This window comes from Manis pentadactyla, chromosome 3 (assembly GCF_030020395.1).
Source record: "Manis pentadactyla isolate mManPen7 chromosome 3, mManPen7.hap1, whole genome shotgun sequence".
In the NCBI taxonomy this organism is placed as follows: Eukaryota; Metazoa; Chordata; class Mammalia; order Pholidota; family Manidae; genus Manis; species Manis pentadactyla.
This window is the reverse complement of record NC_080021.1, coordinates 203,144,291-203,288,469: the sequence shown is the minus strand read 5'-3', so window position 1 is coordinate 203,288,469 and position 144,179 is coordinate 203,144,291. Positions and strand designations below refer to the sequence as shown.

The window sequence follows — 144,179 nt, the reverse complement described above, 5'->3', positions numbered from 1 at the left end:
CCAAATCCAGCCTGTTTTTGTAGATTTTTAGAGCACAGTCACCCATCCTATTGTGTATCACCTATGGCTGCTTGTATGTTACAAGGGCCAAAGGCAGAGTTGAGCAGTTGCAGCCAAGGACATATGGCCCATAAAGCCCAAAATATTTATCTGGACCTTTGCAGAAAAAGTTTGCTGATGCCAACTACAGAGTCATGAAAACGTCACTGGGCTACTACTGATTTGGGTCCCTTGTATGGGCCACCCATGTGCTTTTTCAAATGACAGGGCTTCCACCCCTTCTGCCTCAAGCCTGTGGCCATAATGTCCCTAGGATTTCAGGCTCAGAGATCTCCACGTTCTGCTTATTGAGCTCCATCCACCAGGAGCCAAAGGGCAAGCCCCACAGGGGTGCTGTATCAGAAGGAGCAGCTCAGTCATCTGCCTGTCAGTGATACCCCATCTTGTTCCCATCCTGGAACTCCTCACAGGGGTCCTATTTCTATCTCCTATTTAGATGCTCAAAAATAAAATTTCCTATTTTCCTTCCTTCCCTGAACTCTTTCAGAGAACCCAGGCCCCCATCACACAGACAAATAAGACTCGCGAAGCTCATTTTCCCTGTCCGGGAGCTACAATTGCCTCGGGTGCTGGCCCTCTCCTTCCATGTTGGGAAAGGGAGACATTCTTGACTCAGAAGTGAACCTTCCTCCCAGGAATGACCATGGTAGCTTCTGGCTCTTTTTTGACTAGAAGAAAAAAATTTTTAATATTCAGTATGGCACCCTGCTATATATGTATTTGTGTTATGCTTGAAAAGCAACAAGGCTACTTAAAAAGTAATAATGAAAAGCCTAGTTCACAGGTGGTTTTGAGGACCAGTTAAGACTTTGCAAATGACTAACTTGTATAATGTCCAACGTGCTTCATATAAATTGGACTAATTACAAATACAATTTGATATTCCAAAACAAGAGGGGATTATTATTGTTAATGCAGAAGTTATCTTTAGCTGCTATAAATTTAAAGAATTTGTAAAAATTATATATTTAAAGAAATTATTAAGAATTAAGCTCACCCAGGATGAGGGGCGGAAGATGGCGGCGTGAGTAGAGCAGCGGAAATCTCCTCCCAAAACAACATATATCTATGAAAATATAACAAAGACAACCCTTCCTAGAATAAAGACCAGAGGACACAGGACAATATCCAGACCACATCCGCACCTGAGAGAACCCAGCGCCTCGCGAAGGGGGTAAGATACAAGCCCCGGCCCCGCAGGAGCCGAGCGCCCCTCCCCCCAGCTCCCGGCGGGAGAAGAGCAGGCAGAGCGGGAGGGAGACGGAGCCCAGGGCTGCCGAACACCCAGCCCCAGCCATCCGGGCCAGAGTGCAGGGCGCTCGATACTAGGAAAACAGGGCAGCAAGAACAGTGAGCAGGCACTGGAGGCTGGGCGACAGAGGGCATAAAAAAAGCGCGCGACCATTTTTTTTTTTTTGCTTTTTTGCTGTTTTGTTTTGGCGAGCACTTTTTGGAAGTCTTAAAGGGATAGGGACCCCAATACTAGGGAAACAGGACAGCAAGAACAGTGAGCAGGCACTGGAGGCTGGGCGACAGAGGACATAAGAAAAGCGCGCGACCATTTTTTTTTTGCTTTTTTGCTGTTTTGTTTAGGCGAGTGCTTTTTGGAAGTCTTAAAGGGATAGGGACCCCAATACTAGGGAAACAGGGCAGCAAGAACAGTGAGCAGGCACTGGAGGCTGGGCGACAGAGGACAAAAGAAAAGCGCGCGACCATTTTTTTTTTTTTGGTTTTTGCTGTTTTGTTTTGGCGAGCGCTTTTTGGAAGTCTTAAAGGGATAGGGACCCCAATACTAGGGAAACAGGGCAGAAAGACCGGTGAGCAGAGGCCTGAGGCTGGCACCGGAGAATAAAGAAAAACGAATGACCACCCCCTTATTTTTTTTTTTTTTTAATTAAAAAAATTTTTTTTTCTTATTTTTTTTTTTTTGTGGTCGTTGTTTTGTTTTGGCGGGTGCTTTTTGGAAGTCTTAAAGGGGCAGGGCAGGTCACTTAATCCAGAGGTAGGGAATCCGGGATCTCTGGGCACCCTAACCCCTGGGCTGCAGGGAGCAGGCAGGCCCCTTACGGAGATAAATAGCCTCCCAGCAGCTCCTGCTCCAACGCGACTCCACCATTTTGGAGTAGCTGCCCGAGCCAGGCCACGCCCACAGCAACAGCGGAGATTAACTCCATAGCAGCCGGGCAGGAAGCAGAAACCCTGTCTGCGCGCAGCTGCGCAGCACAAGCCACTAGAGGCCGCTGTTCTCCCAGGAGAGGAGGGCCACAAACCAACAAGAAAGGAAGTCCTTCCAGCCGTCACTCGTCCCAGTTCTGCAGACTATTCCTATCACCATGAAAAGGCAAAGCTACAGGCAGACAAAGATCACAGAGACAACACCAGAGAAGGAGACAGACCTAACCAGTCTTCCTGACAAAGAATTCAAAATAAGAATCATAAACATGCTGACAGAGATGCAGAGAAATACGCAAGAGAAATGGGATGAAGTCCGGAAGGAGATCACAGATGCCAGAAAGGAGATCGCAGAAATGAAACAAACTCTGGAAGGGTTTATAAGCAGAATGGATAGAATGCAAGAGGCCATTGATGGAATTGAAATCAGAGAACAGGAACGCATAGAAGCTGACATAGAGAGAGACAAAAGGATCTCCAGGAATGAAACAATGTTAAGAGAACTGTGTGACCAATCCAAAAGGAACAATATCCGTATTATAGGGGTCCCAGAAGAAGAAGAGAGAGGAAAAGAGATGGAAAGTATCTTAGAAGAAATAATTGCTGAAAACTTCCCCACACTGGGGGAGGAAGTAATCGAACAGACCACGGAAATACACAGAACCCCCAACAGAAAGGATCCAAGAAGGACAACACCAAGACACATAATAATTAAAATGGCAAAGATCAAGGACAAGGAAAGAGTGTTAAAGGCAGCTAGAGAGAAAAAGGTCACCTATAAAGGGAAACCCATCAGGCTAACGTCAGATTTCTCAACAGAAACCCTACAGGCCAGAAGAGAATGGCATGATATATTTAATACAATGAAACAGAAGGGCCTTGAACCAAGGATACTGTATCCAGCACGACTATCATTCAAATATGACGGTGGGATTAAACAATTCCCAGACAAACAAAAGCTGAGGGAATTTGCTTTCCACAAACCACCACTACAGAACATCTTACAGGGACTGCTCTAGATGGGAGCACTCCTAGAAAGAGCACAGCACAAAACACCCAACATATGAAGAATCGAGGAGGAGGAACAAGAAGGGAGAGAAGAAAAGAATCTCCAGACAGTGTATATAACAGCTCAATAAGCGAGCTAAGTTAGGCAGTAAGATACTAAAGAGGCTAACCTTGAACCTTTGGTAACCACGAATTTAAAGCCTGCAATGGCAATAAGTACATATCTTTCAATAGTCACCCTAAATGTTAATGGGTTGAATGCACCAATCAAAAGACACAGAGTAACAGAATGGATAAAAAAGCAAGATCCATCTATATGCTGCTTACAAGAAACTCACCTCAAACCCAAAGACATGTACAGACTAAAAGTCAAGGGATGGAAAAACATATTTCAAGCAAACAACAGTGAGAAGAAAGCAGGGGTTGCAGTACTAATATCAGACAAAATAGACTTCAAAACAAAGAAAGTAACAAGAGATAAAGAAGGACACTACATAATGATAAAGGGCTCAGTCAAACAAGAGGATATAACCATTCTAAATATATATGCACCCAACACAGGAGCACCAGCATATGTGAAACAAATACTAACAGAACTAAAGGGGGATATAGACTGCAATGCATTCATTCTAGGAGACTTCAACACACCACTCACCCCAAAGGATAGATCCACTGGGCAGAAAATAAGTAAGGACACGGAAGCACTGAACAACACAGTAGAGCAGATGGACCTGATAGACATCTATAGAACTCTACATCCAAAAGCAACAGGATATACATTCTTCTCAAGTGCACATGGAACATTCTCCAGAATAGACCACATACTAGGCCACAAAAAGAGCCTCAGAAAATTCCAAAAGATTGAAATCCTACCAACCAACTTTTCAGACCACAAAGGCATAAAACTAGAAATAAACTGTACAAAGAAAGCAAAGACGCTCACAAACACATGGAGGCTTAACAACACGCTCCTAAATAATCAATGGATCAATGACCAAATCAAAATGGAGATCCAGCAATATATGGACACAAATGACAACAACAACACTAAGCCCCAACTTCTGTGGGACACAGCAAAAGCAGTCTTAAGAGGAAAGTATATAGCAATCCAAGCATATTTAAAAAAGGAAGAGCAATCCCAAATGAATGGTCTAATGTCACAATTATCGAAATTGGAAAAAGAAGAACAGATGAGGCCTAAGGTCAGCAGAAGGAGGGACATAATAAAGATCAGAGAAGAAATAAATAAAATTGAGAAGAATAAAACAATAGCAAAAATCAATGAAACCAAGAGCTGGTTCTTTGAGAAAATAAACAAAATAGATAAGCCTCTAGCCAGACTTATTAAGAAGAAAAGAGAGTCAACACAAATCAACAGTATCAGAAACGAGAAAGGAAAAATCACGACGGACCCCACAGAAATGCAAAGAATTATTGGAGAATACTATGAAAACCTATATGCTAACAAGCTGGGAAACCTAGGAGAAATGGACAACTTCCTAGAAAAATATAACCTTCCAAGATTGACGCAGGAAGAAACAGAAAATCTAAACAGACCAATTACCAGCAACGAAATTGAAGCGGTAATCAAAAAACTACCAAAGAACAAAACTCCCGGGCCAGATGGATTTACCTCGGAATTTTATCAGACATACAGGGAAGACATAATACCCATTCTCCTTAAAGTTTTCCAAAAAATAGAGGAGGAAGGGATACTCCCAAACTCATTCTATGAAGCTAACATCACCCTAATACCAAAACCAGGCAAAGACCCCACCAAAAAAGAAAACTACAGACCAATATCCCTGATGAACGTAGACGCAAAAATACTCAACAAAATATTAGCAAACCGAATTCAAAAATACATCAAAAGGATCATACACCATGACCAAGTGGGATTCATCCCAGGGATGCAAGGATGGTACAACATTCGAAAGTCCATCAACATCATCCACCACATCAACAAAAAGAAAGACAAAAACCACATGATCATCTCCATAGATGCTGAAAAAGCATTTGACAAAGTTCAACATCCATTCATGTTAAAAACTCTCAGCAAAATGGGAATAGAGGGCAAGTACCTCAACATAATAAAGGCCATCTATGATAAACCCACAGCCAACATTATATTGAACAGCGAGAAGCTGAAAGCATTTCCTCTGAGATCAGGAACTAGACAGGGATGCCCACTCTCTCCACTGTTATTTAACATAGTACTGGAGGTCCTAGCCACGGCAATCAGACAAAATAAAGAAATACAAGGAATCCAGATTGGTAAAGAAGAAGTTAAACTGTCACTATTTGCAGATGACATGATACTGTACATAAAAAACCCTAAAGACTCCACCCCAAAACTACTAGAACTGATATCGGAATACAGCAAAGTTGCAGGATACAAAATCAACACACAGAAATCTGTGGCTTTCCTGTATACTAACAATGAACCAAGAGAAAGAGAAATCAGGAAAACAACTCCATTCACAATTGCATTAAAAAAAATAAAATACCTAGGAATAAACCTAACCAAAGAAGTGAAAGACTTATACTCTGAAAACTACAAGTCACTCTTAAGAGAAATTAAAGGGGACACTAACAGATGGAAACTCATCCCATGCTCGTGGCTAGGAAGAATTAATATCGTCAAAATGGCCATCCTGCCCAAAGCAATATACAGATTTGATGCAATCCCTATGAAACTACCAGCAACATTCTTCAATGAACTGGAACAAATAATTCAAAAATTCATATGGAAACACAAAAGACCCCGAATAGCCAAAGCAATCCTGAGAAAGAAGAATAAAGTAGGGGGGATCTCACTCCCCAACTTCAAGCTCTACTATAAAGCCATAGTAATCAAGACAATTTGGTACTGGCACAAGAGGAGAGCCACAGACCAATGGAACAGACTAGAGAATCCAGACATTAACCCAGACATATATGGTCAATTAATATTTGATAAAGGAGCCATGGACATACAATGGCGAAATGACAGTCTCTTCAACAGGTGGTGCTGGCAAAACTGGACAGCTACATGTAGGAGAATGAAACTGGACCATTGTCTAACCCCATATACAAAAGTAAACTCAAAATGGATCAAAGACCTGAATGTAAGCCATGAAACCATTAAACTTTTGGAAGAAAACATAGGGAAAAACCTCTTAGACATAAACATGAGTGACCTCTTCTTGAACATATCTCCCCGGGCAAGGAAAACAACAGCAAAAATGATTAAGTGGGACTATATTAAGCTGAAAAGCTTCTGTACAGCAAAAGACACCATCAATAGAACAAGAAGGATCCCTACAGTATGGGAGAATATATTTGAAAATGACACATCCGATAAAGGCTTGACGTCCAGAATATATAAGGAGCTCACACACCTCAACAAACAAAAAACAAATAACCCAATTAAAAAATGGGCAGAGGAACTGAACAGACAGTTCTCCAAAAAAGAAATACAGATGGCCAACAGACACATGAAAAGATGCTCCACATCGCTAATTATCAGAGAAATGCAAATTAAAACTACAATGAGGTATCACCTCACACCAGTAAGGATGGCTGCCATCCAAAAGACAAACAACAACAAATGTTGGCGAGGCTGTGGAGAAAGGGGAACCCTCCTACACTGCTGGTGGGAATGTAAGTTAGTTCAACCATTGTGGAAAGCAGTATGGAGGTACATCAAAATGCTCAAAACAGACTTACCATTTGACCCAGGAATTGCACTCCTAGGAATTTACCCTAAGAACGCAGCAATCAAGTTTGAGAAAGACAGATGCACCCCTATGTTTATTGCAGCACTATTTACAATAGCCAAGAATTGGAAGCAACCTAAATGTCCATCAATAGATGAATGGATAAAGAAGATGTGGTACATATACACAATGGAATACTACTCAGCCATAAGAAAAGGGCAAATCCAATCATTTGCAGCAACATGGATGGAGCTGGAGGGTATTATGCTCAGTGAAACAAGCCAAGTGGAGAAAGAGAAATACCAAATGATTTCACTTATCTGTGGAATATAAGAACAAAGGAAAAACTGAAGGAACAAAACAGCACCAGAATCACAGAACTCAACAATGGACTAACAGGTACCAAAGGGAAAGGGACTGGGGAGGATGGGTGGGTAGGGAGGGATAAGGGGGGGAGAAGTAGGGGGGTATTAAGATTAACATGCAAGGGGGGGTAGGAGAAAAGGGAGGGCTGTACAACACAGAGAAGGCAAGTAGTGATTCTACAACATTTTGCTATGCTGATGGACAATGACTGTAAAGGGGTTTATAGGGGAGACCTGGTATAGGGGAGAGCCTAGTAAGCATAATATTCGTCATGTAAGTGTAGATTAGTGATACCAAAAACAAAGGAAAAAAAAAAAAAAAAAGGGCAGTTCCTATGTGGTAACCTCCAACGAGTTCTACACAAGGGTATAAAGGGCATATAAAAGTGTAGGCAAAGGGTCTGTTTGTGTTTATACAGAGGATCAAAGCCTAATTGGGCTACCCCAAAAATGAACTAAGATACGATATGAAAAAGAACTTCCAACATCAGCACTCTCTGGAAGACTCATGCCAGAAGATGATCATCAAAAAACCCCAACAAAGATCCACGCACTGCTACAGCTGTAGATGCACTCATCCCACCAGCTCCTGGACTTGCCATGGGAATGAGGAAGGAGATATCTAAGCTGGCCTGTGCATACAGTAAAACAACAAATTTGACTGGATCTATACTGTTGGAACTCAACCAAGAATTTGGAGAAGTGCAAATTGTAGCGCTCCAAAGTCTTACAACTACAGACTATTTACTGTTAAAAGAACATATGGCATGTGAACAGTCCCCAGGAATGGGTTGTTTTAATTTGTCTGATTTCTCTCAGACTGTTCAAGTTCAGTTGGACAATATCCACCATATCATAGATAAGTTTTCACAAATGCCTAAGGTGCCTAACTGGTTTTCTTGGTTTCACTGGAGATGGCTGGTAATTACAGGTATGCTTTGGTTATGTAACTATACTCCTATTATGTTAATGTGTGTGCGCAATTTAAGTAGTAGCTTAAAACCTATACATGCTGAAGTTACTCTACAAGAAGATATGTCAAAGAAATAATCAATCTTCCCATGTTTTCTTCCGCCTGCTACTTCTACAGCTTTTCTTCTTCCTTCCTAATTACAACCCTTAAATAGAATTCGTGCCTCGTATCAAATTTACCGAGTATCATAATTCTTCCAAGTGGTAAAGATACCTCAAGACAAATGCTGGGCATAGAAGCCACAGGGCATAAATATGCAAAGATGTAAAAAGCTAACCTTTTCAAACAATAAGGCTTCTCTCTCACTTACCAACTTCACATTTCCCTGTATGGCCCCGGAAGATGACTGGTTAGCCAGAGACAGGTAAGATTCCTCAAGGGAGGAACAACCTAAGACAGGCACAGTCGCAGGGGGGCCATCAGGTGAGAAATTGGGGATCAACAGAGGTGAGGCTTAGAACCTCACCCCCCCTGTTCTGAGAGAAATCTTCTGCATACGTGGATGTTTTATTGCCCTGGTCTAGCTTGGATTAACACATAGTCTACAGGCACACACCTGATCATCTACATTTGCTCTCTTACAACACTAAACTATGTTTTCTACCTTTATCTTGTATCTACCTACCACTTCAGCATTTTATTAAAAATAATAATAATAAAGAGAGAAATGTAGCATCCACACATAAATCAAGTATAAAAACCAAATGAGTATTCATATTTGAACTGACTGTTTAGAGTTCATAATGCATGAGCAAAACCGAAAGTTTCTGTGATGACTGCCCTTGTACTGTTCACCATGTAACTTATTCACTATGTAAGAATTTGTTCTCCATGTAAGAACTTGTTCGTTATGCTTCAGAAGATTGGAGACTGACGAAAATTAGGCTTGGGGTGGATTAATGATTGTGCATTGAGCATTGACTCCCCTATACAGAATTTTATTGTCGTTAAAAATCATTTGATCAATAAATATGAGAGATGCCCTCACAAAAAAAAAAAAAAAAAAAAAGGACAGACTTCCAATGGTAAAATAAATAAGTAACCGGGATGTAATGTATAGCATAAGGAATATAGTCAAGATAATGTAACAGCTTGGTAGGGTGATAGCTGGAACCTCAAATTATGTATATAAATGTTCTACCACTGTGTTGTACACTTGAAACTAATGTAATGTAATACTGTGCGTCAACTACCCTTCAATAAAAAAATAATATAAAAAAAAAAAAAAAAAAAAAGAATTAAGCTCACCCAAAGCAAAATCTCACCTCAGAAGGAATTAACCATGCACACAAATTAATGTGTACAAATGCATAATTTTCTCCCCAAAGGATATTTATGAAACTTTAGTGAACCCCTAAAACAGATAAAGAGAGAGCTGTTTTTTTTAACACAGCTCTATCCATTAGGTGTCCCCACCCTCACTGAACTGGCCCCCAGGACATCTCGGGGACACCTTTGAATTCCACAGAATTAACAAAAAGAAAGGACCGCCAGTTCTGGAAATCACAGAAAGTTGACACTGGAAGAAAACTTAAATGACATTTTGAGCCCATTTCTCATTTTCCACATCAGAAACTGACTACAAAAGGAAAGATACCCCTGCTCACAGCAACAGAGAACTACCTGGTGACTGGACCTACATTCAAACTTGGATCCTCTGCCTCCAAAAGGAGACTCTTCTCCACTCCCTCTCCCGACCAGAAAAAAATCAGAAACATGCCTGAGAGGTAAAGTGACATCCTCCTGGAGAAGGCACGGAAGATTTTAGGTTCGCCAGTGGGAGGGAGACTCTCTGGCTCTCCTGGGAGCTTTTAAGAGACCAGGTCACTCTACACTGAGCAGGAGGCATCCAGCACTCGGGGCTGCCAGGACCTCGCCCCATTCATCACTCCCTTCTGAACCACTTTCCAGACCCACACCGGACTCTGCTTCCTGACAGGTTGTATATCGTTTCCGTCTCTGAGCTCAGGGTTCATTTTTCTCCCATTTATGGCCCTGCCTTACCCCTTGGCAAAGCACTAACCATGTTTCTCCCGCTTCGCCTGATCCATCCCAGGCTAGAAGCGTCAGCACTCTCCTTCCCTATGGGGGGCCCCACCTAGCCCTCTACCCTTGGAGCAGGCCTCTGGCAAGACAGAGGGGCTCTTCCCTGAAAGACCACATCCCCATACTGTGCAGAGAAAGGTTCAGGCCCTACTTGCCTCACTCCCTAAGGGCACCCATTTCCTGAATTTTGCCCTCCCAACTGGAAGATCCGCAAGCACAGCATCACCAGCAGATGATTCACATGCACACACATAAATGCGGGCATCTCTTACTCAGCTGGCAGCATCTGCCCTCATGCTAATAACTAATATCACTTGGCACTTCAAAAAGGTCTTTCAGCTTTGAAAATGCCTCACAAGCACATATTAATTGACCAGACTTGCTGGCTCCAAATATTTTCACTCTGCCTCCCAAGCTACACCCATGCCCCATGCAGAACTTTCAGCACGGGCTCTGCCTTTGGAAGCTGGTAGGAGCCCAGGAAATCCTGTTTACCCAGCTTGCCATCTAGACCCCACAGGTTATTTCAGCCACATGACTCCCTCTCCGGAGTCTCAAAGGAGCACTCTTTTCAGAAGTTTCCAAGAAACAGAGAAAACAGAGAATTTTTAATTCAGAAAGTTGGGGATTCAAAATCCAGAACATCCACTGGGAAAAGTTCCTAACCTCTGAGCCCAGATTTTTCTAGGTAAAACAGAGATGATACCAGAATGAGTTGTTATTGGGATGAAAGGATAAAGAATCTCATGGTTTCAGGGAGGCACATAAGAGTGACACTTACTTATTTATGTATATGCTGTATAAAATCTAATATTTCATGTTTTAAACAGTGTAACTTATAAAACCCTAGACGTTAGGTCTAAGTGCTACTGTGAATTTAAAGATGGGGAAAACGAAGCACAGGAGATTGAATAACATGTACCAGCCCACATTGCATGAAGGTGAGAGGGCTGGAGTTTGAACCTGGACAAAGTTAGGACAGCCTGACCCCACAGCCTGAGTCTGATGACCGCTGCCCTACCGAGAGGTGCTCTCCCCAGGAGCACCGTCAGTGCCACCATCACACCCAGGAGGGTGGCCACGTTCCTCTGCACTAGGGATCCGGTGAGGACACACCCTGTTCTCTGCTGCCCTATGCCCGCACATGCCCGACCCCTTAGTGATTTTCTTGAATTTGAACAAAGTCATATAGGTTTTATATTTTCTAGAAATATTAATAATAAACTCTCAATGGGTTGGGGACTTTTTTTTTTTTCTGTTTTTAGTACTGTTTGGCCATTTGTGGAGAGAGAAAATTCCTGGAAACAGGCAATCTGAATTTAGCTCAGCTCCACTCTGCTGTTCTCCTGCCTACTCTGTGGAAACTGTTTTCTCACCTGGAAAAATAGGACCATAGCATCTTAACTCAAGGGAGTGCTGGAAGGGAAAAAGATGATGCTAAGTTTCTCTTTTAACCCAAAAGTTCTCAGAGTCCTCTGTGTTATTTGTGACAACCTTTAACAGAGTTATTTACTGAGACAATGCCCATTTGGAAGGAAGTGGATATGAGCATTCCATAAATTCTCAACCTTGCAGGGGCCTGAATTTACCCAACCTCTCTGAAAAATGGCACTTCAATCTTAGTTCTCTTCAGCAAAAATATTATCGTTTTTTCAGTTTTCTCTTCAGCTTTCCCTTCAGTTAACCTATTTGGCAATACTTCCCATTGCCAGATCCCATGTAAGGCTGCAAAGACGTTGAGATGACTAAAACACAAGCCCTGTGTGGGAGCCGATCACCATGTGGTAGATGCAATGATGGCAGAATTGTTGCCCGGGAAATAGAGCGATCAGCAGTTAGGAGAGTCAGGAAAGACTTCAAGAAGGCGAGCTTCTGGGCTAGACTTTAATGATTGAATAGGTTGGACCAGGGCTTGAGGGGGTCATGGGTGAGGGTCCAGAGCAGCGAAGGGCCTTCCGAGCAGAAGGAAGAGAGCTTGGGAAGGTGTGTAGGCATGAAGCATTGTGATGTGGTAGGGCAGTGCTGGGTGGACAGGACTAGATCTCAAAGGGCCTGGGATACCAAACCTCAGGAGCTTGGAATTACATTTTCTTCTGTGTTTGGAATGTGCAGAAATGTTTTGTTGCCAAGACCAAGTCCCTCTGGACCCTAGGAGTCACCGGCCCTCGTGTACCTGGTTCTCTGACAAGACTCCTCCCGTTCAGTGGGGAGCCCCCATCCAGGCCCTGAGCCAGTTCGGCCCTTTCCCCTCCAACACCGACCCCCGACCCCCACCACCGGCAAGGTACCTGGGGTGCTTGGCGCAGCAGAATGTGGGGGCTGCTCCCTAGAGTAGTGGAAAAATAAGCTGCTGAAAGGTTTATGTCCCTGCTCAGAGTATTTTTACAAAGCATACACATAAGGCTTGTCACCACACACTCAAATATTCCTAAGCTTCCTGACCAGATCTTCTGGAGGGGCCTTTGGGGACAGTAAGTGGCGGCAGGGAGGTGGGAGTAGCTTGTGGCTTTGGGGAGACTGGCTCTTCTGGGAGCCCTGGGTTTCATTTCTGGGGGAGGAAGCGGGGGTGAGGTGGAAGCAATTAGCCCCCTTGTCCATGTACTTTATTCAGCTTCTGTGACCAGCGGAACCCCAACCCTTTGCCTCCCAGGCCACAGGGGCCGCCAAGAGAAATGAAGCTGGGATCGCGCCGCCCTCGATGCCAGTGCGTCATGGACGCAGGCCACAGGCAAGGGGCTTTAACTGGTTTTGTGCCATGTGCCAGGACGAGGTCATGACTCAGCCCAACAGATTTCTTTTCTCTTCTCCCACACCGACCAAAGCCTTGGCCAGATGGGACTGGTGGGTGGATGGCTGAAAAGCCAGAAAGGGCAGAGCTGTGTGGGTGCCAGGCATTCTCAGAGTTTCCAGCAGTGATGTTTCTCCGCTCCTGATCCCAAAGGCCAGCCCAAGTACAAGGTCAACCTGAAAACGATCCAGGTTTTTCTGGGAACTAAGGTGGACTTTGTCACATTTTATCTAAATAATGGTAAAGTGGGGCTGTTTATTAGTAACAGCATATTCATCATGCAAAGGAGGGGTTCTCAGATTGAACTGGTGCAATGATTTTTAATAATGGTTTATCTGCATGTTTTAAAAGGGTTTACAAGATGGATGTCATATTTCTTTCTCCAAATACCCTGGGAGAGGATGACAATGGTGTCTTCCTTGTTTAACAAATGAGACAATATGCAAACTTCCTAATGTTGCAGAGTAAATATCAAAGATGCAGATCTTGTGTATCCTAGACAAGATTTTTTAAATCCATATGGTACAAACTAGAATGAAAACTTTTTAAAAGAGTATATTAAGTAATAGAAGTACAATGACTAAGATTTCTCTAAAACTCAGAGAGTCTGAAGTCAACTGCCAGTGAAACAAAACCTGTAAATGTCACAGCCAAGGCGACAAACTAAGTTTGTCTGGTACAGTATGTAGGTTTCTCCTCCTATCTATAGTGTTCTCCAGTTTTCTTTATTTTTTAACATTCAGATGTAATACCGTGTTTTCCATCTGTCATGCTTTTGAGGATCACAGGGATGTGGAGTACTTTCTCTGTACATTTCTTTCCAGTTCTTGCTCTTCATTCCTGTTCCTAGCTTCTCCCAGTCACTCTGGCTGCCTGGTCACTGCCTCGCCTGCTGCTCGAGCTTACACTGGTCTTTTTCCCTCCCATCACCCAAGATCCACCCATATAAGCCTCTTGCATGCACAAAGACTCTGATAACGGGACATGTTCACACACGAAGCAACTTAAAATCAACAGTCATTACTATTCTGAAAGGTCATGGGCCGTTGAGCGCCTTAGAGCCTACTGGACTGCGTGTGTCTGCCCCTGCCCCCGCACAGCGCTCCTGGGACCTCCTCTTTCACCCCTCTCTTCTCATCCTCAGTTCCAGGACCACAGTCTACCATTTAATATTTTCACATTTCTGCTAGATGATGAAAACTACCTTACTTTATTGAGCAAACTGCCTTAGACTGCTTTTTGCATCCCTCTCCACACCCAACTCTCCATCTCTAATCCAAAAACAAAAAAATCACAGTCTTTGGCTCCTTCTTAGGAACAAGAAAATCTTTTCAGAGGCCCCTAGAAAGCTTCACAGTCTGGTCTCATGTCCACCCCTAAACCAATCACTGGCAAAGGGAATGGACAAGAGACCACTAAGGATTTTCTTGTAGAGCAAGAGATGGTGTTACCCTGAACCTTAAAGGAAAAGGGTGACATCTGAAAAAGATCAGAGCTATAGGTGCAAAAAAATAAGGAGAACAAACTTAGTGTACCTATATTCATCATCAGCTGCTGTAACAAGCCACAAATGTTAGCAGCTTCATTTTACAAAAGCTACTCGGAGTCTGATGTAGACCTGGCAGCTCTGCTGTATGGCTCTCCCCCAAGCAGTAACTCAGGTATCCAGGACCTTTCCATCCTATGTTTCCACCAACTCAGAGCCTCCCCTATAGCCTCATGGTTGGGGGTTGAAGGGGTAGCACATTTGAGACTTAACCATCCCCCCTCAAAAATGACAGCACTTCCACTCACATTCCATTGGCCAGAAATAGTCACATGGCCAACCCAAATGCAAAGGAGACTGGGAAGTGTTGAGGAAAACATGAGTATCAGTAGCACTAGCAAGTTATGACAGAGTGGGCAATTCACACCTCCAGACTGTTTTCTTCAACAAGAGAGTCATCTAATGCATGTCTCCACTTTTAAAAAAACAAAAATGATCAGAAGATCTAACTTTATAACGTCTTCTTAAAACTGCAACTGTTCCATACCAACTTCTCAGGTCATGTTTATGTATAATACCCACTCTTCCCTCCTGGCCCACCTCCTTTCCCCTGGCATTTATTTAAAACATAAATGATGGTATGGCAGATAGAGGAAAAAGAAGTTTTTCCATTACTCAAAGAAGATATCAAAGATTAAAGGTTTTTTTTTCTTGTTACCTATTCCTTTATCTGCTTTGACTTAACATCCCTGTACTAACTATACTCTAACAGATCTTCATCTCAAAATTCTGTTTCCCTAAATTGAAAAAAAAAAGGCAAATAGAACTCTTCTTCATCATCATTTTCTCTGTTTTGCAGACAAATGAGAATTACATCATAGCCTTGTGTTCTGGGTCTCTTTGACTTAAGCTTGTCAGAGATAGAGCTAAAAATGAGGAAATTTGGACGGTTTCCAGTTAAATTCTATAGTTTTCTTCCTGTGTTTGTTAGCCTTTTGCCTCCAGAAAACACTAGGGAAATCCAGTGTGGGCCATGGCCAACAGGTAATTAAAGGTTCCAGTTCTGTCCCCAGCAAAGAGCAGGTCTTGTTGCTCAGCCACAGTTAGGGGAACAAAACAGGTCCCTTTGCTTCATTCAGGAACACAGAGATGTTATCAAGCTGTGAGTGCACCGGGGAGGCCCAAGACCAAGAACTAGAAATTGGAAATTGTGCAAAACAGTCTCTAATACAAATGAATTTTTCTCTAGTGGATTTCAAATTTTCCAAAATAACATTATTAATACTTCCCTGACATAATTGAAGTTTACCTCCATGAAAAGAGCATGGGCCTCAACATCAGGCTAAAGTCAGTCAGGAGAGTTGCATTGGTACCCAGCATTGCTATGACCTAGCTCTGGGACCTTGAGCATAATAGACCTGTCTATGAGTTTGTTTCTTCACTAAACGTAGATGAATTTTGTGTCCCGTCTAATGTGAGGGACCATGTCTCACTTAATTCTGTGTCCCGGCACTTAGCACATGGTCTGATTCTCAATTGTATAATTAATCATCGATGAATGATTAATGAGTGAGTTTATATTGGTCTGTTCCATCTATCATAACAAAATACCACAGACTGGGTGGACTAAACAGCAGAAATTCATTTGTTCACAGTTCTGGAGGCTAGAAGTCTAAAATTAAATTATTATTAGGGTTGCTTATGCCTCTTTTCCTGGCCCTCACTTAGCCACGTTCTCACTGTGTCCCCATGTGGCCTCTTCTCTTTGCATACGTGAAGAGAGGTGTCTTATAAGGATACCAGTCCTGTCAGATTAGGGCCCAGCCTTCTGACCTCAGTTAATCTTAAATGTCTCCCTACAAATACAGTCACATTGAGGGTTAGGTCTTAAACATATGGATGTGGAATGACAGGGGAAGACACAATTTAATTGGTAACAGAGATCTGTAGATTTCTCTCTTTAAATCTTGTAATGGAGCTAACTGATCTTAATTCATAAGATTTCTAGTATAAGCCTCACATGGTTTATTAACATCAACATTGTCAAACGTGAGTAATTGTCACTGCAGGTAATTCAGAAACATCTGGATAACTGAGCTTTAAAATTCACTGTAATTTTCACTATGGAGAGGGTCTCCATTTCTGCTAGCCTTGGTGTAGGATAACCGATCTCACACGAATGTTGTCATAGAACTTATAATTAGATCCCTGTGTCCGTACTGACAAAGCAGTTTTTCTGTTCTTGAAATAGTGTGTCTTAAGGCATGCAGAGATATTTTTCGATACCTGTAATTTAGCTATGAATGTTCATAAGGACATTATGACTTTACTAAAATTGAAATATGCCAACACTTTGATACAGAAGAACCTTATACTTTTCCAGGTCCTTTCATATCATCATATCGTATTCAGGTATAGGTTTCAAGGCACAGACTGATTGATGTTGAATAAAAAAGGAAGAGAAAGCGTAGGGTGTGTGTGTTGTGTGTGTGTGTGTGTGTGTGTGTGAAGAGAGAGAGATACTGAGATGAGACAGGAACAAAACACATTATTCATACTTTTCTGAAAAGTGCCTTTGAAATTTAAATGCAGATTTCATGTCCTTAGAAAGCTGTTCTAGTATTGATCAGGGCGGCTCATATTACTTGTACTGAGGAATCATTTAACTGCAAGTGAGATCCGTACATGCAAAATGTGATAGAAGACCTTCCTTCACTAGAAAATGAAGGTGATGAAGGTAATCATATTAATACTATATATGTATGTATGTAAATAATGTGTTGGGATTAATGAAATATATTCTAATCTTTAACATTTATATAAGAGTAATGCAATTTATTGACATTGCAAATCCTATTTGAGGTCTGCTGCATTTCTTGAAAATCTACCACATCTCACATTTTCATATCATCAGAGACTAGCTGAAACTGCCCTTCAATATATTTTATTTTAATGGTAAATGCATTGTTCCTCAAGTTTATCTGTAAGCTGATGTCCAAATTCACCCCTGAGAGCTGAATTTGTCCCTTTATCTGGGAAGTGGGGGTGCCAGTAAAAATTCCATGTTACTTCAAGACAATGAGAAAATAAACTGTTCTTTGCATAATAATTTGGAGTTGGCCATCATTGTGGGTAGATGTGCAGCTCTGTGGATTATTGTTCCTTTAATGAAAGCCACTGTATAATTTTTCCTTTCTTGGGAAGCTTCAGATGAGTTCTGGACTAAAGGCAGGGAGAGTCATGATAGTAGTAATATACCCTCATATGGTATTTCCTTGAACCAGACAGTTTGCAAATTGCTTTGCACACTTCAACTCAATTAATCCTTGTAGCAACCTTAAGAGGCAAGCACTATTATTATCCCCACTCTACAGAGGAGTAAACCAAGACACAAAAAAGTAACTTGCTAAGGTTAACTAGTAAGTATCAGAATCTGGATTCAAATTCAGGCATCTTGGTGGGGGCTTCTACTGAGAAGAGATTAGCTGGGTTTTGTATTACAGTGACCCACTAAGTGGTGGTGTGCTGGTGGGAGAAGGAGGATGGGGGTAAAAAAAAAAAATAGCCAATTGGGAACCCATTTCCAGTCATAAATAGTCTCAGGTAAGGTTTTAAATAGGTCCGTATTTTACTGAAATCCACCTAGTGGCTAGTGACACTTAACTACTATTAGAGCAAATTTTTTTATTCTTTTCTATATTGATCACATAGCCAGTGCTAAATTTTTTACATACGTTACCCCTGACAAAAGGGAACAGGCTTAGAAAAGCTGGGCAAAAATTCAGAACTCACTTGTTTCATTCCAGTGGGCATCTTTCTGGGGTCTCAATGTGTCCATTTTTTAGATAGCTCACCCTGCAAACTCCCCTAAAATTATTTTATAATCCAATGTTTTTCGATAAAGAAAAAATGCTGCCATTTCTAAGGTCTTTTACCTGCCAGGTACTCTTATGTCATCTCTCACGGAGCATTACAGCAACCCTGCAAATCGTGTGTGTCAGCGTCTCTATTTTACAGGTGAGGCAGCCGGAGCTGAAAAGGGTCACATAAACTACTCCAAGAATGCCGTGAAGGGTACACCTAAGAGTCAACCCCAAGTCCACGACACCCCGATGTCTTTCTTCCCTGATGGCCTCTTTGGACAGAAGGGGAGGACATTTTTCTGAATTATGAAAACCCTCTTTCCTTAACTTTGGGCTGTGGCAAACCTATACCCATCTAGTCGGAAGGAGTGCTCTCCCACCCCGCCGCACCCAGCTCAGCAACCTGTCAAAAGCTCTTTCAGCCTTTGAGTGGAAGCTACGGGAGCTCCAGCCCAGGTCGATTCCCACACACCATGTTCACCATTCAGTGGAGAGCATCTGCTAGAACCAGCAGAGGCGAGCAAGTTGTCCTTACAAACCAACCCCATAAAGCATTAGAGATGCCCAAGAAACCTTGGCTCAGTCCATCTGGGCACAGAGCTTCCAAAAGAGAGCCAGTTTGCCCAGTTGGACAAGCAGGGATAAGATTCCAAGAGCTGTTACCATATCCATAATAATTTGGACTTTGATTTCTAAGAAAACTGCCACTGTATGAATCTTACGGGATATAATCACACTTGAAGGAATCCCCTTTCCTAAGAAAGTCCTGGGGTCAGCAGAAAGATTTATTCAAGAACCCACATCTTTCTGTATCTAAGTTAATTCTCCTGATGTTTATAGATTCTCTTTAATGGCCCAAATATTTATGAATTGTTGTATCATTTATGAACTGATTGTTGACTTTCACCTTCTTCCAGTAGATTTATACTGAGTAACTATATTCTTTTTGGCAAATGATGCTTTCTGGAAGCACAAATGGGTTTCTGGAGAAAAGTCAGTGTGAGGTCCCCTGAGAAAGAAAAAAGGTACAACTACTTTGCAGTTCACAGATTTTAGAGATAGAAAAAGTAGTTTTTTAAAATTGCTCCTTGGCAAGATTTTCATGTTGGGGCTGGAATAAACTTAATCTCTTCAATGCCCCTCAGAAAAAATCAGAGCTATAATGTAATCTTCCTGTAGGGTAATGTTTTTATAATCCAGAGAGCCATGGATACATAAATCTATGCATACAATACCCATTTATTTGTAATTTATTACCTACTAAGCCTAATATCTGCATTAAGTAGAACTGCTTCCAGGAGAAAGACCCTTGAGACTAAGAGTCTTTTAAAAACAACAACAAAAAAAACTGATTATAGCTTTTGGGGAAAAGTCTCAGAATGGCTGTGTTTTTTATGTATTTCTCCATGTCCACAGTGTTCTTTCCCAACTCATCACCCATCGAGATCTAGATTATCTAGATTAGATCTCCCTTCCTATAGTTTTCCCTAAAGACCTCCCGATATGCAGAGCTCCTTCCAGGTGTGTGTGTGTGTGTGTGTGTGTGTGTGTGTGTGTGTGTTTTACAAAATAGTTAACACACACTGATGCGTTCTCTTTACACTCTTTACAAATCACTTTATATGTCAGTGACCCCATAAGCCTCTTGAGAGCAGAGAAAAAGGAAAGTCACTGAACTGTGATTTTCAGTGAAGTTAATTTTCTCAGTGGATTTCCATGTGATTTTAAATAGATCTCTTCTCAGCTGGACCATTTGTTCTCATTTATAAAAAGATTATTTGGTCCCAAAGGCCACATACAACTGTAGCATGCAATGGTTTTATGATGAACTGTATCATACTGATCATTTATCCCCAACTTTCTTTGCCCAATATATAAAGTATAAGTTCACAAGACTGTAACCACCATAGTAGTGATACCATGTCAGAGTTCTTTATTTTCAGTGCCCAAAGCTGTGTGATACACAGAAAGAGCTCAGAAGATATTACACTGAATGAATGAATACATACTTTGTAAATGAATTGAGATTTATTAAGCCCATAGAATATTCTAGTCACAAGTGTGCATTGCCTATGTAGTCTTCACAACACAAACAGGAGACTGTTACTCCAATTTAACTAAGAAAGATGGAGGTTCAGAGAGACTCAGTGATTTGTTCAAGGTGCCACAGCTGGTGGCCAATTGACAGCCAATTCTGTCTAGCTCCTACTCACATACTTTCTTTCTACCACTACACCACAAGTCTCTAGGCCTGTCTGAGAAACAATGTGCACACCCATGCGCTGCTAGATTTCATGCAACTGTAAGGACAGGGTTTATTTATGCTGATCTGATCAGGATGGCAACAGTACTCAGCCCTAATCTGAGGCACAAAGAATTAAGTTGGGTTTCCCACCAAAGCCTCCCCAGGCAAATCGGCAAGCCAGAATAAAGTTGCAAAAGAAGCTGGGAAATAGCATGCATGATGAGATGATGATTCTTTAGGTTTGTGATCAGGAAAGCCTGAGGCTCCTGCTATAGCTGCCAGGCCTGCAGATTAAGCTTTTCTTTCTTTCTTTCTTTCTTCAAAAGCAAGAATGCTGAGACCCTAAACTTGTTTTCTTTTAAATGCTATAAGCCTTTCAGGAAACAGCTTTCTCTGGGAACCTGCTTATTACAGAAAGCCCCTTGAAGAAGTGCCAAAATGTAGTTAGCAGGGAGGGGGTAGGGGTGGGGAAAATGTTGGGTTGATTCAGCGGAGCCATTTGATGGTGAAAGTGCTTTTATCAAGGGAGCAGAGAATAGCCTGGTTCCTTCTCAACCATGCAGAGCACATAGACTCCTGGGAAAGGAACTCACATTGGGGTGAAATGTAGCTGGAAACAGATTCCTGAAACTGATGGGGATGTTGAGCTTAATAATTACAATAATAGCTCCCATATACTGAGGGCTCTAGGCACTGGGAAAAGAGCTTTCTGTTTCATTGAAACTTATAACCACTTTGTGGATAGATGCAATTATCTTTATAAAGAAAAAAAATGAGTCTTGGAGAATAGAAAAGACTTACAAATATCACACAGGTAGGACATGGCCAAGGCACTATTTGAACCCCAGTTTGACAACAACATTCACGTTGTATCTCAGTGTTTGAATAAAGGGAACTCTAGATTTGTGAGGCCAATTTAAAACAAAGTAGTATCCAACATGGGGAGAGTGGAGAAGCATTTTTATAAGTTAGGATTTCACATGTGACAACCATGCGGTCACTCCCTTTTAACAGTTAAAGAACCCAGAGCCCCTGGGTACACAAATATTGCCATCGTCATGTGTTAGAGTCTGTAGGATACCAACAAGGAAGGCGCCACTTATTCCTGAGTATCAACCATGTACATAGGAATCAGGACCTGAAAATTTCATCATTAAAACCATCTCTTGAAAAGCTCCTTGAAAAAGAACCTCACAGAGCATGGGGCCATTAGTGGAAAAGCTGAGAGCTCAGGCTTTTGAATTAGACAATTCTAGCTATGTCCCCTGGCTCTGACACGTATTAGTTCTCTGCCTCTGGGCAAGTGGCTTAGCCTTTTAGAATCTTGATTTCCTCATCTGTAGAGGGGGTCTAAGAAGTATTTACCTTGTAGGGCTACTGTGAGGTTAGAGAACATTCTTGAAGATTGGCTGAGCAGAGTCATGGTGGCAAAGCCACTCCTGCGATTGCTGGTGGGTTCCACGACATTGATGCCGTTCTTGGTATGGCTGCTATTGCTGTAATGATCGTTATTGGTATTATTTGTATTGTTATCTCTGTTCAGGAAAAAAAAGCATATAGGCATACTGGTATGGATTGATTTCACAGCCTAAATGGTGCCTTAATTTAGAGCCAAAACAATAATCATAACAATGACATGATTGCTACATGACTGGCACGGTTCTAAGTTCTTTCACATGTCTTACATCATGTCATCCTCACAGCGACCCTATTTGGTAGTGAGCAAAATATTAGTCAGAAGGTGAGAAAACTGAGTCATGGAGAACTAAAGTAATGTCTTCTAGTCACAGAGAAAGTGAGTTTGAGCTAGGATCCGAACCCAGGATCTGACAAGTTTCCCATTGGCACCTAAGAGAGGAAATTGTCTACATCATGTATGTGAAAACTAGGTTCTGCACATCCCTAGATGCTGGCATGCGTGGTGAGGAATAACCTGTGGGAGATGGGCTCTTTGGGAAACATACTTATTTTAGAGGAGTGATTCTTAGTCATTTGATATGTAGAATTTTCACAAAAGATCTTTAAATAAAGAAGTTAAACTGTTCCTGTTTACAGATGACATGATATTGTACATTTAAAAAACCCCAAAGAGGAATGAGGAAGGAGATATCTAAGCTGGCCTGTGCATACAGTAAAACAACAAATTTGACTGGATCTATACTGTTGGAACTCAACCAAGAATTTGGAGAAGTGCAAATTGTAGCGCTCCAAAATCTTACAACTACAGACTATTTACTGTTAAAAGAACATAAGGGATGTGAACGTTCCCCAGGAATGGGTTGTTTTAATTTGTCTGATATCTCTCAGACTGTTCAAGTTCAATTGGACAATATCCACCATATCATAGATAAGTTTTCACAAATGCCTAAGGTGCCTAACTGGTTTACTTGGTTTCACTGGAGATGGCTGGCAATTACAGATATGCTTTGGTTATGTAACTATACTCCTATTATGTTAATGTGTGTGCGCAATTTAAGTAGTAGCTTAAAACCTATTCATGCTGAAGTTACTCTACAAGAAGATATGCCAAAGAAATAATCAATCTTCCCATGTTTTCTTCCGCCTGCTACTTCTATAGCTTTTCTTCTTCCTTCCTAATTACAACCCTTAAATAGAATTCGTGCCTCGTATCAAATTTACCGAGTATCATAATTCTTCCAAGTGGTAAAGATACCTCAAGACAAATGCTGGGCATAGAAGCCACAGGGCATAAATATGCAAAGATGTAAAAAGCTAACCTTTTCAAACAATAAGGCTTCCCTCTCACTTACCAACTTCACATTTCCCTGTATGGCCCCGGAAGATGACTGGTTAGCCAGAGACGGGTGAGATTCCTCAAGGGAGGAACAACCTAAGACAGGCACAGTCGCAGGGGGGCCATCAGGTGAGAAATTGGGGATCAACAGGTGAGGCTTAGAACCTCACCCCCCCTGTTCTGAGAGAAATCTTCTGCATACGTGGATGTTTTATTGCCCTTGTCTAGCTTGGATTAACACATAGGCTATAGGCACACACCTGATCATCTACATTTGCTCTCTTACAACACTAAACTATGTTTTCTACCTTTATCTTGTATCTACCTACCACTTCAGCATTTTATTAAAAATAATAATAATAAAGAGAGAAATGTGGTATCCACATATAAATCAAGTATAAAAACCAAATGAGTATTCATATTTGAACTGACTGTTTAGAGTTCATAATGCATGAGCAAAACCGAAAGTTTCTGTGATGACTGCCCTTGTACTGTTCACTATGTAACTTATTCATTATGTAAGAATTTGTTCTCCATGTAAGAACTTGTTTGTTATGCCTCAGAAGATTGGAGACTGATGAAAATTAGGCTTGGGGTGGATTAATGATTGTCCATTGAGCATTGACTCCCCTATACAGAATTTTATTGTCGTTAACAACCATTTGATCAATAAATATGAGAGATGCCCTCACAAAAAAAACAAAACAAAAAAAAAAAGGACAGACTTCCAATGGTAAAATAAATAAGTAACCAGGATGTAATGTATAGCATAAGGAATATAGTCAAGATATTGTAACAGCTTGGTAGGGTGATAGCTGGAACCTCGAATTATGTATATAAATGTTCTACTACTGTGTTGTACACTTGAAACTAATGTAATGTAATACTGTGAGTCAACTACCCTTCAATAAAAAATAATTATTTAAAAAAAAAAAAAAACCCCAAAGAATTCCCTCCAAAACTACTAGATCTAATATCTGAACTCAGCAAAGTTGCAGGACACAAAATTAATACACAGAAATCTGTTGCATTCCTATACACTAATGATGAACAAGCAGGAAAACAATTCCATTCACAATTGCATCAAAAACAATAAAATACCTAGGAATAAACCTAACCAAGGAAGTGAAAGACCTATACTTTGAAAACTACAAGACACTCATGAGAGAAATTAAAGAAGATACCAATAAATGGAAACACATCCCATGCTGATAGATAGGAAGAATTAATATTGTCAAAATGGCCATCCTGCCTAAAGCAATCTACAGATTCAATGCAATCCCTAGCAAAATACCAACAGTTTTCTTCAATGAACTATAGCAAATCATTTTAAAATTCATATGGAACCACAAAAGACCCTGAATAGCCAAAGCAATCCTGAGAAGGAAGAATAAATCTGAGGGGATTATGCTCCCCAACTTCAAACTCTACTACAAAGCCACAATAATCAAAAAAATTTGGTACTGGCACAAGAACAGACCCATAGGCCAATGGAACAGACTAGAGAGCCCAGACATAAACTCAACCATATATGGTCAATTAATATACAATAAAGGAGCCATGGCATACAATGGGGAAATGACAGCCTCTTCAACATCTGCTGTTGGCATAACTGGATAGCTACATGCAAGAGAATGAAATTGGATTATTGTTTAATCCCATACACAAAAGTAAACTCAAAATGGATCAAAGACCTGAATACATTTCATGAAACCATAAAACTCTTAGAAGACAACATAGGCAAAAATCTCCTGAATATAAACATGAGCAACTTCTTCCTGAACACATCTCTTTGAGCAAGGGAAACAAAAGCAAAAATGAACACATGGGACTACATCAAACTAAAGAGCTTCTGTACAGCAAAGGACACCATCAACAGAACCAAAAGGCATTCTACAGTATGGGAGAATATCTTTGTAAATGACATATCTGACAAGGGTGCATCCAAAATATATAAAGAACTCACACGACTCAACACCCAAAAAGCAAATAAGCCTATTTAAAAAATGGGCAGAGGATATGAAGAGACAGTTCTCCAAAGAAATTCAGATAGCCAACAGACACATGAAAAGATGCTCCACATCACTAATCATCAGGAAAATGCAAATTAAAACCACAATGAGATATCACCTCACACCAGTTGGGATGGCCTGCATCGAAAAGACTAAGAACAAAAAATGCTGGCGAGGATGCAGAGAAAGGGAAACCCTCCTACACTGCTGGTGGGAGTGTAAACTAGTTCAACCATTGTGGAAAGCAATATGGAGGTTCCTCAAAAACTAAAAATAGAAATACTATTTGACCCGGGAATCTCACTCTTTGGAATTTACCCAAATATAAGTTCTCAGATTCAAAAAGACATATGCACCCCTATTGTTATTGCAGCAGTATTTACAATAGCCATGATATGGAAGCAACCTAAGTGTTCATCAGTAGATGAATGGATAGAGAAGATGTGGTACATACACACAATGGAATACTATTCAGCCATAAGAAAGAAACAAATCCTACCATTTGCAACAACATGGATGGAGCTGGAGGATATTATGCTCAGTGAAATAAGCCAGGCATAGAAAGACAAGTGCCAAATGATTTCCCTCATTTGTGGAGTATAACAACAAAGCAAAACTGAAAGAACAAAACAGCAGCAGACTCACAGACTCCAAGAAGGGACTAGCAGTTACCAAAGGGGAGGGGTGTGGGAGGGTGGGTGGGGAGGGAGGGAGAAGGGGATAGAGGTATTATGTTTAGTACACATGGTGTGAGGGGTCACAGGGAGAACAGTGTAGCACAGAGAAGGCAAATAGTGAATCTGTGGCATCTTGCTGCACTGATGGACAGTGACTGCATTGGGGTATGAGTGGGGACTTGATAATAAAGGTAAATGTAGTAACCACATTGTTTTTTCATGTGAAACCTTCATAAGAGTATATATCAATAATACCTTAATAAAAAATTATTTTAAAAATTTATAATAAAAAAATAAAAACATTCAAAGCAGAAAAAAAAAGATCTTTAAATAAAGGATTTTGTTGCTGATGAGAATTAAACAACTTGGTCTAGATAGAGTGTGCTTCATGGGATAGAAGTTCATAGGATTCTGGTATAACTGGGGCCAAGTGGGGACACCAGAATGATGGGGATGGACCATATTTAACACAATGTTGGCTTTCTCATAATTTGTACAAGGTCTAGCCCTATTCATGTTGACACTAATAGATGAATCGTCCTAATTGGGAAAGTGTGTAGGATAACTCAGGTAAGACAATCTCACTGCCTCAACTGGGCACTAAATAGCCCAAGAGTTTCAGCACTCTCCTCACGAACAGCAGCCCTGCAGCTAAGTTCCAGGAGGACTTCCATCTAATGCAGGGAAAGATAGTTTGGGCTCCAAAGGTCCTTGCTTGACAGGCCTTGCTGCAGGTAGAGCCATCTGATATGAGTTAGAATGAATCATTATTATAATCATAAGCTTTTATTATTCTCTTTTCACACACATAAGTTGGAAGTACTTTTCTATATCTCTGTGCTTCTTGAAATGCACCCTCCCCTGCCCCTCTAATACCCATTACTTTAAAAGGAGAGGATAAGGGTGAATTCTAAGGGAAGAAATGGCTTTAAAGGAATGGAAGGATATTCCTACATCAGTAATCTCAAAAGTTCTCTGCTGTCTCGTGTTATATTTTAAAAAGTCTAAATGACCACTATGCACATCTGACTGAGGTTCAGATTTTGAGAAATCCATTCTTTCTTCCTTTCATTTTGAATAGTTTCCATGTAGGCTTTAAAGATTATTGATTTTTTTTCCTATTTGTTATCACATAATAGATTTTTTTAGTGGTTTGGTTGTTTTAATTTTTGCTTCTTTTATCAGTATGGGTTGCCATGAGCAAAATACAATGAGAAGTCTCAAATGGCCAAATGACTAGGCAGCCCCAGAGAGATAAGCTCATCAAAGATATAAACCATGTCATTACAACTTATTACCCTTTTCCATGTAGTTTTGCCAGCAGTTACCCCATTGATGCCCCATGTATGAATGTAATGAAGACCAATTTCACTCCATGTGACATTGTCCCTAGAGCATCATTAGAATTCAGTTTCAATGCTCCTTCAATGGGTAGAAAGATGAGAGCCCCTAGTATTACCTGCAGTACACCTTGACTCATTTACTCACAGAAGAAAGAATTTATTTCCTTCCTTCTTGGACCCAAGGGACAAAGGTCACTGCCAGGATGATTCTCTGTGTTTGGGTTCCCAAGAGGAGTCAGGAAACGGGGTTTTCTCAAAATTGCCATTGCCCTCCCCAATTACAGACTCACCCATATTATAGGACAAGAGGTCTCGGGTCCTTACACGGATGAATCATTATCCTCCCCAAGTCAACTCCTTCCTCTGTGTGTCTTTTCTCAAGAACTGGCACCATTCTGATCCTAAACTAGCCAAATCAGAAATTCATAGTGAGCAGAGCCTCTTCAATCTCCACTCCTTTACCATCCAAAAAAAACTAATCACCCAGTCTGTTCTCTTTGCCTGGCTTGTCCTGTATTATCCATTGCCTAGGCGGTCACTGCAGCACCAGGGCTCTTTGTCTACAAGCTTGTTTGCCCACCCATCCTCTAGGCTCAGTCATGAGACTTCCCAAGCGTTCATGTGATAACTCATTCCCCTACATAAGCGCGTCAGTGACTCTCCATTACCCAATGCAATGCTTTACAAACTTTTGAAACTGTAGAACCTTTTCTTCAAGTTAAAGTTATGATGATATGTAATGCAGCATAAAATAGAATGAAAAAGAGATAAAATTAGAACTTCTCTGGTTTAAGCTAAAGAAGAGAAGCAAAGTACTAAAGTGTCTTTGCAACAGAAAGAGACACACACACACATACACACAAAGCAGGCCTGGTCCAGAAACAACTAGAAATACTAGGAAATCAAAGGAATCCAGTTTAAAAATCACTGTCCTGTAGACGATATCTGAGCTTTCAAAGCTCTTAAGTAAGACAACACACAGGATGTAGCCTGTCTCTCTGGCACTGCCTTATCCTTGCAGCTTCCCTGTGATTGGCCCTCTCGCCATGGCAGACCATTCCCACTCACCTGAGACTAACCAGGCTCCTCTGGAAACAACCATCAACTAATGAGGAAAGACACTAGTACTCAACACATGTTGCGGGCACCCATCTTTCAGGTGAAGATTCCCCTGCTCCCTGACCATCTCATCCCCAGGACAGTTTTCCAGGAACTATCCCAGTTTTAAAACGCATTGCAGGATCCCCCTCAGTTGTGGCCACACCAGGATGGTTGGTCACCCTATGACTCCCTTTCAAATATTCTCACCCCAGTCTTTGTCTTGGGCTCTGCTTTTGGGAGGAACCCAAACTTATTTATATATAAGTCCTGTTGGAAGGCAAGTCCTATTGTTATGACTGCCAGAACTGAAATCAGTTGAAATCTTAGGCACTTAAGAGCTGTGCCACCATAGACAAGTTACCTTGTTTCTCTAGACCTCAATTTTCTTATCTGGAAAATGTGGATAGTATATCTGCCTTTCATAGGTACAGCCATCCATTCATCCCTTTTTCACATTATTAACTGATCACATGGCTGCCAGAATAAGTACTACATTTCCCAGAATCCTCTGCAGCTAGGTGTGGCCATGTGACTAACTTCTGGACAAACAAGATGCAAGCAGAAATATTATAAAGTAGCTTCCAGAAAGCTTTCTTAGGACACCTCTAGTATACTCCCATGACCCTCTTTCTTTCATCCTTTCCTCCCTGCTGCTGCTAACAAGAAAGGATATCCACAGATAGAGTAGCCAGATTTGGGCAATGGCACAGCCTGGGACATGGAGATGGGGGAGCAACAAAAATAGAAGCCCAGGTACCTGAGACTCTCTTGGACAGGAGCCACCATTATATCCCTGAACGCCAGACTTGTTCATGAGAGAAAAACAAATTTGTATCTTGTTTATGTCACTGTTATTTAGGGGTGGGGAACTGCAAATATTATTACCAAATTTAATCCTAGTTGAAACACTAATTCTTTTCCATTTTTACAAGGATTAAAAGATACTTAATGTGTAAACCATTTAGGATGGCACATCGCACATAGCTGGCATTCATCACTGACTATTCTGTTACAGTGGTGAGAGTGATGGGGGGAGGAGTAGTGAAGCACACGGGAAGCAGTTCGCATTGTCTTCCCTTCCCCAGATCGGCCTGCAGCCAACCTTTCCAATCTAGCTTAACATTCCTTCTCAGATAGACCAGACTGCTCACATCTCACCATTCCCCAAATATACTACAAACTCCTATTCTTCCAGGTATTTACAATTTTCTTCTCTCTGCTCAGACTATCCTTTCTGATCCATCCCACCTGGTGACTCCAATTCAGTTTTTGTGACTCTGCCAACCTCACTTCCCCAGCTCCCCAGGAAGGATTAAGTATTCACCTCTGTGCTGTCACATTACACTGCACACCACCTCCTCCCTACCTGCAGTATCCACTACATTAGATACCCACTAGCCATGACCACTCCCCAACCTAGAATCATTTCCTTCCAACAAAGCCTCCCTTACTCTCTGGAATCACTCCAATTTCTGTCCGTTTTCCCTGCTTCATCAGAATTCAAGTTCTGAGTATGATATGCATCTGGTAACGGTATATCTAGTCCAAACTTAATTCATACCAAAAAGTGCAATGTGTCATGATTGTATTATGGCATTTCCCCCCAACCCCCCCAAAAAATGTGACCTCCAAAACCTAGTGAGCAGTACCTCTGAGCACTTAATGACATGTTTCGAAAGGACCACAATTCTGGAAATGCCACCTTGTTCAAAAGGCATGCTTTTGGAATGAGACCAACTGGATGAAAATAAGTGGCTCTGAATTTTTTTCTACTCACAACATTTCTGACACCAAATGCACAGCATCTTTTCCAACACCACCTCTCCAACTCTCCAGCACCAGCTGGGTGTCCTACAATTCAATTCAATTCTGATACTATCTTCCTGGAATTAGCATCAGATCCCATAACTTAAGAACATAATCACACAGACTTCCCCCAATTCAGGTTCCAATCACAAGTCCCAGATTGTCACCCGAACTTCTGAATGACCAGCTATAAATTCAGGAGGTTCCTATAACCCCCCCCCCCTTTAGATTGGATAATTTGCTAATATGATTCACAAAAGTCAGGAAAGCATTTTACTATTACTGGTTTGATACAACTTAGGAACAGTCAAATGGAAGAGAAATATAGGACAAAATATGGGGGTGTGGGGAGGTGCAAGGAGCTCCCATCCCCCTTCCAGGTGTGCCACCCTCCCAGTGACTTGTGCTCACCAACCCAGAAGCTTTCCAAACCCCATCATTTGGAGGTTTTTATGGTGGTTCCATTTATAGGTATGATCAATTAAATCATTAGCCATTAGTGATTAGCTTAATCTCCAGTCCCTTTCTCCTCCCAGAGGTTGGGAATGTGACTGAAGTTCCATCCCACTGACCATGTTTTGGTGTTTTTGGAGACCAGTCCCCATACTGAAGCTATTTAGGGACCCCTAGCTACCAGTCATTTTGTTAGCATACGAAAGGCACTGTAGAGATTCCAAGGGCTTAAGAGCTATGTTCCAGGAACCAGGGATGAAGACCAAATAGATATTCCTTATTTATTACAGCGGCTTACTTCTCCATCTTGGTCAACTAGTATAAATTACTTTAGAACAGTGAAGACTCTACCTGAAGACACACAGGTAGTAAAATGCAGAGCTAAATTTATAGCCAGTGCTTTCTGACAACAATGATAAACCCATGTCACAAGTGTGCCTGCAGGGAAACTCCCATCACCATCACATAGTAATAATAATGATAAGACAGACAACCAGAGCTAATATTTATTGAACATGTATTAGATGCCAGAAAAGATGCTAAGCACTTCATGATCATTTCATTTTGTTCTCACTTTATATACATATATATGACATGAAATCTTTCTCTCCCCATTTTATAGATAAGAACATAGATCAGGAATGTTTACTGATTTGCCTAAAGTCACCAAATAAGTAGTAAATAAAGCAGGAGCTTGAGCGCACATTTTTCAAGCAGCAAATCAAAAGCTCTCACCACTCTGATAAAATGCATTCCCCTGGATGGCATGTCCAGCTCAAATTTAGCTTTCATTTTCAACCTTCTCTGAAGAGAATTACCTGCCCCCTCGTCTGTGCCCCCACAGACAACAGTACTTGGTACACCACTCTATTAGACCACTCACCATGTTGTATTATAGTTATTAGCATAAATGTCTGTCTCCTCTACCTGCCTGAGTGCCCACTATTTATCTTTGCATTCCAGGGCCTGGTAGAATGGCTTGTGCAGAGCAGTCATTCATTCAGTTTAACAAATTATAATGGGCACGTAATAATACTTCTTGAATCGGAATGGGTCTTGATCTCTCCACCTGTAAAATCGGAATTCCTCTCCTGCAAATAGAGACAATTCCCATTCTTTGATGCCAGAAAATGCTCAAGATTTCATGAGCCAATACATGTGTGCAATTGGCAAGGAACATCTTGGGAAAATGCTACCTTATTATTTCAAGGCACTATTGAAAAGGGACCAAAAAATAAAATTCCTTCTGTCCTAACATGATCCAGCTGCAAGAGACAAGTTGTCATTACACTAGTGGAAAGTTATTGCCTCTAGACTCGAAACTAGCAAACTGGCCTGAAGGCACAGGCTACAGTCTTTGTTGTGTATTGCTATAAACTGTAAGCCACCCTGTGCAAATACACACTCTCCTTGTGTGGGGGAAACTGCCATTGTGTCTCACCGCCAGGTATGCAAGCAGCGTCTCGTGGGCAGATTGCCAGTCTGGCCATCTGTGTTATGCTTGGTTGCTAGGGCACGGACAGGGAGCTATGTAGTATCTTGCTTTCACCCTAGCCACAAAGGCCTGGAGCAGTGACAAAGGCTGCTCAGAAGTGCTGGAGCTCCAAGGAAATGTACATATTTGGCTTAATTCATAGAACCTCTATTGAAGGCCAGCTCAGAAGACTGGAATTTTTGTCCAGGCTATACTGCTAAGGGACCTCAGGTTAGACATGTACTTCTCTGTACATGTAGGGCCCTCACTTGTAAATAACAAGGGGACCCAAAACTCAACATTTCCCAAAGAGGGTCTCTGTTCCTCTGGCAGTATGTGAAATGTTTACAGGTACTACGTGGACAAATTTGGGGACATTTTAGCAACTGTGAATTATTATAATGCTTGCTAGAAAATAATTATTGTATCCAATATTTGACATCATGTAAGTAATTGATTAGAATGAATGTGTAAAGAAAATGTTTGAGTGTTTGGAAAAGAATCAACATTAGAAAATAGAATAGTGGTTGAGAACATATGTAGAGATGACAGAAAGTATGACAGTGGGCACAAATGACTGGGGGTTAGATGAGTTAGACGAGTTGTACCTGGCATCCTAGGCTTTACCTCTGCAATCCCATCAACAGTGGCCAGTTGGGAAAACGATCTGAACACTGCTGACAAGAGTAAATTTGTTCTGAAAATGCCTCCATTTGTACATAACAAGTCTATCAAAACAAACATTTTCTAATACCTACAGGACATTAGGCTGGGCATTATGTGTAGGAAGATGAAAAAGGATCTTGGCCCAGTCTGATCAGGCACACATCTGGGAAAATAAATATCTTTAATTTCTTGTGTATTTATAATAGTGTGAAGTAACCTGGAAGTCAGAGAGAAAAAAGAAACTCTTCCTGAGAGAGAAATAGCCAAACAAGTCTCCACGAGGGAGTGAGCCCTGAAGCCTCAGTAAACCGTGTCCTAGCACACAAGAAGGGGAAGGTGTTCCAGGCACAGGGAACAGCATGCTGAAAAGTACTGACTGGCAGATCTAATAGGCAAATTTAGTTTTCTTACTCCTATTTTATTGTAAACAAACCAGCCATGTAACTATTTCATATACTTCATAAGTGACAGAGCCAAAATAGCAGTAGACTCAGAGACACCAAGAAGGGACTAGTGATCACCAAAGGGGAGGGGTTGGGGAGGGTGGGGGGCAGGGAGAAGGAGATTAAAGAACACAATAATTCACAGTCACAATATAGGTTCATCACGGGGATGGCAGTGCAGCATGGAGAGGACAGCTAATGACTCTGTAATTCCTTGCTATGTTGAGGGACAGTGAATGCACTGGAGGGGGTGAAGACTTGATAATATGGGTGGATGTTGAACCACTGTGTTGTGTATGTGAGGCTATAAGATTGTGTATCAGTGAGACTTCAATAAAACAACAGCAGCAAACGAGTGCAGATGCTGTGTGTCAGAGTGACATGAATTCCAAGCCCATGTTCTTTCTACTGTATCACATCATAGTTGCCATTCATATCTGAAACCTCACCCATGTATAGCTATTAATGGTATTTCTATCTTATTTATTCTTAATCCATCAAGTGTGAAATACCCATCAACAGAAGAGAGAGTAATGAGATCTTCTACTTAAAGGCCAGTGTCCTCAGTTGCAGGCAATTGCTGGACTTCACATAACTTTTCCTCTTTAAAAATATTATCTGTAGAATAATTCCCCACAACGTTTTGCATTAGTTACTTTAGGCAAAAGCAAAAAAGTTTCAGAAAAGCTATCCCATGTTCCCCTTCTAGTTTATACACAGGCACATTTCTCAGAAGCAAGAATAATGGAAAGATCCTACTCCTAGGGAAAATTCCACTGGAGATGAGGCAGCAAGGATGCTGAGCTATGGCACTGATTAATAAGGCCCTGACATTTGGGGATTCACAGTACAGGAATGCTCCATGAGAACTTCACTCTAGTGAGGACACTTAATCCAATCAAGTTAGAGAAACACAGACCCTCCACAATTCCTTCTCCTACTCTTCCAAATTTTAATTTGAACCAAGACAAAATGCCACAAATTCTCTACATTTGACTTTTAAAACAAAAGGATGATTTGAAAGGAATATGGTTAAGGTTTTGTTTTCCCTATTCACAAACCAGCAGCTATTCTAAGTCAAACCAGATATAGGCTGCTGACTTGAGGTAGGTGCATTTTACCTGTGAGAATGAGGAGGAAATTGCATGAAAGATAAATATTCAAGATGTTGGCCTACAGTTATGGAAAACCAAATATTAAAAATGTTGGCCTACAGGAATGGAAAGCCAAGAAGGAAAAATAGTAGTTGGGGGTCTTCCCATAAAAAGAAACATCTTCAACTTAAAAAGAACTCAACTTATTCTACTCAACCTAATGGCATGCTTATGGTGAAAATAGTAAACAAACTATGAATCTGGGAGTCAAGCAAAGAGGAATTTTAATTCTGTGCATTTACCAACTGTGCGGTATTGGAGCGCTTCCTTGTCTCAGTTTTCTCATCTGCAAAATGGGTTTCATAGTATGTACCATAAAGATTGCTGGGAGGATCATGGTATGTAAGAGTACCTGGCAACAAAAACAGACATAATATGTGCTAAATAAATGGGGAGTCTCCATTCAGTTGACAGGGACATTTGGTTGTCTGATGGAAGGCAGGGCTGCTGGATATTCTGGATCTTTCTATCAATGGTTTTGCTTTGGTTGTTTTGTTTAATGTATATCATTACATTTTCTATATCCTTAATGCTGATATATTTAAAAATTATTAATTTTTAATGTATTTTTCCTGTATCTGTATATTTATACTGTAACTTTCTAAAATTGTCTTATCTTTTCTAAGATTATTTTTGCCAACTATTTTTGATTCTCCAAGTAGAACATCTCATACTCTAAAAAACATAATGATTTGATGTCTTTCCAATATTTATCTCTTTTCTTTTCTTTTTTTTCCATTGCATCATTGTCCTTATAATTAATTTAAATAAGACATGCTAAATTTTCTTTGGAATGAGGCAAATTCCATAGTAAATTGATTGGTGCTCTTGGTTTCCATGGTGATAACTAAGGAAGAAAGATTTCTAGTACTCTTTCCCAATAGGTGCATCTGTTAAGGGCATCAAATCAAATTGCACCAGAATTGGGCCACTGGGTAAGGGCTTATTCTAAGTAGAAAGAAGCCACAGAATGGAGATCTGCTAGTTTAGAGCAGGGTTGGGTTTTGTCCCAGGGGACTTTGTTTCATAATCTCATTGAAGAAAACTTATATGTAGGTGTATCTGCCATCTTGGATTAGAGGTGTGAATAGCCTTAGGTCTTGCAACCGACAGCTTCCTGGCCTGTACTTTCAGGTCCATGAAACACAGGACTGTCATTAAAATGGAGAAAATTCAAGTTCATGAATCAAACTCAGGATACCCTTCAGAGACCATAGAGTCCACCCTACAATCCTTTCTCATAAGAAGAGGCATGTCAGTAGAATAGATTCATAACTTCTGAGTTCCCTATGCCCTGGAAATATTTATCCTTCCATCTTTGTTTCCCATAACTTCTGCACATATTTATCTCCCTTTAGTCTTGCAAAGATATCTTTTTGGCACCAATGTGTGACCAACATATGCTTCATGAAATCAATAATGGCTCATACTTTTCATTCTAATATTAACACCCCCTATTTCCATTCTCCATCAGCATTTTAGTGTTTATGCCTTAGTACTGAGTATTTGTGTATAGTGTTCTTTATTCCCATTGTGTCATCTACACACAGTAAACTCATAGTTAAGGCAACACCTCATCCAGACTTCCTGTGAGCTCTTACTGTGCCCTACATCTTCCTTATTATGACACTTATAATAATATAACCTCATTGAAAGTAGACTTACTTCTCATCTCTTTAAATATTCTCAAAGCCAAAAAGTAAGCCTGATACATATTATTGTTATCTTCCTACATCAGCTGGGTTGCTTTTAGCAGCAAGTAACAGAAAACCCAATTCAAATTGGCTTAGTTGATAAGAAAATGTACCAATTCATATAACTGAGGGAGAAAATATGGAGCAGTCTCTAGTTTTGATTTAATAATGCAGTTCTGGCTCAGGTTCCACTCTGTGTATCTCTTTTATCTTCAGGCATGTAGCTATTTGACCACAGCAATCATGAGCCTCATACCCATACATAGTAACTTATAGAAGAGAGAGTGATACTCCCCATGGATAAATTTGCCTCCCACGTCATTTCCAGAATTGGGCCATGTACCCATCCCTAAGTCATGGGTCTACCCTGTGATCTATCAGATCTGTCCCTTGAGCTAAAGGTGGAGTCACTTTTCCTTCAACACAAAAACACTGCTTAATTGGAATTCAGCTGAGAATGTATTCAGGTAAAAGTAACTACTAGACTTGCAATGGTTAAATTAGTAGGGGTTTTCTTTTCTCATGTAAGGATTGCTAGGTGTCTGCTAATATTAATTCACCCAACTGAAGTTATCAGGACTGGAAACTGTGAGATTATCTTGTTCTTTCCCTCATGCACATTTCAGTATGGCTTATAAACAGGAGGAACAATTTGTGCATAAAAATAAAAAATGATATTTATAGGTTTTAACCCCTTAAGCAAAATAGAAATCCATTAATCTATACTCATATAAGAAAATGTGGAAGAAGGAAAACCTCCAGCTTATAGTAGAAGATGTGAAATAGCAGCTCCCCAAATACTTGTTTATAATCATTAATTGGTGAGTGCAAACAATGATTAACCTCACAGTAGAGAAACTTTATAGATACATTTAACCAAGTGATGAAAGTTATCAGTAATGGGACAAATTAGCAGTCAGTGCCTAATGATATAATGCCATGAGAATATTTGGCAGATACTACTGCTAAAAGCTCGTAAATCATGAGGAAACATCTTACAAACTCAAACTGAAGGATATTCCGCAAAGTAACTGGCCTGGCCTGTTCAAATATGTGAAAGATAAAGACTGAGGAATTGTTTCAGACTGAAGGAAAATAAAGATCATGACTACCAGGTGAACATGTTCCCGGATTGGATCCAGAACATAAAAGGGACATTATTCAAACATCAGAGAAATTTGAACTAGGAAAGCAATACTGGGTCAGTGCTAATTTCCTGATTTTAATGGTTGTATTGTCATTATATAGGAGAATATCCCGGTTTTTAAAAAATACAAACTGATGCAACTTACTTGCAAAAGGTTCAGAAATAATAGTATACAAGAGTATGTGTGTTATGTGTATGGGTGTCTATGTAAGAGGAAGGATGCTAAGACAAATGTGGAAAAGTGCTAATAACTCAGGAATCTGGGTTACAGAAATATGGGAGTTCTTTGTACTATTTTGCAACTTTTCTGAAGATTTTAAAGTATTTCAAAATAGGAAGTTAAAAAAGAGAGACAAAGAATAGGGATGTGGATGTTGCTTGGTGACCAAGAGTGTTTATGATAACATACATCTCAGGCCTCACAAGCCAGATGCTACCAAAAATGCTGCACTTCTTTGTATATACAAATTATAGAGGCATTACCCCTCAAGCTACTCAAGTACAGAAAACTCATTTTTTTACCACATTCCACCAAGTATCTCTGGGAATCTCCAGGACATGTTAAAATGTTCTACAAACTTTTCCTGGTTGTTGCTTGTTGTGTGAACCTGTCATTTGTCTCCAGACTGCCATCTGCTCTTCTGCAGGTCATTCCTTTCTCCACTGAGATGATTTCACCCAAGTTGCAGCCGCTACCCTTCGTGTTCTTGGTGCTGCCTCCTCACCTGCCCCTCAGGTCACTGAAATCACAGCTTGTCTGGGCCCAGCTGTCCTCCACGGAGCTGCAATGGTCCCTGAAGTCTAGAAGGCTCTTCCTTTGGCTGCTGCCTCCAAACATAGCAAGTACTTATTTTGAAAGTTCAGCCTCAGAGGCCATTCTCCCCACCAAGAATCTTCAGAGATCCCTGCACCTCTGAGTGCAACCCCCAACTGACTTACAAGGGGGTGAGGGAGATTTTATTTTTCCCAAGAACAGTGGGTAGGTTCTTGCTTTATCTGTAGCTGGGGTTGACAAACTATGCCACCCCATAGGCCAAATCTAGCCTGCTGCCCATTTTTATATGGCCCAAAGCCAAGAATGGTTTCTGCATTTTTAAATGGTTGGAAAAAAAGTCAAAAGAGTAATAATCTTTCATGCCTCATGAGAATAATATAAATTCAAATTTTAGGATCCATAACAATGTTTTATTCAAATGCATCCATGCTCACTCATTTACATATATTCTAGGCCTACTTCCATGCGATAATGGCAGCCTTGAGCAGTGGTGACAGAGACCACCTGGCCTTTGACAGAGAAAATTTGTCAACCCCTGACCTATGTGATTGAAAGGGCCTACCAACGTGCTTTCTCTTCAAATAAGAGCAAAAGACTCAATCTCCTCCTCCTAAAGCAAGCCCACATCTCTGCCCCAGGAAGGCATAAGTTCCTTCTAGCTACTTAAATGATAGCTCTTTCATATTAAAAGTTATCTTAAGTTTCATTGCTGGATCTCTGATACATCTAACTCCAAGCAAACATGTATTGCTCTCAACCGAGCCTTTAGGAGTTGGGATGCTGGGATCTGGTTGAGTCTCTAGTGCTTCTCAAATAATTAATCCAGGTTAGACTAAGGACTTAGTGAATGACACCCAAGCAGTAGAAGTCCCCTAAGTGGTGGAAAGAGAAGAGCTATAGGGGTGGTAGGAGAGGAGGGTTTTGTGGGGAGGTGAACAAAGTGGTAAAGTAGTACCAGCTTCAGACCTGAAGATTTCTAATTGAGCTCGAGCAGCTCTCCTGGACCCACAGGAGTGAAACTCATGGACCCACAACTAAAGAAAAAAAACTCAGGTCACCTTAATTCTATTGTGATCATTATTTACGTAAGATAAATAAACTCCATAGTATTTGGGTTTCCTTTAACAGTCCAAATTGATACCCATATGATTTTTGAGTGAATTTTAGTGCTTACATTTAAGGAATATCATTTATAATGTTTTCTTTAAAGTGGAAATGGGAATCAATACAAAGAGAAGAAACTTAAATCTGCTGACAGTCACCAAAACACTGGGGGCCTCAACAATATAGCCACAGGGGATAAATGCTGCTAACCACCTGAATGAGCTTGGAAATGGATTCTTCCCCAGTCAGTCCCCCAGATGTAAACACAGCCCTTTGATGGCAGTTTTCTAGGACCCATTTATACCTCATGCCTAGATTCCTGATCAACAAAAACTATAAGATAATATCTGTGTCTTACTTTTTAACTAATAAATTTATTGTTATTTGTCACACAAAAGTGAAAACTAATACACTGGGCAACATGCCTATGTCCAATTCTCTCTTCTCTAACATGGTAATTTTCTGTTGCTATGACCACAGTTGTGCCTTCAAGAGCCAGCTGTGTAAGAGCCCTGAGCTCATTTACAGAGGCTTTTCTCAGCAGCCAGCTACAGAGATGACTGGAGTGTCTGATATCTGAGTGGGGACCAAAAGGGAGCCTCCAGGTGTCCCTCCCCCAGGCCTTGCCCACTACCCAGCCCCGCACAAACTGATGAAAGCAGGAGGGGCCTGACCTGTGGGTATGGGTGACAGTATGAAAGGAACATAAATGACTTTACATAGGTGTAAAATCTGAAAAAGAAATATATTGTGTGCAGGCAACATGCCACCAATATGGCAGAGAAGGAAAAGTATGGTGTTTGGTGTCTGAACATTTGGATATTTCAAGACACAGCTCTGCCATTTACCACGTGATTGAGACCCCACTACGTGAGGTTTCTGAGTTTCTTCTTCCTACCGATAACATGCACGTAATGATAATACCTGGAACCATTTTACACAAAATATTTATTAGACATTGTCAGTGTATGTGAAGCATGATACTGGAAGCAAAGAATATAGAAATAAAGGACATGTGGCACATGCCCTCAAGACTTGGAAGAGACTGTCCTGTAAAAACCTTAAACCTCATGAGGAAAGTTGGAATCTTCTGTTTCTCACCCTCTTAGTCAGTGGGGCCCAGGCCATCATGCAGTGATATCCAGTGCATGTCTGCTGAGTGATTATGTAGTGTGGAAAGTGGTGACCTTAAGAACTGGTGGTTTAATTGTGCTTAAGAAAGAGGATTGCTTTTAAGTAGCAAAATCTTGTATGGGTTACTTTGTTATTAAAATGTACCACTGGCCAAGGCTAAGATAAAACAGCTAAACTGTTCTCCCCAGGAAATAAACCAGAATCTTGGAGATGGAGGTTTAAGATACTGGAAAGGAGAAAAAGGAATAATGATAAGACTGAAGGCTCTATCCTGAGAGTCTCACACACATGCACACACATACACACACCCACATTCTTAAGGTGAATTGTCAGTAAAATGTGGATCTGCTATCCACAATCCCCATATTTGAGTCTGGGGGAGATAAATTAAAAGGAGCTGCTTTCCAAGCACTGAGCAACGGCCAAGGGTAGGAGTGGCTGGTGGTGGTGCAGGGGGAGGAAATACATAGTGAAACTGGGGCCAGAGGTGACCAAAAGCTCACTCTGAGGTGGGTGAGGTGGAGGTCATCACTGGGCACTTGGGATCTTCCCATCGCTGGAAGGGGCTTTGAGGCAATGTCTGTCTTGATCACCACAAGGAAGGTGATCCCTGCAAGGCAAAGAGCTAGGGGATGCGTTGGGGCTGACACTGAGGAAGTGAGCAAATGAATGGACAAGATGTCAGCAGCATGAGAGGAAAGGAGATGTGACTCTGGGGGAACGGTAAGAACTTACAGTTACACCCTGTGGTCAGCAGTGAAACACTTTATGGAATAGAAAGAGAAGCTGACAACGAGCATCGTTTCTTCCCCCAAGGCACAGCCAGGCAGATACTTGGAGGAGGAAAGCCTTTAGGAAAATGATGGGGTCAGGTCTACATCACAGTAGGCAGGAAGAGCTCAGTGGGCTCTGCACCCAGAAACGGCCTGGCAGGATGTGGGCTGGGAGGGGTGGGCTGCCTCTCCATCCAGACACACCTGCCGTCTCTCCGGAGAGTGTTCATTTCCCTCCGTTTTGTTGTTTTTCAGTCTTTACCTGATACCTGAGACCCGACCCTTTCCCCTAAAAAGGTCAGGGAAATTTTTAAAAGAAGAAAAGGAAAAAATAGAGAAAAAGATACAAAGAAAGAAGCAAGAAAAAAGGAAAAGGAGAAAAGCCAGCAGACCGTGCGTGTGAATATGGGCATGTTTGCAGACCCAACTTAGAAAGGCAGAGGTTGATGGTGCCAAATAGTTGAGCTTCTGCCAGACTTTTATGACTCCTTCTTTATCATTTCCCCTCCAATGAGGCAGATCAAGACACATCTGCGTTCCTTCCCTGATGTCTGGGGCCGTCTTCTAGCCTTTGTCAGCTGCTGGTCTGCTGAGGCTCTTGGGTTTGAGAAAACCCGCCTGGCAGCTCCATGTCTGTTTGCAGCGGCACTTGTGTAAATGGGGTGTCATCTGGAAGCCATGGCAGCAGAAACACAACAAATAGAAGCAAGTTACTGGCTTCCAGGGATGATCAGTGAAGTCCTCCTTAGCTTCCCAGCACTGTTTACGGAGGCCATATATCCCTGGTCCCCCAAAGCCAGAGAGTGAGCAGCTGTTGCAAATTCTTCCTGAAGAGCTTATGCTTAAAAATAATTCAGGCTGAGCTTCACCATGGGACCATGAATGTTTTCTGCTGCCATTTGGGGGCACTATTCTCTCCAACACTTCCTCCCTCCCTCCCTCCCTCCCTCCCTCCCTCCCTCCCTCCCTCCCTTCCTTCCTTCCTTCCTTCCTTCCTTCCTTCCTTCCTTCCTTCCTTCCTTCCTTCCTTCCTTCCTTCCTTCCTTCCTTCCTTCCTTCCTTCCTTCCTTCCTTCCAACTGGTAGATAATAGATCCTGGGATCAAAACTGAGAACATAACGGAGAAGAAAGACTTGGTTTCCATCCTCAAGGAGCTCAGAGCTGAGTCAGAGCAGCAGACACGTGGCCAGTTGCCTTGAGTGTAGTAAATAATACAGCAGGGGCTGTGGGAAGAAGACTGACTCCCTAATAAAGTCAAGGGCCTCCAGAGAAGGCCTCCAGGAGGCAGTACAGTCTGAGCTGGGCTTTGAAATACGAGTTAACCAAATGGAGAAGTAGTGGACAGACCAAGGAGGATCGAGGAAGCACAAGGCTATTTTTCAGAAACCCCACAGGAGTTCAAGTAGAGGACATACATGGTTGAGTGTGAGATGGGACTATAGACCCAGACAGGAGTGAGAGCAAACAAGCAGAAGGATTTGAGACAGATGATCCAGTCTGCATTTCAGAAAGATCTCACAGCCAGCAGCAGAGAAAGGTGGAGTAGAGGAGGGGAGGAGGGCTGAAAAGAGAAAGGCCATACATGCAGACTTCCTGGAAGTCAAGAGAAGAAATACTCAGCATAGTATGCATGTTTAGTACAGAAGGAAATAATAGCTCTTGATTAATGAGCACACAACATGGAGAGCATCAGCTCGCTTCACAGTGAAATTCTGGTGAATCCACAATGCTGGCTTCATTCGGTCCTTCATTATTGCTCACCTTAATTCAATTCTCATTGACTGGTTACCAAATTTATGCCAAGCACTTTTAGAGACACAGGCTACCAAGACAAAATGGCTCATACATTGTACTTTCATGACCTAATAATTAACAGCTATTTGTGGTATTAAAAATACAGTAATCATCAGTGTAGCCCATTCACTAATTGCCCCCTTTTTTATAATTTGTTTTTATTTGCAGTATCAGATTAAAGGAAAATAGAATAAAATTTAGAAGTTTGCTGACTGCATTGCAAATTAAGTTACCAATGGAAATACACATGGTTTCTGTGAGTCCAGAGTAGCTAAGAGGAGGCTAATGAGAACCAGACTGAGCGCTCAGTGAGAAAGGCAATGTGCCCTCTCTGTCTGCTGGTGTCCTGTTGTCTGGTTTGGATGAAGTTCTGGACTGTGGACAGTTGATGACTTGGTCCAGCTTGCTGCCATGTAGAACCTGGGGAGGTACAGGCTCTACAATGGGCACTGGAACATGCAGGTAGATCCAAAACATAACCTTTCTCGAAAAAAGTGGCCCCAGGGAATTTTGTTAAACTATTGTGCGTCTGAGTTTGCCATTCAAGCCCATAGGCTCTGAGCTTTAGAGAACTCCCCATTCTAAAGCTCTTCCCCTCTATCTGATGAATACACCTTCATTTTCCAACACTGTTTGCATATGGCTTCCCCGGAATCCAAGAAGAGAATGACAAAAGCATTTTGTACTTTCCCATGTAGTATGCAATATGGTGTGAATTAGAGGTGAAAATGATATGCAAAAATACATGACAAGTTGATGGGTACTGTATGTGTTATACTATTAGTATATATTAGATATGATATGATGTGCTGTCATTCTTTTTTTCCCTGACTGTGTTGGTCATGAGACTATGAGCTGTTTCACTGCATAGCAGTGGCTTATTCATCAGTATATCCTTAGAACTCACAGCATCTGGCAGCTAGTAGGAGTTCAGGGGATGTTTTTGATAAAGGAGGGGGAAAGGAAAGGAGAAAAGGGAGAAAGGAAAGAAAGCAAAGAATTATCTTGCAAAGAAGCAAACTCTAGTCTTCTTTTTAAAATGTGTTCCACATCTCGCTGACTCAGGTTGTCTCCCCTTAAGGGCTCTGGCACTTTTTCCATCAATTGTCATGAAAAAAAGATAAAATGCAGGTTCCCCTTTTTCACACCTCAGAAAAGCCTAGATCCCCTCGTTTTTCCACTCACACTCTAGAAGAGTGAGATAAGGAAAATAATAATTATACATAAAGACAAGTGTCATTATTCAGGTGTGTTCAGGGTAAAGGGTTATAGCAAGAGAGAGGTAGAAACAGGTGATTCTGCCAAGGAAGATCAGGACAGGAGGAGTATCTGTAATGGGTTTTCAAGGCTGAATAGGAAATATAGCCTGGGAAGGAAGAGTATTTCTGGAAAGATAAGCCTCAGACTGAATTCAAAATCTTCCCAGAATTTGGGTCCTGTTTTGCCAGTTGAGTGTTGGTGGGAAGAGCCTGAATATTTTCAGTTGTAAAGATGGAACCATTTCTTCCAAAACTGTGTCCTTGAGGACTGATGTTGATGGAAGGTTTGATTCATAAACTGAGAGTTCAAACTCCAACTTGCTCATTTCGCAGTTGGAAAATCCAAGGAGTGAAAGGTGAACAGGTTTGTTGAAATTCACTCACAGCTTAATAGACACAAGGCCAGAAGTGAGGAATTGAATCAAGAGTCCTTCAAGTCTGCAAGAGGGTAACTGTTGGGTTGAGCAGAGTATCCCAGAGGGAATCCCCCACCCAACCCAGTCTGTTGGTACCTAGATCCTCTCTAGATGCTCCTTCCTCTTCTGTGTGCTGTCATACAGAATTCATTAACAACCAAACCCAATGTGAAGAAAAGCTCTTAGAAGAAAGATCCAAAGTTTTGGGGAAGAATACAAACTCAGTAAAATATACCCATGTGTGCATCCTTTCTCTGCACTAACTCTGTGTCTTTTACAAATTCTGCTCCTCATCTGTAAAGTAAGAATGTTCACCCATAACTCACAGACCTTTGAGGAGTCCATGAAATGCTGTATGTAGAAAAATTTTCACAGTTCCTGTGTAATGGGCTAAACAATGGTGCTCCAAAACATATATCCATGACCTAATATTTAGAATGTGACCTTATTTGGAAAAAAGACTCTCTGCAAATATAATTAAGTTAAGGATATTGAGATCCTGAGTTATCCAGGTAGGGACCTAAATCCATTGACAAGTGCTCATAAAAGACATGCAGAAAGAATGGTGACCATGGAGGCAGAGATTGAAATGATGCGGTTATCAGCCAAGGAAAGCCTGGAGCCACCAGAAGCAGAAGAGACAGCCAACAGGACCCCTTCCAGGGCCCCTGGGGCCACATGGCTCTGCTGACGTGTTGCTTTTGCACTTCGGTCCTCCAGAACTATAGAGAATATAGTCCTGTTGTTTTAAACCACCAAGTTTGTGGGGATTTGTGTGGCAGCAATAGGAATCTAACACGGTAACTAGAAACTAGAGTAAGTGTTAAAAACTGTAGGTAAGCTCCCATCTCCCTGTGCCAGAAAGGTCATCACGAAAGCACAACCAATGCCTGGATTCCCTTCCTTTTACTTTTTCTTCAACTGGGCAGCAAGTGGGGGATGGGACTATAAGATGTCTGTTCCAGGAGCTTTTTCTGGGCCCCAGTATGAGCTCTGATATACCTTTAGCTAGGAAATGAACAGCAAGAATAAGGCCGAAATTTTGTGAAAAACCTACTCAAGAGGAAGAGGAAAAACGAGCATCTCCCTGACTCCCCTCCTTGAACTCTAGTGTTAGGTTGGGTCTGGACATACGAGTGTTTCTACTCTTTTTCCCATACGACCTTTTCCCTGGGGAAGATCCAATGAGAGCATCACTGCATTGGATGTTGTGAGGCCCCAGCTGTCTGTCTAGACTGTGCCCTCAATTCTCAGATGGGTCCCTGCTCAGAACACCTCCTTTTGGGGCTTTAGTTTTCTCTTCAGTAAAGTGAATATTTGTTGACATATATGTTTGATGGGAAAAATATAGAAGCAACAAGCCACTGTCAACTCCAAATTTCATTTGACCAATGTCACTCTACCATCTATCTGAACTACAAACACAAAGATGGAAAACAATTCACTCAGTTATATGGAAATTTCTTTTATATACATTTTACCAGTAGCCACTTTGGGTATGGTGCTGTGCCCATTATTCTAGCAGCCAAGGCCCTGTGTAGTCTCCCAGCTCATTTCTCACAAACATCATGCTTCAGCCTCCCTGAGTGATTTTCCACTTGACATTGTTTTCCTACACATAATTGGAATCCTTAGAGACACCCCGAAACAAACCACCGAGTAGCAGCAGAAATACTGATACAGGTCAGTCATTGCTCTTGCCCAGACTCCTTGTATATCCCAAGGAACCCAGTGCAATCTCAACTTCCAAGAATCAAAATTTGTGGGAAATTTAGGGTCTTAGACACAAATTTTTCAATGAAGTGAACTGTGTATGGTGATGTCCTATTACATAGTTCAAATCTGATCAATTTGCATAATAAAATGTTCGATTAACATAAAAAATTATAGGACATCTTCTCATGTTACCAATAGGGGAAACCAATGCTCAGAGAGAAAAGAGATACACATGGTAAGTCAGTGACAGAGGAGGCACTGGACCTCAAAATATCCTGCAGTCTGTTTCAACAGTATAAGCTGTTCCATATCCCAGTGGTGGGGAGCTTCAGTGCAATAATAGGATGTGTGTGAAGGGGTTGGAGGAAGTTATAAAACTGTAAAACAACACATGGTGTGTGTGGGGTCACGGGGAAGACAGTGTAGAACAGAGAAGACAAGTAGTGACTCTATAGCATCTTACTCCACTGTTGGACAGTGACTGCAGTGGGGTGTGGGGGGATCTTGATAATATGGGTGACTGTAGTAACCACAATGTTCTCCATGTAAAACCTTCATAAGAGTGTATATCAATGATACCTTAATAAAAAAATTAAAAACAAAATAAGAGAAATAAATAAATAAATAAAGTCGTAAAACCAGCCCAGCCAGCCAGTGGCATTCCCTCCATACTTTGGGACTAAGGGTGAAGAGTGGAGGTATGAATTGCTACTTCTTCTCAACCAGAGATAGGGGTGATTTTTGTTCTCCAGGGAACATTTATAATATCTGAAGACATTTTTGATTGTCACAAGGTGGAGGGAGGGGGATTGGGAGCTATCAGCATCTACTGGGTAGAGGCCAGGAATGCTGTACACATCCTACACTGCACAGGACAGTCCTCCACAGCAAAGAATTTTCCAGCCCAAATGTCAATCTGTCCAAGGTTGAAAACCTTGTATAGTAGGATATCTCTCCTATCAAGACAGCTTCTACTGGGATCAAAATCCTGGTAACTGTCTCTGCCAGAAATTGAGAAATACTCGAGGGTTTGGGGGTATCATTAATCTAGGCTTCCAGATACAGACAGGCTCTTTGTAGTCATCTCTACAGAAGCTAAAGAAACTACTATTAATAATAACAATCTATGATACTATTTTTAAAAATCTGCTCAGTGCCTTTTTTCCTCTTCTTCTGGTACTATATCTGTGATGGTTAATTTTATGAGTCAACTTGTCCGGGCCATGGGGTGCCCAGATTATTTGGTCAAACATTATTCTGGGTGTCTCAGGGAGGGTATTTTGGGAATGAGATTAACATTCAAATCAGCAGACTGAGTAAAGCAGATTGCCCTCTGTAATGTGGATGGGCCTCATCCAATCAGTTGAAGCCTGAATAGGACAAAAGCCTGACTTCCCCTAAGTAAGGGAGAATTCTTCCTGACTGACTCTCTTTGAACTGATGTATCTGTTTTTTTCCTGTCTTCACACTTGACTTTAAACATTGGCTTTTGCTTAGTCTTGAACCTACTGGCCTTTAGACTAGACCTACAACATCGGCTCCCCTTGTCCTGAGGACTTCAGACTCAGATGGAATTACCATTGGCTTCTCTGGGTCTCCAGCTTATTAATTCACCATGAAGATCTTGGGACTTGCCGGCTCCCATTATAGACCATTTCCTTATAATAAATCTCTTGGTGGATATAGATATAAATGTAGTTAAAAATGGAGATCGGTACCTATATCTCTTATTGGCTCTGTTTTTCTAAAAAAAAAAAAACCTAATGCAATATACCTCTATCCCATTTTAAGTGAAAGAGTTGTGACCAAGCCTAAACAATCTTAGTGTCCATTCCCTTGTACCCAGTGATTGGCCCAAGGTTAGACAGGAGATTAAATCAGAGTTAACCGGAATCCGGAATCCTGCCGTGAAGTGGATTTACAAAAAAGTTACTGGAAGATTTTCTCTCTTCACTGGCTTGAAATACAGAAACAACATACAGCTGGGCTGCTCGTGTTGTTTTCTTCATCATATGAAAAAGGCCTATGTAGAGAGGGAGAGAGTCCAGTCATCAGAAATGACATACAGGTGCAGACTGTGTGTTTGAGATATAATGAGCATCCATTTGGGTTCCCAGTGTCCTGGGTTTTTAAGTTCTTCCTTTGGGACTGTCAGCTACCCTGGAATTCAGTTCTAAGAGCCAATAAATCCTCTTATTTGGCATACACTGATTTGAGTCGGGTTTTTGTCACTTGTAGTGGAAAGAGTTCCAACCAATAAACTCACATTTATGGAGCACTTGAGAGTTAGCTAAGTGTTTTCACATTTGTGATCTTACTTGGGCCTCCCAAAAACCTATGCTATATACAGAGAGAAGGCATAGGGAGCATTATGTCATTGACATGCTTGACACTGAAACCCAAAGTGGCTGCGGTCAGGTGGCCATCCTGACCACCCCCAAGATGTGGGATGCTGTGGAAACTCTCCCTAGGAAGAAAGTGTACATTCTTAGAGTCAGAAGAGCATGGTAATAGATGGTATAATAAAAATAGAAAAATAGTTAACACATGCAGAGTGTTTACCATATGCCAAGCTCTACTCTAAGTGTTTTGCATATATTAACTCATAAATCTCACAACAAACTCATGACAATAGTACGATTATTTTCTCTGTTTTACAGGTAAGGCAATCGAGGCATTTGAACATACTGCCAGGGTCCTGTAGATAGTGTCACAGAACCAGAATTCAAACCCAGTATTGTCAAGCTCAACCACTATACCCTATTGAGAGGTTATGATGCAACCCAAATCCTCCCCACACAGGGGTTGGAAGGCATGGAACCAGGGTCTAAATCCTGATCTGACTTAAAGGTCATTATTGTAAACTGGCACCCCAAACTCCCTCTCTTGCTGGATAGTGGCCTGCAATACCAGGATTTAAGCCCAGATTTTCATATTCCAAAGTAAATGTTATTGTCTTCTCGTATACTGATTTAATTCATATTTAGTGCCCACTGATGATATGTCAAGCCCTTTAGAAGTATTTTCAGAATGAGGAATGGGGATGATGCACAAGGCAGCTGATTGAATTACAAGTCTATTCTTATCCTTGCAGAAGATGGGATTCGTATTCACAGCTCTGGAGATTGGGGAGCTTGGGAAGGAGAGCCATCTGCATTTTATTAGGGAAGGACAAGAAGGCTCCTTTCATCAACCTCAAAAGCCAAGTTTAAAAATATGCTAGTTCACAGTTCATAGCCAAAATTGAACCCGTCACACCAAAATCCCTTTTGTTCCAGGGGCACATGTGGTCAGGATGGTGAGACTTGTTTATTTCACGGCTTATAGTAGTAAATGTGGGATGAGGGCTTTTCTTCTGTCCCTCTTTCTATCTTGCCACTGGAAAAAAATCTTTGGGTTCAAAAGAAAACAAAAGCCAAAAAATGGCCTTTAGGGAGATGAAAATATTATGTATCCTTACTCTGACAGAAAAAGACACAATATTTAAGGGTGAAATGAATTTCAAAAACTACTGAAACTATGACATAGGAGAAATAAATATGAAATAAAGAGTATTACAAAAGTTTTCATAGATTTCAAAGTCCTTTCTGGATCACCTCTATTTTCCAAGACTTCTGAATTTTTTAATGTGTATTCAGTGCCTCTGAATTCTGCCACTGTGCTACCAAGACTGAACAGAAAGCACCTCACACATGAATACATATCAAACCCAAGGGCCATTTCCAGCAGGATGAGGAATTTTCCATGGCTAATGATGAACAGAAGCAGAAGCTTGGCTCAGAAAGGAGCATTTGTCAACTTGAAGGACAGACGTTTGTTTGTTTCTTTCCTTGTAGTTAATGTAAAGATGGTGCTGTGAAAAGGGTTTGGTTAAGAGTAACACCTTGAGCTCCTTGGGCAAATTAATCACACTATGATCTTTACCATTCTTAAATGAGAAAAGGCAGTTTGGGCTCGGGGGATTAAATCATTTACCCATGGTCAAATGGGTAGTGATTGGTACAGCTGAGAGGATGAGTTTTCTGCGTCCTCAAGGCACTGCAAGTCCATCATTTCTAAAGCTGAATATATGATCTCTCCCCAAGGTGGCATCCCCTCCAGCGTTGTGCTGGTCAGCAGTATCTACTTGTCCAGGGCTAGACATCTGGGAGTTCTCATTGCCATTTCAACCAGTCACCAACTCCCACAGACCCTATTTCCATTCTCTCCCAGCATCCCCTAGTAGTCCCATTCCCCCATGCCCCCCTAAAATACTGCTGACACCTCCCATTTGGTCTGTCTCCTGTCACCTTGTTCTCTCCTTCATGCAACCACCTTAACACAGTAAAAAGTGAAGTCTCCAGTGGCAGGGTCCTGCTCAGAGCCTCGCAACATTCCCACACCAGCTGCAAGATGAAGAGCAGGCTTCTCGGCTGAGCACACAAGACCCATATCCTTCTGGTCCCACCTCACCTTCTCGACTCCAAGTATCACACACTCCTCATTCACTACGGTGCTTCTCCTCTGCATGTGTGCTCAGGCTGTCTCTCGGCCCGACTGCCCCGGCTCAGCTCTTTGCCCACACGGCTGACTCCTTTGCATCCTTTGAGATTCAGCTGAGTGATTCGTTTTTGTGCTTGTGTATATTCTCCAGAAAGCTTTCCCTGAAGCCTTGAAGCCTTCTGAGCCCCACCTTGAGGTTCTGAAACTTACCCATGCCTCTCACTATGTTTACCATGTTGATGACTCTGATCTCTGTATGCATCTGTCCAGAATGTCAGCTCCTTAAAGGCAGCAGTGGTCTTGCTCTAGACCAGAATAAACCCATGCTGAGATCCCCAGCCACCTCCCTTACATGGAATTGCAATTGCTCCACCAGGGAAATCTTTCCTGTGTTTGAAACGAACAGTGGCATCTCATATTCTCTGTGAATGGAAAAAAGAGAAATAATCCAATAGGAACACCTCAGCCTCTAGCTGTAACTTGAAGTACATCTTTCTGAAGTCATTTAGGGAGTAATAGAGGATTAGACCCTGGATCTTGCATTTTTCTGAATCCCTTTGTCATTCCTTATGGAAGAACATTTATATTTCAAATGTCAAACCCATATTATGAGCCTCTTTATTTTTCATTCTTTCTTGTTTTGACTTTCTATTGCCCAAGAAATAAAATGCAAATTTCCTTAGCTGGGCACTCCAAGATCTGCCCAGTGTGACTCAAGGCTCACTTTCTAGTCCCATATTGCCATTCTTTCCCTAGGATGCCCTAGATGGTCCCAGCCCCATGCTTTTGCTCTTCACCCTCTCCTCTTTATCTCCCCTCATACACATGCACAATATACAGAGGTGTACAGGGTAAAACTGAGGGAGGAACGTCCGTCTGCGGGCAGTCTACAGTCAGAGTTCACATGATAATATCACTTCTGTCTTCCTGCAGGAACAGAGAAATAATTCTCCACAAGGCATTGCTCAGATTTTTCTCTTAAATCCTTTCTTAATATAAAAGCCATGATACAGCTTAGGCCAGATGTACACTCCTTTGTCCTCCTGTCCCCATATGTATTCGAGAACACCCCCACTCTCACCTGGGGAAAAAGAACTGAGATTTACCCTCTTCCACTATGTGCCACATGTGGCACACAGCTTGTGGCATTTAATATTCCCAACAACTTTCAGAGGTGACAGTAGTCCTCTTTTAAAGTAGAGGAAACTAAGGGTCAGAGGAATTACATCAAGTTTTTCAAGTTAAATTAGAGCCAGGATTTAAATATGATTGCCTGAATCCAAAAACTTGCCTCTCCTCCCAACATAGGGTGAAATTTTGTCGATGAAAAAAATTTTGTGGTTGTATGAAGCTGCTAAGCTTCATACAACCACAAAACTTTACTACCACTATTATAACAGAGTGCTTTTTAATAGTAGAATCCTAAAGGAAGAGCATAATAGATAGAGGTCCAGGGACTTCCATCCAGTATCAGAATTAAGAGATGAGCCAAAGAAGTAGAAAATGAAGAAGAGAAGGAATTGAGTCTGGAGTTGGGATGTCTGATGTTAAGGCATTCTCTTCCCCAGGAAGGGGGTGGCAACACATGGGGTGGTGGCACATGGAACAGTACAAGCTGGAGGCACAGGGTGTGGCTGCACACAGCAAGGGTTTGGCAGGGTGGCCTGAAGAGCACAGGCTTTGTAGTAGATGGTTACGTTTCCAAGTATCTGAGCCACAGGGGCATCTGGCCCAGAAGACGTTCTTGGAATCAGGAACTCGAGAAGGAGGCAAAAATAAAGAAAAGTGAAAATAAATCAAGGGCTCCATGTGTCAGGGCTCGCAGTAATGCTTTGACTGTGGAGCCACTTTTCATATTGGCACCAGAATTTTCCACAGAGGTTCCATCCCAAGCTGCAATTTCTTACTTGAGAGTTATGGGGAATTGTGCTGGAAATGGGTTACAAAATAGCGGAACTATATTTTGCCATGTTACCACAGAGACCCGCTCTGCTCAGTCTCTCTTTACCAGAATCGTGTATGCTACTTATTTACTGTGTGTCTCTCAGCCTCCAGGCTCCCCTCTCGCCTCCGTTCTCTGGGACGCTGGAGCTGGGAACCTGTACACTACGTTTTCCCAGAGTTCTCACTGGTTTGCTTCCTATTAGAATCCCTTGACAAGGGACTCGGAAGTGGCAGGATGAAGAGGCTCTCCCTCTTTCCAGATCCTGTCAGACACCTTCCAGAAGCAAGACAGCTGTGGTTCCAGCCTCCAGGTTCATTCAGCATGGCCAGTCCCCACCGTGGAATGACTCGTTAGAGGTCCCAGCTGCAGGGGCTGCCGGGGCTGAGATCAAGTACTCACATTCTCAGAGTCCGGGCACTGGCCACAGTGCCTCCCCACTGCAGTCTGAGGACCAGCCTTGGGGCACCTCCTCAGATGTCTAAGCCCTGGCTACAGGGCGCCCTCATCCAGAGGCTGAAGCACCAATGGCAAGACTCCCACCCCCAGAAATATGAGCATCAGCCATGCAGAGTTCTTCTCTTGGGTCCTCAATTCTAACACCAGCTTTCCTTTTTTGTTCCCCCTGCCCAAGGGGTAGCACTACTTCCTGCAATTACTGACTGATATCTGCATTACCTACCATCCCATTTGCTAGGTCAGCTTTCTGACACATGTGGAATCAATTTCCTATATTAAATCCTTTCCATTTGAAATTCCTGATGTGCTTTCCGTTTTCCTGCCTAGAACCTGATGGATACAGTAGGGCAGCCATATCTTTAAATGGAGTGCTGTCAAATCTCTCACAAGGACAATTACATAAAAATAACATTCAACTTCCTTGAAAGGAAAAAAGTCATCATCTCTATCAATAGGAAGAGAGACTAGACTAGCCCTGAAGGTACCAGAGTTCTGATTCTTCATTCACTCTTGAAAAGTTATCCGGACCCCAGGAGCATGATAGAAAAGTGCCCTTGGCTTTAGGGACCCGACTTAGGATGAGCTCTGCCTCCCAGGAGGCAATAAGAGGAGGAGAGGTCGGGTATGATGCCGTAGGAGAGGATTCTACTGGAGCAACTGGAGACCGAGGGAAGACAAAGGAGGAAGACTATACACTTTGCAGGGAAGCTCACTGCTTATCGGAGCCTTGAAGGACATAGTCTTGTTATTGTTGTTCCATGGCAAGGAGCAGAAACCAACTTTGGATGACTTAATTTTAAAAAGCCTATGTTGGGAGTGTGACAGTAAGCTCTGAGGTCAGGGGAGAAGGCTAAAGAAGGAAAGGACTACATGGAAGCCAGACAGCTCCAGAGGGTATTGGCGGATGAAATCACCTCATATCTGGACCAGGAACCACTGCAGGAATGAAATAATCCATACTGTTTATGCATTCTCCTAGAGGGAGCCCAGCTGGCCTAGATTAGGTCAATACTGCACCAAATAGGTAAGGTGAAGAAGGCAGCAGGGCATGTTTGCCCATGATAGGGGAAATATCATTTCCAAAGGGAAATCAAGGGCTCTCGAAAGAGGGAACAGAGGATAACTAAAGCAAAAATGGATGGGGGAAATAAAACAGAAAGGTGTTCACTGAAGTGATGGGCAGGCATTTCCTGGTTAGACAAGAAGAGGATAGTCATTCCAGGTGGGGAAGGCAGCATGAATAAAGGCCTGGTGGTGAGAAAGACACACTAAAGGGACATAGAACCCTGAGATGGCAAAGGGGGTGAGACTGCTGACATACACAGGGACTAGAATGAAAGGTCACATGCATAGCACAAAAGAACCCACGTTATAGTCTCCCAGACCCAGGAGGCAGCATCAGATGGATTTCAGCTCTTCACCCCCATTGACATTGTTGCAAATGTGCATTTTTGCCTATGTGTGTGTGTATGTATGAGTGTGTGTGTGTGTGTGTGTGTGTGTGTGTGTGTGTGTAATGAAACTTCCACAGCATTGTAACCTTGACAAGAAAGTTTTCAGTGGAATGGAGGAGATGGAGCCTGTCTGGAGTGAGCTAAAGAGAGAATGGGTGGTAAGGAGACAGAACTAGGGGATGAAGATGCTGTATGATTGAGTACTAACTTATTGGCACAAACTGAGGGTTGGGTAGTTCAGGAAGAGCAAGCACTGAAGAGAGGATGTGGCACTGAAGGGAATGTGAACAATATACTCTTTGTCATAAGAAAAGGCGCTGTCAGTGTCCTTTCTATTTATCACAGAGGGAGGCAGGCCAGTCTCAACTACAGAGCAATTACTTTGAGAAAATCTTTTGAAAATAAATCATTAGTCCCCATAAACTCCCTAGACTTTAGACTCCTCCAGGACAATGACTTTGTTTTATTCATTTCTGTCTCCCAAAGGTCTGATATCAAGTAGGCATTCAGAGCAGCCTTTGGAATGAATGGATTAACTAATAAAATGATAAACCTACAAAAGATTGCTTATGATACATTGATAATTATTTCAAATTACTGAAACAGAACATGGTATGAAGTGTTTAAACAAATGTAGGGTACTGTGATATCAGTTCTGCAATTGGCTTCTTCCATTTAATCTGCTGCAGACAGCATTTGGCATTCTCTGTCAGTTCAGTATGGCTTTAAAATCACTTTAAAAAGCCAGGGCTGGATGGGGGTCCTGAGATAAGGTTCCATGACATATTGGTACATATCTGAACCACTCAAGTAATGGCTCAGTGAGCCAACCCTCAAAGAGGTGGAAGGACTTTCCTAAGGTCACACACTGAGTCGATAGCGAGAATGGGTCCTGCAGTTGGGCTTCCTGACTTGTCTCAGGACCTCTGCCTTCCATCCCCATCAAGGCAGGGAAAGGAAGGGTGACTGCTTCTGAGGGGCCAGACCCTGTGGAAGCTGAGGGAGACCCCTCTAACTCGGGTGTGTAAGAGTGTTTGCTAAGGCAGAGGTTTCCACACCGAGATTTTCAGAGAAAGTTGAGGGGAGACAAAGCCATCGGTCATGCCAACAAGCAGTTCAGCTTTTACCTGCGAAAAAATGTGGAACTTTCATTCACCCAAATAGTTTTGGCATCTCTTCTCTCCTGAACCCACTGCAGTGAGCTCTGCGGATGCTAAGAGAGGACAGTAGGTGACTCAGCAAGGCCCAGCAGGGTGTCAAGGAGCAAAAAGAACTAAGTAACTGAGTAGGTCACCCCTGAGACTGGAGGTGACTGCACACAGAGGTCAGTCATCAGCCCTGTCAGCTACCTAAATGCCAGGGGGCAATGAAGCTGGCACCAGTACACTCAGGATTTTACCCAACACCCTTTCTTTCAAAAACCAACTCATCGCCAGGCAGCTACGAATATCCTTCCCCTATCTATTTGCAGAATGTTGCCAGAACACAGTGCAGATAGGGGAGATCTCATAGAAGAGGCAGATCAATATCAAGACTCAGCCAGGTTATAACACAGGCTTCAGTCAGCCACTGCCCCAGAGAGGACCTGGCACCAGAGCCTCAGGCTTAGGCCTCTGATCGTGGCCTCCTTTCTGAGGGGCCAGAAGGGAAGCCATTAATGTGAGGATGGCTAATAAAATTACTGGGAGATACCTGCTGCTGCATGTTTCCCGCTGTGTTGAACACAGGTGATGGGAAGAGGAGAAATGTAGTTATTACGGCCAGAGCACTACCTCGGTCTTCTAGCTTGACCAAACTTAGTTGCTCTCTGTGCCTCGATCTCCACCTCCATAAAGTGGAGTCAGCGCTTCCTCCTATTGATGGCCTTTGTGGGAATAAGAGGAGGAAATTTCACTGAAGCACTAACGCTTGGCAGGCACTTGATTAATAGTTCCTGTGATATTGTGATTTATAATGAGAATATATATATATATATATAGAGAGAGAGAGTCTTCGTTTATGTATTGGTTGGTTTTTGGCACACAGCTCCTAAGGCACTTGGAATTTCCTAAGTGATGAAGAGCAAAAAGGTATCTTTCGTTATGTGCATGAGGTGACTTTTAGACAGCTCTGAAGGATGAAGGCTGTTTGCTGATTAGAAGGTCAGAACTTCCAGCCCCACCCCACTGACCCCCAGGGAGCAGAGAGGGGCTGGAGATGCGGTTCAGTCACCACTGGCCAACGATTTAACCAATCATGCCCAAGTAAGGGAGCCTTCATAAAACCCAAAAAGAACAGGGTGTAGAGAACTCCCAGACTGCTGAACACGTGGAGGGATTGGGAGTGTGGCACACCTGCAGAGGGCATGAAGGCTCTGTGCCCTTTCTCCATACCTTGCCCTACGCATCTCTTGCATCTGGCTGTTCCTGAGTTATTTATTTTTAGAGTAAACTGGTGATCTAGTAAGTAAAATGTAGAGTTCTATGAACCACTGTAGCAAATTAATCAAATGTGAAGAGGAAGTCCTGAGAACCTGTGGTTTACAGCCAGTCTGTCAGAGGCAGAGGGAACCACCTGGGGTTTTGGCTGCCGTCTGAAGTACTGGGCACAGGGGACAGTCTTACAGGACCGAACCCTCAATCTGTGGAGTCTGATGCTGTCTCTGTCTGATAGTGTCAGATAGTGTCAGAACTGAGCTGCATTGTTTGACAAAATGCTGGTGTCTGAGAATTGCTTGGTATTGTGTGGAAAGCTTCCCCCAACACACACATTTAATTGCATCCAGGAACCCACTGGTTCTCACCCTTGAGTGAATTAGTCCAGAGGATAGCAGTGACTACCTGGGAAGCACCTCATATTTTTAGCAAAAGAATAAACAATTTATTCTGAGTTTTTAAAATTATTCAAGTGCTCGCAACTAAGCTAAGCACTAGGAATGTGGCAATGATCAGGTTAAAGGTTTTGCCCATAAGAACATAGTCAGGGAGAATGACAAGTTAAGGGAATGAGACTTGAGCATCACAAATACTTTGTTTCTGAAAGTAGCAATGGTTAAGGGAACATAAATGAGGGTCACCTAACTCATGTTCCAGGGCCCGGGAAGGCTTCCTGAAGGAAGAGATGACTAAGTGAGAAGCTGTTCATTCATTCATTCATTCATTCATCCATTCATTCAACAAATAAGTTCTGAGTACCTAGTGTATCCTAGGAAGTATTCTAAAAACTGAGCATACCCGATACTGACTGACAGTGACAGACAAGGTCTTTGATCTTACACAGTCAGTCCTCCAGCTGGTCAATCAATAATAAATAATTAACAAAATGTCGGGTAGCAATCCATGTCATGTAGAAAACAAAGCACAGTGCAGTGCAAAGTATCTCCTTAGGCTTGGTGGTCATAGAGACCACTCCAAGGAAGTTCCATTTCAGCTGAAACCTGAGAGGAGGAGAAGGCAGCTATGCAACACCCTGGACAACTAGTGTGCAAGCCGGAAGTGCTCGGGCAAAGGTCTTAAATTCAGGGCAAGTTCAGCGTGTTCCCCATACAAACAGGAGAGGATCGTGACTGTCATAGAGAGCCAAGGAGACACGAAATGGAAGGAGGGCAGAGTAGCTTTTATAAAACCATGTAGGGAACAGGAAGATATTCTAATTACATTCTGAGTGTTATGGGAAGCCATTGGCAGTTTGAAGCAGGGGAGAGTTATGATCTGATATACATATTTAAAGATCGCTCTAATTCTTGTCAGAGCATAAAAAACATTATGCAAAGCCTCCAGATAAGAAAGAAAGGATATGGTCTATGTAAAGAGGGAAAAAAATGAGAAGGAAAGAGTCACTTAGGCCAGCTGAGGGAGGCAGTAGCAAGGAAATGATCCCGGACGGGTCGACTGGGACCCCACTCTCCAGGGTCTTGAATGTTGTGATGAGAATTTGGACTTAACCCAATGCAATGGATACAATAGAAGGAGTTATAGAGGGAAATCAGATTTTGGTTCTAGAAATTTATCAGTGGCAGTGATGGCTCCAGAAACCAGAGTGTGGCTGAAGCCTTCTTCCCTCAGGGTCAGCATCTCTGCTATGTAAAAACATGTGTGCACCATAGAAGCGCCTGAGTGAGCAGGGGGAGCTCTGCATGTGGAAAAAGGGTCAAGCTGGATGCACACAGCTGCAGGAAAAAAGTCAGAAAACCCCCAGGAGGACCCCCATGGCAGCCACATGAATCTCTCATGGGCCATGGGTGCTCTGGGATCCACATTCCCCCCAGTAGGGTTTCTCGAAGAAACCACAGGTCAGAGCTGGGAAAGATGAGAGTGACTATTATCTCTTCCAGGCCTATCATTTTACAGATGAATTAGACTCCTTGTTCTCATCATCCTTATGGATCTGAGGTTAGTTTTCTCCAGGACTCAGCCACAAAGACTGGCTAATTTTTCTTTTTTTTTTTTGGTCTGGAGATACTGGCTAAAATGACTGTCTCTGTCCCCACCACAAATAATCTGCTTTTGTCCCTCAGTCTGTAAAAGGCCACAGGTTGTATATTTGATTTCCTGTGACACGACTCTCCAGTATTAATGCAGTCACTCTGATAGTACAGTGGGGGGACTGTCTGCCTGCATGAGGTCAGACCCTTTTCCAATAAGTTAGGCTAGGAAACAGGTCATGTCTCCAAGGTACAATTTCCTTTGATGGATCTGCTCCAATTCACTGTTGCATGTATTTGTTTAAGGGTGAAATCCATGGGACATTGGGTTCAGTGTTCACACTGAGTCTAGAAATCAGTTTTGGCATCTTTTTATGTCAAATACTATCTGTTCATTCATCAGCAAAACATTAATACAGCATCTATTAAATTCCAACCTCTCTGCTTGTCACTGAAGACATGATGATAAAGATATGGCCCAGCCTTAGGAAGCCTGAGAATTAGTGATTTTTATTAAAATTGAGAAAACATGAAACAAACATTAAAACCTAAAATGCATGAACCTCAACCTCAATCTTTCCTCAGAGATTCATAATCATTTCATAACTGATTTTGTACTATCCAGGAGGACAAATGTAATTTCAGCAGCAAAAAAACTGGAATTTCACTTGATACAAAGAAATTCCTGAGCAGTGGGTCTTAACTCTTGCTTAGTAGTACATATCTTAAATGCCCAGTAATGGCCTGTTACTATAATATACACAAGCCTGGAAAAGGGGAATTGCAGTGAAGAATAAAGTTTATATAGGAATAATGATCACATCTTTGATCTCATTTTGACCATCATTATCAGCTCTGTTTTATTAACAAAGGAAATCTAGAGTCAAAAACCTCATCAAGATCAATCAAGCAGTAATTTCAATCCCCTTCATAATTAATGTAAGTCACTTTTTAAATATTATTATATCCCCTTCATAATTAATGTAACAGTCATTTATTTTGTATTATTATAGTTGTAGTGGTCATTCATTCATTTATATAGTGACCAAACATTTACTTAATACCTGCTATGTACAAAACTTTGAGTAAGACATAGCCCCTGCCAAAAGGGAGTCCCCAGCTCCATAAATTAAAAAATTCATTCATCAACTGTGAAACATTAAGTTGTTTTAGCTTTTTGGCTATTATGAGTAATGGTATGCTATGAATATTTGCATACAAGTTTTTTTGTAGACATAGGTTCGCATGATGGAATATTATTTGGCTAAGGAAAAGGACTGGACTAGTGATACATTCTATGACATGAATGAAAAAATGATGTTGAGTTAAAGAATCTAGACCCAAAAGGGCACATATTGTATGATTCCATTTATATAAAATATCCAGAATAGGCAAAAGCCATAGAGACAAAGTTGATTATTGGGTTGTCAAGAGCTGGGAGGATGGTAATAAGAGTGACTGCTTATGAGAACAGAATTCTTTTTGTGGTAATGTAAATGTTCTAGAACTAGATAGTAATAATGTTTCCACAACTTTGTAAATATACTAAAACACACTGAATTGTATACTTAAAAAGGAAGAATTTTTTGGTATGTGAGTTATATTTCAATAAAACATAAATGCACTTTTAAATGTAAGTATGCTGTTGAGTTGAGCTCCTTACATATTTTGGATATTAAGCCTTCTACTGGTATACGGTTTGCAAATATTTTCTCCCATTCCGTAGGTTGTCTCTTTACATTGTTGATTGTTCCTTTTGCTGTGCAGAAGCTTTTTAGTTTGGTTCAATCCTACTCATCTATTTCTGCTTTTGTTGCCTATGCTTTTGGGGTCATAGCTCCAAAATCATTGCCCAAACCTATGTCAAGAAGTTTTTCCCCTGTGTTCTCCTAGTAGTTTTATGGTTTCAGGTTTTATTGTTTATGAGAACAATGTGGTACCAGCACGCACTTTATCTTCTCTAGCCCCTTTCTGTGGCTTAGGAAAGATACAAAAATGGCTTGCTTAGGATGACAGGAAAGTGACAGGAGGTACTAAAAACGTTCAGTACAGGATATAAGACTTTATTCCATTTTGAATTGAGTTTTGTATATTGTGTGAGATAAAGATCCAATTACATTTTTCTGCATATGGATACCTAGTTTTCCCTGCACCATTTATTGAAGAGACTATCCTTTCTGTGCGTTCTTGGAACATTTGTTAAAGATCAGTTGGCCACGGATGCATGGACTTATTCTGGGCTCTCTGTGTTCTATTGTTCTGTATGTCTGTCTTTATTCCAGTATCATACTATTTTCATTACTATAGCTTTGTAGTATATTTTGAAATCAGGTGGTGTGATGCCTCTGGCTTTGTTCTTCTTGCCAAGATTGTTTTGACTATTCTGAGTTTTCTGTGGTTCCATATGAATGTTATTACTGTTTTTTTCTATTTCTGTAAAGAATGCCATTGGGATTTTGAGAGAGACTGTATTAACTCTGTAGATCACTTTGAGTTGTATGGACATTTTAATGATGTTAATTCTTCCAATGCATGAACATGGAATGATTTTCCATTTATCTGTATCTTCTTAAGTTTCCTTCATCAATGTATTTCAGTTCTCAGTGTTCAAATCTTTCACATATTTGGTTAAGTTTGTTCCTAAATATTTTATTCTTTTTGTTACTTTTATAACTGAAAGAGATTTCTTAATTTCCTTTTCAGATAGTTCACTGTTTGTGTATAGAAATACTACTGATTTTTTATGTTGATTTTGTGTCCTGCATTGTTACTCAGTTTACTTATTAGTTCTAACAGTTTCTTCCTGAGTTTTAAGATTTACTGTCTATATATAATCATGTCATCTGCAAACAGAGATACTTTTATAACTTCCTTTCTGATTTGGATGCCATATATTTCTTTATCTTGTCTAATCGCTCTGGCCAGGACTTCTAGTACTATGTAGAACAGAAGTTAGACAGAAATTATTAAGCCCATCTTATAGATAAAGAAACTGAGTCTTTCAGATTCTTAGTAAGCTTGAGCAGTTAGTATGAGTTGAAACTAGGAACTTATAGTGATTTTTCTGACTCAAGCTCATCAAACTTAGTCAATCTTCCACTTTAGTCCCATAAAGAGATGAAATTACAACCCCAAGCTCCAACTTGGATTGGCTCCCCAAGAAATGGGGAGTCCAGTTCTGCTCTCTTTCTCCTCAGGAACGCTGGGCAGTCGCCTCTGTTGCCATGGCAAACCATGGGCCATGTGTCCACACTAACAAAGGGCTGCTGTGCTTTCTGACTAAATCCTGCTCACAAGGTCTGATTACCACATGCAAACCCAGCTTGGAAAGGCTCCCTGAAAAATCAGCTGGCTGTCTTCATGAGTAAAGCTTTATATTCTTCTAATTTAGCCATTTTCTACTGTTATCAAAAAAGGGCAAATTTCCATTTTCTGGTCCTCACTGACACTCTCTTCGAGACTATGCTCTCCTCCGTTCAGTTCTCTCCCCCCACAATCTGCTTTCCTGGCCATGTGGTACCAGCCCCCACTTTATCTTCTCTAGCCATGTTAAGAAAAACAAACCTTTCTGTGCCTTAGGAAAGATACAAAAATGGCTTGCTTAGGATGACAGGATAGTGACAGGAGGTACTAAAAATGTTTAGTACAGGATATAATTTGCAAGTAGAGCTTACAGGTTCTATTGACGGAGCAGATACGGGAAGCAAGGAAAATGAGCAACCAGAAGAAGGGAGTTGCCAAGTCCTAATAAGGGAACGATATGGGGAAGAGCAGGCTTGGGGCTGGTAGAAATCAAGAAACCCATTCTGTGCAGGTTAATGTTGACCTACTTACTGGATAAACAAGTAGAAATATAGAATAGACAGTCCAGATGTCTGGCCTCACAGCAGCCTGTGAAACAAAGGCAGTCATGAAACACATGAAACTTTGGAGGTTTATAATATTTAAATATTTTGGTACATCTAAAATATAGAATGTATAATAGGAACCTAGGAGAGACCAGGTTACAAGTGGCTTTCCGTGGTCATGGAAATCTACTGAAGGTCAATTTTTAGTTAGTTTGTAATTACATATGTAACTCACAATTACACTTTTTTGGAGAGGTCTAAAACATTACAAATGAACTTCTTTTTGACATCCATCATTTTATTCTGCTCTCTTTGTGTGCCTAGAGCAAGACTTCTCAATAACCTTGGTATAACTGACGTTTGGGGCTGGGTAACTCTGCTGGAGGTGGCTGTCCTGTGCACTGTGGATTCTTACCAGCATCCTTGGCTTCCACGTACTCCATGCCAGTACATTACCCTTCATCCTAACTGTCACAACCTAAAATGTCTCCAGACATGGCCGTAAGTCCCCTAAGGGCAAAATCACCCCCTGTTGAAAACTACTGACCTAGCAGTAACCATTTTATCTGTTTGCTATAGAATTTCATGGACCTATTTCTATACCTCTACCTGTACATTTATTTATTAATAGAATATGTTCTTTTTTTTCCTTTTTCACATATGTGCTGTTATGTTATATGCATCAAATTTAACTTGCTTATATCCTATCCCTGAGTGTTTGGGATCTCTGAACATGCTGGTACTAGGAAGCAGAGAGGTTTGTTTTTTTCAACATGGCATAGTATTCTGTAGTATGTATATATCACATATCTATATCTATGTTATTGAACCTTGCTTGGGTTTGTTTGGTATTTCGAACAAATGTGCAACAAATGTCATAACATACAGGTCCTTATGCTCATGGATAAATTTTATCTCAGATGAGAAAAGTGGAATTGTTGGGCCACATGCATTTTTAATTTTAATAAAACTGCCTCATATGGATTGTAAAAATAGCTGCAATAATTCCCTTCCTATATCTTCCAGGCTTCTTTGCAATATGACTTTGTGGCTCCTTCCATTATGAGACAGTGTCCTTTTCTGCACCTCTTGAATTTGGGCTAACTCTGTGACTCAGTGATCAGTGGAATGCGACGCTAGACAAAGTCGGGAATATGTGGCTGCCTTAGATCAGTATTGCCCTAAAGACATTGCAGGCTTGCCCCAAGGGACAGCCAAGTATATAGGAGACAAACCATTAGATTCTAAGATAATAATAAGCATACAAGGTATTGTAGGCGGAGGCATCAAGGTAGTGAATCAGGAGATTGAAGGGGTTAAAATATTTCCCAAGGGAAGCCAGGTCTTGAAGGATGGAAGGGAGGTTGCTTATCGCCTAAGGGCCCCATATGCAGAAGGGGAACCTGCAGCTTCAGCTTCTCCGGGAAACAGGAGGTTGATCCTGAACCCTCCTCCCTGTGGATATATTACAAGGAAGGCTGTCAGATGCTGAACGCCTGGTGTCTCCCCATGAGGTGAGATGAACAAGGGCAAGACTGTGAACTAACCATAGAGGACTTCAGCCCCTGCCAACCTTTCAGTCCGTGAAGGAAGCACTGAAAGTATGTGAGTCTTTTTAAACACATAAAACATTATCTCAGATAACAGGATGAAGCAGGAGTTAAAGGGACACATTTCTTTGGGAGAAGGGATATTGGAGGCAGGTGAATTTTGACTGTGGGTCAAATCAGAAGGCAGTTGACAAGGTCTTGAGACTCTTCGGGAAACAAATCTGGATGTTCAGAAAACATCCTTCTCGCTCCTCCCTGCCGTGCCAGGACATCTCCTTTGTCATCCGAAAACCCCTGTTGCGCTATTCATCTCCTCACCAAAAACACTTTTTTCTGAACTGATGCTCAGCAACACTGCAGTTGCAATCAGTGGAGTGGCTCGTAAACCCCTCTTTGTTTTCTTCGCTCCCACTCTCAACTCTGCCCTTCTTTCCTTGCCCCCCTTTTTCCTTTCCCTTTAGGGTGGCTTTCAGAAGGAAAGAAGCATTTCTTTAGAAGCACAAAGAATCTAGTAAATGGTTTAGTTATTTTGAGGATGAATAACAACCAAGCTGCCTTGTATTCTGCATACAGACTCCTGTGTGCATGAGGAAATACATGATAGGATGTTCCTTGCAAAGTTGTTTGAAATACTAAGAAAAAGAGGAAGACAAACTAAAGGTCCAATAACATAGGTATGGATAAACTGATAGGTCCCTACTACAGAGTACTATTCCACTAAAAAAAAACCTGACAGTTTCCTGCATACCAGCATATTTAGATATCCCAGACACTTTGTTGTAATAGTGCATATGTGAAAAAGAGAAACAGAACATGAATAGATAAAGGACAGAACATGATAAATATATGTATAGGTAAATGTACAGAAATAGGACCATGAGCTTCAAATGGATGACACTGGTTACTGTTAGGTCAGAGGTTCTCAACTGGGAGCAATTTTGCCCCAGTGCTCATTGGGCAAGTCTGGAGGACCCTGGTGGTTATCAAAACTGTGGGGAAGTGACTTGTAGTGGATGGAGTCCAGGGACACCACTAAACATCCTACAGGGCACAGAACAGCCACTCCCAGCAAGAAACCCAGGCCAGAATGTCAGCAGGACCGAAGTTGAGAAGCTCTTTCACCCTAGGTAGACAAAGAAGGCATAGGGATTAGATAGATGTCAGAAACATGATTTGTAATGTTTCGGACCTTTCAAGTAAGAGGCAGTTTTGCATTACTTATCTAAGTACAAATTAATTAAAAATTAACTTTCAGTAGATTTCCACTGACTACAGAGGACCCTTTGTTACCTGGTCCTCATCCCTCCCAGGTCCCTTTCTCACATCCTACAATTAAGGCATACTGAAATATTTGTAGTCTTTTAAAGTTTCATGTGCTTCTTAACTGCCTTCTTTCCACATGATCCTTCAGCTCAGCAAGCCTCTCTCCTCCTCCTTGTTTAGTGAGATCCTGCTCATTCCCCAGAGCCCACCTCAGCTACCATTTCCTCTGCTCTCGTGAGGTGCAGCGGCATCTCCCCCTCCTCCTCGCCATCCCTGCCAGTGCCCTGACAGCTGGCATTATAGTCCAACCTCAGCACCCTGAGAGGGGGAGGCTGGCTCAACAAAACAAGCCCTAAAGCAGCCAGCCGTGAGGAACACCCTGCCTCTCCCCAGACCCCACTGAAACACACTGAAGGGCAGGTCACATGTCACACCGACTTTAACAGGTGAACTCCTCTGTAGAGGATCAGGAGCTCTCTCTCTTAGTATCCAGCACACAGCCTCATGCTAATAGAAGCACACACACACATGCTCTATACTAGTGTTCGATACATAAATGTCCAAAGTGGATGTGTGGAGGACTCTGGCAGACTGGAGAGCATAGCCCCATCTGGAGGGACACACCTGGCGTGTCCTGCTGCTTATTGCCATAGGGTCCCCATGCTGCCAAATTGTCCAAGATATCTTTGAAATGCAGAATTTTATCATACAATTTCTCCATTTTTAAAGTTTAGGCTCTAAAGCAAAGTTCCACCATTATTCTACAGGTGGAACAATAATGCGTGAAAGGATCAGATCTGCCTTAAGGGCTACTTACTTTTGCAAACACCCACCTCTCAGGTTTGTCAAATGACCAATAGACAGACGTAGCTGACATAGAGGACAACTATTCCAGGATCATGCATGGAGTTCTCTTTGGTACCACCTCACAAACTACGCTCTGGAACAAAATCCTGATGGACAGTATCCAGACGATCTTTTCATGTCACGGCCCTCAAAACCCAGCCAAGGCCAGAAGCCAAGTGAGAGCAGGAAAGGGGCCTGGGCCCCAATTTCTGATCTGCCACAACCATGCCAAGTGTCTTTGGAGCAGACGCCATTCATTCTGTGTCTCCAAGTGGGATCTGTGGTTTCAGGATCTTGGACGCTGGCCTCTGGCATTTCTCTCAGTGCATATCACATGGGAGGAGGGGACTGACTCATGGTGGTGCCCATTCAGACAGTGAGGAAGGAAGTGGCACATGATCAGATTTTCCTGACAAAGGAGACTGGACGATACAGCCCCTCCATATGTAACACCCTGAAACATGTGCCTGTTGCCATGGAAACCCCATAATGCAGGGTGAGTAAATGCAGCCTGAATAACCCCATCAAAAATGCTTGCTGAGCCCACTGCTTTCAGTCCCTTTCATCACCCGAGCTGGAGTCCAGCTGGAGCCAGAATTAGTGATGGGTAAAGAGCTCAAAAGACTGCTGGTCCCCTTCCAGGGCATCTCCGATTTGTGTAAAGTCTCTTGGGTTTGGAAGACTTGAGTGGCAGAGGTGTCCCGTGAGAGTCTCAGCTCCTCTCTTTCTCTTATCCTGGGCCACAGACTAGTGACTCACTGTGTGTGGGGGGAGTGGTGTGGAAGCTAATCAAAGCGGCTTTTAAAAGGCTTTCGAAGTTTGCAAAAAAAGGGTGTTTGGGGAAGAGACCAGCACACAGTTCTGCTCCCAGCCTGTTTCTCCTTTTTCTTAAGTACACACAGATTGAGCTCGACTTTTCAGCAACAAGATTGGAAGAAGCAAAAATCCGTAAACCAAGCTATTAAACATGATTTTCCTCCTCCAGAGACAAATAACAGCTACGGACTGTGCAAATGCAGAATGCCTAAAGTTCTATTCTGAAGATTTTACATTAATTAGAGTAAATAAAAACATTCTCCCTTCCTTTCTACAGATGTGTCCAATCAAGTTATATGAAGTACAGTTTGCCAGAGCCCACCTATGTAGCTGAACTATATTTCTAGACGTCCAGGAAAAAATAAATAGAGAAATGGCAGAGGCCATTTAACAAGAAATATCTCAGGAGATTTTATAGACCACATATAATGACCCATCCCATGGGGACAGCTAATGTGTCAGACCAACTGCACTCAGAGAAAAGCAAGTTTGCAAAACCTAATTTCCTTCAAAACTACAATGCCTTCTCACATCCCCTCCCTTATGTGTCATCATGCTCCTCACACAACACTTACTGCTCTGCTCCATCTGGATGGGAACAAAAGAACAGGGACCAAGTAAGAGGTAACATTGCCATAAAGTCAATGGTCATTTCCCTTCTCCTGAGATGTCTTATAATTCCTAAATTTATATAACAGATAGGAAAAAGGAAATATGCTTCACTTTTCCCATTTAGAGTCTTGGAAAAGGGGATGTTGTTAAGTTCTGGAGGTGTATTTATTTAATGAGACTTTCCAGCTCAGCTGAGAATGGAATATGAGACAGTGTGTAAATATATGGCTTTCCATACCCTTCTGCCTTGAAGAGTGCCATGACTCCACATGACGGAAGGAAGCCGGGTACTTTGTCACTTTTATTTCACAGATAAGGAGACTGGGGTTAGGAGCTAGAAGTGCCTTTGTAAAAGCAAGACAGCTTTATCAGCCACTTACCACGTGCAGTCTGGCGTCTAATAAAGGCTTGTCTCTCATATTTCCAAGAAGATTCAAAGAGATAAGTTATTTGACCAGTTTATATATTTAAACATTAGCAATGTGGATTGAACAAACATCTACTTACAAAATTTGATTTATCAATAAATTATCATGCATATTTAAAGTCATAAAATCATAAATATATTTGATCATTGCTTTGTCTTTCAACTATCAATTTGCATGAACCTATTTTACACAAGCTTTGATATCAGAATCTATGTGGCATAAGTAATCTAACAGCTTTCCAAAGTCCGTCCTCTTTGCATTTATTCAATTCACTTTAGGTCTAGTTCTTTTTTAATCCACAAGCCACAATTACTGATTTGCCCAGCAAGTAGAACACCATTGATTTCTTTTTAATTCATTCTGTAGACATGTATATTCGTGAATACCAGAATGCAGTCCATTAGGAAAGACTGCAAACTGTAATCAACATCTTTGCCCCCTGCTTTACCATTTGGTCAGGTGACCTCTGTACATATTCAAACTGCATTGATTTTAATGGGCTAATGTGTTTCCCCAAATCATATTTTTGCTATTAAAAATAAAGCAATTGAGTGATCACCATAAATTTGCAAGACTTGTCAGACCTTGATTATAAGATGGCCCCTCTTTGCCAAGACAGACTTTTGGGGAACAAAAAGTTATCCTTTACATGCAGGCATACACAGCTCTGTGGCAGAAGTGGGAAGTGATTACAGTCCTTTGGCTTCTGATTGGTGGTTAACACCACTGCCCAACACCACTGATGAACCATGAACTTCTGGAGGGCTTGGACAGTGTCTTATTTATCTTTTCCAGGTCCTAGCACGATACCTGACACATAACAGGTTCTCAATAACTATTGAGTAAATGAATGAATTAAATAAATAATCAGAGCATTGCATATTCCTTCAACACACTTTTCACCCTTGATTAAGAAGTTGGGAGGGTGGGGTGCCTTAAAATTCTAAATATAACCAGGTCCCTCTCTAAACTGAAGAGGCACATTGTTTCGTTTCTTGTGACAGACCTATGTGGTTTTATTTGGGCAGAAACTGATATTGCAACATCTCAGAGTTCAGGCTCACCACCCCAAGTCGTTAAATAGCTGAAAGCCATCAGCCCGGAGCCAGTCCAGCACTTAGTGGCCATAGTAAATTATCTAGGAAGGCTGATGCCAAGAAAATGGTTTGAGAGTTCCTGGTCTCATGGACGGATCCCCCTAGGAGAACAAACCCTTGTCCTAGGGCATCGTCAGTCACCACCCCACTTTCCAGCCCACAAAGCCCCTGAGCATCCCGTTGTCTCCTGCACTGACCTGGCACTACCTACTTAAGAGCCTGCAGCTATGGCATTTTCTTGGCTTTGCTCGACTGCGTAGTGATGCAGGTCTAGGTGGGAAGAGTGAACACACACAGGAAGTAAGACAGAAAGGGAAATTGAGGGGAAACAAGTGCTCCTGACTGCTGAAATTGTTTGGACTTAACATCAGAAAAGCCATTCTAGGATCATGTTGCTAGAGTGCAAGAGGGAACAGAGAGGGGCAGGAGACAAACCCTGCCCTGGGCAGCTGTGAATTAGGCTAAGCTTATGGGCAGTATTTTCTCCTTTCCCTTCAGGGGTAACTCCCAGCTCCTAAAGGTGCCCTACCTCTGCCTTTGCTGCGGGGAGCAGAAAGCCCAGGAGACTCACCCAACAACGTACGCATCTCATCAGCTTCTCCTCCCTGTCCTAGCCTGGCACAGGTGAGATGCCCAATAGACTCCAGTTTTCTTTGTTCCTTTGTGTAATTAGCTAACTCCTACCTGGTTCAAAGCACTTTCACAGCCATTTCTTTGAGAGACCTTAACCATAATCCTTTAGGGTAGGCTGGGCAGGGTTTAGAATGCCCACTTTAAAGTGAAGAAATGGATTTGTCAATGCCCACTGAAAACTTCCAGAATAATATTCATCTGTTAGGATAACCTACTAGACACGTCCTGGTCTGGCCTTGGCCTCCGCTCTAGCTTTTCTTTCCTTGCCGCTGTCCCCGATGCCGCATTAAAGGTGTGCTGAAGTACCTGTGCTTCCTAGAACCTGTCATGCTGTTTCACACAATGCCTTGACTCATGCTTTTCCTAACCCCTGGAATGCCTCTCTGCCATCCTCTGCTTGGCACATACATCCTGTCAACTGCTTCGCATGCTTCAGGATTCAGACCAGCTGCTGTCTGCTGTGGGAAAATTCCCGTGTCTTTTCCTCTCCCAGGCGATTAAAAAGTCTCTGGTGTTTACCTGCATCATACCAACCATCCCTTTTTTAGAGAATTTGCTAGTTCATGTGTCAACTTTTCCCCCCTATAATTTTTAAAAATCCAGGAATATCTTGTTGCAAATCATAGTAAACTGAAAGCTTCAACAATATTATGAGAATTCCCTATCTCCTAGCATCCACTCTACTTTCTTCCTTGCAGATTTTATTATCAAGGAATGTCTCCCCACATAGCAGCTCCTACAATAGAATAAGCAAGTATAAAAAGGGCACAAATAAGTTTGGAGAGAAAGCCAACATCTAGGTCAAGCAGAGCCTGGTGGTTATGTTAAGGATTTTGGATTTTATAAATGCATCAGGGAGCCTTGGGGGGTTTAAACACAAAACATAGGTATGTGATATGACAGTCACTCTTATTTATACTGTTGAAAATGAGTGGGAGAGGCAAGAATGGAAGAGGGATCGGCACCTGTGGGGCTGTTAGAAAAATACAGGGTGTGAGAGTGGCTGAGCCGACATGGTGGCAGTGAGTGTGGAGAAATGTGGGTAGAGCCAGGAGGTATTTTGGAAATGAAAACGGGAACATTTTTATCATGGATTGGATGGAGAAAGTGGTATGGGAAGGCAAAAGCCAAGGATAACTTTTATGTATTTAGAACCCAAGCGACTAGTGATAACCAATTTCTAGATAAAGAAACAGACTGGTCGGGAGGGGACAGAAGAGGAAGGAAGGGGCAGGTTTTGAGGGCAGAGTCGGCAGTACCATCTGAGTGTGTTAATTGTTCACGAGATTTCCAGGTGGACTTCGATTTGGTTTGTACACAGACTAGTCCACCCAGACCTGCCCCAGATCTGTGTCTAAAATAGGGTACTTAGGGATAGGGGAGGATGTTGAAGAAAATGATATAGAAATATTTAAGGAGTATAGTCACTGTGATTGACAAATAAAGGTCACCTTTTAAGTCTTGAAGGTGAGACTTCCATTGGAGAGATCTGGACTTAAAAATAACCAGATAACCGAATCTGGGTCCTGTTGCCAGTTCTGTTGCTCTCCAGCGGAGTGATCTTGGTCAATTCACCTTTTTCCTCTGAACCTCAGCCTCCTCAACTACAGAAGGGGATAGCTCTACCTCCCTCACTATCAGGGTTTTTGTGAAGATCTGTGTGTTAAAAGGTACAAACAACAGCAGAGAAATAGAAATCTGTAAATTCAGAGTTACTATCATTTTAGCATATACACAGACATCAAAACCAAAGGAATTTTTGAATAAAACCAAGCCATGTAAGAGAAATTGGGCACATTCTTTCTTCAGGTCCTAAGCCTTTGAAACAATCCCAAGAACAACTTCAGCCTTTTTGTGTCAATGAAACACTTTGCTTACTTTGTTTTTTAAACTTCTTCCATCACCTCCAGTTAGCTGCTCATAGCTTATCCCCAGTGGCTGACACTAAAATGTATTTCCCTCCCTTTATGTGCTAGTTTCTCGGGCTACATCCATTCAATTTGGCTGAAGGACTAGGCCAGACAACATCCGGTGTGACTTTCCTCCCCACCACCCACCCCCACCCCTGCCACCAGGGAGCTGAGAGATGAGTTCCAGTATTTTGCCAACAAAGCACTGAGGGGTGAAACAACCACCTGTGAACCAAACACTGTAGGTTTTTATTTATGTAATTTTTAACAGTAAGGCCTGGGAATGCCCAGGAAGGGGATGAGATCATCTGTCTGGTCTGTGAGCAGCATGTTCTGCAGGTCTTCTCATTCCAATTACGTCAGGCTGGAAAGAGAAAGCGTCTGGACATTCCTTACACAATCTGCAGGGGTGTTAAGTGAGGGAGACATTGGCTTTCTAAAGAGTGATTCCCCGATTCTGACCAAACATGAGTGGGCATGCTCACTAGTCATGCTGACACTGATAGGATGCCCACCATATGCCCATGTTTTTTTGATGTAAACATAACTGTGTGCACTCATTAACTTACCCATTCATTTAACAAATGTTTGTTTTGAGTGCTTACTATGTGACAGGTACTGTTATAGGTGCTGGGGATACAGAGATGAACAAAATGAATAAAATATCCTCCTTAAGGAGGCTGGCATTCTATTGTAAGACAGGGCCAATTAACAAATCAGCATGTATGTATATGATACAATGTCAGATAAGTGCTCCAAAGTAAAAATTAACCAGGATAAAGAGATAGCGATAGGATGGTTACTTTGGATAATGAAAGTTCCTCTAAGAAGGTGGCATTTGAGCAGAGGCCAGAATAAATTGAAGGATTGCCAATAAACATTTCTGGAAGAAAGGAAAGGATCTTTAAGCAGATAGAACAGTAGGTGCAAAGGTCCTGAGACCAGAAGGTGTTTCAGGAGAGAGGCTGTTTTCACATCCATTATCTTGGAGTGCCCCTTTGACCCCATGTTAACCTTCAGAGTGATTCTTGCCATTATATAGGTGAGAAAACTAGGCATCCAAGAGGCTGTCAATTCACCTTTTCTGTAATCAAGCCCTGATATACATATTCCACAGATTCAGTCTTTGCTCTGCTTTTATTTACTTCTCACATGTGCTTTCTATTAGACGTTCTTAGATGACTAAGGTCAATAGCAAAGGAAAGGAACAGGAAAGAATTCTCCCACTTCCTCTCTGGTTTTCATAAGAATATTGAATGTGCTACATGTGAACAAAAAATATTCCAGTACAATCCATCCATATTCTTGGTCATGTTTAATTCTCCAGCCAGTTGAGAGTTATTGCATCGTGGTGCCAAGGATGTCATGAAACACTCATCCTTTCTGTGTGCCAAAGTGACAGGCTGGCTGCTGCTATGTACATTTGCATTCAATGCAAAGAGTTTGCTCTGGACCAACTTGTCTCAGCTTTTTGTCTCAGTCCTTCATAATTATGAATAGATACAATTGTTCAAGCAGTCATTGAAATTGATCTTCAAAGGGTGCATTGGAGTCACTGAAATCCATCTTCAAAGGGTGCATTGGGGAAGCCTTCAAACTCATCCGTGTTGCTAATAGGACTCAATGTCATGAAGCTTAATGTCCTGAGAGTCTGGTTGGCTCCACAGGGAAACGTAGGAAATGATTCCAGAAAGCAAAGAAAGTTAAGAATGAAGGAAATGGCATTTCCCTGTATGGCCCCGGAAGATGACTGGTTAGCCAGAGACGGGTAAGATTCCTCAAGGGAGGAACAACCTAAGACAGGCACAGTCGCAGGGGGGTCATCAGGTGTGAAATTGGGGATCAACAGAGGTGAGGCTTAGAACCTCACCCCCCCCCCCGTTCTGAGAGAAATCTTCTGCATACGTGGATGTTTTATTGCCCTTGTCTACCTTGGATTAACACATAGTCTACAGGCACACACCTGATCATCTACATTTGCTCTCTTACAACACTAAACTATGTTTTCTACCTTTATCTTGTATCTACCTACCACTTCAGCATTTTATTAAAAATAATAATAATAGAGAAATGTAGTATCCACATATAAATCAAGTATAAAAATCAAATGAGTATTCATATTTGAACTGACTGTTTATAGTTCATAATGCATGAGCAAAACCGAAGGTTTCTGTGATGACTGCCCTTGTACTATTCACTATGTAACTTATTCATTATGTAAGAATTTGTTCTCCATGTAAGAACTTGTTTGTTATGCCTCAGAAGATTGGAGACTGACGAAAATTAGGCTTGGGGTGGATTAATGATTGTGCATTGAGCATTGAGTCCCCTATACAGAATTTTATTGTTGTTAACAACCATTTGATCAATAAATATGAGAGATGCCCTCACACACACACACACACAAAAAAAAGTATACACTTCCAATGGTAAAATAATAAGTAACCAGGATGTAATGAATATAGTCAAGATATTGTAACAGCTTGGTAAGGTGATAGCTGGTACCTAGAATTGTCATGTATATAAATGTTGAATCACTATGTTGTACACCTGAAACTAATGTAATGTAATACTGTGTGTCAACTACCCTTCAATAAAAAATAATTATCTACAAAAAAAAAAAAAAAAGAATGAAGGAAATGGGGAAATGAATTGACATTAGTTATGTACCAGGCATATTTAGCCCTCATCATAACCTTGTAAGGTAGGCATCTTTGCCCCTATTTAAAGAGACAAGCAATGTGAAGCTTATGGAGGCTATTCTGGAACCAGCTAAAGATCACATAGTGAATACTTCAGCTAGGCTTCAAACCCAGGTTTAGCTTATCTATGCTAATTTATCTGCCACTGCCTTAGTTTTCTTTCTGAAAAGTCAGAGGTAGTAAGTATGTTCCTGATTTCTGGTACCTATGGCTCTATTTAGTGTTTTTAATTATTAACAGTCCAAGGGACTGACATATTTTTGGTACTCCCAAACCTAGTTATTCCAAATTTAAACAGAGGATAACATCCCTGTAAAACAGTCCTTCCAAAAAGTCCTGCCCCCACACTCCTGGCTTTCATTCAAGGTCACTTAATGGGGATCCTCTAACAGATATAAATAGCACTGGGTAACCCTTAAGGCGCCTTGCTGAGCAGCCACTGATGCACTCCGAGGTTTGGATGACACCATCGTAAGAGGTATTGGAACCGACTGGTACTGTACTCCTTAGAATGGTGGCTTCTTTACAAAGGAAAAAGAACTATTCCCACTGAGAAGATTTCACAAGTTGCTTTGATTACCTGTGTAACTTGTCATGTTCTGATTATTTGTTTTCATGCCTGACATTCCCATGTGAAGGGCTGGCTACTCCTTCAGAACGGGGACTCTGACTTAATCATCTCCATGTCCCCACAGAGTGCCACAAAGTTGGCACATGGTCTCGTTTTTAGTAAAGGCATGTCAGTTATCTGCTGCTACATGACAAACTGCTCCAAAGCTTTGTGGCTTAAAGTGACAACCATTTATTCAGCTCACAATTCTGCAAGTCAGCAATTTACGGCAGGCATAGCTGGGCGGCTCCTCTGGTTTCTGCTGGTCTCGCTCATGAGATTGTAGTTCCCTGTGTTCGGCTAGGCAGCTCTGCGCTGAGGGTGGCTGTCCACACGGGACCCTCCACCTGTATACTCTGGTCCAGTTTTGTTCCCATGGCATGAGAGGGATGCAAGAGTAATAAGTAAGAGAGAAACATGCAAAACTTCTTACAGCCTAGACTGCAGACTGGCACAGTATAACTTCTGTCTCATTCTGTTGGATGAATCCAGATACCTGGGCAGCCCAGATAAAAAGCGTGGTGAAACACATTATCCTCCTGATGAGAGAGCTCCAGTGGTACAATGCCATGGATGCAGACCATGTATTCAACCTACCTCAACATATTTGTAATGAATGAAATGCATGGCATATCCAGTTACAATATATGATCTATTTTCTCACTAAAATTAATGCTCCCTTCATAAATAACTTAGCTTCTAACCTGGAAGAAGGAGATGGAGGTCACCAACTCACTGACAGTGTGAGATGGCCCACATTCTGCACTCAGGAAGGGCCAGACATGGGACACAAAGGGGTTGATGTTCTAACTTAGAATACTGAAGTTCATGAGTTTGCTTTGGTTTGGTTTTTCCCTTGGGGAAAGGGCACTCTCCTGACCTAATTTTCTGCACAGATCTAAGTTAATGATACCAATTCTCTGCTTATCCTGAGAGGCAGTGTAGGGCGTGGTTTGGTGAAAGAGCTTATGTTCTGAATTAGGACAGACAGAGTTTCAAAGTCTGGCTCCTGCATGTTCTAGTCATATGACCTAGTGTTTGTTTGTTTCTTCATCTGTAAAATAAGCATTAATAATAGTAACTGTGCATGTCTGTTGTGATTGGTATCACAACAAATGAAATGGTATGTACATAACAATTAACACAGTGCCTGATACCATGTAGGTGAAAATAAATATCGGCCTCCTTCAGTCTTTTCTTCCCTTAGCCTCTGCATTGTGGGAGGGTGTTTTCTCAGAAATCTGAGGCAGGAAAATGCTTCTTGAACATCGATATAAAACATTGTTCTCAGAAATGCTCAAATCTGATGATCAAGATCAGACATCGCTTTTACTTGCAAGTTAGAGTAAGTTAAGAAATTTAACTGAGCTGCAGTTTAACAAGTATTGCAAATTAAAACAAGTGTGATTCATATCTATCAGGCATGTGATTAATAAAACATGTGGCTTCAAAGAAATCTATGCAGGAGTCTGCTTTAGGCTTTACTTTAAGTTCGTCCCTATAGTTGCAAAGATGATAGAGGAAAATGTTTGAGAATCAAACACAGGGCGATACCTGCCTAGGGTCCAACTTGCCACTCGGGATTCCTCCAGATGTTGATTTCCCTATTTCCATACCCGCAATTAAAAAGTCCCTCAGTTTTTTTCTATCTCTCCTCGTCCTTCATTTCTGAAAAGACTGGCTGACATAATTTACGCTTTCTTCTATTCAGTGTTCCATCTTCCAGCTGAACCTCCCCCACACTCCCACTCACACCCAATACTTACTTTTTCCCCCTCTTCCCACATTCCAGAAAATTACAGTGTGATTTGTTCAACCTTTAGTAAGCTTTGACCACATGAACATTGTTCCTCAAAGGGCCTGACAGAAGGGGAATCTGCCAGTCTGTGATGACTCCTCCTGCCTCGCAGAGCTCCGGCTTTCCAACAGAGCTGTCTACTTCTCACAGGCCATTAATGTTCAGTCCAAACCCCCAGACGTCAGTGCAGATCCATCTCAATAACTATGATCACTGCAGACATAGCACCCATCAAGTCCAAGGCTTTTCAACACAATGAGGTCACCAGAGACTAAAAGAACTAGACAAGTAATTCAGTTTTAAATCCACTCAAATAGACACCTGTCCAGAGCAAAGAGGTTCTGAAATCAAACAGGCAACATGGGGCTGTGGTTACAAGCTCTGCACCAGGACTCAGAACCTCACTAGCCCCATACTCTGCCAGCTAGCTATATGGCCTAGAGTAGTCACTTCATTTCTCTGCACCTCAGTTTCCTTTCTTGTGCAATGCAGAGGACAATGCTCTCTACCTTACAAGATTGTGGGGATTATGTGAGTTTATCATGTAAAATGTTTCAAAGGTACTGGCTTTCATTAAGGTCTGCAGTTCTGATTGGTTGCTGTGTGACCTTGGGCAGCTTAACAAACCGTATTGCATCTCAGTCTACAAATCTCTAAGATGGAATAGTAACATTTGCTTCAAGAGATTACTGCAAGGATTCAAGGTCTGTTAAATGACCAGCAGGCCAGTCAGAGAATAGCAGCGGCTCTTATTAGCAATAGCAGTAATTGTCATCACCATGAGGTCAGTTATGAGGATGATGATTGCCTGAGGCAAGTGAGTTCTTTTAAATATGAAATCACATTTGAAAATCAGATCTTATGGATCTAGTACAGAGAGAGAACAGCCATGTGAAGTGAGGGCATTGGAGTTGACAAACTGGATTTGGGTTGCTAGATCCACCACCTAACAGGAGCAAGACAGTGAACACATTATTTGACTTCTCTTTGTTTCCTTTCTTCATTGGACAGGCTGGAAAAATACCACCTACCTTGCAAGACTGTTGATTAAATGGGATGCTACATAAAGTACTTGGCATGTTAGAGCTCAATAAATGTCAGCTATTCTAAATCAAAGGTCAAAGATGTAAAAAATGACCCATAATTTTTATTAATATGAAACGAAGTGAAAAAATAAACCTGTTCTATTCTTGTGAGCTCAGCTCCAGCTAAGTTAATGAAGATGGAAGAGAAAAGAGGAATGAGGGTTCAAGGGACCGAGGACGCAGAATGTGCAGGGAGTCTCGCTGAGGTTAGCTATAAGGAATTTGTGGTTTGATTCAAAGACATCAGTTTTATGAGGTTTGAGGGCCTTTTTCAAAAGGAAAAACAGATGTATCAATGGAAAGTTTATGCCAACAGTGCCATCCTCAACAAATGCTACTTTGAGTCTAATCCTGTTATACTGGGGAGGAGTGTAACGGAGAGGGATCCTGGGTTGTTTTATACAAATCAGTTGGCCCTGTCTTGTAGACCCTCCAGGATATTCTCAAATGGGTCGTGGTTCTGTAAGCAAAGAGCCCCAGAACCACGAGCAGAGGAATGATTTCAATACAGCCCAGAAGGCAGTGGGAATTCCCATCTCAAACTCCTACTTTAACTCTTTAAAGAAAACCAGGTTTTCTTCCCCAGGAGTCTAGCAGCTCCAGGCCCAAGGCTCTCCCAACATAGCCAACAGAGATGACTTACTTCCCTACACCCTCTGCTCCCTTGATGCTAAGTTCTTGGGAAATTCATGAGATAACAAATAGCATTTAAGTTAAATTTCTTTGCCACCTAGACTGCAAAGACAATGAATTTTCCAGTGAGTTTATCAGATTTAACTGGCAAGCCTCATGAAAAGGCTTAGAATTGGAAATTTAGAATACATAAGGAAAAATCATGACAAAATCAACAATACAAATGCATATAGCTTGGGTGACGACTGTGAGAAGTGGTACCTGGCATTTTCCATGTACCATCTAACCAAATCATGATAACAAGTTAGGCATTATCTCCATTTCATTTATCAGGAAAGGTTATTCCAGGGAGATCAGGTGGTTCACTCAAGTCCAAGTTTGGATCTCAGTCTGTGTTCTTGTCATTATACCAGCATTCCTCTGTATGTGGTATGTTTAGCACCAATTATATGTGAGATATTAGGTGAGACATGGAAAGATGTATTTCCACTTTCATGATGATGTGTAAATTGAATGCGTATCATAATTGACAGGCATATCAGAGTTGTGGTTTTGTGAAACTAATTGCTTAGGATGAAGCTACTTTTTACCAGAGTCTATTTAAAGAAGAATATTCAGAATTTGAAACAGATATGGAAAAAGTGGTAAAGAATGAGCAAAGTGCAGGAAATGCTGTTCTAGGCCAGGCTGCACCCTGTCTTTTGTATGGAATGGCCACAGGCTAGAACAAGTAGGATCTTCAGGAAGCCTTCTCCCAGCCCTGTCAGCCACTCCCCTGACATCTGCCAGCTCCTAATGACCCCATCATCCTCTCAGTACCCAGAGCTGGAAATCCTGAAATCAGCCCTTGTCCTAATGCCCCTAGCTACTTTAGTTTGGGCTGCGACAGCAATCTAACACAGACCTGATGGCTTATAAACAACACAAATGTACTTCTCACAGTTCTGGAGACTGAAAGTCTGAGTGGGGTGCCAGTATGGTCAGGTTCTGATGAGAGACCTCCTCTGAGTTAACCGTTAATATTTCTTTCTGTACCTAAAACATTATACCAAATGTTTTTATATATATATACTTCCGCTTAATCTTGACAATAGTATATAAAATAGTGATTATCATTATCTTCCATTTTACAGATAAGGAAACAGGTACTTGGAAAAGTTGCATGACTTACCCAAGGTCCAGAACTAGCAGCTGTAAAGGAAAGAAGTACATCTGGTTCAGTCTGATCTCAGCATCTCTGCTATTCAATGCTAGGCTACAGCTCAGCCTTGGAGTTCTTGGGGAAAGCCCACTGTTTCATATCCCTAGGAACATTATAGCCAAGAACCAAGCCATGATAGAGGACCAGGAGAAACTGAAAAAGCTGGGGAGGACAGGATTCTGGAAGAGAGGGGACACAAGGACACTAGGAGAAAAAGTGAGGCACAAAGTGAGTGCAGATGGCTTGAGGATGGTGGGAACAGGGTGGGCCAACAGCGATATATGCTGTGCTCCTTCTTCTGCAGGGCCCTAGACATACTTTCTGGAAAGGGGTCAATTCTTAAAGGGGCTGCATGCAGGTAGACAGCCAGGTGAGTGTAGTCAGGACCTAAGACTAAATTCTTGTATCTTTAAATCCATCCTTCTGTCACCACCTCTTAGGGACACTCATCAAGGCTGCTGTGACCACTTCTCTCACCTCACTTGAAGGCAAAGAGACAAAATAAAAAAAGATCCAGAGAGAAGGTGATATGGCATGGTGACTAAGAAGGCTGACTCTGATATCCAAATCAGTAGTTGAAATATTAATGCCTAGTGTGATAGCATTAGGACGTGGGGCCTTTGGGAGGTGTTTGGCTCAGGAGAGTGGAACCTTCATGAATGGGATTAGTGCTCTATAGAAGAGGCTCCAGAGAGCGCCCTAGCCTTTCCACTGTGTGAGGACACAGCAGAAGTGTAGGGAGGGCCTGGCTGCAGCCTGGAAGAGCACCTTCACCAGAACTCCGCCATGCTGGCACCCTGATCCTGGACTCCCAGAATTTAGACATGGGAGAAATAAACCTGGTTGCTTATGAGTCATCCAGTCTCTGGTATTCTGTAATAGCAGCCCCAAAACTAAGATACTTTCCTTAGGCTTCTTCTTATTTATCCCCGCTCCCATCTTGCTGCCTAGACTATGAGTTTGGAATACGAATTTGAAGGCCACATTTAGGGATGATTGGAAAGACTGAATTCCTGAGGAGAGGAATTACAGTAGTCCACTATAGTAGTCCTGGACCACGTAACTCCAGACTTTTACATGAAAAATAAACTTCTGTCATTTTAAAAATAGCATTAATTTGGAGTTTTCCATTACTAGCAGTCAAACCTAATCCTGAATGATAGGGCACTCTTTGGCTTAAAACCTACCAATGATTCCCAATCGCTCTCAGGAAAAAAAATCCCAACCCCCTTAGCAAAACATTCAAGGTCCTTATAACCTGTATATTTAGTGTCACATTTGAAGCTTCCTCTTCACGTTTTAACAAGCTGCCAATACCTAACGACCTGTATTTCTGTAAGTATTAGCAACTCCTTTAAACTGTTTGCATCCCTATACATACTGTCAACTTCCGCTTTGAATGTCAATTTCCCTTGACAGAGAAGTGTCACTTCCTCTGACAACCCATCTTGCCCCTTGAGCAAACTTGTGTGCTCCTTCGGCTCTATTCCAGTCGTACCTCATCAGTCATCCCTTTAACGTCACTTCACTAAGTCACCTTAATGTCACTAAGAGCTTGTATTTCTGACTCCACCACCAGAGTGTGTTCCCAGAGGAATGGAGTAATGGCATGTGCATTTCTGAAATGACATATGCTTCAAGCCATGAAATAGATGCTCAAAAAGTTCCTTTCAAGTGAATACATGTTGATCACCCAGCCATCTTCCACTGTTTATGTCAAGTGCCTAAACGTGACTTTGTTGATTCCTTCAAACTAAGCCTTTGGAGTCTATCTTGATGTGAATCTAGGCTGTGCCACCTATAAACTCTGTGACTTTGGCCAACTTTCATTCCATTTCTGAGTATCAGTTTCTTTTCCTTTTAAAATAGGATTTGGGGGTTATTATGTATAATACAATACATAGAATATCTAGCCTGACCTAATATGAAACCCCCAGTAAGGGGTGCTAATTTTTGCTATTCCCTAGAAACGTTTGCATGGCTTAGAGAAATCACCCCTAAAGCCACCAGGATTCAAAACAAGAGAGACATGATGTAACACATGCAGAAGCTCACCAGAAAGCCAGTGGCACAGGCAGCCTTACGTGATGAAACGAGTGCTGGCCTGAGCACTGTGACCTCTAATAAAGCCCTGACTGAGCCACTAGATTGCTCTGAGATCATGAGGAGGTCAGTTCACCCCCAGATCTTATTAGTTTTGCCGTGTGTATAGAGTTGAAAGTACTCAGATGATGTCAAAGGACCTGTCTGAGTATCTATCCTAAGTTTGAGTAGCACTTCCTGTGGCCCAACTTCACCATTCTTATCCCACTGGCCCATGCACATCTTGCCCTTAGACGGACTGCTCTGAGCAACCTCCCCACATCCTCCACCTACTCACCCACTGTTTTATGGGAGGAGGATGAGTTGGTTGCACCTTCAGACTTTGGCCTGATGATAGATGTTTGTGCAGAGCGGCTGATTGGTTTCATATGGCCACACAATCCAGCAGCTGAGGACATCTGCTCACACTTAGCACACAGGCATTTTCCACAGTCAGGAGTCAGTGTGCTCCTGGATGAGCAGGGCTTAGCCCCTCTGGGCTGCATAAGTAGGGGACTTAAACTTGTGTCCTTGTCTCCTATGTCAGGAAGAATTACCAGGACATGAAATAATTGAGGTAAGAATCAACACTGGCATCTCTATATGTACAGATTGCCTAGGAAAATGGGGCACTTGGGCAAGAAACGACATTTACACTGATGAGGATGATTAAGGGAGACCCTGAGGGATGCTTTGTTCCCAGAGGGAGATCCAGGCCCTGGGGATATCGATCCACATAGAAAGGGGTAACTGTCTCCGAAATAGTGTCAGCATATGGCCTATGCTCCTCCTGGAAAGGGACTGCTCACTCTAAGGATGCCTCCCCAAAGCCCTGGATTTCTGCTCCACTGTAGTCGACAACATGCATAGCGGAAGGAGCACTGGTCTTGGAATTATTTGGCCCAGGTCAGTTTTCTGAGCCTTCCATTCACTCTCTGTGTCCCTGAGCAAGTCCTGCTGCTTCTCTGAGCAGCAACCACTTCATCCCCAAAAATTGGCCACTTGGGATCAAATAAGACTCTCTGTGCAAGTGTTTTGTCTAATGTGAAATGTTATCCAGATGTCAGGAACTATGTTACTATCCAAAAAGCTCAAGATCATAGAGATGGAAGTAAATGGGTTTTATTCTACCAGCCAGAACAGAAATTGTTCTACAGATCCTCTGAGACATGGTTGTCCACTTTTCACATCAGTGTGTCATCTCCAGAGGTAGATGGCCACAGCCTTGCAGAAAAATCAGTTCTGTTCTCTCTGAGCTTTTGTGGTCATAAAGTTCTGCCAAAGCCCACCCCCTTCCCATCACGGGGGATCCCCTGGTCTACTTTCTCTCCTCTGGAACCAAGGGAACAAATGTGCTTCCTTCTTCACAAGAAACACCTGGAAATAGTGAAACAGCGACAGGAGACAAAAGGCATAGGCTTACTGCCAAGTCATTCCGGGTTCACATCCTACTTTTCTATTCTTCACGTGTGTGACTTTGAGAGTGTGGAATAAACTCACTCAACCTCAGTGTTCCCATCCACAAAGGGGGACAGTAATACTGAACAGTGAGGGGATGGTAAAGATTGAGTCCGGTGATGTATAGAGAGCCTGATGTGTCTCAGAGAGTGAAGCCCCAAGAAGCATGAACTAGTAATTGCCTTTATTGACCTACTTTGCTGTCATTATAGGTATTCCTCCTATTTAACACAGGTGGTAAATGTTCAAATGGTCCCTTCAACAACTTGGTTTGGGTTGTTAACAAATCCACTCCTCGAGCGCTTACTGAGCATCTTCTGTCCCGGGCACTGTTAAGGATTCAGAGCAGAAGTGTTCCCTTCCTGAACAAGGAACAATGTCAGACTATGGTCGTGTTTCCACAGTAATCAGTGTATGATAGAAATTTATTCGTAGCTTAGAAGTATTCTGCTCCAGCAAATCCCTGTACACTGACATCAACTCCATTCATGTTCCGGGACCCAATTCCAGTGTGCGTTGATACCAGAGTTGGGGAGGTTTTCCCACACACAACATCAAGCAACCTGTTCACACCAGCAGGGTGTCTGAGAACTCAACTCAATTCTGACACTATCTACCCAGAGACAGCACCAGACTCCCCATGTTAAGGGAAAAGTCCTACGTAGACTGCCCTCCAGGTCCCCACTCCAGACACCACTTGCAAGCCCCAGGCTGTTTTCTGTGCTTCTGACCATCTGGCTATACAGATTGGAGGTTCCAACACCCTCCCCCTTAGGTTTGATTAATTTGCTAGAGAAGCACACAGAACTCACTAAAACACTTAGGTTTACCAGTTTAACAAATGATACTGTAAAGGATACAAGTTAGCAGCCAGATGAACAGTTACATACGTCAAGGTCCCAAATAAAGGAGCTTCTGTCCTTGTGAAGCTCATGGAACACAGGGCCTAGATCTGTGGCAGGTGGAGGCATTCTAGCTCCCCAGGCATGGAACCTCTTTCTTGGACAGGGAAACAGGATGCAAGAAAGCAGAATGCTCTTATGGGTTTTTGTGGGGGCTTCATTGCATAGTCATGGTTGACCAAGTCATTGGTTATTGACTGATTTAACCTCCAGCCCCTGCCCTCTCCCATTCCAGGGGTTGGGGGCTGGGGCCTGGGGCCTGGGGCCTGGGGCTGTAAGTTCCCACCCTCTGACTACTTGGTTTGACCTCCTGGCAACCAGCCCCTACACTTGGATGGGTCCAAAAGTCTTCTTATTAACATAACAAGATACCCCTTCACCTTTATGGAGCTGAAGCATTTTCAGGAATTCTGGATGAAGGCCAAATACATCTGAGAAATATATATCTGGTCATCTGAATGACCAAATTTATATTTCTTATAAATCATTATATCACAAGTTTAAAAACCTTCTAGTTTTTGAAGTTTTTACCCCCTTTTCCTTTTAATATTATCTGCAAGATTTCATGTCAAGATTATTTGTTTGATCTAGAAAGTGTCCATGAAAGGGCTACTCACACCTTTAGGACCAACATACAAAGAATTAAATGGCTTCCCCAAACTCCACACCTGTGATACTTTCCTCTAGGCCTTACTCTACTGGAGTAGATACTCATTGGGGAAGTTTGCCACATGATAATTATTGCTTAAGAGCTCAAAGCAACTTCCAAAATGTTGGCCATGTGTTTCCAACGGTTTCTCATAGGTACTAGCATCAAATCCAGGTTCACTCCAATGGTGCCCAGACCTCTCATAACCTTGCCTTGCGTACTTCTGAGCCTCACTGCTGACCACTCGTTCCCACTCTATACGCACCCTCACCATTGACCAAATACGTCGTCTGGATTCCAGCTGTTCCAACTTCCCCCAGTGTCCCAAGTGGGCCTGCTCTTCTGTGCCTCTGTGCCTACACACAGGCTCGTACAATTTCCTTTTCTTGGAAAACCTCTTTTCACCTTCTCTGCCTGCACCACTCCACACATTCTTCTTCAGAAATAAGCATGATCATCAACGTTTATGAGAAACTGTCCTCAAGCACCCTAATTGTATTTGAGATCCTTCCCCGTGACAGCACATCTGATCCTTACCACCATCTGGCATTAACTCCATTTTTGTGTGTGTGTGTGTGTAATTTCCTATTTGTCTGTTTGTCACTGAGCTTTTTAGGAACAGAGGTCATGCCTTACCTCTGTGTCACTCACAGTATTCCATAAATGCCTTCCGTATAGATGGACAGAAGCAGGGATAGATTGCACGAGCAGTGTCCAGAACAACAAGTAGAAAACACATCTTTCTTCTCTGAATAACAATTGCATAAGCCTATTAAATCATCTAGTACCCTCTGAAATACCTTGGCCATAGCCATAAAGAGGCCCAAAATGCTTGGAATTGACCTGTAAATTGTCCAGTTTAATCCTGAATAGTTTACTCCACTTGACAGCCATAAAAAAGAATTGTTAGGCCTTTTAATTTTTCATTCATGTATCAACATTACAGACTCAACATGACAGATGGTCCATTGCTACTCACCTTATATTGTAACAGCTAATCCTAACCACACTCAGAAGTTCTGCTCTAGATTAAATCTTTTCAAGCAATAGAAATTCTCTTGGGAATAAGAAAAAGAAGAGAGAGAGAGAGAGAGAGAGAGAGAGAGAGAGAGAGAGAGAGAATGAAATGTAGAAAGAGAGAGAGAGAAAAGTATGGCTTAAGCTTCAATCTTTTGTGGGGATACAGTTGTCCAGACCCAGTGGTAGCTAACCTCCAACATTTGGGCTTCCCTGGGCATTCGTATTAGCTACTGCTGGGCTCATTAATTTCCCTCACTCTTTTGTAGAGGTCTGCTTTTGAATGAGCCAAAAGAATATGCTCCTTTAAATGCCGTAATGGTCTCTCCAGGTGTAACTGATTCCTGGTGTATTGACACCAAAGGCTGAATTTCTCCATGTGTCAAACACACAGGAGTTTCCATCCAGCTACGTCCTTTCTTTGGAGTCTCCAAACCTAACAGAATTTTATTAACCTGAGTGCTCCAAAGCCTCTTGTTTACACAGCCTAGGCTGGCTTTTTCTTGCTGTCTCTGGTCTAAGAAAGGATTTGACCAACAAACACACAAATACACACATAAAAGTCATGTTGTTTTTCAAGCCACCCCATGAAGATAATCACATTTTCCTGTACTTTGAAAATGCTAATTACGAAGCTCTCAAAGCTGCAGAGCACAGAGTTGATGGCTGCTTCTTCATCAATCCATGCCTTTGCTCATAAAGGTGTCCTCTGTACATGGCAACTAGTCTAAAAGAGCCCCCCTTCACCCTCTATCCCTTGTCCCTTCAGTTTGCATTGTTGCACTTACTAAACCAAGATCCATGAGTGTGAGAACTTAGACAGTTGTGTTTATTGTCATCTGTCTTAAGAGCCCAGAATTCCTAGCACATAGTAGCTGTTGGATGGATAGGTAACAGATGGAAATCCACATCTGACTTTGATGTGCTTGTGTACTTATAAGCTGTGTGGCCTTGGAAATGAGACTTCCTGCTTCCGTACCTCGGCTTCCTCATCTCAGTTCTCCAGAACTCACAGGCGTCCACAGTGGGTGCCAGGAGGGAGAGGAAGGACTCAGAGAGGAGATCTGAGTGTCGCTGGTCAAGCTGGCTTCTCCTGTTCACACTGACCTCACCTCCCGGACTCTCTCCACCCTCACCCGTCACACAGACCATCTTCCCGATGCCGGAACACACCAACATCTTGTCCACCTCAGAGGCTGGCATGAGACAGTCTTAACACCTCTTCTTCCCAGGCAAATTCACTGGAGAAATAGAGGCCCTCGCTGCATATCCTATCTGAAGACCTCCATTCCCTCACTATTCTCTTTCTCAACACTTTGTCTCCTGTTGTTAACAGAATCATTTTACAGTTAATGTTTTCCCCCACAAGACTGTAAGCCTCAGGACAGGAGGCATGTATGTCTTACCCAACTGTTTTGTATCCCAAGGACCTACAGCCATGCCTGGAACATAACAGACATTCAATAAAAATCAGTTGAATTAATAAATGTTTCTGAAGATGATCATAACTACCTTGTAAAATTGCCTGAAAATTTAAACAAAATCATTTAGAGTTGAGGAAACCACAGAGATACCATCCGTGAGAAGTGAATTTCTCAGCAGCGTGGGTGGAACGTAACGTAGTATGTGTTTAACAAATGCTGGCTGTTATGAATATATTACTCTTTTTATTATTATCATTTCTTTGTAAATGTCCCTAGTTACATTTAATTATTTAACTCAAATAACTATTTGTATTTGAAATTTAAAATAGTACATTGAGAATGGCAGTCTCAAATGTTTTGCTATTCTGGAGTTAGACTGCTTCTGGATAAAAGCTATATAATCAAGTAGTTGAATAAAAACTGTACTTTAGGATTGGGCCTGAATTTAATGACTTAACCCCTTGCTCTGATCTATGTTGAGATAAACTTGTGTGCAACAAAGTGGTGTGAACTAGCTTTTCTACCCCAAATTGATGAAAAACATTACAGTGCATTTTAACCCACTCTTACACTCTTCCAGTATACTCTCAACTGATGAAGTGTCAGATCAAACCAGAAAGATCACCAAAGCAGAAACAGCCCCTGGAGTGCTGTCCTGGGTCCTAGCGTCTGACTTGGGTTCTGGGGTAGCTGTGCTCACTGACCCCACATTCTCGCATCTCCGTGCTTCTGCAGGGCATGTCCCCTGGCTGGTGATACATGAGCCCTGCCTTTGCTCGTGGGGTGACACTGTCTCGGGCCAGCCACTTTGCTTTGCTGACTCACTGGGTCTGACACTGGGCAGAGCAGATCCGTGTGCTGATTCCAGAAAGTAATGAGGAGACTGTACTGCTGCCAGGGAAGACCTGTGCTGTGGGTGCAGAAGGAGAGGAAGGGCCCAGAGAGATGTGAATGTCCCTCTGACTGCACAAGTTAGCATTTGACAGCCTCAGTCCCTCTATCATTAGGCCAACTTGCAGAGTTTTGTGAACAAATTATAAAATGGATTCAAGTGTGAAACCTGAAGTAAGTCCTTAGTCACCAGATCTCTGCTTGCCTGGAGTGTAATTGGTTTCCAAACACGAGGGGAGGTGGAGCAGTGGGGGGAATCCTTGTAACAGTTTAAAATTAACAAGAGAAAGAAATCAAAATGGGCTTTCTTTGCAAACTGTGACTTCATTTATGGTATCAGCTAGTCCCGTATTTGCTAATGACTCACTTGCACCCTTCCTTGGCCCTGGCTGTGCCTCAGTCCCTCCTCTGAAAGTTTGAGATCAGAACCTTCTAGGTGTTGTGTTCCAGGTGATCTTGGGTACTCTTGGGTACCAGGACCTGTAAAATGTCTTAAGAAAATAGAATTAACCACTAGCACTGGTGGTCTGTATTTAAGTAGGACAAAGGACACGCTGGAAAAGCAGGAGTATTTTTAGATCTAGAAATGGCCACAAAACTCTTAGTCAAAATGCTTTAACATGTTTGCTTTCCATCTACTCTCAATGTTTTGTCACCCAATACTCCTAAAATTCTACTCCCCTAGGTAGAGAATCACAAGACTATGCACTCCTGTTCATCAAAATAAACTTTTCTCTTTTTTTTCCTGGACAAAGGCAAGATGTATGCAGACGAAAAAGTATTTTTTAATAGAAATTGAAAAACATCCTACTACCAAGTTGTGAGGTAGGGGAGTTGGCCAAGGAGTTGAAGAGACAGATGTGTATTTCCCTTGAATACTACATTTTAGCATCTCTGTGGGGGCTGGAGCATTGCCTGGGGTGCATCTGCAGCCGCAGGAGTATTAGAGGATGCGTGTGTGTTCCTAAGCTGCAAATTTGATCTGAGTTGCAGGAGCCTCTAGGATGCACAGGTAGCCGCTTCTCTAGCCTCGTTTGTCCTGGCAACTGCTTGTTGACCAGCCTGACTCTGCTGTCAGCTTCTCATATTCCTCAAAGATCCTTGCCTTATAACCACTCTCCAGGCCTCCAAACCATCCCTGATGCTGCCATGCCTCCCTTTCTTCAGGCCCTGACGTGCCTGAAGTTGCTCAGGGATCTAGCTGGGATACAAATCCCACATGTGAAGAGGCTGGGGAATCGATTCTGTGGAGGCAACGAGGGCAGTGGAGGGACTGCAGGGTCCAGAGACCCAGATTCTAACCTCGGCTCTGTTAACCACTAGCTGAGGGATTGCGGTGCCTTTTGTCCCTTCTCAGGGCTTCATCTTCCTAAAACATCAGTTTAGAGATGATGATCCTTGGACAGGCCTACTCTCTCAGTTGCCACAAGAGCTGATAAATGGGACAGGGCTTTATAAAAGATACATCTTTTAATAATGATGTACCTTTTAATAATGAAAGATGTACCTTTTAATAATGAAAAGGTATTATATTAGTAGTAACACTTAAAAATTGGGACAGGCTATTTTATAGGACTTTATCCAAAGTGATCTTACTTTATACAAATAGAAATTATGCTCTATCTTAGGATTTTTTTTTTCTTTTTTGGAAAAAAGCACATAGATTTTAGCCAATTTTTCCAAAAGAAAACAGCATTCCTTTGCAGAACTGTGAGATGGTTTGGGGGCATAGAGAAAGAAGAGGGCATTTTAACATCAAATCTCACTGTGAGAAATGTATTCCCTGCTCCGTTTCCTTTCAATTCTTTAGTTACTTCAAGGAGAAAGGCTCAGTTTGGTGCAGCTTGCCTCTAACATCCCTTAAACTCTTGTTCATCTCCCATATTTACAAAACAACAAGATGCCTTAGGCTTAGGGCTTTCTGCAGACAACTTTATCTAGTTAAAATTAGACTGAAAAGGAGATCAAATTTTGAGTTATCTATTTTTAGACTAATGATGCTTTCTGTCCATTTACAGCAGAGAAACGTTTCCTTTTAAAATAAATTGATGTAATTTAAAAGAATAAACCATTTAAAGAAATGCATTCGTATGTAATACGACTTTGCAGCAACATGGATGGATCTTGAGGGCATTATGCTTAGTGAAATCAGCCAGAGAAAGACAAATGCCACATGATATCACTTCTATGTAGAATCTGAAAAGCAGTATCAGAAAGTCAAACTCATAGAAACAGAGACCAGAAACGTAGTTTGCAGAGGCTGGGGGTGGGTGGAAAATAGGGAGAAGTTGGTCAAAGGTATAAACTTCCAGCTATAAAATGAGTAAAATCTGGGCATCTAATGTAAAACATGGTGGCTTAAATTGACAATTTAATTGAAATTTGCTAAGCGAGTAGAACATAAATGTTGTTGCCAAAAAAGAAAGAACTAATAATATATGAGGTGATGGTTATGTTAATTAACTAACTAAATGATCAGATGGTGAGAATCCTTTTACAATGTATTCATACATCAGATCACCAAGATGCACACATTCAATATCTTACAATTTCATTAGTCAATTATGCCTCAGTAAAGCTGAAAGAAATATGGAATAGAATTGAAGGTAGGCAGAAATGGCAATAATCATGATTTGGTATTATATTGCTGTGTAAAAAAATCATGCAAAGCTTCATGGTTTAAGCAATGATAAATGTTTTTCTCTCTCACAGTGCTGCTAGGTTAGGAACTGGAGGGTGGTCCTGGCTCAGGGTCTCTCATGAGGTTGCAGGCAAGCTGGAGGCAGTGCTACAGTCATCTGGAGACTTAGCTGGGGCCAGAGGGTCTGCTTCCCAGGCAGTTCACTCACATGGCCAGCAGGTTGGTGCTGGTATTCCTCACCACGTGGGCCTCTCTGCAGCACTGAGTGTCCTCATGACCCGGCTACTTGCGTAGCCCCAGAACAAGTGACACTGCACTGTCACTTCTGTAATATTTGATTACTCACATAAATCAGCCTGTTCTGTGTGGCAGGGTACCACACGAGCAAGGGAACACAAAATGATGAGAATCATCTTAGGGACGGGCTACCACACAGTGACAGCACCTGTGACTGAAGTTTGAGAAACGTTGATCAAATCTAAAATTACAACTCTACAGAAAGGACCTCAGAGGAAGGAGGCAATGCAACCACACCCGGACAAGCATTTTTGGCAGAGCAAAGGTTAGGATTAAGAGCACCTGGTCTGCAGCACAGTGTAATTCCTGCCAGATTGCCAATGCTGGCACACTGACTTCGGCCTTTTAAACTTTAGGAGAAACACAGCCCTGTCTCAGCGCAAGACTTAGCCTCCCCAGCCGTCAACAGCAAGCTGATGCTGCAGCCAATTGCTAGAGTCTCAGAATCCCTATCTGGGCCTGGGTGCAGGCCTGTTAGCTGATTATGAAGACAGATAATAAATCTCAGGTGAAAGATCCCTCACCCATGACTCACTGGAAGGTTGCAAACTGATTGTCCACAGGCTGTGTTCAGCCCACAGGCATGGCTGCTTGGGCCCAACAAGACATTGTTAGTTTGTTTTATTTTTTGATGAGTTGCTAATTAGGTGTAAACTCAGGATATTTCACATAAAAATCTTGAGAGAGGGTTTCCCTTGAAATCACCCGAAGTGCTGACAATGCCCAGTCTGTTTTCCTACACCATGCGCATGAGCTAGACTCATGTTTTGGCTGCACAAGATCCCTTGTTCACCAGGGTCCCTACCACACCTCTCTGCTTTCTCAAATTCCCTTCTTATTCTCCACAAGCTATTAACTGACTGCCCTTCGCTTACTCCAGTTCTCCCACTGAGAGATGGGTGAGATGAAGATTTGACAGCTGGGGGCTTACTTGTGTTGAATGACTTTCTCAAGACCGCCTGGCTGGTGAGTGGAAGGGCAGAGACCATAGCGGGTGACTGGGCTACCCAAGCTGGCACTCTTCCCAAAACACTCCTCTGCTTCTTTCACAAATAGGCTTAAAATAACCACAGAATATTCTGGACTGCTCGGTTAATGTGACTCTCTCCACTGGCCTTTTAGCATGTGTACAGCAGAACAGGGGATATACCAGGAACTGCAGAGCTGAATGCCAACCCATTACCATGGTACGAAACAGAAAATTTTAGTGTGTGCTTATCTCCTTCTTAAGGCAGGGCAGCAAATGAAGGAGGGTGAACAGAGAGAATACAAGGATAAAACCACTCAAGTCCTGGAGAAAGATTGGCAACAATCCCCAAGCATCACAGATTTCAGCCTATCCAACTACCCGCCTCATCTTAAATCTTTCAATTTACCATTTATTATTACTAAAAATAAATTATATTAAATCTTTCAAGGAAGTTTCTTGCTTCCCCATTTCCTGACCTTTATGAAGTCACCATCTTGGCCTACACATGAAAGGCAAGTGTTTTAACTAAACTGCATATAAAAATGGTGGAGAAGAGGGAATGAGAGAGATTTTTGGCATGCTGAAGGCTCCCACTGAGGGATAATCTTAAGAAACCAGGCTCAACAGCTGCTCTGATGATCAATATATAGCATTCAGATCCCCCAGCCCAACTGGCTTCAGCCAAGGTCATGGGCTTTTGTCCAAATGCACTGAACCACATCTGCTTCAGGGGGCCTGCTTGGGGGCCGTAGGGGGTGGCTTCGCTTCCTAGATCAGCTTTCCCTTGCAAATCTCCAAGGATCAGTGAGTTGAGGAGGCAGGGATGCACTCTAAAGAGCCCCACAGAGCCACGAGCCAGGGCAGCCCTGGAGAGTCTGTGTGCTGCTCCCCAGCAGCCGGAGTGGTGGTGAAGGGATGTCCTTGTCACCGAGCACTGGGCACTCTGACTCGGCCCCCTCTGGAGCTCCCAGTTCCACATTGCCACCTCACTACCTCCTCTGCTCTCACACCAGGAAGCTCCGGGTTTCCCTGGTGGAATTCAAGGCTGAGCCCTGGGGACTTGTCAGCTACCCACGATGCAGATAGAGGGAGTCTTGCTTCCTTGTCATATACAAGTCAGGGCTACCTCTTGACAGCATCTCCTTTCATTCATTCCTTCTCCTAATATTTTCTGAGACATTTGTGTCAAAAGTGCTCAGTGTAGTGGTTAAGGACTGAGCAAGTGAAGCATGAGCCCTACTCCCAGGAAGCTTCTGTCCAGGACAGACTGATGACAAAGTGGTTGCAAGGAAATGAGATAAGCATTACCTAATGGAAAATGGGATGGGAGAATGGAAGTACATAGAAAGAGAAACAGGCAGGAAGTGACATTAGGGGGAAATGAGAAAAGTCAGGATGATAAGTATAAACAAGACAGAGCAGTGAAAGAGTACCAGATGGAGAAAGAGCCTGAGTTAACCTGGTGGGGAAAGGAAGCAGGTGTATTCAGGGAATTAAAAGCAACTCCATACAAACGGGACAGACGCCAGGTGAATAAAGGTCTTAAAATGTCTGGCAATGTGTTTTCAACTCGTTCAATGGGAAGGCAATAAAACATTACCAACAGGGGGATGACATGCAGAGAGCTGGAGTTGAGGGAATATCATTAATCCTGCCAAGTAGGAAACAAAACACATAGCTGACCTCAAACACCATAAACAGCTCTGTGGATGAGAAACAGAGTAAAACAAGGTAAGGAATGGACTAAAGCTACAGGCCTCTGGGCCCCCAGTCTAACACAGGCACAGGCACTCAGGATTTCTGCTCCTATAGGAAGAACAGGGAATCAAGTTTGACATGAAGCAAAGCTGAAGACTCAAGTTAGGCTCCCTGCTGAGAATCAGGGGAGAGTGAGATCCCCTGTTACTAAGAAGAGACTGAAAATTAAATGCTGATGTGACCACTGTCTGGGGCTATGGCCACCTGACAAAATAGGCCAGTGTATGAGGATCCATCCTTGCAGACAGGAGTCCAGTTGAACCACACCATACGGTCCCTGAAATAACTGGATCAAAATATCCCCACCATGTCCCTGGAGCAGGAACTGACTCAAACAGTTGACATAAAACACAGTTCTGGATAGCAAACCTAAAGTCCATTAGAAGAAAACATCACAAATCTTCTAGAGAAGGTGGAAATATATCAGAAACAAACAGAACTCCTTCTCCATAAAATAATCCTGCAAAACAAAATTACAAAACACGTGAAGAAGCCAATCTTAAACAAAGAAAACTTACCATCCAAACAAACAGCAAAACCAAAACCAAATAAAAATTTAAAATAACATCAAGCCATATAAAACTCAAGAATCAAAACAATAATCAGGAGATAAATAAACTATTAGCAAAAGAAAATTTTCTAGTCTAGTAAAAGATGTTCAGTAAGTAAGGTTGTAATTCTCAATAAGATAATAAAGAACAAGAGATTGTGGTCCAAAAGTAGGTAAGTGGCAGCAGGAACAGTGAATAGAAAAACAATCTAATGCAAAAAATTATTAAAAAGTAATAATAATTAAAATGATATTTAGGAACTCAATATAAGATGAATCTATATCAGAACAGAAGAGTAGCAAAAAGGAAGAGAGAAAAAAACAAGTTAATTTTAAGATAATGTCTTTCATCAAATTCAAGGCACCAGCAATTTAAAAATGCATCCTTTTGCATGTACCATTTAAAAGGGAAAACTATGCTGTGGTGGTGACCTTTTGATGTATCAGCTTGGCTAGGCTGAAGTAGTCTCCAGATAGTCAATCAAACACTAATCTACATGCTGTTGTGAAGGAACTTAGCAGATTGTAAGAAGACTAATAAGAAAGTATTGTACCACAGTTTGAATAGCAGCTGGGTCAGTAATGGTTCATCCAAGGAAACAGAATGTGTAGAACATATATGTTTGTATGATTTTATATATACTGTTCTGTTTCTTTGATTGAACTATATATATATGGATATTAACAAAGAGAGTGAAATATATGCAACATTGATGAATTTCACAAGGTAGTCATGAGCCAAAGAAGACACAAAAGAACACAGTTCAAAGACAAGCAAAAGTAATCCATGGGGTTGGAAGGCAGGAGAGCAGTTTCCCGAGGTAATGGATGGAGTTATGGAAGGAATACTAGCAGGCTCTGGTTTGCTGTTCATGTTCCATATTTTCATTTGGGAAGAAATGAAACAGGTTACAGAGTGTGATCACTTTGAGAAAATGCATTGATCTGTACACTTAGAGTGTGTACACTTTTAAGTGAGTATGTTATTCTTCAAAAAAAGTGATTCCTTAAAAATGCTATTGGTTCACACACGGTGTTCTGAGGCTCAGATGACTGCTGCTGTTGGAACTAAGTCATCTCTGTTTTTGTTTGGGGCTCTGCTCTTTAAGAAACCTAAAAGGCAATCATGTGTCTTCTCTTCTCATTGTACTTTAAGATGTTGCCTTTGTAAATGTGTCTAATGTGACATGAGAAGACCAAAGATTGTGGATTTAATTATGCATTTTCAAATATACTGCTTATTGCATATCTTATGATATATTTAGAGACTATAATTCCTTTTTGTGGCTTTTATGGTCACTAGTTACTGTTGGAAATTATGCCAAAGAACCTCTAAACTACAAAGAAATTTAAAACCAACAATAAAGAATACAGTTTTTAAAACATATGTTTGGAAAATTTAAAACTACCCCTAAATATCAGAACTTCTGAGTTGCCAGAATAAAAACAGTACTTAGATGAAAATTTATTCCCTAAAGCACATTTATTAATAAAAAAAAGTAAGACTGAAAATAAATGGCTATAGCATTCAACTCAAGAAAGTTGAGGAGAAAGGAACAATAAACATTAAAAGAAAGGAGGGAAGTAAACAACTGATACTACGACAGAAAGAGAAAAGAAAGAAGTGAAAGAGATTAGCAAACAAAACCAAACTCTGGTTTTATAAAAAGATTCATAAAATAAATAAAACCCCAGCAAGAATGAACTAGGAAAAATAAAAGATTACAAATAAAAAATAGAGTGACAGAGTGGGGATGTAAATAAAGATGAAGAATATTTTTAAATCACAGGAAATTAATATAAAATGTATGCTGATTTTGGTGGATTTTTCAATTTTACATATTTTCCAAATAACACAAATTTGAAAATGTGGCAGAAATAAGATTTTCTGGAACTCTTAGAAACTGGAACTCTTATCAAAATGGACTCAAGTACAACTCAAAATCCTGCACAAAATTAGAGATTAGAGGAGCTTAACTGGTAGTCACTGTTTTCATACCAAAAAGAAACCATGCCCAGTTGAACTCACAGTCACTTTTTACTAATCTTCAAGAAACAAGTAATTCTTCTATTGTTCAAAATGTAAAATGGCAGTGTAAGAATAAAATATACAGATCAATTTCACTAATAAATGGAGATGCAAAACTATAATTAAAACATTTAAAAATATATGGTATAGCAACACCACCATCAACAATAACAGTAATAGTGAAGTGTCACATCCAGATTTATGCCTATTGCTGGCTCAGGAATGCAATGGTATTTCAGTGGCATGTAATCTATCAATTTAATTTACCATTTTGGCATGTTTAAAAAAACATATCATCTCTTGTTAGGTGAAAACAAAACATTTGATGCAATTCAACCTTTACTAAGAACTTTAGGATAAGTAGGAATATAAAGAAGTTTCCTCGGTTATATAAGGAGTCCATCAAAAAATGCAATAGATAGCATAATTTTCTTCATCATAATCAAATACTTAGGGAGCATTTAACCTGTGGTAGTTTCTAAATATTACAAATATAGACTCCATATATTACACATATAGAGAAGGTATATATATCTATATAGATACATACATACATACATACATTATAGATAGCTATATCCCAAGTCATACAACTTTTAGAGTCTAAGTTCAAGCCCACTTGACCCCAAAGCTTGTACTTTAAACCACTGTGCTGCGTGGCCTCTCTGTGATGGAGCACTAGAAAAATTGTCTGTAAAATCTGGAGGAAGTCAAGGAGGCCTGGAGTCACTCCTAGTATTTCACATTGTCCAAGAGCCCAGCTAATGCAGTAATAAAAATAAACGTGTCATTTTTTAAATAGATAAAAAAGAGGTAAAGTGATCTTCACTTTCAGACAATATAATTAGAAATTTACAGAGAATATATTAAATAAGAGAATTATGCAAGTTATAAGATAAATTCACAAATCTACTAGTGCTCCCAGAAAAACAGCTCTACCAATTTAAAAAGGTAGTGAAATTAAAGATACTTTCAGAATAACAAGAAAAACTTCAGGGCTCCTGTAAATAATTCTAAGAAACAAAATGGAAAAAAAGTTATTGAAGAAAATTTTAAGGACATTTGGAAAGGACATGAAGCCTGAATAAATATTTACGGAAGAGAAAGATTCAGTGTTACAGAGGTCCCTGTCCTCCCACCAAAATAGTCTATACTAATTTGTTGCAATTTCAGTGCAAATCAGCCAGAGCTTATACTCTTCATATAGAAGAATATAGAAATAAAAAGGTTTTGAAGGAAAGTAAGAGTATCAAAGCCAGATATCAAGCCTTATTCTAACAGTACAATATTCGAGACAAGGTGTTATTAATGTAAGAGGAGATGAACAAATCAATGTAATAGAATCAAGCGCATTGAAACAGACTCATGGAAACTTGGCATTGTAAATGGAGAAGGGTAAGGACTATTCAGTCAATGGTACAAGGACATTGACTTTCCATATGGAATCAAAACAAATTAAGAACACCACTTTAGAGCAAAATCTCAGGTAGACTCAAGATCACAACGTAAGAAGTAAAACTTTAATAAGAAAATAATTGAAAAATAACTTTAACCTCGGAATTGAGAATTTCTTGAAGCAGACACAAAAGCTCAAAGCTTAAAAAGTAGAAAGTCTTAGGAATTTGATAATAATATAGTAACACTCAAAATCTTTTGCATGATAAAGACACCACAAAAAGATGTCAACAATATACCACAGACTTACAGAGGTTATTTGCAAGTTTGGGGCAGTTTTCAACTGACAGTCTTAATGTGAAGGCTACACAGGGTAAAATTTTCTACAAATCAATAGAATAAAGACTAAAAATGCAAGATGAAAACTAGTAAAGATATAGGAAAATCATGATAGAGAAAATCCCAGCAGCCAATAAGTTCATAAAATAATTATCACTAATAAATGCAAATTAAAATGTAACAAATAAATGTGAAAAAGTTATTCTCACTAGCAAATGCAAACTTAGAAAATGAGGCGCTTTGTCAGACCCATCAGATTGTCAAATATCTGTCAATATTGATTACTGGTAAGGATGAAGGAAAATGGAAACTCTCCATTCTCCATAAACTGCTGTTGAGAAAGTAAATTGGTACAATTTTGGAGACCAATTTGATACTATATAGTAAATGTTAATATGGTTATATTCTGTGACCTGGAAATTCCATATCTAGGTGTTCACTGTATATGGACTTAAATAAATACACACAAAGAGATGTGTACAAGGATGCCTATTGCAGGGTTATTTGTAATTAAGAACAAAAAGACAAATGTATACCAATAGGAGAGTAGATAAATTAAATTGTGGAGTTTTTGCACAAGGGTACTCCATAAAGCAGTTCAAAATGAATAAACTTTATCTATATGTAATAACATTTGTAATTTGTATTTGTATTTCTCAAATAATTTGTAATTCTCAAAATACAATGTTGCATTGAAAAAAGCAACTTTCACAAGAATATGTATAGTGTGATACAATTTATGCGAAGTTGAAAAGCATGTAAAACACCACCATATATTGCTTTTAAAAGTTGCTAACACTAACTGATACAGTTACTCATTATATTTTTGCTCTTTTCCATATGCTTGCATTATTTTATAATACAAAAACATCTTTTTATAAACGAAATGAATGAGAGGAGGCAAAGCTCTAGGCAAGGAGAACAATTAGGTCATTCAGTAGCTTGGGCAAAGCACAGTGGTAATTCAGACCATGATGAATTGGTGGTGGTGGGAGTTGGGGAAGGGTGCCACATCTTAGGGCACATTGCAAACCAAGCCCAAGGGCAGGAAATCCCATCCACAAACTTTGGGCCTGAGGTCACACTGATAGCAACAGCCAATGTATAAGGTCAGTTGGAAACATTTCTGTTCCTTCTTCCATCAAAACGAGAAAAACTAAAAGTTCAGCAAACACTGTTATCAATTTAAAAACATGTCCTGGGCCTTGCCTGTACTGAGTTTTGTAAGAATTTGGTCAAAGAGGAAATTTACTCTCTAGCAAACAACAGACAGATGAGTAACTCCTGAGTGGATAAAATCAATGCTGTGCTTTTGAGGAGAGGCAGTAGTTAAAAGGGATCTTAGGCTTGCATGTAGAGGAATATGGGGCAGCTCACTTGCAAAGACTTACGTAGATGTACATGAGTTCAGAAAGAGAAAGGGAACCTTAGACTACCAAAATTGTAGGTGTCCAAGAGGTCATTTGATCTATTGTTCAGCCTGCATACGGATTGATGGCTGAAACACTCAGATATCTTCTGTTCTCTTTAACACTTTTACGAAAGTATTCCAGCATAAAACAGACCTGTATTTGATTCTCAATCTGCGTTTATGAGCTATATGGCTCTGAGCATGTTAAAACTTTCTGAACCTCAGTTTTCTCATCTGTAAAATTGGAATAATAGTAGTACCCCTCTACAGTTTGTTATAAGCTGTAAATTAAATGCAATATAAAGGCATCCAATAGATTACAATGACTGAATAAATGTTCTGATCTATCTTCTGCCCCTGGCAGCTCTCTATCCAATGTATTCTCACTGCCCTGAGCTTTCTGTTTTGGGTTATATCTGAAAGAGCCAAGAATTGAGTGGCATCTACTGCTATCTGATTCTACTCTCAAGGTCAGTCCAAGCCAGAAGCCAGGCAATATAGCTCACCTCTGCAGTCCCTTTCTGGTTATGTATGCGGAAGCAGTCACTGCACAATTTTTAATAGGCCCAAAACCAGAAATCTTGGATTTATCATTTAACACCATATGTCTAAAACCTTAATAGATCCTTTGAAGATTATAGCAGCTTGCTGGGTTCATCCTTTTGGTTTTTTAAATTAAATGTTTAAGATGCTCTTGGGTGGCCAACTGTAAAGCTCCCTTCTGCGTTAATTATTTGCAGACATTGAGGCTTTAAGATGGGGGTGGAAAGTTCTGGAAAAATCTGTGCCACTTGTTCTGCATCAGGACCTAGTTTAATACACATATTTACAAATGTGTGTGAGCTCAATATAAAAGCTTAACTTTGTCCAAAATATCAAAATATGTTTCCTGACACCTTATAAAATAGAATTAAATGCAAAGCATCCTAGAAATGCTAAAGAAGTCCACCGCACAGGAAAAGGATGACATCCAAAGGGAGCAAATGCTTTCCATATGCCAGGCACTCTGCTAGGAGCTTTACATGTATTGTTTTAGTAATCCTCATCCCTCCACCCAGAAGTTGCTACTATTATTGTCCCCATGTTACAGATAAAAAGTCCTGAGGATCCGAAGGTTGAATGGAGTTGCCTAAGGACATACAGTGGCTTAGCAGCAGAGGCTAACAGAAAAGCCAGGTGGTTCTGACTCCAGAGCTTAAGTTGCTTTCTCTACTGGAGCTTCTAGGAGAATGGATAAGGAGGCATTAGACAAGCGTTTGCATAGGAGTGAACAGTTGCCTGTGCTGTTCTAACAGCTGTACAGTTCTCATAACAACCCTAGGAGGAAGGCATTGTGATGATCTTTATCCCCATTTTATAGATGGAGAAAGTGAGGTTTGCCCGAGAACCCAGTCAGTAGGAGCAGAGCTCTAATTCTTACACAGGGTCCGGGCTGTCAGCCGCTCTGCCATCCTGCCTGTTGAGAATGAGTGCAGCACATGGCAGTTATCTCCACATGCGTGGTACCCAGAGCCTTTCTGGTGGTGTCTGTTCCGCTGAGAACAGTACCCCTTGGCTCAACAGTGACGCTCTACATGGTATGAGAAGAAAAGGTCCAAGACTTCTGGTGCAGATAGAACCTGAAACGCAGATTCTGGAGCAGCCCACACAGGGTCAAAGATGAGTGTGATGATGCGTGCAAGAGCCTCCAGGCCTCCCGCGCCCCCAATCCGCTAACACAGTCGGATGCCTGGGGTTCTGCGTTCATGGTCGGGAGGATCAAAGGGCAGTATTGCTGCTCTCCGTGGAAATACTGTAATGGAAACCATTTCACAGACCGGGGCACCAAGAGCCCTACCCCCTCCTCACATGTTGGCTCTGGGCGGAGTTGATGACTCAGCCAGGGCATCTGGGGGTGTCTCTTCCCCAAAGCCAGCGTGTCCTGGGCAGAGCCCCGGAGGAAGGGCGGAAGGAGTCGGTGTGCCCCCTATTTCAGGCACAGAGAGCGTGGCTGTCTATCAGGAAGTAGGGAAAGGCCCTTGAAGCGTTCTCTGTAGCCACCAGGGAAGCAGGGACATGAAATCTCTTGGCATTTCTCATCCAATTGTTTCACTCATGAGAAAATATTAGCTCCAGAGATAGGGTACTTGGGAGTTGTAGGTGTGAACTCAAAATAAAATTTGTGACCCCCCCACAAGGGTTCCGCAGGAAAGGAGAGCTTTGAAAGCCGCAGAGGTCCCTGCGCTGGGAAGATGCCCCGCAGCCGTTCTCATCTCTGTCAGCGAGATGGCCGCAGCCCCTCCCCTGCGACCACGGAGAAAAAGGTCTTGAAAACCCAAGAAAACAAAACTGAACGGGAGTCAGGTGCTCATGGCCTTGAGAGAATTCTTCAAGGAAATATGATCGCCCTAACCCTTGCCAACTCTCTCACACGGCACCAGAATGTGCATAGTTTGGACTTTTCAGGACACTAAACCAAATGTTCCCTTGGCACATTGCTTGATGTACTAATTAATGTAGCCTTTTCTCTGCTGTACACTGCATATATAAACCGCTTTCATTCACAGAGGGACGGAGCAGTGTGATCAGAGCTCTCATGGCCCTGATTAAGACTGAATGAACTCTATCTTCATGCAGTGGCTGGGTAGATTTCAGGCACCACAGGGAAAGCATGGATTTTTTAAGCCACACCAATTTGCACTCAAATCCTATTTCCATCTTTTACATAAGGAACAAAAAATTTGACTTAAGCAACCCTCAGCTCCCTTGTTTACAGAATGGACATAATAAATCTCTCTCTTGCAGGGTCACTACCGGGTTTCATTGAAATAAAGAATGAAAAGTTTCTAGCAGAGACAAGGCATACAACGGGTGCTTAATAAAGGTTAAATCTGTCTCCTCTTGCTAAGGTTGAATGAAAGCCAATGAAAACTATTTGGAGGGTAGAATAGGCTGAATATATGACAAAGGGGAGTCGATGTGTGTGATTAAGCTAAGGATCTTGAGTTGACGATAGTTTCAGAAGGGTCCTTCTGGAAGTAGGCAGGAGTATCAGAATCAGGAAAGAGATCAGAAGAAGCTATGGTGCTGGCTTTGATCATGAATGAAAGGCCATAAGCCAAGGAATGCAGGTGATCACCAGAAACTAGAAAATAGAAGGAAATGGACTTTCCTCTAGAGCCTTCAGAAGAAATGTAGCCTGCTGACGATTTGATTTCAGCCCTGTGAGACTGATTTTGGAGCTCTGACCTCCTGAATTACATAAGATAATAAATTTTTGTTTTTTTAAGCTGCTAAGCTTGTGCTAACTTGTTACATCGGCAACAGAAAACTAATACAGAAAGGCATGTCGCGAAACAGTAAAATAGTCACCCCAAGACTGAGGCCTCACCTGTATCACAGGGCAAGTGGATGGGACCCAATGTCCAGAGACCAGCCTCCTGGGCATACGTGTGAGATACCAACAGGTAAACGATAACGATTCTTAACTACAGCCCGCACCACCATCAAATCCCAGTAACTTTGTCTTCGTGTTTTTGTTTTCTTCCGTTACTTCAAACATTCTCAGGAACAAGGTCACCCAGTCTCTCTTTGAAATTCTGTGCAAGCAAAGAACTTTAGGAGGAAACTTCCAAGTGCCTCAGATGCGGGCACCCTTGCTGAGAGCCCTGCTTCTCTCTCCGGGCCTCCTCTTGTCACCGTCTTGCTCCCCAAGCCCTGCCAATGCTGGAACTGAGCTCTGAAACGAGCAGGAGAGTTCTTTGAGCAAATGGCCAAATTTGATGCCTTTTCGCCAAGGGGCACTGCTGCTTCCCGGAGTCTTGTAGTTATTCAGAAACATGATTCCTTCAGCTTTCGTCACCAGCCCATGCACTTTCACGGGCTTAAACCGGGTAGAAGTGACTCATGACACCTCCTTTCTCACCGTCGCCCCACCTTTCTCTCCCCATCCCCACTGCAGATCAGAATGTTTCCCTCTCCTTCCAGATACAAACCATCCATGTATAACAACTTATTCAATTACACGCTTAGAAGGGAGGGCTGTCACTAACTAAACTTGCCAGAAACATGAGGATCCCAGGTCTGGCCTCTGCAGAACCCCCTACTGTGTGGGGACAGACGTGCTCTGCTTTTGAGTGCCCCTCACAAAGACCCTCTGGGGGCCATGTGTACTGCCAAGATGAGGGTGAATAGTCAAGTTCAGGATTTTTCCAGAGGGCCTGCTTTGAATAAAAACAGATCATGTTCACTACAGATGTTCCCTCATGTCCATTTCCTACTGTGCTCTGATTTCTGGTCAGAAAGGAACCAGGCTGGCCCAGGATGAATATAGCGTCTTTTGTAGATCCTAGAGCAGGAAGCAGCATGTTAGATACTGTTTCAGAGTATCAGTCTTTCTTCTGAACCCAGAGAAGTTATTTAAGAGAAACAGTCCTAGCAGTATCAACAGTGAGTCCTCTCTTTCTGTCAGTGGGAATAAGTCATCATCTGAACCTGATACTTCTGCAAACTCTGGCATTGGGGCCCTAGAAGGGTCTCAAAAATATTACATGCTCTTCCTCATCCGAGCTTGAAACCACTTGAGAAATAAGATAGAGGAATAGGGTAAAGGGGGCCAGAACATCATCTCTGTTACTTGTACATCTAATATCAAAGAATGTAGCTTCTCCCCATAAATAAAGGGTACTCCAGTATTAGACAGACCTACCAAGTTATAGGCAAGCCTGGACCCGGGAATCTCTCCCTCCATTCCTGAAAAGGCAAAAGGTAGAAAGCACACTCGTCCAGCTATGCCCAGTAAGCAAACATGAGGCAAATGGAAGCTGTGCACATGCAGTTCCCGGGTCCAAACCCACCGAGTGGATGAGCCCCTCTATCCCCTTGCTCAGAATGAGTGTGGGGACAGAGAGACCAAGAGCATTATGCCAGTGGCGCTCCCTCCACATGGAACGTAACTCCCACCGTTGCAATTATGTTTTTGTCAAAATGCCCACTGCCCCTCTCTGTTGGGTGCATCCCCTGAGAACATTACCTTTCCTGTGTCCATGAGACTTGCTTTGGTCAGCACAGTGTGGGCTGAAATGACATGGGTCATTTTCTCCTCCAACACCTTGAGAGCCATGCCTCCACCATCTTACTTTCTCTTCTGCCATAGAATGGCACATCCAGGCAGGGCTTCTCTGCCAGCCTTGGCCCAGGAATGGAGGGTAAGTCGAGTAGAAATGCAGTCACCACAACGGACGGGAGTTTGAATGAGAAACAAATATTTGTTGTTTGGTACTAATGAGATTTTGGAGTTCCTGTTATCACAGCCTAAACCTTTTTACACTTAAAGATACCCACAGCCCCCTCCCTGTCTCACTCATCCACAGTGGCCAGCAGCCTCTCTTCCTACATGGGCCTCTATCCTTCCGTCTATCCATCCATTTACTGGGTGCTGACTGTGGGAGGCATTAGAGCTGCAATACTGAGGAAGACATGCCTAGCTGGGGGAGCTGGTCATGTCAGAGGCAACTCAAATGGAAAGTAGTGAATGCTATGTTAGAAGAATGTGCAAAGTGCCAACAGGGCCTGGGAACGAGGGATGATTCAAAGCAGCTGAGGGGACCAGGGAAAGGCCCGGCAGTCTCTGCAGGAGCACTTCACTCCAGGGCCTCCCCAAAAACCCATGGCTGACGTAATAGGCATGTCTTGTTGCTGTCTCTATTCTCTGGGATATGGATGCAGCTAAAAAGGCAACCAAGACATTGGAAGAATTGCCCAGCACATCAGGATATAGGTCAAATTCCAGAAAACACAATAGGAATTCAGAAGAAGGAGGGAGTATTTTCATCTCAGGCCTACAAGGAGGTCTTGGGGTAGGAGGCTGGATTTTAGTTGAGCAGTGGAAGGCTGAACTCTTCCCAGTGAGGGTTGGGGGCAGGTCACTTCAGTAGAAGGAAGAGAATGTGCAAAGAAACAAAGGCAGGAGAATGAGCTCTATTCCAGAGACAGCATGTGGGACAGGGAAGCAGTGTTCAAGAGGGAAGCAGAGGAAAGTTAGATTAGAAGGGGAGGTGCAGGGGGTGCCCTCAGAGTCACATCCTGCATGAAAACCTAGATAGCCCTTAGGTGACAGCAGCCGTTGACATTTTCTGAACATGAAAATGACATGATTGAAAAGGCATTTCAGAATAATAAAACATGACCCTGGCATTGTGGAGGGTGAAATGGAAGGGCCAACTGGAGATGGGACAACTATTAGGAGGCAGGAGGTGAAGGACCCTGAGCCAGGGTGGGGGGAATCCGAAGGAGAGGACAGAACAAAAGTGAGAGGGTCTTTAAGGAAAGGGTCATGGCTGGAGGTCACATTGCTCTCGCAGCAACTGGGAAAGTGGGTGGACATGGAGGCTCCAGCAGCCTGGGTCTTGGAGTCACTACAATTAGTAGAGCCCCCAATGTCAAGTGAAATATTTTGCTGTTTTAAGCCACTGAAATGTTGAGGTTGTTTGTTACTGAAGCACGATGTGGCCCATGCTGACTGATAATCCTAAGGCTCAGAAGCCCCTCCCAGCACTTAGGTTGGACAGCTAGATCTTGAACTTAGACCTCCAAGACCCCTGGGTCTTTCCTCTGCATGTATGTTTTCCAGCTGCAGGTCACAACCTGTTAGGGGGTCATGAAACCAATGTATTGGATCACAAGCAGAATTTTACAAATAAAGTAGCTTTACAAATAAAATATAATAGACACTGTCCTTGTGTATTAGACATGGTAGCAGTTTTTTTCACAAAACTTCTTAGTACGTACGTGTGTTTAGAATCACAATATAAAATTTACTTCTTGCTGTGGATCATTGTCAAAAAATTTTAAAAGCTACTGTTCTACATCATGCTTTCAGCACAGGAAAGGAAAATAAGTCTACACACATCACCCAATGATGTGGAGACTATAATTCCTTTTAAAATTAGCCAGAAGGAAGAAAATTTGGGTCCTTATTGCCAACATAATTAACGTTTTGGACTTCACAGTTTCCCAGATAGGAAACATTCCATATTTTACCCAATGCAAAATTCAAACTTTGTAATGTGCCCCTTGAACTCCATTAATCCCCCACCTCCTCCATCCTACCTCTTACTCTACCTGTAAAGAACCATGAAGTCATTGTTTCGGATGCAGGAAACAAACGTGCACTATGTTTTGATACAAACCGACAAATTCCAGACACACACGTGCCCACTGGGGCACTACCTGCAGAGCAGGCAGCAAGGCACTATGTCACCAGCACCGGGCCTGGCCCAGGTCTCTCCCTGTCTTCAAACCCAGGGTGGGGCTGAGCCCCTCAGCAAGGACGGCAGCATCGGCCCACTTACCGAGACACGTTCGTGTAGAGGAAAAAGTGTGCAGGCGATCCGTGGCTCTGCTGTGCCAGAAGCTGTCCGGCTTGCTTCTCACCACTGTAGCTGTGGGACCGAACCCCTGCATACAACCAAAAGAGCACACGGAAGACCCCAAAACAGCCTATTTTCATTTACTTGCTGAAAACTCCCAGATGTGAGCGGCACTTAACTGTGTAGTGTGCACGTTTGGGTTTTGAATGTGGATATTCTCCCTAAACGTCTTCTGTTGTCCAGCAAACTGAGGCAGGAAGGACATTATTAATAATTTAAATGAAGGTGGGATTTCTGCCTCAGCCTTCTTTCATATGTCCTGACTTGTGGGAGTGGAAGGTTTGAGGGACACTGTCCGTGATTTTGCTCTGAGCAGGAATCATCTCCCCCTGAAGTAAGATGGTTGCCTGGAGCTTGCCGAGTTCCCAGCTCTGAAACGTGTTTTGAGCCTAGCTGTCTCTTATTTCCAGACCACCCTCGTTTCTAGCCAGGATGTCTCCATAACCTCCTCCTAATCTCCTCTTTTCCAGACTTTCGCTCTCCCCGGCCCACCTCTTTTGCCACAGAGTGAATATCATAAATACAATTCTGACCAGCTACTCTCTCCTTTAACACCCTTCAGTAGTTTTAAAGGCTCCCCCCAGGATAAAGACCAAGTCTTACCAAGCTCGACAAGACTCCAGGGCCCTGGCCCCTCCCACTCCCAGGGCTAATCTCAGGGTCGGCTCCTCCTTGCCCTCAGAGGCCCACTCTGCTACGCTCCCTTCCTTAATTTTCTGGAGTGCATCAGGCTCTTACCTGTCTCAGGGCCTTTGCGTCTGCTGTTCTTACTGAACAGACTATCCATTCTTCCACATACTCCATATTGTTAAAACCCAGTCACCCTTCCATTCTCAACTGAAATAACACTTTCTCAAGAAACCTTCCAGAACTCCCCAAATAAACCAAGACACTCCATAGTTATCCACACTCCCATCAACTTATCCTTTTCTGTTGCTGCCCTTATCATACTATATAAAAGAATATTATTTTTAATGTCTCTCCCTCACTTAAGTAAGCCTCACAGGGACAAGGACAATATTTGTTCACCCTCTGTACCCATGTGTTAGCATGGTGCCTGGTACATAGTAACTAGTAAATAAATATTTGTTGAATAAATGCCAAAGCCCTTGAAAAGACTTCTCTGAGATCTAAATGCTTGCAAAAGATTTCTTTGGCTCAGGTACTATTATTTTCCTATGAACAAATGACTAAATCTGCCTCCCTTTTTTTCTTTGGATGCTGGGAAAGTCAAAGCCCCCAGTGGGACTCAAATATCCTAGTCGGGTGGCTACATGGGATTTGCATGTCTATATTTTCTCTTCCCTTGTTCTTGATTTCTGACTTTAATTTTACTTTCTCTGAGTGGGTTTTGCCATCTTATCCCATGATAAAGAATAGCATATGATATTATTGTGGAATACCATTGCAAACTCTCATGGTAAAATTCAAGACAGTAAGGCATGTTTTGAGGCAAGAAATGGAAGCAAATATTTCTCATAGGTGTCCCAAGACCTTTCAGATCTGTGGCCCAACAAGGGAACAGACCAGCTGCCTTGGGAATCAGAAGGCCTGGGACATACATCGATGCTGTGGGACTTGGGCCAATGACTTGGAGACTATAATTTCTTTTAAAATTAGCTAGAAGGGAGAAAATTTGGGTCTTTATTGTCAACATAATTAATGTTTTGGACTTTATAGTTTCCCAGATAGGAAGCATTCCATATTTTATCCAGTGCAAAATTCAAACTTTGTAACATGCCCCTTGAACTATGAGACTAGGTCACTCATTGAACCCCAGACTCCTCATTTATGAATGAGAGGAGCTCTGTTGTGCTTCATCCACAAAGCCGTTGAAGCACCAAGTGACAGCACTTTGTCATCGAAAGAGCAAGTACACATTCCCATGCAGGCACACACATACACAACTACGTGGCTATGATCCAGGCGAGGCAGCTTTGGTGAGATCACATTGATTTCAGGCCTGGCTCATGGACAAAGTTTCAAGCCAGTAAAGTGTTCCATTGTTGCATTCCTTCTCTCTAGCCTCCCCCTCTGAGTCTTACTCATAAAGCAGCTCAACAATACCAGGCTCAGACACCTGCCTGGGGCACATTTTCCTTTGTTTCCTATTGTTTTCCATCAAAAACTGCCAGTCCTTGGAAAGGGTTTTCTTAAGAGAATCCTCCAAAGTCCTGTAGATGATAGGTTCATCTGGTGAACTAATTCAAGCTAAAGATGGCTGACAATGTAGAAGGAAAGATAAACAAACAATTAATTAGCACAATGAGGGCTATGAGGAGTTGGCCCAAAGAGGGGATGTAAAGGGGTGCAAAGGCTTCCCAATGGAAGGAGACTGATGCTGAGCTCCAAAGACCAGTATGAGTTATTGAAATGCAGGAGAATCTGTGAGTAGGAGAAAACAGCAGATCCTGAAAACTGAAGGATGAGTGTTAACTTTGGCTTCTATTTCCACCTGCTAGTTCTGAACCACACTGAAGTCTGTGATAGCCCCAGAAATACTAAAGGGTGAGAATGTTGCAGGGATCTTCCTGAGGCAAGGAGCTGTCTGGCTGCACAGGGAAACATCGCATGGGAAGCACCGTGAGGTGGGGATTCAAGGTACATCCCAAGACCTGTTGCTGCAGGAGCAGGAGGAACTCTCTACAACATAGAGCTATAGGGAAAGCGCAGGACTTTCCCTGTTCAATGTCTCTTTACTCTGAGATCCAGTACTTGTTATTCCTCTGCCAGAGGCCAACTGGGAAACATCTCCCTAAAGATCCTCAGCCTGAATCAGGGCCAGCCAGCCAGCAAGGCAGATGTTCATTCCTCTTTACAAGTCTGTGGGAAAAAGACTGTGGCATTTGTTATATACCATGCAGCGTGCTGTGGAGAGAGTGCAGCAAAGGAGAGAGATCCAGCACCTGCTTTCAAGGGGCTCACAGCTAGCAAACCAATAGTCCAGCAAAGTGCCAGTGACAGCAGCAGGTGTGGAGAAGAGGGATGCAGAGAGCATGGGCCAGGCATCGGGGAAGACCTCCCAGAGGCGGGACTCTGAGCTCACTCCTGGGGGTTAACAGGGACTCCGCACCACTAAAGATTGGGTGACTACACTTCTACCCACAGCCACTCTCCTGACTCTTCCAAATCTCCAACAAGCTCCCCAGCCCTTCTTGGAAGACTATTTGATCAAAGTGATTCAGGAAAAACTGCCTGTTATGAACTGAATGTGTCTTTCCCCTCAAAATTCATATGTTGAAATCCTGACCCCCAATGTGATAGTATTTGGATGTGTGGCTTTTGGGAGGTGATTAGGTCATGAGGGTGGGGTCCCCATGAGTGACATTAGTGCCTTTATAAAAGGGACCCCAGAGGGCTCTCTTGCCCTGTCTACCATGTGGGGACACAGGGAGAAGATGGCCTTCATGAGCCACTAGGTGGGTTCTCACCAGACACAGAATCTGCTAGTTCTTCGATCTTGGACTTCCCAAGATCCAAAGCTGTGAGACATAAAAGTTTGTTGTTTAAGCCTCCTGGACTACGGTGCCTTGCTATAGCAGCCTGCCCTGAGACACTGCCTGTAATCCTGGAAGCACCTGGGGTCCAGAGCACTCATGCAGTACTTCACACTCCCACCAACACTCCTGTCTTACATCCTTAAGTTAACTGTGTCCAAGGATCAGTCTGTCTACTTTTCTTCATTTCCCACAACACTAGGTGCTCTATCAATATTCGTTAATCTAAAATGAATTGGTTCCACTTTATTAGTCATTGGTATTCAGTGTTGTCAGGGACAAACACAAGTCATCTGTTCAGTATCTTGCAGTAGAAAGACCAATAGGCTTTGGCATCAAAGAGGCCTCAGTTAAAATTTCAGCTCTGCAACGTACCCCACCTGACTTTGGGTGAGTTACTTCAACTCTCTCAGTCTCTTTTTTTTTTCACATTCAGCATTAGGCTAGTATCCCCTTTGCAGTGCTGTTGTGAGGACTGAATATGATAATGTACTCAGGTGTTACTGAACATGGTAGGTTCTCAAATATCTCTTCCTAATAATAATGGCTGCAAAAGTGAATTGATCCCTTAGTATGTACCAGGCAGTTGGCTAAAGAATTTTACATATATTATCTCATTTTATCCTCATGCTGGTTCTGTACTACCGGACCAACTATCATGCCTATTTAATAGGAGGGAACACTGGGGCTCAGAGAGGCCAAGTAACGTGCCTTATGTCACACACTGGTCTGTGTAGCACTTCATTTTAAGCCTGATTCTCCCCCATCAGAGCTTGACCTCTAATCATAGCCTTGAGCTGCCTCACACATGGTCTTCATCTCTCCCCACAATGGGGAGCATTGAGGTCATGCAGTGACATGACTTACACAAGGTCACACCGCAGATCATTGGCCGCTGGCCACTGTGCAATGCTGAGAAATGCATTCTGGGAAAAGAGCATTCTCACCACAGTTAGGCAATAGGGCCCAACACCTTCACTCCTTTTTATAACTGGAAATGACGTGTAAATGACGTGGAATCCATCGAAAGTCTCAACAATGCCGACACCACTATTTTTCTGTCACCAGTGACTTAGCTTTTCCACTGAGACCCACAAAGGAGGAAAAGCAACAAAACCTCAGTATATCCCGGCACCCAGCATAGAAAGCCCATCCCCAGGAAGATTCAGGGGAGTCAGAAAATGCATTTGGACTCTGAAGCTGGCTTGAGAATAAAGTGATGCATGGTCTGGTTCTTGTCTCACCACATTCTGTCAAAGTATATAATTCACAGGTCATGCCCAGGAGGGCATCTGGACTCTGTCACTGCCCCCAGGATCTATGCCAGTCTGGACCAGTTGTCAGAGTTAAAGAATGTTGGAATTAAAGTGCAGCCTAGCTGTCCAAACTGATGGAATGAGGATGGGTAATAAAACATTATTGTCACTAAAATTTACTGAGCGTTCCCTACATGACAGTGGCTTGGTGGAGGACTCTGCATTCATTCTCTCGTTTAGTAATCACACCACCATCTTAGCAAACAGAATACCTCAATTTTATATATGTAAGCAATAAGCCTTAGTAATTTGCCCAATAAGTCTAAGAGTAATATGAAACTTTTCTTTAGCCCATGGTTTCAACCCCCTGCTTCTCAGCAGATAATATCCACTTACTGTTATTTACAATCCCCTCCTCACTCTCTATCATCTTAGTCTGGCAGAGTTGGAGGAAAGACACAGGCAGACACATTTTGAACAATCCATTCTTTACCAAGGACTGTGTCAGGTACTTATTACACATCTTCCAAATTATTCTTCATAGGACTACATATTTTTCATTCCCTTTTTATAGATAAGGAGAGTGACACTCAATGAGGGTGAATGACTTGATCGAAGGACACATCTTGTAAATGGGAGCACCTGGGCTCCTCAAACACTATGTCCATGTTTTTTCCATGACCAAAGAGAGTAAACCCCACAAGAAGACCATAAAGCCAAATAATAAGCTAGATGAAGTGCCCGGGGAAGTCACCAGTTAGATGATATGTCCTAGCAGTGTGTGCAGTCTGTTCCACTAAGATACCTCTGTCAGAGGAGGGTGAACCAGAAAAAGAATAATATGGCACAGAGAGAAATTAGAAAAGATGTTCATGTTCCTGAACCTCATGGGAGAGAGAGAGCCATGCTTGTCTGAACTGAACCTTTGATTCATTGGTTGATTCATTCCATCATTCAGATTTATTGCTTCACTGCTTTGTGTCAGGCAACATATTAGGCCGAGGTGTGTGAGGGTCTATTGAACACAGTATCTGGCCTAAAGGATCTCATGTACCAGTCAAGGAAGAAAAAAGTGAGGAAAAGAGAAAATAAAGGACTCTGTCCTGTCTTCAAAGAGCTCAAAGTCTAGTGTCAACCCGAAAAAAAACAGACAGTGCACAACAGCAAATGCAGTCACTGGATGTCCATTGAGGTGCAGGCTCTGAAAGGAGGAGGAAACGGTGAACGTCACGCAGGTCTTCCCAGGGGAAGGGAAGCAAGTATCCAGCTGAGACCAGGAAGACACATTTTAATTGAACCTAAATTAGAAGCTGTAGGAACAAAGATGTCCTAGGCAGAAGAATGTCAAGTTCAAGGTGCTGGGACCTCTTCAAGGGTTCAAGTATCTCAGAGATACTGCAGAGGAGATTTTTTGGGTTTGGGTGTGGGAATGCACAGGACAGCCCTGATGGGGCTGGAAGAGATGAGTCAAGAGATGAGCCTGAAGAGACTGACAGTGGTCAGGTTTTAAAGAAGGTGGAAAGAGAATTTTAAAATGTGGACGTCTTGGAAGAGCAGAAAGCCATGGAAAGTTTTTTGACAGAAATGCGATGTCTTTACATTGTCTGATATACAGAGAATGGATTGGGACAGTTGAGACTAGGGGCAGAGAGAGAAGATAAGAGGCTACTGCCATCATCCAAGTGGGAAATGCTTGCCACCAAAGTAAAGGCACTTTCAGTTTCAGAAGGTTCATGGTCCCAATCAGGCAACTGGAGACTGTTCAGAATATTCTAAAGCCTTAAATAGAGTTTCTGATGCCAGAATCAATGGTGTGCCTTCTATAATTATGTATCTTTGTACATAATTTCTAATTTTCTAGTACACACTTCTAATTTTCTCAACTACAACAATAAAAATTTCACTATACTTGCATAAATATTATAAATGGCAGTGTGTTCCCACTTATATGCAGGTAAGTCTGCCATCAATGAGTATTCAATAAATGAAGGCTTCCACTGGATTCTGTAAACAATTCTTTGAAGTAAACAGGAGAGCTATGATCATCATGTCCATTTTACAGATGGGAAAAATAAGGCTCAGAGCAGTCAATGAGGGCCTGAGGGTCTAAGAAAATTCTAGAGCCAGGAACATAACTAAATCACACATGGCCTTAGCCAGGCATTTTATCTACCTCCATGCTGGAGTCCAAGGACATAATTCTTAGTGCCTCAAGACAAGAATCTGAGTTTGTGAGTACCTGATAACAGCTGATCTTAAAACTTATTTTCCAGACAGTTTTAAAGGGGGATTTGGATGCAAGGTACCCTTCCTTGGGGTAGGAGGTAGGAGAAATGCAAGTGAATTTGAAACAACTTAAGGAGGCAAAAAAAATCTAAGATGGTCTCTTCCCCAAAGTCCCAATAGTCAGGCCAAGCTAAGTCTCAGCCTACCTTTTTGCTTGCTAAATTCATATTTGTGCGTGTTTATTCCCACTGACAACAAGTGAAGATCTGGTCTTTGTCCTTGTCCCTGGAACACTTTCCCTGGCTTCTGCAGACGCCAAGCCCTACACATGCCATGATTCCATCCTCACAACTGGCATGTGCTGAGCCAGTGCTGGTTGCCAACAAGAATTTATCAGGGTCTGGGTCACCACTATCCTGGGAGAACTGCCCTCCCAACAGCACAAATGGCAAAATCCATCTTTCTACCTCCTGAAAAGCCACGTCCTGCCAGGATCTTCTTGGCCCTGGATATGGGCCTCTTCTCTTAGTCTCCCTTTGTGGACCAGGTGGAGATGAAGTCAGCCTGCTGGCTCTTCCAGCTCATCTCTGGCCACTCAGCTCAGCCCACAGCTCTCCCACACTAAGTGACATTGATGACTGGCTGCTCGGAAGAGGAAGCGCTGGGGGAGGTAGACCAAAGGGAACAGACAGCAGCACAATTAGACCCTGCCCTGGCCCCCTATGGTAGCCAGCATTCCTGCTCATCCACCCCCTGCTTCTTGCATGGAGGATTATTCACCCTCACCCTGTTAATTTTGGTAGGGTCATATGACTTGCTTTTCAAAGGCCAAGGAAGCATAAGCAGTAGGAGTGACATGTGTCACTTCTAGGAAGAAGCTTCTAAGAGACAATGTACAGTTGTCTTGTTGTCTGTCAATGCTCCAGATAGAGGCTGTTAGCTCGGCTTGGGTCCCAGGCTGAGGTTGAACTGGACCAAAGCCACAGTTAACCCACAGTGGTCATATAGCATTACAAAGAAGTAAACTCTGCGGTTGCACATTGAGACTTAGGGGTCATTTCTTACATAAGCATAACCTAACCTATCCTAATTATCTCTGACTCCCTTTTTGCCCACTTTCTCTAACCCACTAAGTGGGCCATGTGCTTCCTCTCTGGGTTCTCTGAAACAGCCCCCTATGTGTTCTTTATCCTAACATGTACTGTAACACATTGGAATGTATATATGCTGAGTAATCTGCCCCTCAGCCCATAGGTTCTATGCTCCTTGATCTGTACCAATGTAGTTCCTAGCATAGGAGCCTCAATAATGAATGCCTATTGAAATGAACTTAATGCATTTATTCCTGCAACTAATGTTCTGTATTGTCCCTTCTTTGGCCATAACACTGTGTTCTACACTTGGGAGAAATAAAGAGATAAAGCAGGTAGCAACGGTGCCTTGAAAAAGCTCCCAGGAGAGCAGAGAAGATGTGGGAGGCCCTCCTGGTTGGCTAACCTAAGGCTCAGAGAAGTTAATGAGGGCCTGAAGGTCTAAGAAAATTCCTAGGCTAACCTAACACACATTTCTGGGGGGCATTCTTTACTTATCTCCTCCACAGAAGCTGGAAAGTCAACCATGAGTGGTCATGTAATTTGGTTCTAGGCAATGAAATGTAAGTGGAAATTTGCTAGGTATTCTAGAAAAACTTTTGCTTCTCTGATAAGAGGATTGAGTTTAGATAATTTCACCTATCTCCTTTCTTTCTAATTTGAACTTAATAAGGTGCCCAGAATTGTGACTGCCAAACTGAGGTGGTTATGGAAAAAATAAAAGTGCAGACTCCAGCCTTGACATTGTTAAGGCCAGACTTCCTGACAGGTGGAAATAGTAAAGGTGGAGTTGTGTTTTCCATTGTTAGGTTTTCTGTCACTGGCAACAAACATATCCTAACTAATAAAGGAAATCGTTGCTTATTTTTGGAACACCTACCTTTGCCATCTGCCTGCGTTGTCTAGCTCCTACTGACCCTTCAAAACCCTGCTCAGTCACTATATCCCTCCTCAAGTCTAGTTTGTATATCAAAGCATGAACCCTAGATTCATTTTGCCTGGGATCACAGAAACAAGCCATTTCTAAGTACATACATTTGCCACATGAATTTTCTATGAAGAGCCCATGGTATTATCCCTATACTTCTTCCTAGGAACAAATTCTGCTGAGACTTCTCATGTCTGCTAGATGTCCCCAACCAATCCATTCTCTGGATTGCACATGTTAAGCTTTCCGCCTATCATAACTTGAGTATCCCTTCTGTAAACTGCCAGGCACCTGGCTGGAACCTGGGGTCATTCTGGGATACTGAGCCAGCAGCAAGATCTCCAGGATCTACCACATAATTCAAGTTGCTGGATACATTCAGACCCAAGAGACATCTGCGGAGATGGGTCTTAGCTGTTGTACATTCCTGGCAAATTTCACAAGAATCATCTCTCTCCAGTTCTTCCCTTGGCATGGAACTTGGACTAATGTGCTCCCTCTTGGTTTGCCTCTGCCAAGGTTGTCAGTTATCCTGCCCTCTATCCCAGCAAACCTTCCCCTCACTGGGCCATCCCAGAAAACCAACACATGGTCCATCAGGTCAAACCAGGACCCAGGCTCAAACCCCTACCACTGTAGATATAAAACAAAGAAAGGAGTGGCACATCAGGAAGGGGCAAGATTGTAAAGACATCTTTTAGATCTTTTTGCATGGAGATATGATGTAATCCAGGGCTAAAGGGCAATGTATGGATGGATTCAGATACCAGGGTTTAAATATTAGCTCTACCACATAATGTCTGTGTGACATTGGAAAAGACAACCTAACTGTGCCTCAGTTTCTTATCTTATCTGAAAAGTGAAGATTACACCAGTACCCACCCCATGGGTTGCAGTAAGGATCATTCCACTAACACATGTAAAATGCTTAGCACATTGTCTGGCACATAGTAATTGCTCAGTAAATTTTAGCAGCACTGTTAAGCTATAAAAATAGAAGTAACAAAAAACAAATAACCCAATTAAAAAATGGGCAGAGGAACTGAACAGACAGTTCTCCAAAAAAGAAATACAGATGGCCAACAGACACATGAAAAGATGCTCCACATCGCTAATTATCAGAGAAATGCAAATTAAAACTACAATGAGGTATCACCTCACACCAGTAAGGATGGCTGCCATCCAAAAGACAAACAACAACAAATGTTGGTGAGGCTGTGGAGAAAGGGGAACCCTCCTACACTGCTGGTGGGAATATAAACTTGTTCAACCATTGTGGAAAGCAGTATGGAGGTACATCAAAATGCTCAAAACAGACATACTATTTGACCCAGGAATTGCACTCCTAGGAATTTACCCTAAGAATGCAGCAATCAAGTATGAGAAAGATCAGTGCACCTGTATGTTTATCGCAGCACTATTTACAATAGCCAAGAATTGGAAGCAACCTAAATGTCCATCAATAGATGAATGGATAAAGAAGATGTGGTACATATACACAATGGAATACTACTCAGCCATAAGAAAAGGGCAAATCCAATCATTTGCAGCAACATGGATGGAGCTGGAGGGTATTACGCTCAGTGAAACAAGCCAAGCGGAGAAAGAGAAATACCAAATGATTTCACTTATCTGTGGAATATAAGAACAAAGGAAAAACTGAAGGAACAAAACAGCAGCAGAATCACAGAACTCAAGAATGGACTAACAGGTACCAAAGGGAAAGGGACTGGGGAGGATGGGTGGGTAGGGAGGGATAAGGGGGGGGGAGAAGTAGGGGGGCATTAAGATTAACATGCATAGGGGGGTAGGAGAAAAGGGAGGGCTGTACAACACAGAGAAGGCAAGTAGTGATTCTACAACATTTTGCTATGCTGATGGACAGTGACTGTAAAAGGGTTTATAGGGGAGACCTGGTATAGGGGAGAGCCTAGTAAACATAATATTCGTCATGTAAGTGTAGATTAGTGATACCAAAAACAAAACAAAACAAAAAAGGGCAGTTCCTGTGTGGTAACCTCCAATGATTTCTACACAAGGGTATAAAGGGCATATAAAAGTGTAGGCAAAGGGTCTGTTTGTGTTTATACAGAGGATCAAAGCCTAATTGGGCTACCCCGAAAATGAACTAAGATACGATATGAAAGAGAACTTCCAACATCAGCACTCTCTGGAAGACTCATGCCAGAAGATGATCATCAAAAAACCCCAACAAAGATCCACGCACTGCTGCAGCTGTAGATGCACTCATCCCACCAGCTCCTGGACTTTCCATGGGAATGAGGAAGGAGATATCTAAGCTGGCCTGTGCATACAGTAAAACAACAAATTTGACTGGATCTATACTGTTGGAACTCAACCAAGAATTAGGAGAAGTGCAAATTGTAGTGCTCCAAAATCTTACAACTACAGACTATTTACTGTTAAAAGAACATAAGGGATGTGAACATTCCCCAGGAATGGGTTGTTTTAATTTGTCTGATTTCTCTCAGACTGTTCAAGTTCAGTTGGACAATATCCACCATATCATAGATAAGTTTTCACAAATGCCTAAGGTGCCTAACTGGTTTTCTTGGTTTCACTGGAGATGGCTGGTAATTACAGATATGCTTTGGTTATGTAACTATACTCCTATTATGTTAATGTGTGTGCGCAATTTAAGTAGTAGCTTAAAACCTATACATGCTGAAGTTACCCTACAAGAAGATATATCAAAGAAATAATCAATCTTCCCATGTTTTCTTCCGCCTGCTACTTCTATAGCTTTTCTTCTTCCTTCCTAATTACAACCCTTAAATAGAATTCGTGCCTCATACCAAATTTACTGAGTATCATAATTCTTCCAAGTGGTAAAGATACCTCAAGACAAATGCTGGGCATAGAAGCCACAGGGCATAAATATGCAAAGAAATAAAAAGCTAACCATTTCAAACAATAAGGCTTCTCTCTCACTTACCAACTTCACATTTCCCTGTATGGCCCCGGAAGATGACTGGTTAGCCAGAGACGGGTAAGATTCCTCAAGGGAGGAACAACCTAAGACAGGCACAGTCGCAGGGGGGTCATCAGGTGAGAAATTGGGGATCAACAGAGGTGAGGCTTAGAACCTCACCCCCCCTGTTCTGAGAGAAATCTTCTGCATACGTGGATGTTTTATTGCCCTGGTCTAGCTTGGATTAACACATAGTCTACAGGCACACACCTGATCATCTACATTTGCTCTCTTACAACACTAAACTATGTTTTCTACCTTTATCTTGTATCTACCTACCACTTCAGCATTTTATTAAAAATAATAATAATAAAGAGAGAAATGTGGTATCCACATATAAATCAAGTATAAAAACCAAAGGAGTATTCATATTTGAACTGACTGTTTAGAGTTCATAATGCATGAGCCAAACCGAAAGTTTCTGTGATGACTGCCCTTGTACTGTTCACTATGTAACTTATTCATTTTGTAAGAATTTGTTCTCCATGTAAGAACTTGTTTGTTATGCCTCAGAAGATCGGAAACTGATGAAAATTAGGCTTGGGGTGGATTAATGGTTGTGCATTGAGCATTGACTCCCCTATACAGAATTTTATTGTCGTTAACAACCATTTGATCAATAAATATGAGAGATACCCTCACAAAAAAAAAAAAAAAAAAAAGTACACATTTCCAATGGTAAAATAAATAAGTAACCGGATGTAATGTATAGCATAAGGAATATAGTCAAAATATTGTAACAGCTTGGTAGGGTGATAGCTGGAACCTAGAATTATGTATATAAATGTTGAATCACTGTGTTGTACACCTGAAACTAATGTAATGTAATACTGTGCGTCAACTACCCTTCAATAAAAAATAATTATCTAAAAAAAAAAAAAAAAAAATAGAAGTAACCTTGTTGGTCTCTAGCATCAAGGCAAGGAGCTGCTGTGAACTTTCTGAACATGAAAAATGGATATAAGTAGACAACCAAGGAAAGGAATCAGAGAAGAGGAAGGAATGATGTCAGGGAAAATTAGACTGGTCCAAAGACAATTCCGAAAGCCCAGTTTGTTAACTCATAGGGAATGTCTCTGGCAGCAGATCATGTAACCCAATTTGGAGAAATAATTCAACTGCAGACCAACAGTGCAAGAGGGTGAACTCAGCATCATAGCCGAGCGCACTTCCTCATTGCACAGTGTGCTTCCCCTGGGGTGAGCTCAGTTTAGGATGAAGAGTTTGGTCCCTTCCACAGAGATGTTGAACAGCTGCACTTCATTTTCAGTTCTTGTCAGGGAAGTTGGATGCAAGGAGCTGGGGCAGGAATGCAAAGATGTGACATTGAGCGAGGCCACACTCACCAGGGGGCCACGGAAATGAGGTAGATACAGAGGCATCCATGATTTCTAGGCTGAAATGTAAACTAGGACATCCTCAATGTTGTGAAATGAACTGCTCTGCATACATACTTCCTCTGCTCCCACTTGGCACTGGTTAAGGTGCCTCTTGGGTGCGTTGGCTGGCCGCGTGGGTCTGAGCCCAGAGCTGGGAGACTGCGACCTCCCGTTCTGCTGAGTGTACATGAGAAATGCCCGCCCACCTCTCAGCTTCAGTGGCCCCAAGAGCAAAGTGGATCCTCCAAATAGCCTTCCAGCTTTAGATAGACAGGATATGTGACCACAGACAAACAAATAAATAAATAACTGATTACTGTTGTGGTTTTAAGAGGCCCAAAAACCAACACCCTCTCCCCTAATTCAGAACCAACTGCACAATTGAAATTAGAGCCATTACAATCATATTTAAACAAGAGAATCCAGTGTCAGCTTCATTAGATGAAAGTGTGGTTGGAGAACATAGTTTAAGTATGTGACATCGTGGACTTCCTAACACTGTACCTAAAATTAGCACTTGGAACACCCAGTCAGGGGCAGCTGTGCATAACTGCGTGTTTCCCCCAAACCCCACCAGACAGGCCCATTTTTTTAACCACATGGCAGAAAACAGACCAGAACATAAGAACTGATTGTTCATCAAAATACTAACTTAATTCCTAGGAGTACTTATATTATTCTTCCAACTAAAAAAACAGTTAAATAATTTTCAACGTGTTAACCTACAATGAAACAGCATAATAAATGGATGGACCAGGGGGAGAATTCTTAGAATTCTTGTCTTTGAAATTACACCAATGTTGAATCAGCTTATTTCCCTGACCTTACACTTCTGCTGCTGATTTAAATCATTTGCAATCTTCATAAAACAAACGAGAGGCTTATTATTTTCTGGTAGGCTGTATGCTGGCAAAAGTCATTGTTCTAGCAGTTACAAGATCAGGATTCTAGTACCACCTTGGCTTTTTTTTTTAGTTGGGTGACCTTGGGCATATCACATCCCCTTTCTGACCCTCTTCCTTCATCTGTAAAAATCAGGGATGATAACACCTGTAGACAGCTGAAAGGTCTGAACATTCCTTCCTTTCTCTATTCAGCTGTGAGGACTTTCTGTTTTGCATGATTTAAGTTTATTTCGTGCTTTTTGATTGAGAACTCTTAAAAGCAAACAACTCCTCTCTTTCAGTAAAGCAGGAAAATGCATGGATGCTTAGAGAGGTAGAATGCTAGTGAAATGCTGGCTGTTCACTTGGCCTTCTTTTGAGCCTAAATTGATTTGATTAGAGGAGAAGATAAGAGCCCCTCTTACCCCCAGGTCTAGAGAAGAGATATTTATGCTAAATAGGCAGCTGGAAGAAGTTTAAACATTCTTCCAGCTTTAGAATTTCCCCAAAAGATTGAAAAGGCTAAATTGAATCAAAATGTGTCATCATCAGACATTCAAGAGGAATAGTTTCCATCATGTAATTACTAGGAGAGCATGGCTTCTCTGCCTTATTAAGGAAATATGTACTGTGAGGATTTGGAAACAGGTAAAAAGGAACCAGTAGATGGGTCTACCTTTATATAACAAAGCTGGCATTTGGCTTCTCTAATTTAAATAGGACTTTAATTTCAATTAGGCAGTTGGTTCTGATTTGTGGGAGAAGGAAGGGGTGTCATTTATTGGGATCCTTAAGACAACCACAATAGTCAGTTATTTATTTGTTTCATTATGGCCACATATCATGTCCAACTAAAACTTAAAGGAGATTTGGAGTGGACCAACTCACTTTATACTTGGAGTAACTGAAGCCCAGAGAGGGAAAGTCATTTACTTCAGGTCACTTAGCAAATTAGCTGGAGGTGGAAGGATCTCATCTCTGGAATAGAAAGAAGGAAGTACATCAAGGGTCACTTAAAAAACCCATTTATCAGATCAGAGTGTGGGTTGGCTGAGACTTAGCATTCCATGCCTGCAGATAGGAGCCAGCTATTAATTCTGGGCAGAGCATAGAGATTTTGAAGCTGTTAGAGATGAAATCCAGGCATCGATGAGAGCGTGGTGACAATGGGGATGAAGCTGGAGAAGAATGCCAAAGACACAACTCACGGGAAGCCAAAAATGTAAGAGCCAGAGAAGGAATGGGCAGAGCTGTCCAAGCGGAAGAACGCTGCAAAAAGGTGCGGAGAGAGACATGCGTTTCAGCGAGGACCAGTTAACATTATCCATTTCAGTGAAGAGGTCTAGTAAAATAGGAGCCAGAAAGATGGTCACTAGGCTTAGTAATATGAAAACTGGATTGATCTCAGCGGGAGCAACTCAGGGAAGGGGATGGAGGGTGAAGACTGATTAAAATGAATTGGCAGTTGACTATACGTAAGAAGAGGTCGTGAATATAGACAGGGCCAAGTTTAACAGAGCCTGATAAATGTATGTGATCAGAAACATGGAAATAAAGAAAAAAAGAGAGGGATAAAGGAAAACCAGAAGAATGTATGTCCCAGGATGCAAAGAAAATGTCATGCAGGGCACAGCAGAAAGATGAAGAGGCTAAGGTTTTTATGGAACTCTTTTAGGTAAATTGATAGTTATATATTATTCAAAGATACACATCCATGAATTAAATTACAACCCTGAAGAGACAACAAAGAGAAAGGTCTCTTCTCCCTCTAGGCAAATTCTTTGCATCTTTGGCACATTTTCTATTCAGTCTAAACATTTATGGAGACAGCTTTACTTGGAGTTGCACTATCCCCTTCAAGGGATGTTAGCAACATGACAAAGAACCAGAGAGAGAGAGAGAGAGAGAGAGAATGAACGCAGGATGCTTGCTAAGGTGGGTGGGAGAGCAGGGGTCAGGGCTTCAGAGCACTACGTTTTCCAAAGAGATGTTTTGATAACATCTTACCTTTGACAGGAGCACATTAATCATAATCCATATGAATGTCTTCCAGTGGTCAATCAGAATGATTCATTTGCTGTTAGTTTTCTCTTTCTCTGTGTTGATATCATGGTATTGTCAGCGATGGCCACCAGGAAGGGAAAGGTTGAAAAGCCCTTCTCCATTCGACTGCCATCCACCTACCTGTGACCTGCACCCGGTGTGAGATGGTCCTTCCCTCCATCTCTGCCCCTCCCTCTTCCTGCAGCAATCCACACTAACTCCACTCTCCCCACACCGGCGCCCATATTACTCAAACACACCAAACTGGTTCTGACGCAAGATATCAGTCCAGGTTTTCCCTTGGCCTGGAAGGGTATTTTCAAGGTTCTTCTCCATTAGTTCTCTGATCAAAAGACATCCTCCTGAAGAGGCCTCTCCTGGCCACTCTCTTTAAAATAAATCCCCGACCCCATATCATTCTCCAGACCTTTGTCTTGTTATATTCTCCTTCATTACTGTTACTTTGAACCTTTTATTTATTTATAGGTTCCATCTCTCCCACTAGACAGGGGAAATTTTTTACTTTTTCAGTGCTGTATCCCCTAATATCTGGAAGAGTATCTGGCACAAAAAATAAATATTTGGTGAATGGGTGACATCATTAATTAGTTCAACTCAGTAATCTATTGTCCCAGGAGGGCATAGGTGCCCCTCATCTCTGCTTCTATGCATCCCAGATGTATATTTCATATGATTATGTACTGTATTAAAATGAGATGTTCTCATGTCTGGCTTGCCCACTTATTGGTAAGCTCCTGAACCATGACTGATTTATCTTGGCCTCTCTAGGGTCCCACATGGCATTATGGTTCCCTGGACTGAAAGGGAAGGATTTTACACACTAAGTGCCAGTAACCAGCAGCCAGAAAAGACCAGTGGGCCAAAAGGTGGACTCTCAGGATTTAGCAATGACTTGCCTAGAAAAAGGAGAGATGGTGCTACCATAAGTTACATTTTAAGAAAATCAAACAGCAAACTATATTAAGGATCTATCCAGAGTGACTTGCCTGGCCAGAAGGCAACATTTGAACTGAGGGTCAGCCAACCTCTATTCTGGTCATGGCCTTTGTATGAGTCTGAGCAGGTCCCTACCCTCTCTGGGCCTAGGCTCATCTGTACAGTGAGAAGATTAGGCCAAGGGACGTTTAAAAGTGCTTCTAACCCTGATGTTCCATGATTCTACATACCTAGGACAGTGAACAGTGTGATGGAGTAAGAAAAATATGTAGAATACATAACCCTGCTTTCAATAAAGGCAGCCATGCCGGGTTTGGAGTCACTCACATTCCCAGACTCTGCAATGTACAAACTTTGTGAATTCAGAAAAATTCATTAGTCAGTCCAAACCTCTGCAAAAATGGAAATTTCTAGTAATTCCTAGCTCCATGCTCAGTAAGTGGTAGCTTGTTTTGCACTCCTTCATAAATCCCATGACTAGCCTTTTAAGTCGAGCTGAATTGAGAACTAGAAGATTCTTTTGTAAACAGCACGCTACCCGTCTGGATATCTCAAGTTCTGCTGCAGCTTCGTGGGACCCCAACACGGGGGGAAGGAGCCTACAAGGGGAACAAGCCTAAAGTTTTCCAGGTCTCCTCTAGGGACTCTGAGCAGACTCCATTTATGTTACCCAGGAAGTTTTTCAAGCCATTTCTTTTGCTGGGATCCATGATAAACATTCTTCGAGATGATTTACTACCTGTCACGACACTCTGGAGCTCCCTTTCCAGAGGAATTCCTACAGAATGAAGTCAGTCACTGGCTAACCGTGGCTCCCATTTTTTTCACCCCTTTTGGTCTTACTGTTAAGATGCTGAGCAACTGTGTCTGTCTCCATCATCAGCTGTGGGAGCAGAGCGTTCCGATGGTCTAAGGCAGAGCCTGGAGTCCAGGTCCCAGGAGCTGAAACACGAAGCAGGAGCTGAGGTCCACTGCAGGAAACCCCAAGTTAGTAGCTCCAGTAACCATTAAGCAGAGTTAATGAGAAGTTCTTAGATACTTTCCACAGGGTTTGTAACGGATAATACGTGAATATATGTCCTCCATTAGACATCCTTCATTTATCAAGTGCCCCCAAGATGCCAGGAATGTTTCTTCTTGCTGTGCTTCCAAAATATTGGAGACCCTTTAAAGAATTCGGCTAAGCACACTGTACAGTGCATCTAACTCCTTACTTGACAGAGTGACAATAGCTCCCTCTCCCCACGCAGGTGGGAGCCCAAGGCAGGGACCTTCAGGTAAACATCCTGCACTCCTCTCTTCCAAGGGACCCTAAAAGTCTCAGGGAAACTCAGTGTACGCACAGGCCTATGCTCACCATCATGTTCTCATGTTGCTGAATTCTGAATAAATTTGATAAATCGCTTTATCTCTCATCTCATATAGTAATGCTTGATGCATGATGGATGCACAGGTAGGGGTTGAACAGACTGAAATGAAGACTCATCGCCAACCTAACTTAGGAAACTGCTCCTATTTCTGTCTCTAGTAGATAATAATTTCCCTATGGCTTCTTATTAAAATAATATTTCAGAAACATCAACAGAGGAACTCAGTTTCATTCAACTAATCAATCTTCCATTGAGTCATTCAACAGACCTTTACAGAGCCCCTAGGAGAAACAAAGTGGTATTCCCTATAAATTCCAGCCTCAGCCTTCTGAACAAGTTACCTAACCTCTCTAAGTCTCAGTTCTTTAAATCATAAAATGGTGATAATAACAGCACCTTGTCTCCTAGACTTATTAAGAGGACTACATGTCAATACATGTGAAGTATTACTTGACACTGGGTAGGATCCCAACAGGAGTTACTTATTATTGCTGGGAGTAGATGTAGTAGTATAGGAATCGTGGTGGCACCGTAGCAATGATAACACTAGTAGGACAATAGTAATAGTGTGATAGTAACAGTAGTAGTGGGCTGCTAGTAGCAGTACTAGTAATGGTGGTGGTGGTGGTGATAGTATTTTAGTAACAACAATATAATAGTACAGTGGGACCAGCACTATGAAAGATACAGTTGTATGGTAGCAATGGAAGTAGTTGTATCAAGTAAAAAAGTAAGGGGTCCAAGTATGGTCGTAACAGTAGTAGTATTAGCCAGGCCCCAGGCCCTTGCCCTCAGGGAGTTCCTACGCCCCCCAGATTCCCTGGGTGTTCAAGAGGAAAGGGGCCTCAGAGATCATCTAGTTCAAGGCTCACGTTATCTAGGTGAGAAAACCAAGGTCAAGAAAAGAGAAGCGGCCCATACAAGATCACTTAAAAGCTAACTCTGGGCTTTGGGCTCAAATTCTAGTCCTCTTACTCTCCCTCCAGCACTCTTTCCGCTGGACCATGGGGACATTTGTAATTCATTTAGAAGTCTCCTCTTGCCATCTGCTTACTCACACACACCCGGTTCCACTTTCCTCCAACCATATGAGAAAGCTAAAGCCCCCCAAGGACATCATGCTTTCTGCCACTTTTGAGTTTTTATACGCATGCGGTTCCCTCTACCTTACAGACGTTTTACCTCATTGCCCATCTCCATAACTCTTGTTTTCTTGCCAATGGGTGTCAGCCCTGGACAAGTTTACTATGGATTCAATGTGACCAAAAAATGACAGTAGAACGTTGTGGGGTGAAAGGGTTATACCCAACTTCATTTCCACGGTGGCAGGTCAATCACTAGAATCCCATCCACTCAGAGTGAATCTGCATGCAGCAAGCCGGTCTTTGCCTTTGGGCCTCTCTACCCATGCAGCCGTCTCAGTCTCTGTCCTCAGAGTTGCCACTCCTCCAGCTTCTGCTCTGCTCTCCTGCAGCCTTGCTGCCATGCCACCATGTCACCCAGAGCACTGGGCAGACCTCTTTATATAGAGTCAATAACAACGTATTGCCCACATGTGTGTAGTGAGCCAGCTAACCAGGGTCAGGTGAGAATCCTGGCCATAGGAACCTTCACTTTATCCACACTATTCATCCTTTAAGACTCAAGTTCTCCTTAAAATGTTTCCTAAATCTATCCTCTGTCCTGGTCCCAGGCTACATGAGGGCAACCCTCTTCTTTTCTTCTATAATTCCTTACAACATAGTTTATCCTAGCATTTATTACAGAGTCAAAATCTATTATTTAGGCATAGGTATTATTCTCAGTATTTTACAAATATCATTCATTTAATCCTCAAAAGAACTCTTCAAGGTCCTTAAAACTGATTTGTCTTATCTGTCTTCCAGGCCGTTTGTTCCAGAAATAATTATCAGGCACCCACGATGGTCATGCATTCAGCACCTATTTGTAAACTAGATAACTTTGCTCCTGCCTTCAAGAATCTTAGTAGTGGGCACGGCAGGCAAAGAAACAGCTGATGACAATGTACTAAGTCTTATAATAAGCAGTGTAACTGTTATTACCTACAGTATTATCACCTGGAAAGGGCACCAACCCACCTTGGGAGTGGGTGTCACAGAAGTCTTCCTGGGGGACATGGCATCTACGTTTAGATTTGAAGAATGATTTAGTTAGATGCAGAAAAGGTAGGAAAGTGTTCTAGGGTGAAGAGACATACATGATCAAAAATCAGAAGGAGAAGAACGTAGGCAGGACCAGTTAGGGGAGTGGGATGGGCAAAGGGGGTGCTGAGGGAGAAGAGCTGGGGGAATGGCCTTGAGAGGCAGTGCTGTGCAGGCTGCTCTGCAGTCAGCTAGCGTCACAGCCCGTGAGCGCCGGGGGAGGGATTCGATCTGATTTACTACTGTGTTCTTCAAACCTAGCGCACTATCTAACACAGGTGAGGATGTAATGAGAATTTGTCAAATGATTGCTTGAATGAACAACAAAGAACAGAATGCTTTGGAGAAACTCCCTTTCATTTTTTTTGTTTAAGGTTTCTGTTATTCAGAGAAAACTTCATCTCCAAATACTACAGTACCTCTTCAGGGCTGACTGTGTCCAGAACAGTCTACAGGGCTTTTTTCTAAGAAGTTCCCCAAAGATGTTCAGCAACATGGAGCCAGACTAGGGACATGTGTTTAGCATTTTATAGATGGTAGGAAAAAAGGCAGATTCCAGAGAAGCATCACGCTGAGCCCAAGTGATAAGAGAAACGACTGGAGAAGGAACGACATTAAAAGGAACTTTTTGAAAATACTCACAAGGACATAAATCATCCTGTAGCCATGCTGTCTTGATTAGAAGCCCAAAATAGAAAAAAAAAATTAGTTTCTTCTGTGCTAATGTTTCATCATAACTGGCAGCTCAAAATCCCTGGGGGCCTGGAGTTTGTGGCTCTGAGTTGGAAGCTGGGGGGACTGATGTCAGAGTATTACCTTACAGCCAGTTCTCAGGCAAAACCACAGCATGGAGTGTGGGTTCCGGAACCCTTGTGGAGACCTCTCATTCCAGCGCAGGGTTTCAAGGAGGAGACTGGGCTCCCTGGGGGGTGGCCAACAAAAGAGACAGTTAAAGGATAAAGTCATACCAGGCAGAGGGCCAAACCCCAAGTAGCCCCGGGAGTCACTGGCCGAGGACCAGGCTGTCAGGGGTCAATTTATGCAGCACCCTCTGTGCCTATGACTGACTCAGTCAACTGAGCCCACAGTTTCCCTGCCCAGCACTCGGCAGCATGGTGAGCAGAAAGAGAAGAGGCTTTAGTGATAGGAAGGTGTAGACCCAAATGTTGCTCCTACCATTATGTCTTGCCTAACCAAGATAAATGGCCAAATTCTTGTGTGGAAAGAAAGGGAGAGAGATGGAGGGAGGGAAGGAGAGAGGTAAAAGTGAAGGAACAGGGAGAGAGAAATGTCAACATAAGGGTCTGTTAGAATTGCCTTGTTACTCAGTTAAGAGGTCCCAAAGTTTATGCAATTGTGTATAATTAGCCCTACTGTTATCCCCAAAAGACTTAATAAATAGTTAACATTTGGGGAACTGCTCACCTTGCTGAGGGCAAGGAGGTGTATCTGCTCCTGTTGACGCACACGCTTACCTGGAAATGTCTTTGATGACCATGCCCCACACTGCTTGCCAAAGCCTTTAACAATTCTTGGTCTGACTTTGAAAAATCATAATCCTGGTGATCTTGAAGATAGGTTTGGGGTCATTAAATGAAAATCTCAGTTCTGTCCATTACCACTTGTGTGGTTCTAGAAGTTGTATTTAATCTCTGAGGCCCAATTTCCTTAGCCATAAATGAAAATAATATTTATACCATATAAAGGTTAAATAGTAGATGACATCACATACATGAAATTGGCCAGCACAAGAGGTGCTCATTAACTTCATTCACTCATTAATTCAACAACTGTGTATGCAGCAGCTCCAAAGTTCAAGGAGGTCCTCTAGGGATGGCTCTGCAGTCATGAACTCAACAACATCCCTGCCCTCATGGAGCCTTTACTATAGTAATGGGGCAGGGACTTCTCTCAGCCAGAACAAGTGCTATGAAGAAAAAAGAAGTAGAGCCATAGGATGAACAGTGATAAGTGTCATGGTGCCAGGAATAAGCCCTGGGTTCTTTTGCCCTTTGCCCACACAGATCTCTTTTTTGAATCCCAAACTCTCCCACCCTCTGACCACAGGCCTTCAGGAAGGCTGAATAAGAGGTGTAGTCTGTTGAACTGAGTCATCTGACATCCTCTGAATTAAGCTGTGGTCACCAATAGAAGAGTCCGTGGTCAACAGGATGGACAGTTTGGATGTTGCTTCGGAGACCCTTGGAGGCTCTCAGCTATGCTGTCCCCAGGCCTGTCACCGTTGACACTAGAGAGGCAGTTCTTGGGGAATGAGACTCCTCCCAAAGAAGCAGTCCTCAATAATGCCGTCTTTGTTGTTTCAGACCATTAGCGACCTTGTTCTGAGCTGGGTCCAAGTTGAGGGGAAAGAAAGGAATGACCAGCTGTGAAAAGATCAATTTGTTTCCAATCGCTCTTTCTCGCAGTCAGAGAGGCTGGCTCCCCGCATTGGCTGGGCCTGTCAGGGACAGAAGCCAAGTAGGGCACAGACTGAAGGAACATCCCCTGTTCCCACTGAAGCTGGAGCATTAACTTTCTGAGCAGAGTCTGTGGCAGAAGCCTTCCCACAGCTTTACTGCTTTGCAGAGACACAGGTTGGGGCAGCCGAGAGGGACGCCTCGAGTCTATTCAAAACTGTAACTATTGAAATCCTCCCCTTGCACATATTTGAAAATATCCAGTGTTCGCTGGATGTAGGAGAGCCAGCACTCCCATTTACAGAGCTAAGAGTGTACATTGGTGTGACCTCTTCAGAGACCCCTTTGGCAGTATCTGTGGAAATTGAAAACTTTGTTGCAGCTCACTTCTAGGAACTTACGCTTCAAATAAATTCTCAGAAATGCACCAAAATGAATGCAGGAGAATGTTTACTACAGCATTGTTTGCACTAACCACATCTGTAATCTAGTGAATATTATGTCGTAGCATTAAGAGAGTAAGGCACATGTAGATTTATGTGGAAAGAGATCCAGAAGAAAAAGGAGTAAAGCAATATGCAATCTTGTATGGATGGTAAAATCCATTGTTATATGTAAAGTTAAGCCTTCCATCAATACGTATGTCCTGTTCTACCTCTGCTTATACTTCTGTCTAGTCCCACCGTAATGCCAAGATTTGATAATACTCACATGGCTAAAGGACTTCTGTGAGGCCCACAGGGCCCTGTGGATGGGCAAGATGCTAGGAATGTGTGGATACTGTAGATGGATGTAAAAGTAAGAGGTCTTGCGAGTCTCTCTTAACTGTAGTCTGTAGATCTGTTCTCCTGCGTCACGGTGATGTGGAATCAATAGCCAGATGAGCAGTTGCTTATATGGCTTATGATTTTTCCTGAGCGCCCTTTGAATGGTCAACTAAGACCATACTCTTAGTATTTCAGTCTCTTCATAATGGATGACCCATTTCTTTCTTTCAGAAAATAGCACAGAGAACAAATGTGAAGGAATCTAAAAGAACAGTTCACATTTGCACAAATAAGAATTTACTCCCTTCTAGTTCTGAAACATCCCAAAATTTTCCAATGGCAAATGTTACCAAATTCACAATGAGCACAAAATGTTGAACAAAAAATGAGTAATTCTGCCCAGCCTGACACGAATTAGCTGTAGAATTTTGATGCAGCTTCCTGCTCTCACTGGGCTTCAGCTCTCCCTGTGGTCCACGAGATACAGACTATATGTATCTGGACCAGGTCAGGGATGGCAAATACAGACCATCTGTGTCCTTTCTCCCCCTGCTTTCTCCAACAGGCATAACTAGTCAATCACAGCATTCTTTCCTACAGATCCCAGGTGATTCTTCTGAATTCTTCTTGAATACAGTACTCTAAGCAGTCACTAACAATCTAGGTTAATATAAAAGATAACACTAAATTGCCTTCTCCAGACTAGATGACCTCTGAAGTTTATTCCAGATTGAACATTCTTTTTTCATAATTCAAGGACTGAATCCCAGTTTATTCATGAAGTCAACCTCAATTGCAGAAACACAAGTTTGTTTTTCCCAATTCTGAGTTATAGAATCTGGTCCATGTAAGTCAATATGAACACAACTTCTGGCTGCTTTGCCTTCTTATCTCATTGTTATTATCTGTACACCCATGCTGCCCCTCTGGGGAAACGTAGTTTAATTATTTAATTTAGTGGTATTTCCTACAGGAATTTTCAAACTGCAGTGCACTATACCCCAGAGGTACTCAAATATTTTCCAGGGGATCCAGTTGTCTGATAGTTTTAAGGGGACTTTCAGATTCTCAACTTCCATTTGCAATCTTTCCCAAGGATCTGAGGTTAAGGAGTCTCCTCTTCATAAATATGTTTCTCCCACTTCACGAAAGGAAGCCATACCTCTCACTCATCTTGAGTTGCTTAGGGTATAAAACTTTCTGGGGGATCGAACAAAGGCACAATTCAAACATTCTGTTGTAACTGTTGGGAAAGTGAGTGACTGATGATCTAGTAACAAATCATTTTACAAGTCAGGTGATTTCCCGTGCTTTGGTTGCAACAAAAATGAAGGGGAATCTAATTAAAATGTCACTTGAGAGATCATTAAAAATGCTTTTTGATGATTCTGCTTATATGATTTTGGGCATACGACCTGCTAGGAGGTTGTAATGCTGAAAAGTCCTTCTTTTCTCATCTGTTTCTTTCTGTGAATAGGTTTCTTAGAGCTTACCACCACAAAATGAAAACTAGGAATAGAATTTTTATAATATTCCATGCTAGCAGAAACATGATGTCACTGAAAAAAATTCCATCTCATTCAGAGAAGCATCTCCAGTAAAATTTATATTTCATGTCATAAATATTTATTAAAATTTTAATAAATGTATAGGGGACTGATTAACTGAGGACTTCCAAAAGCTGTTAGGATCCTTTAATCCAGAAGAAATTCCTTTGTATTAGAACCTTATACTTAACAGAACATAAAGAAATTTTGGTATCAATTTATTCACAAGTTTTGTTTCCAAGGAATATGATAACATGGTCAATTAAAGATTTTAAAGTATAAACATATACTACATCAGGATAAAGTCCTGTGGAGAAAATGGAATGGGAGAACACACTTAAGGAGACAAAGGAACTACATTAAGGTCTCAACTGTTAAGGAAGATCTTATTCTTATATTTCTTAATGAGTAAATGGTAGTATCAAATCACTCTGGAATTTAGATTTTATTAAATCAATTTAAAAGACTGATAAGACAATTTTACTTTTAAAGGACTATATTTTCAATGTACTTGAAGTGATATCCTTTGCAACTATTTAAATGTACAATAAAAACATTTGTCAACTTAAAGGTTACATAGTTTTCCAAGATTATTTTAAAAGGTACAAAAGCAAATTCTTGAAGACTACTGTATTTTACTAAGTGAATTCCTTCAATAATTATAATAAACAAGATCAAATGATAGATGTTCCAGAGCATCTGATTTGCCGATGAAGGAGGTGAGGATGACACATTTTCTAATTTTAAATGTTACCTGTCAAGTTGGGCTGAGATTGGGCTAAATCTGGGCATCCTTGTCAACCCTGGTCCAGTGTTCCTACTCCTGGAGCCGTGCTACCCTTTGCACCTGGGTGCCCTAACTTGCATTAGGAAATTGAAAGATTTTTAAACCTTGGGTCTTTACTGAGAGGTTGAAAAAAACTCCCATGAATTACAGAATATAATGCTGGCACCTTGGAATCAATGCCTTATCTGATAAACACAAGCAAGGCAATACATGTTTGTATCATCTCTCAGGATGTCCTTTCTATCTTTGGTCAGTTCCAGATTCTCTCTTTTCCAGGCAGATTGCTGATCTGGGTTGAAGCAAAGTAAGGAGGCAATAGAGGATTAAAAAGCATGTCGTCTGCCTACTGTTGCTTCAGTTTTAGGCGGTTTTATTTATCCATTGACTTATTCAGTAAGCCTTTCCTAAACACACACCCTGTGCCAAGTTCTAGGCTGGGATCTGGGACTTCAAAGGCTAGGAAGACACAGGTTCTGCCCTTGAAGAGTTCAAAATTTACTAAGGGGAAGACAAACTCATGAACAAATAATTAAGATACTCTGTAGTAAGCATTGTATTAGAGGAATCATCGCAGCGCTAGGTATCCGAGAAGGTGGAGAGATCAGTTCTGCAAGGAGTGTGGTATTTGAGCAGATCCTAATTAAGTGAGAAGGAAGGGAAGGTCCAGCAGAAGCATATATAAATGTGACATCTGAAGACTAGGAAGCATCTTGTGAATGAAGCAAAAGGCTTCAGCATTGAGGAGGTGGGCAGGCAATAAATCTCAAGGTGCCAATTGAGGGTGGGTCACAAAGGTCCTGGAAAGCCTTTTGAGGCAATAAGAAGTGTGACTAGATCAGAATTGAGAATGACAATTCTAGGTCATCATGGGTTAAAATATGTGAAAAATGCCCAGGAGGGCACTGGATACAAACAGACTCTCCAGGAAACCTTAATTGACCACTCAACTCTCTTTTCCTCTCAAAAATCTAGGGTTTGCAATCCATGAAAACTGTGCACCCAGTAAACATTTTATACTGAGAAGAAGAGGAAAGGGATCAAGAAGAAGGTAAAAACTGTTCATTTGCTTTATCAGTATTTATCAGGGGCCTACTCCCTAATGTGTGCGTCTAGGTTTTTTTTTCTCTCTGCAGCAAATTTGTCCAGTCTGATCCCCACTTTACTAATGTGGCCGCTGAGTTAAGATGGGGTGGGTAACTTGCCCGAGGTCACACTGCACGAAGAAAATGCAGGCAGTCTGGCTGGCATGCACATAACCACAGTGAGTGGTATTGTGAGCACCAGTTTACTGGTCTGGCTCATGAGAATAAAAGCACACCAAGCCAGTGAGCAGGGCACCTCTGGAGATGACTGTGGTCCAGCCTGGGCTCCATTTCAAGCTGGGGGTTGTACACATATGTGCTCACAGGGCAGGTCTGGAGATGAAGGGAATGTGGACGCTGTGTCCTGCTGAGGCCAGGCTCACAGACGAGCCCCTTGGCTCTATTGCCTCTCTTCCTGCCATGTCCAAATGGCGAACATCCTCTCTTTCCCCTAGTCCCGCTTCAGCGAAATGCCTCACCATCCACAGGCCCCCCACCCAAGCTTTTGCTTCTATCAGCTGCATTCATCACATCTGGTCAGTCACCAGACCTGAGGAGCTGGTCTTTAATATCCCTAAAACCTGACTTTCCTCTATCCCACAGCTCTCACCCTGGTCCAAACCACCATCACCTGTAGCTTAAATGAGTCTGACAGCCCCTCACTGGTCTCCCAGAATCCCCTTGATCTTCTTCTGAACTCCACTCCACACTGCAGCCAGGATATTTCTACAACATGAATCTCCCTCGGACCTGCCTTGTTGACTCCCTGGAATGGCCTCCCATCACCTACCTATAGAAGAAGAGTTGAGAATCTTTCAAGCAGTTCCCAGGGCCTGCGTGAGAACCAGGCCAACATGTCCTGCACACCCTCTGTCTGCCCAACACTCCCTCCTCTAACATTTCTGGAATGCCTAGGGTGTTCTGTGCTGTTTCTCATCTCCACATGCTGGTAGGGGCAGATCCCTCTCCCTCTCCCCGACTCCCTCTCTTTCTCCCGTCCACTCTGTAACTCTAAATTGTATTGAAGATTCTGTTCAGGTATAACCCTGTCTATCAGGCCTGCTCCCCACTCCCACCCACCTAGATCCCCAGCTTGCTCTATCATGGCATTTTGCACTTTGGGTTACAGTTGTCATCTTACCTGTCTTCCCTCTGGGCTACAGGCCTCTTCAGGGCAAGCCCCCTAGTTCATCTGAATTCCGCACTGCCCAGAACAATGCTAAACACATGGCAAGTGATTAGTAAATATGCATTAAATAAATGAACAGATATCCTCTTTATTATCTTCACCTTGCCATGGACACTATATGTTCTCATAATAGATGCTACATGTACGTGCTTATGAACAGGGTGATTGCAAAAGTTAAATGAACTTGAACATTGTCATTAATTCTTATGGTCACCCCAGCCACCTTCTCTCAGGGATGGTAAAGATGGCTTCACTGTCTCCATCTCCATCTCCATGAGACTATATTTGCTTAGCCGGGGAGCTAACTCACCCAGCTAATTGGAAACAGGGGCTAATAAACACTCTCTCTGCAATTTTAAAAGTCTGAACAGGCCTTTGACCATAGATGAGAACATGATGGCTTTTTCACACCTGCCTTTCCAAAACTGAAAGGAATCCACTCCAAGTTCTGCAAAAGAAGAGCTTTTGTAACATTTGAGGAGAAACTTTCCAGCATAGCAGGCCCCAGGCTACTGAATGGAAACCATTTCTTCACTTAGCCTCCCTCCCCTCAACCCATACATGCACGCACACACACAGAGACACAGATGTTTGAAGACTTCCCAAAAACAGCGTTTGGCCCAAGGAAGGGCTGGGTTTCATAAGCTGTCTCATCAAGGGAAAGACACACTGGGCATGTTAAAGGTCAAGAAAGAAGATGAAAGGGGCAGAACACAGGGTGGTCCAAGGCTCTTCCCGCGTTGTGACATACAGCTGTTCGGGAGTAGATGTTTTGAGAATCTGATCCTAAAATATATCATGACGTCACTGAACAGTCTGCCTAATATGATAAAGCACAGAACAATACATGTCCAGTGGTAAATTCCTATGGCAGAAGCCCAAGACATTTACCCCTCTGACTCCTTGGTTATGCCATTGTGGAGCTTTCCTAGTATATATATATTTTTTTTTAACATAAAATGAGCCTTAGATGGATATTGAATTAATTGGTAGGGAAAAGAAGAATTCCAAATATTTCAAAAAAACCTGTTTTGTTCCTACCGTGTTCAGAAACTGTTATACCATGCTGGCAGAGCTAGATAAAGACTTAGCTTTTGAAATCCTCCAAGAGCTTAACATTTGGAACTGCCATTTGCTCATTTTTAATATGGAGTTAGTAACATCTGCCCACAGTCACTTTGGGAAGATTCCATGAAATAAAATGTGTAAAACAATTACCCCAGTCCCTGGCACATGCAGGCTCGTAATAAATGTTACTCACCTTATCCTTATAATCTCCTGGGAGAGACACATGTGGAAGCAATTATTTAGAATGCTGGCAAAGTGGGTAATCAAGGAATAAGGATACAAGTGAGACACAGGCATTTCTGAGCGGAATATCAAGGAATGATTTATGGAGCAGGTGGTATTTGGGTGAATCATTGGAACACGAAATGGCATTTTAGATAAAATGAGAAGGCTGTTTTCCCAGAAGTTGGTGTAACTGAAGCACATCATTTGAGTGTGGAAAGAAACACTTTCTGGCTCAGCTAGTTACTATTGTGTCATTTGTTAACATTATCAAATCTTTTCCATGTGGCTCTGCTTCCTATCCAAAAATAGATTACAAACGAGAAACGGAGATTGTAGTTCCCAGCGCATCCTCATAATTTGTCTCTTCCAAGAATGCTGATGGCAAGAGGATGCTAAATCTCTTTACAGTGACTATAGGGTGTCTCAGTCTTCTTCTCTGGAGACTGGAAACAGCCATCAGTTCCCTGGGGATGGAGGGAGGAAGGACATCATTTTATTGGGGAGTCCATGGGAAAACAGGGAGTGGGATTCAGGTGGGTAGAGAATCGTGCCCTCTTTGGCACCCATTACTGCTGCGAGAGACTAGACTATGTAGCAGACATATTGCAAGTGCACATGACTAGAGGCAGTTCCCAGCCAAATGACATGCACCTGGGTGTGCTAGTGGTGTCCAGATCACTACGGACAAGTGGCAGGTTCTCACCAGGGCCAGCCATGGGCAGCTCCATTGTGTGCCATGAAATTCCCTATTCTTCCCAATAGGATGTTGTCATTTGGTGGGGTCAGGAAAGCTGAGTAAACTCACACCCCTTAGGTGAGCACCCAGCACTCATCCGAGCCAGTCCAGCTGTATCTCTTCCTCGGATCCTGTGCCCATCCCTCCTGAACTACTCATCGCTCCTGAATGTTCTTTCATGCCTCCTTGCCTTTGCACATGCTGTGACTACTACCAGAACATCCTTCACCAACTGCTTTGCTTTGAGGATCTTTCAAAATTGGGTGTAGCCGTAAATCAGCTAATCCTCCCTCCAGCCTGGGCTAGATGATCTCATCTAGCACATATCTGCCTGAATCTCAGGACTCATTCTGCTGGATTGTAACAGTCCTGTTCCTCATATTTTTCATACTTGACTATAAGCTCCTCAAGAACAGGGACTGGATGTCTAGGTCCTTGCTGCCTAGTATGCTCAAATGAGTGTTTGTGGGATAAATGAATCAACAAATTAATTACAGTATGGCAGATTCACATGGAACAAAGAGGGCCCACTGATCCTTCTTCCCAAAGACTTCTATTTTCATCCTACAAATTGGTTGACCATGTCCAGCCCCCAGGGGAGTATTGCTGACCACCTTGTCCCTAGCCCATCACTGTCACCAGGAAGGAGGTCTATATGTAGAAAGAATTAGTCAATTGAATGGTAAGATGAGGGGCATGGCCAGATCTGTTACCTAGCAAAGTTTCCCCCATATCCCTGACCAGTTCTTCCAAATTCAAGGACAAGTTTGGAGATTCCCACTGTGGCAGAGACTGTCTGGTTATTCATAAAAGTCACTTCCTCACCTTCCTAAGACACTTAAACTTTATTTCTCAGTGTTCTTTGAAGTTAAGCATGGCCATGCGAGTGGGTTGTAGCCAATGGGACGTCACTATGAGGTCTGTTCCATGCTCCCAGCCATGCAGTTCTCCTTGCTCTTTCCTCTTCGGCTGGCTCCCTGCTGGAAAGCACAGACCCCCTGGAAGCCAAAAAGGTAGAGCCATAAGATGGAAAGGTTCTATCCCCCAGTATAGATACCCTCTATCTGCACAAATGTCACCCTTGTGTCCATGACACTATTCATCAGGTAACTATAAGAGCAAGGGTTTCGAGAGGCTGGGTCACAATGAGGGCAGGCAACACCAGAAGCTTGAGATGGAAAGTGACAGCAGCATGACCAGGTGAGAGCCGCAAAGTACTAGGTCCTGACTTCACCCCTTTTATCTGTTTGCTAAAAAGCAATGCCAAGAGGAGTCCTAGATCCTTCCAACACCCCTCAGTGGCTGGGAGGTCTTGGATGAGCCATGTTTCTGGACTAGTAAGAGGCATCTAGCTTCATGATTAAGACCCAGACCTCTGAGAAAAAGAGACATGGGTTGGAATTCTGGCTTTGTCATTTAGTAGCCATTGCCTTCTAGTTTATCTATTTTATCAGCTCTCACGTGGAGATGCTAATCTACACATTATCTGTTTTAGAATTACATGAAATAATACCTGTTAGACACATCCCATAGTACTCAGAATATTGTGACTGCTCAGTAATTGGTGCCCATTCTTACTCTTTCCTGTGAAATACAAACTCATCGAAGATTGTATCCATCCCTGCCCTCAAAAGAGGGCCCTCATTGTGACCCAGCCTCTCAAAACCCTTGCCCTTATAGTTATCTGATGAATAGTGTCATGGGCACAAGGGTGACAGATGTGCAGATAGAGGGTATATATACTGGGGGACAGAATCTTTCCATCTTATGGCTCTACCGTTTTGGCTTCCACACTATCCTTTAGGCTCTTTCTCTCTCTCGGTTTTCTTCTTCTTGATAGAAGTGCAAATGATCCCCTCTCCTTGCCTATCTTGGGATGAGCTTGGGTTCTGGAAGGTGAAAGTCAGCCTAGAGAGCGCCACTCACTGTGGGCCTCTCAGAGCCAGAGCTGCTGCCTGTGTAATCGGATCTGGCCACAGAGAATGTGACTAAGTGAAACCCCAGCTGCTGTGAGGTTTCCCTGTGTTCCCAGGAGGAGCCCGAGCAGGATATGAGGCGGCGGCGGCGGCGAGGTGAGGGGTCTGCACGGAAATGGTGAGATCCCCATGTGTGATGTGCTTCACCACAGGCCTGTGTGGGTCTCCCCAGCATGACCTCATCCTGGAGCTCACCCGAGCTCCCATGCACACACACCGCTCCCCCCACGCAGGCAGGGGACCTGGGTGTGCATGTGTGCAAGCATGTATGTGTGCATGTGTGTATGTGATGGAGGCTTTCTCCATCCCCACAGTGTTGATGTATCTGTGCTGGATAATTCTTTGTTGGGGACGGGGCTGTGGCCTCAACTCGGTAGTTTCTAGTAGCACTCCCCCCACCAAATCATGACAACCAGGTGTCTCCAGTCATTTCCAAAAGCTCCTGGGGAGGCAAAGTCACCCCCCTGGTGAGAACTACCAGCATAAACTAAAAAGTGAAACAAGTCACACTTTAATGAAAACCAATCCTTTTATTAAAGGCAGGGGAAAGAATGCAGGGAAGCAATTAAATACAGTTTAGTCTCCAGCTCCTTGTCTACTTTTAGAAATGATGTAAAGCTGAGGAGCTGGCTTTGTTTGATAGTTCAAATGATATTTGCTCATTGTATTTCCTCATAAAGAGGAAAATCTAGAAATAATAATAATTACCAACTATTTAGCACTTACTATGTCCCAAGCATGGTACTAAGTGCTTTATCTCACTGACTCCTGACTGAGCCCTGACTGAAGGCGCTCTCATCCCCATTTCATAGATGAAGACACCGAGTCTCTGGGTGGTAAGCAGTCTTGCCTAGGAATGTGCAGCACGTGTAATGAGACCTTCTACATCCAGCATCAGCCTAGACAGAAGGTGGGTGGATTGGAGGAGAAGAATCAGATTTTCCGTGCCCTTACTTAAATGAGACTAACTAACCCACATTTCTAAATCAACGTGAGATAGTACATAATTAACCCCTAGATTGTTAGCACATGTTAAAGGCATATAAAGTAAATAGTATGCTGAAAATAAAGGGTATGTTTTAATGCCTGCATTTCTAATACTCTGTCCCTGAATGGGGTGGCAGTATACCCTGAGGCGGCTCAGAGACAACTTGGAGTTGGAAGTTTGTAGTTGGCATTGCACGGTTCTGGGTTCTCATTCGAGCTCTGACACTTACCGTCTGTGTGGCTTTGGGCTAAACACAACTGGAGCCTCCTCCAACTCCTCAGCAACATGGAAATTAAAATACTCACTTCTCAGGCTGGTTAGATAAGCACATTCCAGCGCTCATTCGCCTTGGAAACTCTTCAACACGCAGCAAGGGGCAGCACTACATAGTGGTCATAAGTAGGGACACTGGGGGCCAGATAGGCTGGACTTGACTCCTGGCTCTGCCACTTACCAGTTGTACCACCTTAGACAAGTTATTTAATGTGAGTTCCTGAACTGTTTCCTTAACTGTAAAGTGGAAATAATAGTAATAAAAATACCGCTCTCATCAGTTATGAGGATTGAGTGAGTTACCACCTATAAAGCTCTTAAAACAGTCCCTAGCCCAAAATAAACATTCTGTCAATATGTTTTAAATAAATGAAATAAAAATTCACATCCCCATTGTGCAAATTTCAGAGAAAGCCAATGTCTTTAATAAAGAAAAGTGGCTTATGGGTTTTATTTTTCTATGAATAGCAAGGTATTTTTAAATGGCTCCATATTTTCTGCAAAAATAAGTTTTGTCTACAAAGAGCCATTAAAGTATAGATTATTTTTTAAAATACTACTAATTTGAAAAATAAAATACTCACCTGTCAGGACTGAACCAGGTAGTGGGAACTAACGTAAAGTTTCTCAGAACTGCTGGACTTTTCTTTCATCACACTCATTATCATTTGTGATTATGTGCTTCTTTGTGTGTTTATGTGTTTAGTGGGTATCTCATCCATGAATCTGAACCTTCTGTAACAGTGGGGACCACACTTCTATTCACTGCCTCTCTAGCACCTCTCATATTATTTGGCACATAGCACACGCTCATTTAAAAGATGCTGAGCAAGTGAAAAGCCGGGAAGAGAAAGACAAATACCAAATGATTTCACTCATCTGTGGAGTATAAGAACAAAGAAAAAAATGGAAGGAACAAAACAGCAGCAGAATCACAGAACCCAAGAATGGACTAACAGTTACCAAAGGGAAAGGGACTGGGGAGGGTGGGTGGGAAGGGAGGAAAAAGAGGATTAAGGGGCATTATGATTAGCACACATAACATGGTGGTGGGGGGCACAGAGAAGACAAGTAGTGACTCTACAGCATCTTACTATGCTGCTGGACAGTGACTGCAATGGGGTTTGTGGTGGGGACTTGGTCATAGGGGGAATATAGTAACCACAATGTTGCTCATGTGAAACCTGAGCATAAGACTGTAAATCAATGATACCTTAATGAAAAAACAAAGATGCTGAGAAAATAGACAATGTTAGTGCTCTCTTTCTCCCTGCATTTTCTTCTAAGATAATGAGTTTCCTGACACTGGAAGTATTCAAACAGTGGAAGAAATAGATTCTTTATCCATCTGTGTCCTATCATAGCCTCTTACAGTGACTTTCACTACAGCACATGTCACATAGTTTGGCCATTATCTGTTTCTGCAACTGTCTTCCCCCATGGGGGCTATAAACTCCTTCAGAACTGGATGGATCACCTTTTAATCCCTGTGACATGACCCTATCACTCGCATCCAAGGTGTGATACATGTCGAGTCCAGTAAATGAAATTCATGAAACAAAGATATTGATGCCTTAGAGGGCATCTGTCAACCAAATTAGAACAGACAAAAATCACCTTGCTGATATCTCCCAACTCATCAATTCTAGGCTTCAGCAACTCTAACTGCTGCCAGCTCTGCTCACACAACATCCAGCAGTCAGGAACAAAAGAAGGGGGTTGTTCTTTTTATTGTTATAGATAAACAAACACCATCAATAATTCTGTATTGAATTAGATTGGCCCATTCTACAAGAACAAATTATGAGCCAGATTCTTCATATGCAGACTTGTGCTTCAAAGATTATTAGATTCAACCACTCATACAACAAGCATCTATAGAGTACATACTATGTGCCAGCCTCTGTCTAGGTGCTGGTTAAATCCTGCTGGGTCATCCTAGACCTAGAGAATGATCTTGACATTGGGCATTCTTCTCAGCCAAAGGAAACCAAATGTTCCTACTGTATTGTTTGTGTTAAATAGCAAAAAGGAGCTCAGAAGTCTTGGAGACAGACTCTGCCTCCTCCAGGCCCAGCATCTTTGGAGAAGGGAACATCTGATACACAAAGGATATAGTTAATGAAGCCATAGCTACTTCCTAGCCAGAGGGTAACCCCCAAAGCAGACTGCTTAGGCATTGGGAAGTTTGGTGTACCTGTAGGTCTCGTCTCTCCAACTCTCTTGCAACTTCTCTGAGAACAGGAAAAGCTATTACTACTTCACTTGTGACTGTTCTCCATAGGCAGGAAGAATGAAGTCAGCATTTTCTGTGGCCAGTGACAAGCTCGTAGGTTGATGTTTATAGTTCTGCAGTACGTACAGTACTCTATAATATTGGAGGGTAAGGAACATTTCATTTCTTTATTTCTCTTCGTTTCTCTCAATAATGATGCCATTCTGTTCTAAGTGTTCACCTAGATAACTGGTAACTGGTAATATTTTTTAAAATAAAAGTAACCAAGTAAGTTGTAAAATTCAATCTCAACTGTGTTGGGGAGTTGTTCCTCCTGCCCGCTGGGTTATTCAAGAGTCCAGGGGTCTTACATGGCCCATAACATCCGGGAACCAGTTACATGCCTCATTCTCCTCTGGCCACACCAGATATCCTCATTGTTCAAGCCTGCACAGCCAGAAGTGAGTGGTTCTTGCTCTTTCCACACTCAACTATGGTGCTGGGATCTTAACAAGGCCTAAGTTCATTAGTTGAGCTAATTTGTAAGTGCCATTTTTGTAGTTCACACATAGTTGAATACCAGCAATTTCATATAAATCACCTGTTAGAGTAACTGTGCCAACAAGATTGCAATTTGCTAAAGAGCCAAAGTACTTCTACTTCCTTTAAAAGTAACCATTTACTACTGATTTCCGCCCCATTAAACCAGGCTACCAGAAGATCTTTTGTTG

General features: G+C 42.2%; 1 long non-coding RNA gene across 3 annotated transcripts; it reads right to left on the bottom strand.

Moving 5' to 3' along the window:
• Nucleotides 1–75,500: 75,500 nt before the first annotated feature.
• LOC118927395 (uncharacterized) lies at nucleotides 75,501–129,173 on the bottom strand. Of its 3 annotated transcripts, XR_008996611.1 has the most exons (5): nucleotides 128,995–129,173; nucleotides 128,821–128,851; nucleotides 125,490–125,588; nucleotides 80,142–80,274; nucleotides 75,501–75,810 (listed from the first exon to the last, which is right to left on the bottom strand). It is a non-coding gene; the product is annotated as an uncharacterized LOC118927395 (long non-coding RNA). The 3 variants fall into 3 exon arrangements; XR_008996610.1 differs by lacking the exon at nucleotides 128,821–128,851; XR_008996609.1 differs by lacking the exon at nucleotides 128,995–129,173 and having other exon boundaries at nucleotides 128,821–128,988.
• Between the last annotated feature and the right edge of the window lie 15,006 nt (nucleotides 129,174–144,179).